The 114,849-nt window shown below is 41.4% G+C and overlaps 5 protein-coding genes across 12 annotated transcripts; 3 read left to right on the forward strand and 2 right to left on the reverse strand.

The window, feature by feature from the left end:
• Window positions 1-10,707: 10,707 nt before the first annotated feature.
• LOC110516677 (E3 ubiquitin/ISG15 ligase TRIM25-like) lies at window positions 10,708-15,339 on the reverse strand. Of its 3 annotated transcripts, none has more exons than XM_036968733.1 (3): window positions 14,687-15,338; window positions 14,157-14,252; window positions 10,708-10,767 (listed from the first exon to the last, which is right to left on the reverse strand). In XM_036968733.1, the coding sequence occupies exons 1-3, from the start codon at window positions 15,281-15,283 to the stop codon at window positions 10,753-10,755; spliced, it is 708 nt and encodes a 235-aa protein (XP_036824628.1). In that variant the 5' UTR covers window positions 15,284-15,338; the 3' UTR covers window positions 10,708-10,752. The 3 variants fall into 3 exon arrangements, with proteins under 3 accessions (XP_036824628.1, XP_036824627.1, XP_036824629.1); XM_036968732.1 differs by lacking the exon at window positions 10,708-10,767 and adding an exon at window positions 11,585-11,645 and having other exon boundaries at window positions 14,687-15,339; XM_036968734.1 differs by lacking the exon at window positions 10,708-10,767 and adding an exon at window positions 11,701-11,721.
• Window positions 15,340-25,412: 10,073 nt separating this feature from the next.
• LOC110521165 (tripartite motif-containing protein 16) lies at window positions 25,413-37,314 on the forward strand. 3 transcript variants are annotated; one of them, XM_036968729.1, is made up of 6 exons: window positions 25,414-26,054; window positions 26,488-26,583; window positions 31,621-31,854; window positions 35,015-35,174; window positions 35,309-35,359; window positions 35,591-36,206. In XM_036968729.1, exons 1-6 carry the CDS (start codon window positions 25,458-25,460, stop codon window positions 36,100-36,102), a joined length of 1,650 nt encoding a protein of 549 aa, XP_036824624.1. In that variant the 5' UTR covers window positions 25,414-25,457; the 3' UTR covers window positions 36,103-36,206. The 3 variants fall into 3 exon arrangements, with proteins under 3 accessions (XP_036824625.1, XP_036824624.1, XP_036824623.1); XM_036968728.1 differs by having other exon boundaries at window positions 25,416-26,054; window positions 35,300-35,359; window positions 35,591-37,314; XM_036968730.1 differs by lacking the exon at window positions 31,621-31,854 and having other exon boundaries at window positions 25,413-26,054; window positions 35,300-35,359.
• Window positions 37,315-54,289: 16,975 nt separating this feature from the next.
• Window positions 54,290-59,691, forward strand: LOC118945791 (E3 ubiquitin-protein ligase TRIM39-like). The gene is made up of 4 exons (XM_036968934.1): window positions 54,290-55,090; window positions 56,377-56,472; window positions 56,719-56,949; window positions 59,640-59,691. The coding sequence occupies exons 1-4, from the start codon at window positions 54,671-54,673 to the stop codon at window positions 59,682-59,684; spliced, it is 792 nt and encodes a 263-aa protein (XP_036824829.1). The 5' UTR covers window positions 54,290-54,670; the 3' UTR covers window positions 59,685-59,691.
• An 8,857-nt stretch (window positions 59,692-68,548) lies between these two features.
• On the forward strand, window positions 68,549-72,214 carry LOC110521164 (zinc-binding protein A33). 2 transcript variants are annotated; one of them, XR_005040909.1, is made up of 3 exons: window positions 68,549-68,871; window positions 69,896-70,824; window positions 70,965-72,214. XR_005040909.1 is itself a non-coding variant. In XM_021598596.2 (2 exons), the coding sequence occupies exons 1-2, from the start codon at window positions 68,730-68,732 to the stop codon at window positions 70,468-70,470; spliced, it is 717 nt and encodes a 238-aa protein (XP_021454271.1). In that variant the 5' UTR covers window positions 68,549-68,729; the 3' UTR covers window positions 70,471-72,214. The 2 variants fall into 2 exon arrangements, 1 of the variants encoding a protein (XP_021454271.1); XM_021598596.2 differs by having other exon boundaries at window positions 69,896-72,214.
• On the reverse strand, window positions 71,806-105,733 carry LOC110522692 (CD151 antigen). 3 transcript variants are annotated; one of them, XM_036968935.1, is made up of 9 exons: window positions 105,543-105,732; window positions 99,000-99,081; window positions 97,859-98,050; window positions 94,776-94,850; window positions 92,937-92,957; window positions 86,804-86,908; window positions 77,867-78,022; window positions 77,638-77,724; window positions 71,806-74,225 (listed from the first exon to the last, which is right to left on the reverse strand). In XM_036968935.1, the coding sequence occupies exons 2-9, from the start codon at window positions 99,078-99,080 to the stop codon at window positions 74,166-74,168; spliced, it is 777 nt and encodes a 258-aa protein (XP_036824830.1). In that variant the 5' UTR covers window position 99,081; window positions 105,543-105,732; the 3' UTR covers window positions 71,806-74,165. The 3 variants fall into 3 exon arrangements, with proteins under 3 accessions (XP_036824830.1, XP_036824831.1, XP_036824832.1); XM_036968936.1 differs by lacking the exon at window positions 105,543-105,732 and adding an exon at window positions 100,729-102,441; XM_036968937.1 differs by lacking the exon at window positions 92,937-92,957 and having other exon boundaries at window positions 105,543-105,733.
• Between the last annotated feature and the right edge of the window lie 9,116 nt (window positions 105,734-114,849).

The following is a 114,849-nucleotide window of genomic DNA, read 5'->3' on the forward strand; positions in this document are numbered from 1 at the left end:
AGAGGGAAGGACAGAGAGAGAGGGGCAGACAGAGAGAGAGAGAGAGGGACAGACAGAGAGAGAGAGGGACAGAAAGAGAGAGGGACGGACAGAGAGAGAGGGGCAGACAGAAAGAGAGAGGGACGGACAGAGAGAGAGAGGGACGGACAGAGAGAGAGGGACGGATAGAGAGAGAGAGGGACGGACAGAGAGAGAGAGAGGGAGAGTTCCGAAGTTCCAAATTGAGCAGCTGCTGAAAAATGAGCTCCTGTATATATTGAGATTTAAATGGTTTTTTAGAGTGAAGTACATCGAAAAAAATCAAAAGAAAACTGCAAGACTCAATAGAAGACAATACAAGCAACAAACCAAAAAGACAGGATTTTGAAAAAGTAACTATTTTTCATAAAATTATACAGTTATCTTAGCTAGCTGAATTGTTAGCTGAATTGTTTACATGTTGCTAAGCAGTTGCTAAGGACTCTCCTGGAAGAAGCTAGCTAGCTTACAAAGAATAACAAAAAAAAAATATCTAGTTAACAGAAGAAAGGAAGACAAAATAAGGACAGAAGAAAAAGGAAAAGAAAAAAGGATAACAAAGTGAAACAGTCCTCTGAAGAAACAAGAGAGCATTATACAAGAAACAGCACTTCTATTGCAACATTGTAGCCAACATCACCAGCGTTGCTATGGAAATTGTTTACCCACCAGACATCCAAACAGAGAAAGCTAAGAAAAGTTTCAAAGGTTTGTTGATGGGACAGAACCATGAATGCCTGTTTGCAGATCTTACCAGTTACAAAACAAGAGCTAATTTAATTTTTAATACCAATCGAGGGAACATATGGAAAAAGGTTATTTGCAACCATTTCCCTTTCTCAAAAAAGAGGGGCATCAGCCAAGGATGTCAGATCAGCATTTTTGAAGAAGCTGACCAGAGCAACACATATCAAACAGTAAACTTATATAATAATGGAACTGTATTGATACAAGGCAATGATTCAAGCCTCCAGGCTTTTGAGAATAGGTTTGCTACCCTAAAAGAAGACGCTGACATCATCTCAGAAAATGAGGAAAAAGTCAAGGAGGGAGATGGAGAAAAGCAGACCCCAATGGTCTCTGTGACCCAGCAGGAAGCCCTCAACGTCCCTTTACCTACCTCACCTGCAGCAGACAGAGTCAAGGACATGACAATTTCAATAAGAACACCTGCTATGCAACGTTTCCACAACACCCTCTCTCTAGTCGAAGCAGAGGTCATAGAACTCAGAGAGAAGAAGCTTCAAGAGGAGGACACTGTCCAGAAACTCAAAGAAGAGATGAAACAGTTCAGGGAGGAGAGCAGAGCATCCATAGCTAAATTAGAAAGCAGAATGGACAAGCTGAGTCAGACAAATGATGACCTCAGAGACCATCTGAGCACAACTAGAAAGGAGCTCGAACAAAAAGAGAGGTACATTGACACCCTCAACCGGCAGAGAGTCATTGTGTCCTCTGCATCTAGAAAACATGTCCACCAGCTTGGTACAACACAAGCAGAACCTGAGACCAGCATGGCCTCCACTACACAGCCGGATGACACTGCACCAGCCTACCAGTCTGCTCCAGCCCAGGTCAACCTACCAGCCTCTCAGTCTGCTCCAGCCCAGGTCAACCTACCAGCCTCCCAGTCTGCTCCAGCCCAGGTCAGAATACCAGCCTCCCAGTCTGCTCCAGCCCAGGTTAACCTACCAGCCTCCCAGTCTGCTCCAGCCCAGGTCAACCTACCAGCCTCCCAGTCCGCTCCAGCCCAGGTCAGAATACCAGCCTCCCAGTCTGCTCCAGCCCAGGTCAGAATACCAGCCTCCCAGTCTGCTCCACCCAGACAATCACCCACAACTGCAATTCTAATTGATTCAAATGGGAAGTTCTTAGTCCAGGAAAGATTATTCCCTAGACACCAGGTGTATAAGTTCTGGTGTCCTACAACTGAGAGTGCAATGCAGCTACTCAGTCAGACCAGGATTGACACCCCTGACAACATCATCATCCACACTGGCACAAACGACCTTCATGCCAAAGGTGAAAATGTATCTGGGGCAGTGAGAAGAGTGGCAGAACGGGCACAGGCTATGTTCCCAACAACCAATATAGTTGTGTCCACCCTCCTACCAAGAAAAGACTTCCCAGAAAAGTTGATCGACAAAATAAATCAACAGATCACTGTGGACTGTGCCTCACTGCTCAACGTCAGAACGGCTCACCACCCCACTCTGACATGTCAACACTTATATGATAATATACATCTTGATCAGGACAGTATCAGAACCTTTGCCAAGGACCTAAAAGATGCAACACTTGGCAGGGACCCACACACCCATCACCCCAGCAACAAAGGTCCCCCGCCCCACCTTCTGAAACAACAGTACCTCCACCATCCCGAGGAGAAAAGAGCCAGACATGGCTTATTACAGCACAGCTCTACTAGACCAGGCCCAACACAGCACAGCTCTACTAGACCAGGCCCAACACAGCACAGCTCTACTAGACCCGGCCCATCACAACACAGCTCTACTAGACCTGGCCCATCACAACAAAGCTCTACTAGACCTGGCCCATCACAACACAGCTCTACTAGACCTGGCCCATCACAACACAGCTCTACTAGACCCGGCCCATCACAACAAAGCTCTACTAGACCCGGCCCATCACAACACAGCTCTACTAGACCCGGCCCATCACAACACAGCTCTACTAGACCCGGCCCATCACAACGCAGCTCTACTAGACCCGGCCCATCACAACACAGCTCTACTAGACCTGTCCCATCACAACACAGCTCTACTAGACCCAGCCCATCACAACACAGCTCTGACCACTACTCCAGGGTCGGTCAGAACACTGCCCTTCAGGGAAGTAGACCACATGATGCAGTCCACACCATGTATCAATTAGATCGTCAGCCTACATATGCTGAGGTAACCTCTGGCAGAAGACCCCTAGAACAATCAGAGATAGGAGAGGTGCGCCAACTACTGCAACTAATATGCAGACTACTGAGCTAGACAGTCCCTTTAATTCACACACGGGCACGCACGCGCACACACACACACACACACACAAACACACAGGGTTGCAGATTGCACATAAAATAAGTACAGTGCAATCTTATTCCATTCTTATTAATTTGTTTACAAATATTCCTAAATGTATTGACACCGGTATTATAATAATTATTATATGTAATGGTGTGTGTGTGTGTGTGTGTGTGTGTGCGCGTGTGTGTGTATGTATGTATGTATGTGTGTATGTGTGTATGTGCATGTATGTGTGTATGTATATATATATATATGTATATGTGTATGTATATATACATATATGTATGTATGTGTGTGTGTGTGTGTGTGTGTGTGTGTGTGTGTGTGTGTATGTATGTATGTATGTATGTGTGTGTGTGTGTGTGTGTGTGTGTGTGTGTGTGTGTGTGTGTATGTATATATATGTATGTATGTGTATGTGTATGTATATGTATATGTGTATGTATGTATGTATGTATATGTGTATGTATATGTATGTATATATATATATATGTATATATATATATATATATATATATATATATATATAGTATTTTATTTTTTTTGTTTTTTTCGATGTACTTTACTCAAACCAGTGAATATCACTTATTATAAATGAGATCATTAACTATCAGCTCTTGGAATATCCAGGGCCTATACTCTTCACATTTTGGTTATAAAACAACAAATCCAGAATTGATTAAAAACATCAAGGGACAGGACATCATAATCCTACTGGAAACATGGTGTCGTGGAGACATAGATACTCAGTGTCCCTCAGGCTATAGAGAAAGTTTACTACCATCAATCAAACATAAAAATGTTAAACGGGGCCGAGACTCAGGTGGAATCATCATTTGGCATAAGCAGGACTTAGCACTGAATGAAATGAAAAAAGGTACCACTCACATTTGGCTAAAACTTAACAAAGGTACAATCTATTGTGACAATGATGTATACATATGTGCAGCTTATGCTCCTCCTTCAGATTCATCATATTATGATGATCAGTTTTTTGACAATCTCCAGACAGAAATCATTACATTTCAGGCGCAGGGTAAAGTGCTTCTTTGTGGAGATTTCAATGCAAGAACAGGTTCTGAGCCTGACTACACTGATGCGGGAGGTAACCACCACATATTTGGACACCCCTCCTTGTACAGTAGCCCTATTATAAATAATAGAAACAGTCCTGACCAAATACTGAACAAAAATGGAAAAGAGTTAGTACATCTCTGTCGAGCCTTAGGTCTGTACATGCTTAATGGTAGAATCAGAGGGGACTCTTTAGGTCAGTTTACTTACTGCTCAGCTCTTGGGACAAGTGTAGTCGATTATGCCATCACTGACATTGACCCCTCCTCCATTAGTGCATTCACTGTCAGACCACAGACACCATTGTCAGATCACAGTCAGATCAACGTGTTTCTGAAGAAATTAACTGGCAATATTCATTCAAAAAAACAGCCCAATAAACTTTACAACATAAACCAATCGTTCAGATGGGCTCCAAACAGTGCAGAGGCATTCATTGAAACATTGAACTCAAATGAAATGATGAACTCTATACAGTTTTTCAATAACTCACAGTACCAAAACAATAAAGATGGTGTCAATTCAGCTACCCAAAACATCAACTGCATATTCCAAAAAGCAGCATCGAAAGCAAATTTGAGAAAACCAAAGCAATGCAACATCAGAAGCAAAAATCAAAATGTTTCTGACAAATGGTTTGATAATGAATGTAAAACAATTAGAAAACACCTAAGACAAATGTCAAACAAAAAACATAAGCAGCAAAACAACCCAGAGCTACGATATGAATACTTTGAAACTCTGAAACAGTATAAACAAACACTGAAATGCAAGAAATTGAATTATACCAACAAGACACTTGATGAAATTGAAAACGCAATTGACCAAAATCAGTTCTGGGACATGTGGAACAATTTAAGCACATCAAAGCCACAAGAATTAGCCATACAAGATGTAGGAATTTGGAAAACTTACTTTGATAATCTATACAAAAACATCCCACAAAAAGACTTAAACCAGAACCAATTAGAAATTAAAGAAAAATTGAACATCCTGGAATCAGTCATTAAAAACAACCAAAATCCATTAGATTACCCAATAACCCAACAAGAACTAAATGAAAAGCTAAAATCTATTAAATCAAAAAAGGCTTGTGGTGTAGACAACATCAGAAATGAAATGCTGAAAAACAGCACACCTGAGTTGCAAAATGCTGTGCTTAAATTGTTCAACATGGTTTTAACTTCTGGCTGCTTCCCTGATGTCTGGAACCAGGGGCTCATCTCCCCTATCCACAAAAGTGGAGACAAATCAGACCCCAATAATTACAGGGGAATTTGCGTCAACAGTAACTTGGGAAAGATTTTCTGTAGCATTTTGAATTCAAGAATTCAAACCTTTCTTCAAGAAAAAAATGTAATAAGTAAATGTCAAATTGGCTTTCTCCCTAACCATCGCACTACTGACCATATATACACCTTACACACACTAATTAATAAACACGTCCACCAAAAAAAAGAGGGCAAAATCTTTGCTTGCTTTATTGACTTTAAAAAAGCATTTGATTCGATTTGGCACGAAGGGCTATTCTACAAAATTCTACAAAGTGGGCTTGGTGGTAAGGTGTATGACTTAATAAAATGTATGTACACAGAAAACAAGTGTGCAATAAAAATCAAAAACCAAAGAACAGAATTTTTTTCACAATGTCGAGGTGTGAGACAAGGCTGCAATTTGAGTCCAAATCTTTTCAACATTTATATCAATGAATTAGCAGACATGTTGGACCAATCTCCAGCCCCAGGACTCACACTATTTGACACAGAGGTGAAATACCTGCTATATGCTGATGACTTGGTACTTCTATCACCAACCAAAGAAGGTCTTCAACAAAACATTAATATTCTGGAGCAATATTGCCATAATTGGGCCCTGGCAGTAAATTTCCAAAAAACTAAAATCATGATTTTCCAAAAAAAACCCAGATGTCAGAAACACAAATGTAAATTCACCCTGAACAACACCTTAATTGAACACACAAAAAATTACACCTACCTTGGTCTGACCATATCTGCATCGGGAAACTTTAATATGGCAGTGAAGGCACTCAAAGAAAAAGCCCGCAGAGCAATGTATGCAATAAAAATGAAATTATTCAAAATCAACATCCCAATTAGAATTTGGACTAAAATATTTGACAGTGTAATCCTACCAATAGCACTTTATGGAAGTGAGGTTTGGGGGCCACTCAATAAACTGGATTTTAAAATGTGGGACAAACATCCAATTGAAGCCCTACATGCAGAATTCTGTCGGAAAATTCTACAAGTCCAGAGAAATACACCAACTAATGCATGTAGGGCAGAATTGGGCCGTTTTCCAGTAATAATGAAAATACAGAAAAGATCATTAAAATTTTGGCTACATCTAAATTCAAGTCCAAATTCGAGTCTGCAATTTAAAGCACTTCAAGCCCAAGAGCTGAGCCCAGAAACGAGCCCTCTCAGTCAGCTGGTGTTGGACCTCACCAACCAAGCTGACACCAGCACTGCTTCAAAAGAAAGAATTCCAATAAGCAAAATTATGAACCAATCAAAGGAATCATATTTACAATACTGGAAAAACGAAACAAAATCCCAAAGCCGACTAAATTGCTATCTGACCCTAAACAGAGAATATGAATTGGCTGATTATCTCTACTCTGTCAGAGATACGAAGCAGAGACAGATCCTTACCAAGTACAGGCTGAGTGACCACCGATTGGCAATAGAAACCGGCAGACATAAAAAGACATGGCTACCCAAAGAGGAGCGTGTATGTGGTCACTGCATGACAGGGGAGGTAGAGACAGAGATGCACTTTCTCCTTTACTGTGATAAATATTCCTCACAAAGAGATTCATTATTCACAGAAATGACTACATATATTCCAAATTTTTACAAATTGAACCCAGAGGAAAAACTAAGAATACTCATGGGCGAAGGAGCAATGGCTCCTCTTGCAGCCAAATATGTATTTTCCTGCCATAGCCTGAGGGACACTGAATAATAACATCTGCATAGTAAACAGTAACTTACTTATTATTACTATTATTGTTATTACTATAATTATTAATGTTTACTGTAGACTGTTACCATTTTATTGTTATTATTTTTGTATTTAATTTTGTATTATTATTTACTACCATTTTATATTATTATTTGCTATCATTTATAATTTTGTTACAATGTATATTGTATACATTGTTGCTTTGGCAATATTGACACAATGTTTTTCATGCCAATAAAGCAGCTTGAATTTGAATTTGAATTTGAATTTGAGAGAGAGGGACGGATAGAGAGAGAGAGGGGCGGACAGAGAGAGAGGGGCGGACAGAGAGAGAGGGGCGGACAGAGAGAGAGGGGCGGACAGAGAGAGACAGGGACGGATAGAGAGAGAGAGGGGCGGACAGAGAGAGAGGGGCGGACAGAGAGAGAGAGAGGGATGGATAGAGAGAGAGGGACGGACAGAGAGAGAGAGGGACGGACAGAGAGAGAGGGGGCGGACAGAGAGAGAGGGGGCGGACAGAGAGAGAGGGACGGATAGAGAGAGAGAGGGGCGGACAGAGAGAGAGAGGGACGGACAGAGAGAGAGAGGGACGGACAGAGAGAGAGAGGGACGGACAGAGAGAGAGGGGGCGGACAGAGAGAGAGGGGGCGGACAGAGAGAGAGGGACGGATAGAGAGAGAGAGGGGCGGACAGAGAGAGAGAGGGACGGACAGAGAGAGAGAGGGACGGACAGAGAGAGAGAGGGACGGACAGAGAGAGAGGGACGGATAGAGAGAGAGAGAGGGACGGACAGAGAGAGCGAGAGGGGGACGGACAGAGAGAGAGGGACGGATAGAGAGAGAGAGGGACGGACAGAGAGAGAGAGGGACGGACAGAGAGAGAGAGAGAGGGACAGACAGAGAGAGAGAGGGACGGATAGAGAGAGAGAGGGGCGGACAGAGAGAGAGGGGCGGACAGAGAGAGAGGGGCGGACAGAGAGAGACAGGGACGGATAGAGAGAGAGAGGGGCGGACAGAGAGAGAGAGGGACGGATAGAGAGAGAGAGGGACGGACAGAGAGAGAGAGGGACGGACAGAGAGAGAGAGGGACGGACAGAGAGAGAGAGGGACGGACAGAGAGAGAGAGGGACGGACAGAGAGAGAGGGACGGATAGAGAGAGGGGCGGACAGAGAGAGAGAGGGACGGGTAGAGAGAGAGAGGGACGGACAGAGAGAGAGAGGGACGGACAGAGAGAGGGACGGATAGAGAGAGAGAGGGACGGACAGAGAGAGAGAGAGGGGGACGGACAGAGAGAGAGGGACGGATAGAGAGAGAGAGGGACGGATAGAGAGAGAGAGGGACGGACAGAGAGAGAGGGACGGATAGAGAGAGACGGACAGAGAGAGAGGGACGGAGAGAGAGAGAGGGACGGACAGAGAGAGAGGGGCGGACAGAGAGAGAGAGGGGACGGACAGAGAGAGGGAGAGGGACGGACAGAGAGAGAGAGAGGGACGGACAGAGAGAGAGAGAGGGACGGACAGAGAGAGAGAGAAGGGCGGACAGAGAGATAGAGAGGGGCGGACAGAGAGAGAGAGGGGCGGACAGAGAGAGAGGGGCGGACAGAGAGAGAGGGACGGACAGAGAGAGAGAGGGAAGGACAGAGAGAGAGGGGCAGACAGAAAGAGAGAGGGACGGACAGAGAGAGAGAGAGAGGGACAGACAGAGAGAGAGAGGGACGGATAGAGAGAGAGAGGGGCGGACAGAGAGAGAGGGGCGGACAGAGAGAGAGGGGCGGACAGAGAGAGACAGGGACGGACAGAGAGAGAGAGGGGCGGACAGAGAGAGAGGGGCGGACAGAGAGAGAGAGAGGGATGGATAGAGAGAGAGGGACGGACAGAGAGAGAGAGGGACGGACAGAGAGAGAGGGGGCGGACAGAGAGAGAGGGGGCGGACAGAGAGAGAGGGACGGATAGAGAGAGAGAGGGGCGGACAGAGAGAGAGAGGGACGGACAGAGAGAGAGAGGGACGGACAGAGAGAGAGAGGGACGGACAGAGAGAGAGGGACGGATAGAGAGAGAGAGGGACGGACAGAGAGAGAGAGAGGGGGACGGACAGAGAGAGAGGGACGGATAGAGAGAGAGAGGGACGGACAGAGAGAGAGAGGGACGGACAGAGAGAGAGAGGGACGGATAGAGAGAGAGGGACGGACAGAGAGAGAGAGGGACGGACAGAGAGAGAGGGACGGATAGAGAGAGAGAGGGACGGATAGAGAGAGAGAGGGACGGACAGAGAGAGAGAGGGACGGACAGAGAGAGAGGGGCGGACAGAGAGAGAGAGGGACAGAAAGAGAGAGGGGCGGACAGAGAGAGAGAGGGACGGACAGAGAGAGGGACGGATAGATAGAGGGACGGACAGAGAGAGGGAGAGAGAGAAGGGGACGGACAGAGAGAGAGAGGGAGAGAGGGACAGAGAGAGAGGGAGGGACGGACAGAGAGAGAGAGAGGGACGGACAGAGAGAGAGAGAGCGAGAAGGGGATGGACAGAGAGAGAGAGGGAGAGAGGGACAGAGAGAGAGAGAGGGACGGACAGAGAGAGAGAGGGACGGACAGAGAGAGAGAGGGACGGACAGAGAGAGAGAGAGGGACGGACAGAGAGAGAGAGGGACGGACAGAGAGAGAGAGAGAGGGACGGACAGAGAGAGAGAGAGGGACGGACAGACAGAGAGAGAGGACAACATAATGATTGAGATGAATAGTTTCACATGAAGTTAATTTCATATCACATGTAACAAGACAGTTTAGTTACCTGGAGGAAATGGATGTGATCCTCTGTGTGTGAGAGCTGCTCCAGCTCAGTGCTTCTCTTCCTCAGTTCAGCTATCTCCTGCTTCAGTTGCTCCAGGAGTCCTTCAGCTTGACTCACTTGAGCCTTCTCTTGGGCTCTGATCAGCTCCTTCACCTCAGAGCTCCTTCTCTCAATGGAGCGGATCAGCTCAGTAAAGATCTGATCACTGTCCTCCACTGCTGACTGTGCAGAGCGCTGGAGAGAGAGAGAGAGAGACAGAGAAAGAGAGAGAGAGAGAAAGAGACAGAGAGAGAGAGAGAGAGAGAGAGAGACAGTAGGTTCAGTAGCCTCTCTGCACCTCACTGAGTCAGACCTCCGCCACCCTGCTCTCCAGGTCCACCAGGACTTGTCCTCCCTCCTGGACAGACAGGTACAGAACACCTCTTGGTCCTGCTCTACTCTCCTCCCTCCTGGACAGACAGGTACAGAACACCTCTTGGTCCTGCTCTACTCTCCTCCCTCCTGGACAGACAGGTACAGAACACCTCTTGGTCCTGCTCTACTCTCCTCCCTCCTGGACAGACAGGTACAGAACACCTCTTGGTACTGCTCTACTCTCCTCCCTCCTGGACAGACAGGTACAGAACACCTCTTGGTCCTGCTCTACTCTCCTCCCTCCTGGACAGACAGGTACAGAACACCTCTTGGTCCTGCTCTACTCTCCTCCCTCCTGGACAGACAGGTACAGAACACCTCTTGGTCCTGCTCTACTCTCCTCCCTCCTGGACAGACAGGTACAGAACACCTCTTGGTCCTGTTCTACTCTCCTCCCTCCTGGACAGACAGGTACAGAACACCTCTTGGTCCTGCTCTACTCTCCTCCCTCCTGGACAGACAGGTACAGAACACCTCTTGGTCAAATCAAATCAAATGTATTTATATAGCCCTTCGTACATCAGCTGATATCTCAAAGTGCTGTACAGAAACCCAGCCTAAAACCCCAGACAGCAAGCAATGCAGGTGTAGAAGCACGGTGGCTAGGAAAAACTCCCTAGAAAGGCCAAAACCTAGGAAGAAACCTAGAGAGGAACCAGGCTGTGGGGTGGCCAGTCCTCTTATGATATATATATATATATCATATCATCATCTTGGACCAAGAGGTTTTCTGTACCTGTCTCACTATCATGGAATATCCCTCTCTCTCCGGCCACACAGACCCCCGGGGTTAACTAGATATTATCTGTGTCATTTATAGCCTGGCACAGATAGTAAAACTACATTAAATACAACCTTAACTAGATATTATCTGTGTCATTTATAGCCTGGCACAGATAGTAAAACTACATTAAATACAATGTTAACTAGATATTATCTGTGTCATTTATAGCCTGGCACAGATAGTAAAACTACATTAAATACAACCTTAACTAGATATTATCTGTGTCATTTATAGCCTGGCACAGATAGTAAAACTACATTAAATACAACGTTAACTAGATATTATCTGTGTCATTTATAGCCTGGCACAGATAGTAAAACTACATTAAATACAACATTAACTAGATATTATCTGTGTCATTTATAGCCTGGCACAGATAGTAAAACTACTGTAGCGACCCGCACAGACAGCTGTGTGTTATGTGTTCGGCTAGTAGGTGGTTGTGTTGTACTTACCAGTTCCCAGTGTTCGCGGGGTCCGACATGCCAATCAACCTGCTATCTGCCAATCACAGGAATGCCTGGGATGTTCTGATGCCGGGCATCCTGGTGGTTGGCGGAGTGGCGTGGAGGGGGCGGGGCATTGGAAGTTAAGGTTCAGCCTTTGTTCTCTCTCTTACGTCTGGGCTTCACAAGAGAAGGTCCCGATTGGCTTGTGGGGTATCTTTCATTTATTTGGCGTGAGCTAAGGCCAAACAGTAGCCTGTGTAAAGTTGCTAATAAACCGTCAATTCGTAACTCAATCCTCTGTCTGGACAATTGTTCCTTTATGATCTAGTCAGGTCATTACACTACATTAAATACAACGTTAACTAGATATCATCGCCACATAACTTATGTCGAATTTAAAAGACACCGTTACCGTTAGTAACGTCTGTTACACTGTAACTTACAGGCAGCCTCACATAAAAACCTATTGGTTAACAAAGCTTTGATTATGACCAAAGTATATAGTAGTGAAAACTCTCTCTCTCTATTCTAACTTACCACACATTCACATCACTGCCTCGACATGAATGTGTCCTGTCAGAGCCGTTTCCTGTCCGTTAACTGTTAACAGTCTCGAGCCGCAGCTTAACCAATGAGCTACAAGGAGGACTGACAGTCACGAGCGGTGCAGCAGCCTCTGCAGCAACAGCCTCCCCCGGGTCCTAGTGCCCGCCCGGTAAGACGGTTAAGATGCGATGGAACGGTTGACGGAGAGAAAATAAATCACAGAGAAAATATATTGACTGATATATTGAATTGTTTAGGGAAGCTTTAGCTTTGGCTTTAATACATTCTGAAAATACTTGAAAACCAAAAGAGAAAAGAATAGTAGCCCTCCTCAGGAACAACAAAACCCTCACAGACCAACTTCTTCTTCTATGATCTAATGGAGGTCCTCAAACCACCTTTAAAAGTGCATGGCGCCACCTACTGTTCTGGAGTGTGTTCAATCACGGTTTACACCACTCTAAATCCTCCTACCTAACTCAGTACTTCTGAGAAAATAAAAGAGTCCTACTAACTTCTAATAGACCCTCCCCCATCCCCCAAATCCCTTCCAAACTCTCCCAACCCTGTCCAACCCCAATGACACTTCAATCTTTCCCTCTCTTCAACATCCTTATAACAATATCACAACACATACAAGTCTTGATATTACCTCAACTAACCTATGACCCCGTGCATTGACTCTGTACCGGTTCCCACCTGTATATAGTCTGATTTTAGTCTCACTATTGTTACTGCTGCTCTTTAATTACTTGTTACTTTTATTTCTTATTCTTATCCATATATATTTTTTTGTTAGTTAGGATCTCGTAAGTAAACAGCATTTCACTGTCAGGTAAAAACACCTGTTGTATTCAGCATTTCACTGTGAGGTAAAAACACCTGTTGTATTCAGCATTTCACTGTAAGGTAAAAACACCTGTTGTATTCAGCATTTCACTGTGAGGTAAAAACACCTGTTGTATTCAGCATTTCACTGTGAGGTAAAAACACCTGTTGTATTCAGCATTTCACTGTAAGGTAAAAACACCTGTTGTATTCAGTATTTCACTGTCAGGTAAAAACACCTGTTGTATTCAGTATTTCACTGTCAGGTAAAAACACCTGTTGTATTCAGCATTTCACTGTCAGGTAAAAACACCTGTTGTATTCAGTATTTCACTGTGAGGTAAAAACACCTGTTGTATTCAGTATTTCACTGCCAGGTAAAAACACCTGTTGTATTCAGCATTTCACTGTCAGGTAAAAACACCTGTTGTATTCAGTATTTCACTGTGAGGTAAAAACACCTGTTGTATTCAGTATTTCACTGTCAGGTAAAAACACCTGTTGTATTCAGCGCATGTGACTAACCCTACACTCATTAAAAACCCACTAACCCATTCCACTACTTTGACCCTATCTGCTCCATCACCATGACAACTAACCTACACTCATTAAAAACCCACTACCACATTCCACTACTTTGACCCTATCTGCTCCTGCACCATGACAACGACCTGGGAGGACGGGACACCACCACTCAACACCCCCTGGAACTCTTCTGAAGTCAAATCTCATATGACCAAATTCTTCTCTGGTTCTGAACTCTTCTCCACACCTTCTACCTCACTGAACTCTCCCTCATTCATTTCCATTTCACCTCCAGGACTCAGTCTGGGGCACGACTCACTCTGTTTGCACTTGAATTATAACATTTGAAATGTCTCTATTCTTTTGAAAATAAATGTTGTTCAATGTTTACTGTTCATTATTATTTTACTTGCTTTGGCATAGTAAAGATATGTTTCCCATGCCAATAAAGACCTTTGAATTGAATTGAGAGAGAGAGAGACAGCTCCATGTTAATGTATAGGGGACATGAGTCGTCATGGTTACTCATGGTTATGTGATGAGGCAGCCCAGTTGGTTACATGAACCAGTCTATTCTCTGAAAGGGGTCCAGACAGCCTGTTCCCAACAGTGGGGTCAATGGGATTGGATAGGGGCCCCCCTCTCTCTCTCTCTCTGACTGGAGGAGAGAAGTGAAATGGTGTGTCTCCTCTGGTCAACAATACTCACCTTGAAAGACTCCACAGCCTGTTGGAGCTCCTTCAGCTCCTTCTCTCTCTCCTGGAATCTCTGCTGGACCTTCTGCTGACTCATCCCCAGCTGCCTCTGTGGAGAATCACTCTTCAATGAGCTATCAAGCTTTATTAGTCCAGTAGATCAATAGTATAGTAATGTGACATAGGACCCATAGAGAGGAAGGTCTACAATCCTGAGGAAGTCCCTTTACAATATGATATTATGTTGCTATGTGAATCATTATAGTTTTTATGGTAGGCCTACATGTATCAAGGGGTTGAGACTGAACTTTGGACTCATAAAAGGCCATTCAGAATGATAATAGTGTTTGACTTTAGAAAAATGTGATACATTTGGAGAATCTGGGTTAACATATCTATATACTCAAGGTTTGTGTTCATATTTGTGGATCCATTTCATATTGTATATATTATAATGATCTCATATTCAAACAGATTTAGTTCCTACTGTATCTTTAATTCTTTGTTTATCAGACAGCCACCAACAAGTTGTTCTGGTCTTACCTGTTTCTCAGTCCTCTCTGCTGCAGCTGACACTGTATCATGGCCTTTATGTTCATCCATTGTACACAGATAACAGATACACTGCTGATCGGTACGACAGTAAACCTCCAGCAGTTTGTCATGATGAGAGCAGATCTTCTCCTGTAGTTGTGCCGTGGCTTTGACCAGCTTGTGCTTCTTCAAAGGAGGAAATTCATAGTGAGGTTGGAGGTGAGTCTCACAGTAAGAGGCCAGACACGCCAGACAGGACATGAGGGCTTTCTGCTTTCTGGTCCCAGTGCAGAAATCACACGCCACATCTCCAGGTCCAGCATAGCACAGAGCAGGAGGGGGAGCAGCCTGGAGTCCTGTCTTCTTCAGTTTCTCCACCAGCTCAGCCAACATGTTATTTTTCCTCAGATTAGGCCTTGGAGTGAAGGTCTCTCTGCACTGAGGACAGCTATAGACCCCTTTCAGAACATCCTGATCCCAGCAGCCCTCAATACAGCTCCTACAGTAACTGTGTCCACAGATAGTAGTGACCGGCTCCTTCAGTAGATCCAGACAGACAGAACAACAGAACTGGTCCTGGTCCAGCAGAACTCCCTGTTGAGCCATTTGGACGGTTGTTCACTCTCACAAAGACAGACGAAAGAGAGACTCAGATCAGTTTCGTTTCCTCAGAAAATAGTTTGTGAAGGGGAGGGACTTCCAGGTTCTGCCAGAGGGCTGTGGTTGGAGGGAGGGAAGGAGGGAGGGAGAGAGGGATTGGTTAGAGGGAGGGAGGGGTTAGAGGGAGGGGTTAGAGGGAGGGAGGGGTTAGGAGGAGGGAGGGAGAGAGAGAAAACTGCAGGCAAAGTTGAGAAGGCCTTAGTTTCTAGGTTAGGACCCTTAATATAGATTAAATTAAATAGAGTGGTTAGAATATATAAAGGGTAACAGTTTCTATGAAGATTCTACGAACCAGTAATAAGGCTACTGTCATGGAAAGTGGTACAGGAAATATAAAGGAAGGATTTATACATCTATGATATACTGTATGTAATGATATGTCTCTGTCTTCTAGATGGTGTTCTATACTGTATGTAATGATATGTCTTCTAGATGGTGTTCTATACTGTATGTAATGATATGTCTTCTAGATGGTGTTCTATACTGTATGTAATGATATGTCTTCTAGATGGTGTTCTATACTGTATGTAATGATATGTCTTCTAGATGGTGTTCTATACTGTATGTAATGATATGTCTTCTAGATGGTGTTCTATACTGTATGTAATGATATGTCTTCTAGATGGTGTTCTATACTGTATGTAATGATATGTCTCTGTCTTCTAGATGGTGTTCTATACTGTATGTAATGATATGTCTCTGTCTTCTAGATAGTGGTCTATACTGTATGTAATGATATGTCTTCTAGATGGTGTTCTATACTGTATGTAATGATATGTCTTCTAGATGGTGTTCTATACTGAATGTAATGATATGTCTTCTAGATGGTGTTCTATACTGTATGTAATGATATGTCTCTGTCTTCTAGATGGTGTTCTATACTGTATGTAATGATATGTCTTCTAGATGGTGTTCTATACTGTATGTAATGATATGTCTTCTAGATGGTGTTCTATACTGTATGTAATGATATGTCTTCTAGATGGTGTTCTATACTGTATGTCATGATATGTCTTCTAGATGGTGTTCTATACTGTATGTAATGATATGTCTTCTAGATGTTGTTCTATACTGTATGTAATGATATGTCTTCTAGATGGTGTTCTATACTGTATGTCATGATATGTCTTCTAGATGGTGTTCTATACTGTATGTAATGATATGTCTTCTAGATGGTGTTCTATACTGTATGTAATGATATGTCTCCTAGATGGTGTTCTATACTGTATGTAATGATATGTCTTCTAGATGGTGTTCTATACTGTATGTAATGATATGTCTCTGTCTTCTAGATGGTGTTCTATACTGTATGTAATGATATATCTCTGTCTTCTAAATGGTGTTCTATACTGTATGTAATGATATGTCTTCTAGATGGTGTTCTATACTGTATGTAATGATATGTCTTCTAGATGGTGTTCTATACTGTATGTAATGATATGTCTCCTAGATGGTGTTCTATACTGTATGTAATGATATGTCTTCTAGATGGTGTTCTATACTGTATGTAATGATATGTCTCTGTCTTCTAGATGGTGTTCTATACTGTATGTAATGATATATCTCTGTCTTCTAAATGGTGTTCTATACTGTATGTAATGATATGTCTTCTAGATGGTGTTCTATACTGTATGTAATGATATGTCTTCTAGATGGTGTTCTATACTGTATGTAATGATATGTCTTCTAGATGGTGTTCTATACTGTATGTCATGATATGTCTTCTAGATGGTGTTCTATACTGTATGTAATGATATGTCTTCTAGATGGTGTTCTATACTGTATGTAATGATATGTCTCTGTCTTCTAGATGGTGTTCTATACTGTATGTAATGATATGTCTTCTAGATGGTGTTCTATACTGTATGTCATGATATGTCTCTGTCTTCTAGATGGTGTTCTATACTGTATGTAATGATATATCTCTGTCTTCTAGATGGTGTTCTATACTGTATGTAATGATATGTCTTCTAGATGGTGTTCTATACTGTATGTAATGATATGTCTTCTAGATGGTGTTCTATACTGTATGTCATGATATATCTCTGTCTTCTAGATGGTGTTCTATACTGTATGTAATGATATGTCTCTGTCTTCTAGATGGTGTTCTATACTGTATGTAATGATATGTCTTCTAGATGGTGTTCTATACTGTATGTAATGATATGTCTTCTAGATGTTGTTCTATACTGTATGTAATGATATGTCTTCTAGATGGTGTTCTATACTGTATGTAATGATATGTCTTCTAGATGGTGTTCTATACTGTATGTAATGATATGTCTTCTAGATGGTGTTCTATACTGTATGTAATGATATGTCTTCTAGATGGTGTTCTATACTGTATGTAATGATATGTCTCTGTCTTCTAGATGGTGTTCTATACTGTATGTAATGATATGTCTTCTAGATGTTGTTCTATACTGTATGTAATGATATGTCTTCTAGATGGTGTTCTATACTGTATGTAATGATATGTCTTCTAGATGGTGTTCTATACTGTATGTAATGATATGTCTTCTAGATGGTGTTCTATACTGTATGTAATGATATGTCTTCTAGATGGTGTTCTATACTGTATGTAATGATATGTCTCTGTCTTCTAGATAGTGTTCTATACTATATGTAATGATATGTCTCTGTCTTCTAGATAGTGTTCAACCGTTCGCTGCCCGCACCCGACGCCCGACTAGCATCACCACCCTGGATGGTTCCGACCTAGAATATGTGGACATCTATAAGTGCCTAGGTGTCTGGCTAGACTGTAAACTCTCCTTCCAGACTCATATCAAACATCTCCAATCCAAAATCAAATAGCCCACCCAATTTACCTAACTCATCCCCATACTGTTTTTATTTATTTACTTTTCTGCTCTTTTGCACACCAGTATCTCTACCTGTACATGACCATCTGATCATTTATCACTCCAGTGTTAATCTGCTAAATTGTAATTATTTGCCTACCTCCTCACGGCTTTTGCACACAATGTATATAGACTCTCTTTTTTCTACTGTGTTATTGACTTGTTAATTGTTTACTCCATGTGTAACTCTGTGTTGTCTGTTCACACTGCTATGCTTTATCTTGGCCAGGTCGCAGTTGTAAATGAGAACTTGTTCTCAACTAGCCTACCTGGTTAAATAAAGGTGTTCTCAACCAGCCTACCTGGTTAAATAAAGGTGTTCTCAACTAGCCTACCTGGTTAAATAAAGGTGTTCTCAACTAGCCTCCCTGGTTAAATAAAGGTGTCACGGTGCGTGAATGAGGACCCAAAAGCGAATTAACGTAAACAGAACTTCTTTAATAACAAAACATAGGTAGGCTCAGATGGACCGGCAGATTCCGACAGGACAGGACAAGGTTGCAGCAAACATGACGATAGTCTGGTTCAGGCATGAAAAACACAAACAAGAATCCGACAAAGACAGGAACAAAAACAGAGAGAGATATAGAGGACTAATCAGAGGGAAAAAGGGAACAGGTGGGAAAAGGGGTGACGAGGTAGTTAGGAGGAGACAAGGAACAGCTGGGGGAAAGAGGGGGAGAAAAGGTAACCTAATAACGACCAGCAGAGGGAGACAGGGTGAAGGGAAAGGACAGAAACAAGACACAACATGACAATACATGACAAAAGGTGTTCTCAACTAGCCTACCTGGTTAAATAAAGGTGTTCTCAACTAGCCTACCTGGTTAAATAAAGGTGTTCTCAACTAGCCTACCTGGTTATATAAAGGTGTTCTCAACTAGCCTACCTGGTTAAATAAAGGTGTTCTCAACTAGCCTACCTGGTTAAATAAAGGTGTTCTCAACTAGCCTACCTGGTTAAATAAAGGTGTTCTCAACTAGCCTACCTGGTTAAATAAAGGTGTTCTCAACTAGCCTACCTGGTTAAATAAAGGTGTTCTCAACTAGCCTACCTGGTTAAATAAAGGTGTTCTCAACTAACCTACCTGGTTAAATAAAGGTGTTCTCAACTAGTCTACCTGGTTAAATTAAGGTGTTCTCAACTAGCCTACCTGGTTAAATAAAGGTGTTCTCAACTAGCCTACCTGGTTAAATAAAGGTGTTCTCAACTAGCCTACCTGGTTAAATAAAGGTGTTCTCAACTAGCCTACCTGGTTAAATAAAGGTGTTCTCAACTAGACTACCTGGTTAAATAAAGGTGTTCTCAACTAGCCTACCTGGTTAAATAAAGGTGTTCTAAACTAGCCTACCTGGTTAAATAAAGGTGTTCTCAACTAGCCTACCTGGTTAAATAAAGGTGTTCTCAACTAGCCTACCTGGTTAAATAAAGGTGTTCTCAACTAGCCTACCTGGTTAAATAAAGGTGTTATCAACTAGCCTACCTGGTTAAATAAAGGTGTTCTCAACTAGCCTACCTGGTTAAATAAAGGTGTTCTCAACTAGCCTACCTGGTTATATAAAGGTGTTCTCAACTAAACTACCTGGTTAAATAAAGGTGTTCTCAACTAGCCTACCTGGTTAAATAAAGGTGTTCTCAACTAGCCTACCTGGTTAAATAAAGGTGTTCTCAACTAGCCTACCTGGTTATATAAAGGTGTTCTCAACTAGCCTACCTGGTTAAATAAAGGTGTTCTCGACTGGCCTACCTGGTTAAATAAAGGTGTTCTCAACTAGCCTACCTGGTTAAATAAAGGTGTTCTCGACTAGCCTACCTGGTTAAATAAAGGTGTTCTCAACTAGCCTACCTGGTTAAATAAAGGTGTTCTCAACTAGCCTACCTGGTTAAATAAAGGTGAAATCAAACTAGAAAGACAACAACATTGAGTCTGGGACCTGTTGGATCGGAGGTTGAGGGCTAGAACCGTTCCCCCCAGAAATGTCTGGGAACTTGCACGTACAGTGCCTTGCGAAAGTATTCGGCCCCCTTGAACTTTGCGACCTTTTGCCACATTTCAGGCTTCAAACATAAAGATATAAAATTTTATTTTTTTGTGAAGAATCAACATCAAGTGGGACACAATCATGAAGTGGAACGACATTTATTGGATATTTCAAACTTTTTTAACAAATCAAAAACTGAAAAATTGGGCGTGCAAAATTATGCAGCCTGTTGTAATGAGACCGTCAGGTAGAGAAGCCCAGACACTCCTGTATCAGACCCACCAGGGCAGCCTGTTGTAATGAGACGGTCAGGTAGAGAAGCCCAGACACTCCTGTATCAGACGCACCAGGGCAGCCTGTTGTAATGAGACGGTCAGGTAGAGAAGCCCAGACACTCCTGTATCAGACCCACCAGGGCAGCCTGTTGTAATGAGACGGTCAGGTAGAGAAGCCCAGACACTCCTGTGTCAGACCCATCGTGAAGAAAGCACAACAGCACCTCTTCAACCTCAGGAGGATGATGAAATGTGGCTTGGCACATAATACCCTCTCAAACTTTTACAGATGCACCATCGAGAGCATCCTGTCGGGCTGTATCAGCGCCTAGTATGGGAACTGCACCGCCCACAACCACAAGGCTCCCCAGAGGGTGGTCAGCCCAACACATCACCGGGGGTACTCTGCCTGCCCTCCAGGACATCTACAGCACCCGGTATTACAGGCAGAACAAGAAGATCATCAAGGACCTCAGCCACCCGAGACACGGCCTGTTCACCCTGCTACCATCTAGTAGATCATCAAGGACCTCAGCCACCCGAGACACGACCTGTTTACCCTGCTACCATCTAGAAGATCATCAAGGACCTCAGCCACCCGAGCCACGGCCTGTTCACCCTGCTACCATCTAGAAGATCATCAAGGACCTCAGCCACCCGAGCCACAGCCTGTTCACCCTGCTACTTCTGGAAGATCATCAAGGACCTCAGCCACCATCAGCCACCATCCAGAAGGTACTGCGCTTCAAAGCTGGGACCGAGAGACTAAAAAACAGCTTCTATCTCAAGGCCATCATATTGTTAACTGTCACTAGATGGCTACCACCCGGTTACTCTACCCTGTTACTCTACCCTGTCCTGAACTTTAGTCACTAGACGGCTACCACCCGGTTACTCTACCCTGTCCTGAACTTTAGTCACTGTCACTAGACGGCTACCACCTGGTTACTCTACCCTGTCCTGAACTTTAGTCACTAGACGGCTACCACCCGGTTACTCTACCCTGTCCTGAACTTTAGTCACTGTCACTAGACGGCTACCACGCGGTTACTCTACCCTGTCATGAACTTTAGTCACTAGACGGCTACCACCCCGTTACTCTACCCTGTCCTGAACTTTAGTCTCTAGACGACTACCACCCGGTTACTCAACCCTGTCCTGAACTTTAGTCTCTGTCACTAGACGGCTACCACCCGGTTACTCTACCCTGTACTGAACTTTAGTCACTGTCACTAGACGGCTACCACGCGGTTACTCTACCCTGTCATGAACTTTAGTCACTAGACGGCTACCACCCGGTTACTCTACCCTGTCCTGAACTTTAGTCTCTAGACGACTACCACCCGGTTACTCAACCCTGTCCTGAACTTTAGTCTCTGTCACTAGACGGCTACCACCCGGTTACTCTACCCTGTCCTGAACTTTAGTCTCTGTCACTAGACGGCTACCACCCGGTTACTCTACCCTGTACTGAACTTTAGTCACTGTCACTAGACGGCTACCACGCGGTTACTCTACCCTGTCATGAACTTTAGTCACTAGACGGCTACCCACCGGTTACTCTACCCTGTCCTGAACTTTAGTCACTAGAAGACTACCACCCGGTTACTCTACCCTGTCCTGAACTTTAGTCACTAGACGACTACCACCCGGTTACTCTACCCTGTCCTGAACTTTAGTCTCTAGACGGCTACCACCCGGTTACTCTACCCTGCACCTTAGAGGCTGCTGCCCTGTGTTCATAGTCATGGAATCACTGGTCACTTTAATAATGTGTACTGTATTACCCACGTCATATGTATATACTGTATTCTAGTCAAGGCCTGTCCTATTTAACTACTACTGTCCACTTCATATGTATATACTGTATTCTAGTCAAGGCCTGTCCTATTTAACTACTACCTTCCACTTCCAATGTATATACTGTATTCTAGTCAAGGCCTGTCCTATTTAACTACTACTGTCCACTTCATATGTATATACTGTATTCTAGTCAAGGCCTGTCCTATATAACTACTACTGTCCACTTCATATGTATATACTGTATTCTAGTCAAGGCCTGTCCTATTTAACTACTACTGTCCACTTCATATGTATATACTGTATTCTAGTCAAGGCCTGTCCTATTTAACTACTACTGTCCACTTCATATGTATATACTGTATTCTAGTCAAGGCCTGTCCTATTTAACTACTACTGTCCACTTCATATGTATATACTGTATTCTAGTCAAGGCCTGTCCTATTTAACTACTACTGTCCACTTCATATGTATATACTGTATTCTAGTCAAATTGTCTATGCATCACATCACAGTAAACAGTATATATATCTATATCTATCAATGCTTGTCCTAATATTTTCTTTTACTTTTTAGATTTGCCCTCTGTGAGCCAGGAACACAAGCATTGTTAGATATTACTGCACTGTTGGAGCCAGGAACACAAGCATTGTTAGACATTACTGCCCTGTTGGAGCCAGAAACACAAGCATTGTTACATATTACTGCACTGTTGGAGCCAGGAACACAAGCATTGTTAGATATTACTGCCCTGTTGGAGCTAGAAACACAAGCATTGTTACATATTACTGCACTGTTGGAGCCAGGAACACAAGCATGGTTAGATATTACTGCCCTGTTGGAGCTAGAAACACAAGCATGGTTAGATATTACTGCCCTGTTGGAGCTAGAAACACAAGCATTGTTAGATATTACTGCACTGTTGGAGCCAGGAACACAAGCATTGTTAGACATTACTGCCCTGTTGGAGCCAGAAACACAAGCATTGTTACATATTACTGCACTGTTTGAGCCAGGAACACAAGCATTGTTAGATATTACTGCCCTGTTGGAGCTAGAAACACAAGCATTGTTACATATTACTGCACTGTTGGAGCCAGGAACACAAGCATGGTTAGATATTACTGCCCTGTTGGAGCTAGAAACACAAGCATTGTTAGATATTACTGCCCTGTTGGAGCTAGAAACACAAGCATTGTTAGATATTACTGCCCTGTTGGAGCTAGAAACACAAGCATTGTTAGATATTACTGCCCTGTTGGAGCTAGAAACACAAGCATTGTTAGATATTACTGCCCTGTTGGAGCTAGAAACACAAGCATTGTTAGATATTACTGCACTGTTGGAGCCAGGAACACAAGCATTGTTAGATATTACTGCCCTGTTGGAGCTAGAAACACAAGCATTGTTAGATATTACTGCCCTGTTGGAGCCAGGAACACAAGCATTGTTAGATATTACTGCACTGTTGGAGCTAGAAACACAAGCATTGTTAGATATTACTGCCCTGTTGGAGCTAGGAACACAAGCATTGTTAGATATTACTGCACTGTTGGAGCTAGAAACACAAGCATTGTTAGATATTACTGCCCTGTTGGAGCTAGAAACACAAGCATTGTTAGATATTACTTCACTGTTGGAGCCAGGAACACAAGCATTGTTAGATATTACTGCACTGTTGGAGCTAGAAACACAAGCATTGTTAGATATTACTGCACTGTTGGAGCTAGAAACACAAGCATTGTTAGATATTACTGCCCTGTTGGAGCTAGAAACACAAGCATTGTTAGATATTACTGCCCTGTTGGAGCTAGAAACACAAGCATTGTTAGATATTACTGCACTGTTGGAGCTAGAAACACAAGCATTTCACTCCACCAGCGATAACATCTGATTAATATGTGTATACGACCAAAAAATAAAATGTGATTGATTTTTGAATATTTTAGATAATTATCTGCGTTGTGTCTTGTCTAAGAACAGTCCTTATCTGTGGTACTGTATATTAACTATATACCACACCTCCTCAGTCCTTATCTGTGGTACTGTATATTAACTATATACCACACCTCCTCAGTCCTTATCTGTGGTACTGTATATTAACTATATACCACACCTCCTCAGTCCTTATCTGTGGTACTGTATATTAACTATATACCACACCTCCTCAGTCCTTATCTGTGGTACTGTATATTAACTAAATACCACACCTCCTCAGTCCTTATCTGTGGTACTGTATATTAACTATATACCACACCTCCTCAGTCCTTATCTGTGGTACTGTATATTAACTATATACCACACCTCCTCAGTCCTTATCTGTGGTACTGTATATTAACTATATACCACACCTCCTCAGTCCTTATCTGTGGTACTGTATATTAACTATATACCACACCTCCTCAGTCCTTATCTGTGGTACTGTATATTAACTATATACCACACCTCCTCAGTCCTTATCTGTGGTACTGTATATTAACTATATACCACACCTCCTCAGGCCTTATCTGTGGTACTGTATATTAACTATATACCACACCTCCTCAGTCCTTATCAGTGGTACTGTATATTAACTATATACCACACCTCCTCAGTCCTTATCTGTGGTACTGTATATTAACTATATACCACACCTCCTCAGGTCTTATCTATGGTACTGTATATTAACTATATACCACACCTCCTCAGTCCTTATCTGTGGTACTGTATATTAACTATATACCACACCTCCTCAGTCCTTATCTGTGGTACTGTATATTAACTATATACCACACTTCCTCAGTCCTTATCTGTGGTACTGTATATTAACTATATACCACACCTAATCAGGCCTTATTGATGAATTACAACACATTATTATTATAAGGCATTATAAAGGTCATTAAAATAATGATACATACGTACTTCATAGAAACTGTTACCCTTCATATATTCTAACAACTCACATTTTAAGATTCATTATGTCATTTGTTCCATGTTAAGGGCTCTAACCTTGGAACAAAACTATTTGTCTCCCTCTTGCTGTTGCATGCAGTTCCTCTCTCTCTTCCTCCATTCCTCTAACCCCTCCCTCCTTCTAACCCCACCCCTCTGGCAGAACCAGGAAGTCCCTCCCCTTCCCAGAAACTCTCTTCTGAGGAAACGAAACTGATCTGAGTCTCTGTGTCGTCTGTCTGTGTGAGAGTGAACAACCATCCAAATGGCTCAACAGGGAGTTCTGCTGGACCAGGACCAGTTCTGTTGTTCTGTCTGTCTGGATCTACTGAAGGAGCCGGTCACTATTCCCTGTGGACACAGTTACTGTAGGAGCTGTATTGAGGGCTGCTGGGATCAGGATGTTCTGAAAGGGGTCTATAGCTGTCCTCAGTGCAGACATACCTTCACTACAAGGCCTATGCTGATGAAAAATAACATGTTGGCTGAGCTGGTGGAGAAACTGAAGAAGACAGGACTCCAGGCTGCTCCCCCTCCTGCTCTGTGCTATGCTGGACCTGGAGATGTGGCGTGTGATTTCTGCACTGGGACCAGAAAGCAGAAAGCCCTCATGTCCTGTCTGGTGTGTCTGGCCTCTTACTGTGAGACTCACCTCCAACCTCACTATGAATCTCCTGCTTTGAAGAAGCACAAGCTGGTCAAGGCCACGGCACAACTACAGGAGAAGATCTGCTCTCATCATGACAAACTGCTGGAGGTTTACTGTCGTACCGATCAGCAGTGTATCTGTTATCTGTGTACAATGGATGAACATAAAGGCCATGATACAGTGTCAGCTGCAGCAGAGAGGACTGAGAAACAGGTAAGACCAGAACAACTTGTTGGTGGCTGTCTGATAAACAAAGAACTAAAGATACAGTAGGAACTAAATCTGTTTGAATATGAGATCATTATATTATATCAATATGAAATGGATCCACAAATATGAACACAAACCTTGAGTATATAGATATGTTAACCCAGATTCTCCAAATGTATCACATTTTTCTAAAGTCAAACACTATTATCATTCTGAATGGCCTTTTATGAGTCCAAAGTTCAGTCTCAACCCCTTGATACATGTAGGCCTACCATACAAACTATAATCATTCACATAGCAACATAATATCATATTGTAAAGGGACTTCCTCAGGATTGTAGACCTTCCTCTCTATGGGTCCTATGTCACATTACTATACTATTGATCTACTGGACTAATAAAGCTTGATAGCTCATTGAAGAGTGATTCTCCACAGAGGCAGCTGGGGATGAGTCAGCAGAAGGTCCAGCAGAGATTCCAGGAGAGAGAGAAGGAGCTGAAGGAGCTCCAACAGGCTGTGGAGTCTCTCAAGGTGAGTATTGTTGACCAGAGGAGACACACCATTTCACTTCTCTCCTCCAGTCAGAGAGAGAGAGAGAGAGGGGCACCTATCCAATCCCACTGACCCCACTGTTGGGACCAGGCTGTCTGGACCCCTTTCAGAGAATAGACTGGTTCATGTAACTGACTGGGCTGCCTCATCACATAACCATGAGTAACCATGACGACTCATGTCCCCTATACATTAAAATGGAACTGTCTCTCTCTCTCTCAATTCAATTCAAAGGTCTTTATTGGCATGGGAAACATATCTTTACTATGCCAAAGCAAGTGAAATAATAATGAACAGTAAACATTGAACAACATTTATTTTCAAAAGAATAGAGACATTTCAAATGTTATAATTCAAGTGCAAACAGAGTGAGTCGTGCCCCAGACTGAGTCCTGGAGGTGAAATGGAAATGAATGAGGGAGAGTTCAGTGAGGTAGAAGGTGTGGAGAAGAGTTCAGAACCAGAGAAGTATTTGGTCATATTAGATTTGACTTCAGAAGAGTTCCAGGGTGTGTTGAGTGGTGGTGTCCCGTCCTCCCAGGTCGTTGTCATGGTGCAGGAGCAGATAGGGTCAAAGTAGTGGAATGTGGTAGTGGAGGGAGGGAGGAGAGTAGAGCAGGACCAAGAGGTGTTCTGTACCTGTCTGTCCAGGAGGGAGGAGAGTAGAGCAGGACCAAGAGGTGTTCTGTACCTGTCTGTCCAGGAGGGAGGAGAGTAGAGCAGGACCAAGAGGTGTTCTGTACCTGTCTGTCCAGGAGGGAGGAGAGTAGAGCAGGACCAAGAGGTGTTCTGTACCTGTCTGTCCAGGAGGGAGGAGAGTAGAGCAGGACCAAGAGGTGTTCTGTACCTGTCTGTCCAGGAGGGAGGAGAGTAGAGCAGGACCAAGAGGTGTTCTGTACCTGTCTGTCCAGGAGGGAGGAGAGTAGAGCAGGACCAAGAGGTGTTCTGTACCTGTCTGTCCAGGAGGGAGGACAAGGCCTGGTGGACCTGACTCAATGAGGTGCAGAGAGGCTACTGAACCTACTGTCTTTCTCTCTCTCTGTCTCTCTCTCCCTCTCTCTCTCTCTCTTTCTCTCTCTCTGTCTCTCTGTCTCTCTCTCTCGCTGTCTCTGTCTCTCTCTCTCTCTCTCTGTCTCTCTCAAATTCAAATTCAAATTCAAATTCAAGCTGCTTTATTGGCATGAAAAACATTGTGTCAATATTGCCAAAGCAACAATGTATACAATATACATTGTAACAAAATTGTAAATGATAGCAAATAATAATATAAAATGGTAGTAAATAATAATACAAAAATAAATACAATAAAATGGTAACAGTCTACAGTAAACATTAATAATTATAGTAATAACAATAATAGTAATAATAAGTAAGTTACTGTTTACTATGCAGATGTTATTATTCAGTGTCCCTCAGGCTATGGCAGGAAAATACATATTTGGCTGCAAGAGGAGCCATTGCTCCTTCGCCCATGAGTATTCTTAGTTTTTCCTCTGGGTTCAATTTGTAAAAATTTGGAATATATGTAGTAATTTCTGTGAATAATGAATCTCTTTGTGAGGAATATTTATCACAGTAAAGGAGAAAGTGCATCTCTGTCTCTACCTCCCCTGTCATGCAGTGACCACATACACGCTCCTCTTTGGGTAGCCATGTCTTTTTATGTCTGCCGGTTTCTATTGCCAATCGGTGGTCACTCAGCCTGTACTTGGTAAGGATCTGTCTCTGCTTCGTATCTCTGACAGAGTAGAGATAATCAGCCAATTCATATTCTCTGTTTAGGGTCAGATAGCAATTTAGTCGGCTTTGGGATTTTGTTTCGTTTTTCCAGTATTGTAAGTATGATTCCTTTGATTGGTTCATGATTTTGTTTATTGGAATTCTTTCTTTTGAAGCAGTGCTGGTGTCAGCTTGATTGGTGAGGTCCAACACCAGCTGACTGAGAGGGCTCGTTTCTGGGCTCAGCTCTTGGGCTTGAAGTGCTTTAAATTGCAGACTCGAATTTGGACTTGAATTTAGATGTAGCCAAAATTTTAATGATCTTTTCTGTATTTTCATTATTACTGGAAAACGGCCCAATTCTGCCCTACATGCATTAGTTGGTGTATTTCTCTGGACTTGTAGAATTTTCCGACAGAATTCTGCATGTAGGGTTTCAATTGGATGTTTGTCCCACATTTTAAAATCCAGTTTATTGAGTGGCCCCCAAACCTCACTTCCATAAAGTGCTATTGGTAGGATTACACTGTCAAATATTTTAGTCCAAATTCTAATTGGGATGTTGATTTTGAATAATTTTATTTTTATTGCATACATTGCTCTGCGGGCTTTTTCTTTGAGTGCATTCACTGCCATATTAAAGTTTCCCGATGCAGATATGGTCAGACCAAGGTAGGTGTAATTTTTTGTGTGTTCAATTAAGGTGTTGTTCAGGGTGAATTTACATTTTTGTTTCTGACATCTGGGTTTTTTTTGGAAAATCATGATTTTAGTTTTTTGGAAATTTACTGCCAGGGCCCAATTATGGCAATATTGCTCCAGAATATTAATGTTTTGTTGAAGACCTTCTTTGGTTGGTGATAGAAGTACCAAGTCATCAGCATATAGCAGGTATTTCACCTCTGTGTCAAATAGTGTGAGTCCTGGGGCTGGAGATTGGTCCAACATGTCTGCTAATTCATTGATATAAATGTTGAAAAGATTTGGACTCAAATTGCAGCCTTGTCTCACACCTCGACATTGTGAAAAAAATTCTGTTCTTTGGTTTTTGATTTTTATTGCACACTTATTTTCTGTGTACATACATTTTATTAAGTCATACACCTTACCACCAAGCCCACTTTGTAGAATTTTGTAGAATAGCCCTTTGTGCCAAATCGAATCAAATGCTTTTTTAAAGTCAATAAAGCAAGCAAAGATTTTGCCCTCTTTTTTTTGGTGGACGTGTTTATTAATTAGTGTGTGTAAGGTGTATATATGGTCAGTAGTGCGATGGTTAGGGAGAAAGCCAATTTGACATTTACTTATTACATTTTTTTCTTGAAGAAAGGTTTGAATTCTTGAATTCAAAATGCTACAGAAAATCTTTCCCAAGTTACTGTTGACGCAAATTCCCCTGTAATTATTGGGGTCTGATTTGTCTCCACTTTTGTGGATAGGGGAGATGAGCCCCTGGTTCCAGACATCAGGGAAGCAGCCAGAAGTTAAAACCATGTTGAACAATTTAAGCACAGCATTTTGCAACTCAGGTGTGCTGTTTTTCAGCATTTCATTTCTGATGTTGTCTACACCACAAGCCTTTTTTGATTTAATAGATTTTAGCTTTTCATTTAGTTCTCGTTGGGTTATTGGGTAATCTAATGGATTTTGGTTGTTTTTAATGACTGATTCCAGGATGTTCAATTTTTCTTTAATTTCTAATTGGTTCTGGTTTAAGTCTTTTTGTGGGATGTTTTTGTATAGATTATCAAAGTAAGTTTTCCAAATTCCTACATCTTGTATGGCTAATTCTTGTGGCTTTGTTGTGCTTAAATTGTTCCACATGTCCCAGAACTGATTTTGGTCAATTGCGTTTTCAATTTCATCAAGTGTCTTGTTGGTATAATTCAATTTCTTGCATTTCAGTGTTTGTTTATACTGTTTCAGAGTTTCAAAGTATTCATATCGTAGCTCTGGGTTGTTTTGCTGCTTATGTTTTTTGTTTGACATTTGTCTTAGGTGTTTTCTAATTGTTTTACATTCATTATCAAACCATTTGTCAGTAACATTTTGATTTTTGCTTCTGATGTTGCATTGCTTTGGTTTTCTCAAATTTGCTTTCGATGCTGCTTTTTGGAATATGCAGTTGATGTTTTGGGTAGCTGAATTGACACCATCTTTATTGTTTTGGTACTGTGAGTTATTGAAAAACTGTATAGAGTTCATCATTTCATTTGAGTTCAATGTTTCAATGAATGCCTCTGCACTGTTTGGAGCCCATCTGAACGATTGGTTTATGTTGTAAAGTTTATTGGGCTGTTTTTTTGAATGAGTATTGCCGGTTAATTTCTTCAGAAACACGTTGATCTGACTGTGATCTGACAATGGTGTCTGTGGTCTGACAGTGAATGCACTAATGGAGGAGGGGTCAATGTCAGTGATGGCATAATCGACTACACTTGTCCCAAGAGCTGAGCAGTAAGTAAACTGACCTAAAGAGTCCCCTCTTATTCTACCATTAAGCATGTACAGGCCTAAGGCTCGACAGAGATGTACTAACTCTTTTCCATTTTTGTTCAGTATTTGGTCAGGACTGTTTCTATTATTTATAATAGGGCTACTGTACAAGGAGGGGTGTCCAAATATGTGGTGGTTACCTCCCGCATCAGTGTAGTCAGGCTCAGAACCTGTTCTTGCATTGAAATCTCCACAAAGAAGCACTTTACCCTGCGCCTGAAATGTAATGATTTCTGTCTGGAGATTGTCAAAAAACTGATCATCATAATATGATGAATCTGAAGGAGGAGCATAAGCTGCACATATGTATACATCATTGTCACAATAGATTGTACCTTTGTTAAGTTTTAGCCAAATGTGAGTGGTACCTTTTTTCATTTCATTCAGTGCTAAGTCCTGCTTATGCCAAATGATGATTCCACCTGAGTCTCGGCCCCGTTTAACATTTTTATGTTTGATTGATGGTAGTAAACTTTCTCTATAGCCTGAGGGACACTGAGTATCTATGTCTCCATCTCTCTCTGGCTCTGTCTCTCTCTCTCTCTCTGTCCCTCCCTCTCTCTCTCTCTCTCTCTCTCTCTCTCTCTCTGTCTCTGTAATGTCTCTGTCTCTGTATCTCTCTCTCCCTCTCTCTCTGTCTCTGTCTCTGTGTGTCTCTCTCTCTCTCTCTGTCTCTGTAATGTCTCTGTCTCTGTATCTGTCTCTCTCCCTCTCTGTCTCTGTCTCTGTCTCTGTCTCTCTCTGTCTCTCTCTCTCTCTCTCTCTCTCTCTCTCTCTCTGTCTCTCTCTCTCTCTCTCCAGCGCTCTGCACAGTCAGCAGTGGAGGACAGTGATCAGATCTTTACTGAGCTGATCCGCTCCATTGAGAGAAGGAGCTCTGAGGTGAAGGAGCTGATCAGAGCCCAAGAGAAGGCTCAAGTGAGTCAAGCTGAAGGACTCCTGGAGCAACTGAAGCAGGAGATAGCTGAGCTGAGGAAGAGAAGCACTGAGCTGGAGCAGCTCTCACACACAGAGGATCACATCCATTTCCTCCAGGTAACTAAACTGTCTTGTTACATGTGATATGAAATTAACTTCATGTGAAACTATTCATCTCAATCATTATGTTGTCCTGTCTGTCTCTCTGTCCCTCTCTCTCTCTCTCTCTGCCCGTCCCTCTCTCTTTCTCTGTCTGTCTCTCTCTCCCTTTCTCTGTCCGTCCCTCTCTCTCTCTCTCTGTCCGTCCCTCTCTCTCTCTGTCCGTCTCTCTCTCTCTCTGTCCGTCCCTCTCTCTCTCTGTCCGTCCCTCTCTCTCTCTGTCCGTCCCTCTCTATCTCTGTCTGTCCCTCTCTCTCTGTCTTTCCCTCTCTCTCTGTCCGTCCCTCTCTCTCTGTCCTTCCCTCTCTCTGTCCATCCCTCTCTCTCTGTCCCTCTCTCTGTCCATCCCTCTCTCGCTCTCTGTCCGTCCCTCTCTCTCTCTGACCGTCCATCTCTCTCTGTTCGTCCCTCCCTCTCTGTCTGTCCCTCCCTCTCTCTCTCTGTCCGTCCCTCTCTCTCTCTCTCTCTGTCCGTCCCTCTCTCTCTCTCTCTGTCCGTCCCTCTATCTCTCTCTGTCCGTCCCTCTCTCTCTGTCCGTCCGTCCCTCTCTCTCTCTCTCTGTCCGTCCCTCGCTCTCTGTCCGTCCCTCTCTCTCTCTGTCCATCCCTCTCTCTCTCTCTGTCCGACCGTCCCTCTCTCTCTCTGTCTCCGTTTGTCCCTCTCTCTCTGTCCGTCCCTCTCTCTTTCTCTCTGTCCGTCCGTCCCTCTCTCTCTCTCTGTCCGTCCCTCTCTATCTCTCTCTCTGTCTGTCCCTATCTCTCTCTGCCCGTCCCTCTCTCTTTCTCTGTCTGTCTCTCTCTCCCTTTCTCTGTCCGTCCCTCTCTCTCTCTCTCTGTCCGTCCCTCTCTCTCTCTGTCCGTCTCTCTCTCTCTCTGTCCGTCCCTCTCTCTCTCTGTCCGTCCCTCTCTCTCTCTGTCCGTCCCTCTCTATCTCGGTCTGTCCCTCTCTCTCTGTCTTTCCCTCTCTCTCTGTCCGTCCCTCTCTCTCTGTCCTTCCCTCTCTCTGTCCATCCCTCTCTCTCTCTCTGTCCGTCCCTCTCTCTCTCTGACCGTCCATCTCTCTCTGTCCTTCCCTCCCTCTCTGTCTGTCCCTCCCTCTCTCTCTCTGTCCGTCCCTCTCTCTCTCTCTCTCTCTCTGTCCGTCCCTCTCTCTCTCTCTCTGTCCGTCCCTCTATCTCTCTCTGTCCGTCCCTCTCTCTCTGTCCGTCCGTCCCTCTCTCTCTCTCTCTGTCCGTCCCTCGCTCTCTGTCCGTCCCTCTCTCTCTCTCTCTCTGTCCGTCCGTCCCTCTCTCTCTCTGTCCATCCCTCTCTCTCTCTCTGTCCGACCGTCCCTCTCTCTCTCTGTCTCCGTTTGTCCCTCTCTCTCTGTCCGTCCCTCTCTCTTTCTCTCTGTCCGTCCGTCCCTCTCTCTCTCTCTGTCCGTCCCTCTCTATCTCTCTCTCTGTCTGTCCATATCTCTCTCTGTCCGTCCCTCTCTCTCTCTCTGTCTGTGCCTCTCTCTCTCTCTCCCTGCCCCTCTCTCTCTCTCTCTCTCTCTCTGCCCCTCTCTCTCTCTCTCTCTCTGCCCCTCTCTCTCTCTCTCTCTCTCTGTCCGTGCCTCTCTCTCTCTCTCTGTGTCCCTCTCTCTCGCTATATCTGTCACTCCCTCCCTCTCTCTCCCTCCCTCTCTCTCCCTCTCTCCCTCAAACTCTCTCTCAGCCCCTCTCTGTGTCTCTCTCTCTGTCCAGAGTTATCAGTCTCTCTCTCTCTCCATCTCTCTCTCCAGAGTTATCAGTCCTTCTCTCTCTCCAGAGTTATCAGTCTCTCTTTCTCTCTCTCTCTCTCCAGAGTTATCAGTCTCTCTCTCTCTCCAGAGTTATCAGTCTCTCTCTCTCTCTCTCTCTCCAGAGTTATCAGTTCCTCCAGGTAACTAAACTGTCTTGTTACATGTGATATGAAATTAACTTCATTTGAAACTATTCATCTCAATCATTATTTTGTCCTGTCTGTCTCTCTGTCCCTCTCTCTCTCTCTCTCTGCCCGTCCCTCTCTCTTTCTCTGTCTGTCTCTCTCTCCCTTTCTCTGTCCGTCCCTCTCTCTCTCTCTCTGTCCGCCCCTCTCTCTCTCTGTCCGTCTCTCTCTCTCTCTGTCCGTCCCTCTCTCTCTCTCTCTGTCCGTCCCTCTCTCTCTCTCTCTGTCCGTCCCTCTATCTCTCCCTGTCCGTCCCTCTCTCTCTGTCCGTCCGTCCCTCTCTCTCTCTCTCTGTCCGTCCCTCGCTCTCTGTCCGTCCCTCTCTCTCTCTCTCTCTGTCCGTCCGTCCCTCTCTCTCTCTCTCTCTCTGTCCATCCCTCTCTCTCTCTCTGTCCGACCGTCCCTCTCTCTCTCTGTCTCCGTTTGTCCCTCTCTCTCTGTCCGTCCCTCTATCTTTCTCTCTGTCCGTCCGTCCCTCTCTCTCTCTCTGTCCGTCCCTCTCTATCTCTCTCTCTGTCTGTCCCTATCTCTCTCTGTCCGTCCCTCTCTCTCTCTCTCTGTCTGTGCCTCTCTCTCTCTCTCCCTGCCCCTCTCTCTCTCTCTCTCTCTGCCCCTCTCTCTCTCTGCCCCTCTCTCTCTCTCTCTCTGTCCGTGCCTCTCTCTCTCTCTCTCTGTGTCCCTCTCTCTCGCTATATCTGTCACTCCCTCCCTCTCTCTCCCTCCCTCTCTCTCCCTCTCTCCCTCAAACTCTCTCTCAGCCCCTCTCTGTGTCTCTCTCTCTGTCCAGAGTTATCAGTCTCTCTCTCTCTCCCTCTCTCTCTCCAGAGTTATCAGTCCTTCTCTCTCTCCAGAGTTATCAGTCTCTCTTTCTCTCTCTCTCTCTCCAGAGTTATCAGTCTCTCTCTCTCTCTCCAGAGTTATCAGTCTCTCTCTCTCTCCAGAGTTATCAGTCTCTTTCTCTCTCTCTCTCTCCAGAGTTATCAGTCTCTCTCTCTCTCTCTCTCTCTCCAGAGTTATCAGTCTCTCTCTCTCTCTCCAGAGTTATCAGTCTCTCTCTCTCTCCAGAGTTATCAGTCTCTTTCTCTCTCTCTCTCTCCAGAGTTATCAGTCTCTCTCTATCTCTCCAGAGTTATCAGTCTCTCTCTCTCTCTCTCTCTCTCTCTCTCCAGAGTTATCAGTCTCTCTCCAGTATCAGTGTATCTTCAGACTTACCCAGCATCGTTGTCCATCCTCTTCAGTACTTTGGAGATGTGAGTAAGACTGTGTCTGAACTGAGAGAGAAACTAGAAGACTTCCTTAAAGGAGAATGGACCAAGATCTCCACTACAGGTGTGTTGAAAACAATAAGAACATCAACTTTAGACCATTGAAAGTTCCCTACTAGTCATATACATGTGGAATATGGTCTGATGATAACATTCCCTCTCTCTGTCAATGTGTTTGTGTGTCTGTAGTGAATATAGTGGATGTTGTACTGCCTCCAGAGCCCAAGACCAGAGAACAGTTGTTACAATGTGAGTCTCTTTATTGTGAAGTAACTAACAGTCTCTTTTTACTGACACTCCTAACAATCCCTCTAGAAATATATAGCAATAGTAGATCTAATCAAAGACTGGGTATCTATCTGACTCCTCATATTTCTCTGATTTGATCTCTGCTGTGCTCTAATCAAAGACAGGGTAGATACAGTATCTGACTTAACTTATTGTTCTGACTCCCCTCATTGGTCTCTGCTTTTCTCCCAGATTCCTGTCAGCTCACACTGGACCCAAACACAGCAGACACACACCTCTCTCTGTCTGAAGGGAACAGAAAGGTGACCTGTACAGACCAAGTCCAACCATATCCTGACCATCCAGACAGATTCACCAACTGGTGTCAGGTTCTGTGTAGAGAGGGTCTGTCTGGACGCTGTTACTGGGAGGTGGAGAGGACTGGTGATGTTATTGTTATAGCAGTCTCATATAAAGACATCAGCAGAACAGGGACAGATAGTGGATTTGGAGACAATAACAAGTCCTGGAGTTTACAGTGCTCTAGAGGTGGTTATTGTTTCAGTCACAATAATGTTGTGACTAAAGTATCAGGCCCTCAGTCCTCCAGAGTAGGAGTGTACCTGGATCACAAGGCAGGTACTCTGTCCTTCTACAGTGTCTCTGACACAATGACCCTCCTCCACAGAGTCCAGACCACATTCACTCAGCCCCTCTATCCTGGGTTTTGGCTCAATGGTACTGCTGAGCTGGTTAAACTGTAGTAGGGTCCACATAGATACTAGTCATGCTGGTGTAGTCTATAGCCTATAGAAAATGCACCTGCACTCTGATAGTCTCAGAGGTCCGTTAAAAGCGCAGAGAGCATCATGAAGAACAAGGAACACACCAGGCAGGTCCGAGATACTGTTGTGAAGAAGTTTAAAGCCGGATTTGGATAAAAAAAAGATTTCCCAAGCTTTAAACATCCCAAGGAGCACTGTGCAAGCGATAATATTGAAATGGAAGGAGTATCAGACCACTGCAAATCTACCAAGACCTGGCCGTCCCTCTAAACTTTCAGCTCATACAAGGAGAAGACTGATCAGAGATGCAGCCAAGAGGCCCATGATCACTCTGGATGAACTGCAGAGATCTACAGCTGAGGTGGGAGACTCTGTCCATAGGACAACAATCAGTCTTATATTGCACAAATCTGGCCTTTATGGAAGAGTGGCAATAAGAAAGCCATTTCTTAAAGATATCCATAAAAAGTGTCGTTTAAAGTTTGCCACAAGCCACCTGGGAGACACACCAAACATGTGGAAGAAGGTGCTCTGGTCAGATGAAACCAAAATGGAACTTTTTGGCAACAATGCAAAACGTTATGTTTGGCGTAAAAGCAACACAGCTGAACACACCATCTCCACTGTCAAACATGGTGGTGGCAGCATCATGGTTTGGGCCTGCTTTTCTTCAGCAGGGACAGGGAAGATGGTTAAAATTGATGTGAAGATGGATGGAGCCAAATACAGGACCATTCTGGAAGAAAACCTGATGGAGTCTGCAAAAGACCTGAGACTGGGACGGAGATTTGTCTTCCAACAAGACAATGATCCAAAACTTAAAGCAAAATCTGCAATGGAATGGTTCAAAAATAAACATATCCAGGTGTTAGAATGGCCAAGTCAAAGTCCAGACCTGAATCCAATCGAGAATCTGTGGAAAGAACTGAAAACTGCTGTTCACAAATGCTCTCCATCCAACCTCACTGAGCTCGAGCTGTTTTGCAAGGAGGAATGGGAAAAAATGTCAGTCTCTCGATGTGCAAAACTGATAGAGGCATACCCCAAGCGACTTACAGCTGTAATCGCAGCAAAAGGTGGCGCTACAAAGTATTAACTTAAAAGGGGGCTGAATAATTTTGCACGCCCAATTTTTCAGTTTTTGTTTTGTTAAAAAAGTTTGAAATATCCAATAAATGTCGTTCCACTTCATGATTGTGTCCCACTTGTTGTTGATTCTTCACAAAAAAATACAGTTTTATATCTTTATGTTTGAAGCCTGAAATGTGGCAAAAGGTCGCACAGTTCAAGGGGGCCGAATACTTTCGCAAGGCACTGTAGATGTCCAGGAAACCGGCCCTAAATGTGTCATCTTTCATCCTCCCATACTGCTCAGTCCAGCAACATTAAACCTGTCCAGCAGGTGGTGCTGTTGACCAAACAATAAAACCAGCAGATATCTTGACTTGCCACTCAGTATATCAGTAATGTTCGGAATAGTACTTTAATATCATTGGAGATTGATGGTCTTTTTAATCCACTATCCAGAGTCAGGAACAGATGAAGTTGGGTCTGCTACTGTTCAGTGATTAAATATGATTTATGGTGATGGGAAATAATAAAAAACACTCAACTTCATCTAGTAATAGTTTTCCTTTGTTATTTATTCCAAGGTGTGTCTTTAACTTGTAAATGTATTGTGTGGAGGTGAGCTAGTGGTGTGGCTGATAGAATATAATGAAAAGGGAGGAGGGGAGGGGAAATGGGCAGATATATCAGACAGATGAGGGAGAGAGAGATTTTCATCCAGGAGTTAGTGTCTCTGTTCCAAATAGCTCCCTATTCCCTGCGTAGTGCACTAGGCTTCTTATAACCAGGTCTAAAGTAGTGTTCTAGATGTTGCTCCCTATTCATCTGGAGGTCCGGGAAAAAAACGTGCGTTAATAAAAATTTTAAAAAAGACCTGACTTCTGAATTGAGGTTAAAAACAGGCCGGGTGTTCGAAAGGGAGGTGACAGATTCAAACGAACACCTTGGGTTTTAACCAAAATCGATAGGAAGGAAACAGGTCTGAAATTGACCTGTGGTAAGGTGCACTTCCATAAATAAACTAGAGCTTAATAAATCCTGGTTTTGCAAGCCAGAAGGTTATTAAGGAGAGATATAGTACGCATTGGAGAATTAGGACGCTTGTTCCGTACAAATAGGATAGCCATTAATTCAAAAAACATACCTAAATAAAGGAGCCATGGGATAATGCGAATGCATATTTATTAAATATCGAGGATTAAATTACGGATTTCTTACACTGAGAAATGTACGACATTTGCGGCAGAGGGGAAGAAGTAATACAATAATGTTATCGGGTTAATTGTATCTAAGGGTAGCATGTTCATTTAAGTAAACATATACATAGACGTTGTTAAAACTTATGATTAATGATTTGAGTTAAAGGGGAATCATCATTAGGTTTAGTTTATAGTTCACTTTTGAGTTTCTGAATCGAAGAATCGAAGTAGCATAGTGAATGCTAGTTAGGAGTGTTGTGTTCTTCTGGGAAAATTGATGTTTAGGTGTCTCAATTTCCTGGGATTATAATCTTGGGGAGAATGAGGCCATCAACGACCAAATTGCAAAAGGTCTGCAAATATATACACATAAAACCATTGTTAGGACTATTTGTTTTAGTGCAAAGGTATTTTAAAGAGGCACGCTCACATATGGAACCTTATGAGTTTTTATTTTATGAGTTTTAATTATACAAGTTAATTTTTTTGATTTTATGACCTATTGATCTTATCGTGATTGTCTTTAGGGGTCTGATCAGCCTCAGGGGAGAGTCATTTGTATAATGAATATGGTCATATTGAGTTTCTAGTTTTAAGGTAAATTCATTATAATGAAGTTTTGGTTGGGGGGGGTTAGAATTATTGTTTGAACCGCAAATGAGAAAGTCGTTCAGGATTCTGTTTTACAACATTAGCTGTGAAGTTTTTGAATGGGCTATTCATGATTTGGTATTGTAACAGAGAAAACAATCATATTTATCATTGAGAATAAATAGGGGAAGATAAGATACATTGAGGTTTGGATAGGAGATAGATTAAGCCAATAGGGCAGGGAATTACATAGAAAAATAAGTTACAGTTTTTAGGGGTGATAAATTACTGTAGATAAGGTATTCCACACTTTGCAACAATTCTATGTTATTGTCAGATAGAATACTGAGGGTCCCTGAAGGAAAGGGCTTGTTAGTGTAGGAAGGATTTTGATATGGTTAGCATTTATTAGACTTTGTTTGATTATTAGAAGTTTTTTAAATAGTATTACATTTGACAGGAATATAGGACATCTATTATGATTTAGGATTATTGTAAGGATTAAGATAGATTGATTAAGGAAATGTAAGGACTTTAGAGAAAAGCCACTCATAGACATGTTTTTTCCAAAATCAATGATTTTAGATAAAGTCAAACAGTTAGAAGCTTAGTGGTATTTGAGAGATATGAGAGAAATGGGTTACGGTTTAAATTGGTAAATACATATATTTAGGAAAATATATAAGTAGCACAGATAGTTCTTAAAGTAGATAAGAACTTGACAGAGTATTGTTACAGGATTGACATGTATGGACGCCCAAGGGAGAATTGGACATGTGGAAAATTAAAAGGGGCTCCTACATGATGATGTTAGACATTAGGATAATTTACTAATCTTACCTAAGTCATTGTTTAAGAGTAGGCAAGAGTGGGCAGAGCCAGGTAACAAAGGGGGGATGGGTAAATTGTGTTCTAGAATAGGATGTGACCTATGGGATAATTAACTAATAAAAAAATTAAAATATTAGCTAATAATCAGAACAAATGAGAAACTGCTTGTTAACCAAGCCTGTATGTCCAGGATTTTATGCACTACAGGTGAACTACAGGTGAAGTCACTCAATCCAGTCCCTGAGGCTTGTTGGGGGGACCATACCAAGGACTCCTGGTGACAGCTAGCTGAAAGAGCTACCCGGATTCATATCACACGGCAGGAGGGCAAGACACACTGACACTGTCGAACAATAAACAGTGTTCGAGAGGAGAACTGGAATTAACAGAATTCTGGGGGCCATCTCTCGAATGAAAAAACCCTCCCTGTCTTTTCATCCCTGTTGTTGTTCATAGAAGTGAAGATGTGTCTGGCTCTTGCTAAGTGATGTGTTCTCGGGGACAGGGTGGGGCTTCACATGGAAGCTGTTCGTCTGAGCTGTTTTATCGTGGGTGACATATTCCTGATACAGCACGTCCTACTTGAGTATGCGGAGAGTGGTAATTTGACTCATGGGTTAGACGATGAGGATTTTGTTCCAAAATAAGCATAAGAGATCCCTAGATCTGGGTAGACAGGAAGTTAGAGTAGAGGTTGGGAAGGATCTCTCAATTGAGTTTTATGTAGACCAAAATGGAGTCTCTAACTACATGGCAGTCTAGGACTCTGAGCCATTATGGCATATATCGGTGCAGGTTCCCATATTGATCGTGGACACAGGTCATAGCTCATTTGGAGAGAGAGGGCTATATGAATCCACTCACCCAGTATGGAAGGAGGTGGAGTAGAGTGAAGGTGAGAGTTTTTGATTGTAATCAGGAGAGAGGGATGTATTGCATAAAGATACGCTTAACCCTTTAAACAGAAATGAAGGAGGATCTAGGGTTGTGGTATGATGGATATGACCAGGTCTTGGTCGACACCCTAGTACGGTTCTGGGTAGAGGAGTTTAGGCCAGTATGGTAAAGCTGTTCACGAAAGCAGGAATGCCAGATAATGACAGTTGCATTGACTTGCATGATTTATATCCAACAGGTTCCTCCCTTTACAGTAACCGGAGGAGATTATTACCGTTTGGCCCGGTACAGAACTCTTGGGAAATGATGTCAGGGCGAGGATTTACCGACAGATTGGACATGATTATGCTCCCTTGTACATTTGGGAATGCCTTTCACACTCATTCAATACCGAGACATGAAGTTTAGCCAAATGGGGAAAAAGAGCTACTCCATCCGGGTCTCTTGATGACAAAGTCTACATTGATAACATTGGGGTTCCACGGGGGTGCCAGATGAGTTCAAAGCAAGAAATCAGATCCTAGCAGGATTAGAGTTAAGCACTTCTACTCTCAATAAGAACGTGGACTGAATTAATTATATTTATTATAATCAACAGCGCTTTAACAATTATACCAGAGATGCTATTAAAGGTTTTGCAGAACAGACTGAAGCAACCAGCTGGATGGCTTGGCAGAATAGAATTGCATTAGATATGTTATTGGCTGAAAAGGGAGAAGTATGCGTGATTATCAGGACCATGTTTGTGCTTACATCCCAAGTAACACAGCTCCGGACGAATCAGTGCCGAAGCCTCAGCTGGTTTGACCACCCTGGTTCACGGTTTGGCAGAAAACTCTGGGGTGGATACTTCTCTGACTAATTGGTTTGATAGTATGTTCGGGAAAATGGAAAAAATATTATGATCACTGTATTATGGGCTGCATTCACCTGTGTGACTGTTTTAGTTTTATGGGGCTGTTGTCTAATTCCCTGTGTACGAGACCTTATTTCCAGGACTCTGGAGAAATCGATGGTGAGGTACCAGTGGATTCCAGGTTCTGACCCGTGGAGTGCTGAATGCATGTCTACAGAACAAGTGGACGAATCTGGATCCTTCATTTGCGGGGAATTTATGTTTGAGGAGACAATGTTTGATGTTTAGGGAGGCTAGGTTGTATCCTGTTTCAATATTAGACTGTTTTTTTATGAAGATTGTAACGAAAATCCTGAGAAGAAGAGTTATGATTCTGATGTAGGCCTGAGAAACAGTCATGGCGAATGCAAGTGTTGGGTTATGTTTAGGTGATGTTTTGATGACAAGAAATATCTCTAATAAAAATAGAAATAGGCTTTTTAATATTACAATATAACTACAATGTGTGATTGGATGTATAATATTTAATATTTAATCAAAGGGTGGATAAGTTAAGGGAATTTTTATCTATAATGACTAATTATGTATACATTTCAATCAGGATGTACTAATCAGAATACTATTATGTTACTGTATATGTACTAATCAGAATACTATTATGTTACTGTATATGTACTAATCAGAATACTATTATGTTACTGTATATGTACTAATCAGAATACTATTATGTTGCTGAATATGTATGAATTTTCTTTCTTGATCCCAGTACTGAATAGAATGTGTGTGAATGTGGTCAAGAGTTAGAACAATGACTGTCTGTTCCTTGGTACAAATGAATGAACGATATCTTCAGACTGGCTAGAATGCTTATCTACACGAGAAAACCTTGGCTCGTAAATTATATTAAATTGGTAGGGAGACGGATGTGGGAAGGCTTGAGATACAGCCTTTGTACTGGAACGGAGATGGCACGGGTTGGTACTGGAACTAATGACGTCATGTTCAGTTTATAACCTGGTAACCTGTATCGTGTTCAGTACTCTCGTGAATAAAGGCTGCTATTTGACTTTAAGACCGGGCTCTGTCCATTTCTATAAAATAAGGGTCTTACAAATTCTTATGTATTGACAGAGTGTTTATTTAATTTTAATTGGGTATTAGAACAGAGGAATTAAATTCCTGCAACAGTGAGTCTCTTCTTATTATTTTCATTTCACCTTTATTTAACCAGGTAAGCTAGTTGAGAACAAGTTCTCATTTGCAACTGCGACCTGGCCAAGATAAAGCGTAGCAATTCGACACATACAACACAGAGTTACACATGGAATAAACAAAACATACAGCCAATAATACAGTAGAACAATAAGTCTATATACAGTGAGTGCAAATGAGGTAAGTTAAGGAAATAAATAGGCCATGGTGGCGAAGTAATTACAATATAGCAATTAAGCACTGGAATGGTAGATCGGCAGAAGATGAATGTGCAGGTAGAGATACTGGGGTGCAAAGGAGCTAAATAAATAAATAAATACCAGTATGGGGATGAGATAGGTAGATAGATGGGCTGTTAACAGATAGACTAAGTACAGGTGCAGTGATCTGTAAAATGCTCTGACAGCTGGTGCTTAAAGCTAGTGAGGGAGAGTCTCCAGCTTCAGAGATTTTTGCAATTCATTCCAGTCATGGGCAGCAGAGAACTGGAAGGAAAGACGACCAAAGGAGGAATTGGTTTTGGGGGTGACCAGTGAGATATACCTGCTGGAGCGCGTGCTACGAGTGGGTGCTGCTATGGTGACCAGTGAGTTGCGATAAGGCGGGGCTTTACCTAGCAGAGACTTGTAGATAACCTGTAGCCAGTGGGTTTGGCGACGAGTATGAAACGAGGGCCAACCAACGAGAGCGTACAGGTCGCAATGGTGGGTAGTGTATGGGGCTTTGGTGACAAAACGGATGGCACTGTGATAGACTGCATCCAGTTTGTTGAGTAGAGTGTTGGAGGCTATTTTAAAGATGACATCACCGAAGTCGAGGATCGGTAGGATGGTCAGTTTTATGAGGGTATGTTTGGCAACAAAGGATGCTTTGTTGCGATATAGGAAGCCGAATCTAGATTTATTTTTGGATTGGAGATGCTTAATGTGAGTCTGGAAGGAGAGTTTACAGTCTAACCAGACACCCAGGTATTTGTAGTTGTCCACGTATTTTAAGTCAGAGCCGTCCAGAGTAGTGATGCTGGACGGGCGAGCAGGTGCGGGCAGCGATCGATTGAAAAGCATGCATTTAGTTTTACTTGCGTTTAAGAGCAGTTGGAGGTCACGGAAGGAGAGTTGTATGGCATTGAAGCTCGTCTGGAGGTTAGTTAACACAGTGTCCAAGGAGGGGCCAGAAGTATACAGAATGGTGTCGTCTGCATAAAGGTGTATCAGAGAATCACCAGCAGCAAGAGCAACATCATTGATGTATACAGAAAAGAGAGTCGGCCCGAGAATTGAACCCTGTGGCACACCCATAGAGACTGTCAGAGGACCAGACAACAGGCCCTCTGATTTGACACACTGAACTCTATCAGAGAAGTAGTTGGTAAACCAGGCGAGGCAATCATTTGAGAAACCAAGGCTGTTGAGTCTGCCAATAAGAATGTTGTGATTGACTGAGTCGAAAGCCTTGGCCAGGTCGATGAATACGGTAATGCACAGTAATGTCTCTTATCGATGGCGGTTATGATATCGTTTAGAACCTTGAGCGTGGTTGAGGTGAACCCATGACCAGCTCTGAAACCAGATTGCATAGCGGAGAAGGTATGGTGAGATTCGAAATGGTCAGTAATCTGTTTGTTAACTTGGCTTTCGAAGACCTTAGAAAGACAGGGTAGGATAGATATAGGTCTGTAGCAGTTTGGGTCTAGAGTGTCACCCCCTTTTAAGAGGTGGATGACCGCGGCAGCTTTCCAATCTTTGGGAATCTCAGACGATACGAAAGAGAAGTTGAACAGGCTAGTAATAGGGGTTGCAACAATTTCGGCAGATAATTTTAGAAAGAGAGGGTCCAGATTGTCTAGCCCGGCTGATTTGTAGGGGTCCAGATTTTGCAGCTCTTTCAGAACATTGGCTATCTGGATTTGGGTAAAGGAGAAATGGTGCGGGCTTTGGCGGGTTGCTGTGGAGGGTGCCGGGCAGTTGACCGGGGTAGGGTAGCCAGGTGGAAAGCATGGCCAGCCGTAGAGAAATGCTTATTGAAATTCTCAATTATAGCGGATTTATCGGTGGTGACAATGTTTCCTAGCCTCAGAACAATGGGCAGCTGGGAGGAGGTGCTCTTATTCTCCATGGACTTTACAGTCTCCCAGAACTTTTTTGAGTTAGTACTACAGGATGCAAATTTCTGTTGGAAAAAGCTTGCCTTAGCTTTTCTAACTGCCTGTGTATATTTGTTCCTAACTTCTCTGAAAAGTTGCATATCACGGGGGCTGTTCGATGCTAATGCAGAACGCCACAGGATGTTTTTGTTCTGGTTAAGGGCAGACAGGTCTGTCGTGAACCAAGGACTATATCTATTCCTAGTTCTAAATTTTTTGAGACGGGCATGCTTATTTAAGATGGCTAGGAAGGCACTTTTAAAGAATAGCCAGGCATCATCTACTGACGGGGTGAGGTCAATGTCGTTCCTGGATACCCCGGCCAGGTTGATTAGAAAGGCCTGCTCGCTGAAGTGTTTCAGGGAGCGTTTGACAGTGATGAGGGGTGGTCGTTTGGTCGCAGACCCATTACGGATGCAGGCAATGAGGCAGTGATCGCTGAGATCTTGATTGAAAACAGCAGAGGTGTATTTGGAGGGCAAATTAGTTAGGGTGACATCTATGAGGGTGCCCGTGTTTACTGATTTGGGGTTGTACCTAGGTAGGTTCATTGATCATTTGTGTGAGATTGAGGGCATCAAGCTTAGTTTGTAGGATGGCCGTGGTATTAAGCATGTTCCAGTTTAGGTCACCTAGTAGCATGAGCTCAGAAGATAGATGGGGGGCAATCAGTTCACATATAGTATCGAGGGCACAACAGGGGGCAGAGGGAGATCTATAGCAAGCGGCAACAGTGAGAGACTTGATTCTGGAAAGGTGAATTTTTAGAAGTAGAAGCTCAAATTGTTTGGGTACAGACTTAGCCTGTAGAGTTCTGTTTTACTTTCTATCTTTGCAGTAGAGTGCAACACCGCCCCCTTTGGCAGTTCTATCTTGGCGGAAAACGTTATAATTAGCAATGGAGTTTCAGGGTTTTTGGTGGTTTTCCTAAGCCAGGATCCAGACACGGCTAAAACATCTGGGTTGTTCGAGTGTGCTAAAGCAGTGAGTAAAACAAACTTGGGGAGTAGGCTTCTAATGTTAACATGCATGAAACCAAGGCTTTTACGTTTACAGAAGTCAAAAAATGAGAGCACCTGGAGGGTGGGAGTGGAGCTAGGCACTGCAGGACCTGGATTAACCTCCACATCACCAGAGGAACAGAGGAGAAGTAGGATAAGGGTACGGCTATAGACTATACGAACTGGCTGTCTAGCACGTTCAGAACAGAGGGTAAAAGGAGCAGGTTTCTGGGCACGATAGCATAGATTCAAGGCATAATGTACAGACAGGTAAGTATGGTAGGATGTGAGTACATTGGAGGTAAACCTAGGCATTGAGTAATGAAGAGAGAGATATAGTCTCTAGAGATGTTTAAACCAGGTGATGTCATCGCATATGTAGGAGGTGGAACAACATGGTTGGTTAAGGCATATTGAGCAGGGCTAGAGGCTCTACAGTGAAATAAGACAGCAATCACTAACCAGGACAGTAATGGACAAGGCATATTGATATTAGAGAGAGGCATGCGTAGCCAAGTGAACATATGTGTCCAGTGAGTGGTTGGGCTGGCTGGGGACACGGCGATTCAGACAGTTAGCAGGCTAACAGTTAGTAGCAGTTAGTATGGGCTAGCAGTTAGTAGACCAGGGCAAGCTAGCAGCTAGCAGTTAGCAGGCCTGGTTAGCAAGCAAGCAGTGGGTTAGGGTTAGGGTTAGGGTTAGGGTTAGGGCCCGGCAGTTTAGGGCCCGGCAGTTTAGCAGTTAGCAGACCGGGTTAGCAAGCAAGCAGATAGCAGGGGCTAGAAAGTTAGCCTTTGGGGGGGGCGTCGCGATGGGGGTAAGTCTGTTTTTGCCTTTTTGTGCGGTGACGTCGATAGATCAGTCGTGGAATTAGTAGGGTTCCAAGTAGCTCTTGGTAGCTAGCAGGCCGATATTGTAGCCCAGGAGTATGCTTCGGTGGTAGCACAGGAGCCCTGGCCGGGCTAGCTTCAAGCTAAATTAGTGCTTGCTCTGGGATGGAAACGCTAGCCAGGAGTAGTCATCCAGGATTGCGGTTAGCTAGTTATGAAGATCCAGATGAAAATGTTCAGTTTGCGGTAGGAATCCGGGGATAAAAATAACAGGTCCGTTATGCTCTGGTTAGAGTCACGTTGTTCGAACTGGCGAGAGCTTTTCTGAGCTGAAGGTTAGCTGATGACCGCTGGAAATGGTTTGCTGACTGATATCTGGTAGTTAGCTGGCTAGCTTCAGTTGAGGGATTCCTGATCCGAAGTAAGTATAAATACTTTAGAGAAAAAAGCAGATCCGCGCTACATTGGGTGAGGCGGGTTGCAGGAGAGTATTTAGATGATGAGGTTTAGCAAAATATTTTAAAGGATATGCGATGAAAAATATGTAAAACGTTATATACAAGGGACACGACAGGACAAGGACGTCTTGACTGCTACGCCATCTTGGGAAAAAAATGTTTTATTGGTGTCCTTTAGTAGTGGTTTCTTTGCAGCAATAGATTCATTCACATTTCACTTGATAAGAGGTGGTTTGATGGTGTCGGGTGTTCAGAGTATGTCAGGATGAACATTTTCTGATGCAACCCTTAAACATAACTCCCTGTGCGGATTGTCAACGCACATGTCGTTCGGCCTACTGCTACTAAAAATGTTTCAATCAAGATCTCAAGAGACACTAGAGCTTTAGATTGTTTTATTCTGGAATCTGTTTTGCCGTTCTCTAAAGAGTCTGATACTGGCAGTTGTGTAATGGTATGTGGTATGAGTTTAGTTCCATTCTCTTGTCCTTTACATGAAGTTACCCTAAAATGTGGTCTGGTAGAGGGTGATGTAGATGTTGGGGTTAGACCCCAGTTGCCAGTAGAGGGAGTCCACATGATTTTGGGGAATGACTTGGCAGGTAGTAAGGTGTGGGCAGATGGCAAACTAAACATCTGTAAGAAGCAACCTTCAGTGTCCCCTGCAAGGGAATCTTCAGATCAAAACTGCATGTCTCCTGAGGTCCAGTTTGTGCGGTTACCCACGTGGCCTCTCGTAAGGAGATTGCGAGTAAGCCAGAAAGTCTTGAGTTGCCAGTCAAACTCCAGACAGAACTGTTTACTAGTTCTAGAGATTAATTGATGGCTGAGCAAAAGGCCGATATTACCTTGGCTGATCTGATAAAGTTGTTCCTGATTCAGTGGTGAGGAATAGTGCTCAGTGTTATTTTCTTCTTGATGGCCTGTTGGTCGGGAAATGGGTTCCACACCATGATCAGGGTCTAGGAGAACCAGTCTTTCAAATAGTTGTACCTACTACTTTGCGAAATGAAGTGTTGCAAACTTCCCATGGTGATGTGGCAGGTCATATGGGTGTTCGTAAAACGTATGATCGCATACTTCGTTATTTTTTCTAGTCGCGTTTAAAGCGGGATGTATCTCAGTTTATTAAATCTTGTGATACGTGTCAGCGCACAAGCAAGCCAAGCCAGGTTGTAAAGCCTGCACCTTTGTATCCAATACCAGCCGTAGGGCAACCTTTTGAGCATCTTATTATCGATTGTGTTGGGCCTTTAGCAAGGTCCAAGTCAGGTCATAGCTACTTATTAACTGTTATGTGTCAAGCAACCAGATATCCGGCAGCTTTTTCCTTGCGTACAATAACTTCAATATCGGGAGTTAAAGCGTTAACTCAATTTATTTCAACATTTGGGATTCCAAAAATCATCCAGTCAGATCTAGGGTCTAACTTTACCTCCCATTTATATTATCAGGTTCTCAACCAGCTTAAAGTTAAACACAACAAGTCCACTGCATTCCATGCCCAGAACCAGGGAGCTTTGGAACGTTTTCATCAAACTTTAAAATCCTTGCTTCGTGCATACTGTACAGAACTGTCTGCAGATTGGGAGGAGGGGTTACCTTGGCTGTTACTAGCTGCTCGTGAAGTGGTGCAGGAAAGCACAGGGTTTAGTACAGAACTGTCTGCAGATTGGGAGGAGGGGTTACCTTGGCTGTTACTAGCTGCTCGTGAAGTGGTGCAGGAAAGCACAGGGTTTAGTACAGAACTGTCTGCAGATTGGGAGGAGGGGTTACCTTGGCTGTTACTAGCTGCTCGTGAAGTGGTGCAGGAAAGCACAGGGTTTAGCCCAAATGACTTAGTGTTTGGTCATAAGGTGCGTGGGCCTTTAGCGGTGTTGCAGGATGGTTGTTTGCCTGAGGAACCACCTCAGAACCTTATTGACGATATAAATAGTTTTATAAATAGTTTTATAAATGGTTTTATAAATGGTTTTAGGCTGAAGTTGTATAGGGCTGATGAACTGACGAAAGAAAAACTTAAATGTTCTCAACGGAAAATGAAATAACTCTTCTGCCTCTTGTAAGTTCACCTTTTCGGGCAAAATACTGTGGTCCTTTCAGAGGTGTTGCGTAAAGTGTCAGATTTGAACTCTCTCATTGAAACCTCTGGTCATAGGACGTCCTCTAAATGATGCCATGTGAACCTGTTAAAATGTTATCACTCCCGGGATCTAAGCAAAGTAGAAGGCACTCCAGTGGTGATGTCATCGTTGACTGCTGCTCCAGTCACTGCATCTTGTGGCTTTAATTTGGTGGAGGGGATGAGAAGAGGAGGACCTTAAGGGTTTCGGATGAGGTCTTACAGAGTCGGTCGAAAAACTCCCAGACTTTGCAAAAACTTGGGGTTTTGGTAGATCGTTTAGACTCTGATAAACATGGTGAAGTGGTAGCTCTTATTATAAACTACCCTGTTTTTGTTTTCTGACACTCCATCGCAAACCCACTTAATTGAGCATGATATAGACATCGGAGATATGAAGCCTATCAAAACAGAGATTTTATCGTGTATCTGAGGAGAAGGCGTAGGCGAAATAGCTCCATGCAGTAGGACCGATTGGAGTAATGGCTACCTCTGTATTTTACGTGAAAATCACTCTGGGAGCCATCAGGTGACCACTTGCGTAATGTAGCCGCTTACGGGTATTCTTCAACATAGATGCGTAAAACTACGTCACAATGCTGTAGACACCTTGGGGAATACGGAGAAAAAGTAATCTGGTTGATAGTCCATTCTCTGCTCAATAGGAACGCATTGTAATGCAGCGCTTTCAAAACAGCGCTTTCAAAACAGGAGGCACTTCCTGATTGGATTTTTCTCAGGTTTTCGCCTGCAGTTCTGTTATACTCACAGACAATATTTTTTACAGTTTTGGAAACTTTCTATCCTAAGCTGTCAATTATATGCATATTCTAGCATCTTGTCCTGACAAAATATCCCGTTTACTATGGGAACGTTATACTACATACAACATCTACATACTACATTTTATTTTTACCTTTATTTAACTAGGCAAGTCAGTTAAGAACAACTTCTTATTTTCAATGACGGCCTGGGTTAACTGCCTGTTCAGGGGCAGAACGACAGATTTGTACGTAGTCAGCTCGGGGATTTGAACTTGCAACCTTCCGGTTACTAGTCCAACGCTCTAACCACTAGGCTACCCTCCCGTTCCAAAATGTACATGTACTGCATACTACATCTACATACTACATCTACATACTGCATACTACATACCAAATGTACTGCATACTACATCTACATACTGCATACTACATACCACATATACTGCATACTACATCTACATACTACATCTACATACTGCATACTACATACCACATGTACTGCATGCTACATCTACATACTACATACTACATCTACATACTACATACTACATACTACATGTACTACATCTACATACTACATCTACATGCTACATCTACATACTGCAGGTACTGCATACTACATCTATATATTTCATACTACATCTACTACATACTACATACTACATCTATATACTGCATGTACTGCATACTACATCTACATATTTCATACTACATCTACTACATACTACATACTACATCTATATACTGCATGTACTGCATACTACATCTACATACTGCATGTACTGCACACTACATCTACATACTACATACTACATCTACATATACATACTACATACTACATACTACATACTACATCTACATACTGCATGTACTACATACTACATCTAGATACTACATCTACATACTGCATCTACATACTACATACTACATACTACATCTACAGACTGCATGTACTGCATACTACATACAACATACCACATCTACATACTGCATGTACTGCATACTATATACTACATCTACATACAGCATGTACTGCATTCTACATACCACGTTAACTGCATACTACATCTACATACTGCATACTACATCTACATACTGCATGTACGGCATACTACATATACATATGTCATACTACATCTACTACATACTACATCTACATACTACATCTATATACTGCATACTACATCGACATACTACATCTTCATACTACATCTACATACTACATCTACATACTACATCTATATACTGCATACTACATCTACATACTGCATCTACATACTACATACTACATCTACATACTGCATCTACATACTACATCTACATACTGCATGTACTACATACTACATCTACATACTACATCTACATCATGCATGTACTACATACTGCATCTACATACTACATCTACATACTGCATCTACATACTACATACTACATCTACATACTGCATCTACATACTACATACTACATCTACATACTGCATGTACTACATACTACATCTACATACTACATCTACATCATGCATGTACTACATACTGCATCTACATACTACATCTACATACTGCATCTACATACTACATACTACATCTACATACTACATACTGCATGTACTACATACTACATCTACATACTACATCTACATCATGCATGTACTACATACTGCATCTACATACTACATCTACATACTGCATCTACATACTACATACCGCATCTACATACTGCATGTACTGCATACTACATACTACATGTACTGCATACTACATCTACATACTACATGTACTACATACTACATGTACTGCATACTACATCTACATACTACATGTACTACATCTATATACTACATCTACATACTACATACTACATCTACATACTACATCTACATAATACATGTACTGCATACTACATCTACATACTACATGTACTACATGTACTACATACTACATCTATATACTACATACTACATATATATACTACATACTACATCTACATCTATATACTGCATGTACTGCATACTACATCTACATACTACATGTCTTGCATACTACATCTACATATTTCATACCACATCTACTACATACTGCATCCATATACTGCATGTACTACATACTACATCTACATACTGCATGTACTGCACACTACATCTACATACTACATACTACATGTACTGCATACTACATCTACATCTACATACTGCATATACTACATACTGCATGTACTACATACTACATCTACATAATACATGTACTGCATACTACATCTACATACTACATCTACATACTACATACCGCATCTACATACTGCATGTACTGCATACTACATACCACATCTGCATACTGCATGTACTGCATACTACATCTCCATACTGCATACTACATCTACATACTGCATGTACTGCATACTACATCTACATACTGCATACTACATCTACATACTGCATGTACGGCATACTACATACTACATACAACATTCCAAATCTACATACTACATCTACATACAGCATGTACTGCATACTACATACCACGTTTACTGCATACTGCATCTATATACTGCATACTACATCTACATACTACATCTACATACTACATCTATATACTGCATACTACATCTACTACATACTACATCTACATACTACATCTACATACTGCATACTACATCTACATACTGCATGTACGGCATACTACATATACATATTTCATACTACATCTACTACATACTGCATCTACATACTACATCTATATACTACATATTACATCTACATACTGCATGTACGGCATACTACATATACATATTTCATACTACATCTACTACATACTACATCTACATACTACATCTATATACTACATACTACATCTACATACTACATCTACATACTACATCTATATACTGCATACTACATCTACTACATACTACATCTACATACTGCATTTACATACTGCATCTACATCTACATACTGCATCTATATACTGCATACTACATCTACATACTGCATCTACATACTACATCTATATACTACATCTATATACTGCATCTACATACTACATCTATATACTGCATCTACATACTACATCTACATACTGCATCTACATACTACATCTACATACTGCATCTACATACTACATCTATATACTGCATACTACATCTACATACTGCATCTACATACTACATCTATATACTGCATACTACATCTACATACTACATCTATATACTGCATCTACATACTACATCTACATACTGCATCTACATCTACATACTGCATGTACGGCATACTACATATACATATTTCATACTACATCTACTACATACTACATCTACATACTACATCTATATACTACATACTACATCTACATACTACATCTACATCTATATACTACATCTATATACTGCATACTACATCTACATACTACATCTACATACTACATCTATATACTGCATACTACATCTACATACTACATCTATATACTACATACTACATCTATATACTACATACTACATCTACATACTACATCTTCATACTACATCTACATACTACATCTGTATACTACATGTACTACATACTGCATCTACATACTACATACTACATACTAAATCTACATACTGCATGTACTGCATACTACATCTATATACTGCATACTACATCTATATACTACATACTACATCTATATACTACATACTACATCTACATCTTCATACTACATCTACATACTACATCTATGTACTACATGTACTACATACTACATCTATATACTACATGTACTACATACTGCATCTACATACTACATACTACATACTAAATCTACATACTGCATGTACTGCATACTTTCTATCATCAAATAAAAACAATGTCCTCAAGATGTATTGCCCACAGTGATTTCTCTACATTATCAACTCCTTTAAGCTACAAGCTGTCTAAAACAGGTCCATCTACAGACAGGTATTCAGGAAGAACAACACAAATATGGTCATACTGTAAATGTCATGTCATGACTCACTCCAGTCCAGGCAGTGTCTGTTGCCACACCCCTTTCCACCTGACAGTAAGTTACGGTAAAAACCAATTGAATTTAGCAATGAGGAAGTGATACTTTACACGCAATAATTTTCTCTCTTTAACTAAAACAAGTCCAGCTAGTCTGTCCGCATTGACAAAGGTTTACACCACCAACACTGAGATCACAAAACAGTTTGCAGTTAGAGAGGTGAGGTTGCAGGAACAGAATCTAGAATATAATCTCTGTATTCTATGGTAGTAAGGTTGCAGGAACAGAATCTATAATATAATCTCTGTATTCTATGGTAGTAAGGTTGCAGGAACAGAATCTAGAATATAATCTCTGTATTCTATGGTAGTAAGGTTGCAGGAACAGAATCTATAATATAATCTCTGTATTCTATGGTAGTAAGGTTGCAGGAACAGAATCTAGAATATAATCTCTGTATTCTATGGTAGTAAAGTTGCAGGAACAGAATCTAGAATATAATCTCTGTATTCTATGGTAGTAAGGTTGCAGGAACAGAATCTAGAATATAATCTCTGTATTCTATGGTAGTAAGGTTGCAGGAACAGAATATAGAATCAAATGACTGCAAAACCAACAAGCCAAGCTTCACTCTCCAAGGAGGACCTGCTTTGTCCTGTGTGTTGTGAGGTATTCAGCCTTCCCGTCCTGCTGAAATGTGGCCATAACTCCTGTAAGGAGTGTTTACAGAAGCTGTGGGAATGGAAGGGAGGCAGGCAATGCCCCGTGTGTCTGACCACGTCGAGCTCAGAGAGGCCTCCTATCAACCTGGCCCTAAAGATAGCAGCCGACATGTTTACAAAGCAGAGGACGACCAGGGGAGAGGAGCGCCCAGAGGAGGAGTGGTGTCGTCTTCACAACGAGAAGCTGAAACTGTTCTGTCACAACGATGAGGAGCCCATTTGTGTCGTCTGTCAGCTTTCTAACCAACACAAAGTACATGTGTGTTGCCCTGTAGAGGAGGCTGCTCTGGAGAAAAAGGTGAGCTGGGAAGTCTGAACTATTACACAGCAATTTAGACGGGTGTGTGTGTGTGTGTGTGTGTGTGTGTGTGTGTGTGTGTGTGTGTGTGTGTGTGTCTATCAGTGGAGGCTGCTGAGGGGAGGACGGCTCATTATGTTGTCAGCAAACTTAATCATGGTGTTGTAGTCGTGCGTGGCCAAGCAATCGTGGGTGAACAGAGAGTACAAGAGGGGACTGAACACGCACCCCTGAGGCAACCCCTGTGTTGAGGATCAGCGTGGCGGATGTGTTGTTGTGTACCCTTACCTCCTGTGGACGGCCCGTCAGGAAGTCCAGGATCCAGATGCAGAGTGAGGTGTTTAGTCCCAGTGTCCTTAGCTTAGTGATGAGCTTGGACGGAACTATGGTGTTGAACGCTGAGCTGTAGTCAATGAAAAGCATTCTCACGTAGATCCTTTTGTCCAGGTGGGAAAGGGCAGTGTGGAGTGCAATAGAGATATCATCATCTGTGGATCTGTTGGTGCGGTATGTAAATTGGAGTGGGTCTAAGGGTTTCTGGGATAATGGTGTTGATGTGAGTCATGACCAGCTTTTCACAGCACTTCATGGCTACAGACGTGAGTGCTACGGGGGCGATAGTCATTTAGACAGATTACCTTGGCGTTCTTGGGACACAGGGACTATGGTGGTCTGCTTGACACATTCAGGTACTACCGATTGGGTCAGGGACAGGATGAAAATGTCAGTGAAGACACTTTCCAACTGATCAGCGCCTGCTCTGAGTACACGTCCTGGTTAATCCATCTGGTCTTGAGGCCATGTGAATGTTAACCTGTTTGAAAGTCTTAAATCAAAATCACACGGAAAGACTCAGTAGAAATCTTCATCCAAATCGATGTTAGTAAATTGCTGTTCACTCAAAAAACTGTTTTCGGTCATAAGAAATGATGCCGGAGACATTATGCACAAAAAAAGTTTGTTTGTGTTTCAAAAATAAACACAAAATAGCAGATTAGCAGAATTCACAATCTTTTGATTGTGTGTGTGTGTGTGTGTGTGTGTGTGTGTGTGTGTGTGTGTGTGTGTGTGTGTGTGTGTGTGTGTGTGTGTGTGTGTGTGTGTGTGTGTGTGTGTATGTGTGTGTGTATGTGTGTGTGTGTGTGTGTGTGTGTGTGTGTGTGTGTGTGTGTGTGTGTGTGTGTGTGTGTGTGTGTGTGTGTGTGTGTGTGTGTGTGTGTATGTGTGTGTGTGTGTTATGATCAAGAGTTTTGGATCAATGTTTTTTGTTTTTATAATTATTTCAGATAGAGGTCTCAGCCAAGCTTGATTCATTGCAGAAACACCTGAAATTACTCAACAAGACTAAAGAGGATTGGGAAGAAACCAAAAATTACTTAAAGGTAATTACTAAATGACTTGCGTTTTCAGGAAACTGAAAACTGAAGATTGATTACTTCAGTATGTGCTTCTAATTAGTTAGTGAGCTAAAAACATACACTATCGATCCATCTGATTAGTTAGTGAGCTAAATACATACACTATCGATCCATCTGATTAGTCAGTGAGCTAAATACATACACTATCGATCCATCTGATTAGTTAGTGAGCTAAATACATACACTATCGATCCATCTGATTAACTGTAGAGACAGGCGGACCAGACGGAGCGACAGATGAAGGAGGAGTTTGAGAGGTTCCACCAGTTCTTGAGGGAGGAGGAGAAGAACAGAGTGGCCAAGTTGAGGGAGGAAGAGGAGAACAAAACTCAGGTGATGTGTATGAAGTTGGAGTACATCAAGGAGAGGATCGCTGCCCTCACAGACACCATCAGCCAAGTAGAGAAGTCTATACGAGCGGATGATGTGAAGTTTTTACAGGTATCTCATCCAAAATAAATTAATAGATTAAATGATAAATTCATACAGACTGCCTGACATATGTATTCCACATTTTAAATTAAGATTAAGACAGATTTTGACCTCGTCAGCTCAGGGATTCGTTCTAACGACCTTTCAGGTTACTAGTCCGACACTCTAACCACTGCCACCTCTACAAACTAACCACTAGACTACCTGCCTCCTCTATACTCTAACCACTAGACTACCTGCCACCTCTACAAACTAACCACTAGACTACCTGCCTCCTCTACACTCTAACCACTAGGCTACCTGCCACCTCTACACTCTAACCACTAGACTACCTGCCACCTCTACACTCTAACCACTAGGCTACCTGCCACCTCTACAAACTAACCACTAGACTACCTGCCGCCTCTACACTCTAACCACTAGACTACCTGCCACCTCTACACTCTAACCACTAGGCTACCTGCCATCTCTACACTCTAACCACTAGACTACCTGCCACCTATACACTCTAACCACTAGGCTACCTGCTGCCCCTACACTCTAACCACTAGGCTACCTGCCTCCTCTACACTCTAACCACTAGGCTACCTGCCACCTCTACACTCTAACCACTAGGCTACCCTGCCGCCTCTACACTCTAACCACTAGACTACCTGCCACCTCTACACTCTAACCACTAGGCTACCTGCCACCTCTACACTCTAACCAATAGGCTACCTGCCACCTCTACACTCTAACCACTAGGCTACCTGCCACCTCTACACTCTAACCACTAGGCTACCTGCCATCTCTACACTCTAACCACTAGGCTACCTGCCACCTCTACACTCTAACCACTAGGCTACCTGCCACCTATACACTCTAACCACTAGGCTACCTGCTGCCCCTACACTCTAACCACTAGACTACCTGCCATCTCTACACTCTAACCACTAGACTACCTGCCACCTATACACTCTAACCACTAGGCTACCCTGCCACCTCTACACTCTAACCAATAGGCTACCTACCACCTCTACACTCTAACCACTAGGCTACCTGCCACCTCTACACTCTAACGACTAGGCTACCTGCCACCTCTACACTCTAACCAATAGGCTACCTGCCACCTCTACACTCTAACCACTAGGCTACCTGCCACCTCTACACTCTAACCACTAGGCTACCTGCCATCTCTACACTCTAACCACTAGACTACCTGCCACCTATACACTCTAACCACTAGGCTACCTGCTGCCCCTACACTCTAACCACTAGACTACCTGCCATCTCTACACTCTAACCACTAGGCTACCTGCTGCCCCTACACTCTAACCACTAGGCTACCTGCCTCCTCTAGACTCTAACCACTAGGCTACCTGCCACCTCTACACTCTAACCACTAGGCTACCCTGCCACCTCTACACTCTAACCACTAGACTACCTGCCACCTATACACTCTAACCACTAGGCTACCCTGCCACCTCTACACTCTAACCAATAGGCTACCTACCACCTCTACACTCTAACCACTAGGCTACCTGCCACCTCTACACTCTAACGACTAGGCTACCTGCCACCTCTACACTCTAACCACTAGGCTACCTGCCACCTCTACACTCTAACCACTAGGCTACCTGCCACCTCTACACTCTAACCACTAGACTACCTGCCACCTCTACACTCTAACCACTAGGCTACCTGCTGCCCCTACACTCTAACCACTAGGCTACCCTGCCACCTCTACACTCTAACCACTAGGTTACCCTGCCACCTCTACACTCTAACCACTAGGTTACCCTGCCACCTCTACACTCTAACCACTAGGCTACCTGCCATCTCTACACTCTAACCACTAGGCTACCTGCCACCTCTACACTCTAACCACTAGGTTACCCTGCCACCTCTACACTCTAACCACTAGGCTACCTGCCATCTCTACACTCTAACCACTAGGCTACCTGCCACCTCTACACTCTAACCACTAGGTTACCCTGCCACCTCTACACTCTAACCACTAGGCTACCTGCCACCTCTACACTCTAACCACTAGGTTACCCTGCCACCTCTACACTCTAACCACTAGGCTCTACCTGCCATCTCTACACTCTAACCACTAGGCTCTACCTGCCATCTCTACACTCTAACCACTAGGCTACCTGCCACCTCTACACTCTAACCACTAGGCTACCTGCCACCTCTACACTCTAACCACTAGGCTACCTGCCACCTCTACACTCTAACCACTAGGCTACCTGCCACCTCTACACTCTAACCACTAGGCTACCTGCCACCTCTACACTCTAACCACTAGGCTACCTGCCACCTCTACACTCTAACCAATAGGCTACCTACCACCTCTACACTCTAACCACTAGGCCACCTGCCACCTCTACACTCTAACCACTAGGCTACCTGCCACCTCTACACTCTAACCACTAGGCTACCTGCCACCTCTACACTCTAACCACTAGGCTACCCTGCCGGCCTGTAAATAAAGGTATTTATTATTAATATAAATCTATTCAATCAATATTTTTTTAGATGTAGTATTTATTGGGTCATTATGCTAGTGTATTATGTATGTTTGTAATAGTGTGTTATATGTGAAAGTGTGTTTGTATTATAAATGGTATTTTATTGTTTAAGGACTCTGAGAGAGATCCTAATAAAATCAAATCAAATCAATAACATCACATTGTTTTGCTCTACTTCTTTAGGACTACAAGAAGACAAAGAGAAGGTATGTGAAGGGCTACTACTAACTATTACTAACAACTACTACTACTACTAACTATTACTACCAACTACTACTACTACTAACTATTACGACTACCAACTACTACTACTACTAACTATTACGACTACCAACTACTACTACTACTAACTATTACGACTACCAACTACTACTACTACTAACTATTACGACTACCAACTACTACTACTACTAACTATTACGACTACCAACTACTACTACTACTAACTATTACTACCAACTACTACTACTACTAACTATTACGACTACCAACTACTACTACTACTAACTATTACGACTACCAACTACTACTACTACTAACTATTACGACTACCAACTACTACTACTACTAACTATTACTACCAACTACTACTACTACTAACTATTACGACTACCAACTACTACTACTACTAACTATTACGACTACCAACTACTACTACTACTAACTATTACGACTACCAACTACTACAATTACTAACTATTACGACTACCAACTACTACTACTACTAACTATTACGACTACCAACTACTACTACTACTAACTATTACGACTACCAACTACTACTACTACTAACTATTACGACTACCAACTACTACTACTACTAACTATTACGACTACCAACTACTACTACTACTAACTATTACGACTACCAACTACTACTACTACTAACTATTACTACCAACTACTACTACTACTAACTATTACGACTACCAACTACTACTACTACTAACTATTACGACTACCAACTACTACTACTACTAACTATTACGACTACCAACTACTACAATTACTAACTATTACGACTACCAACTACTACTACTACTAACTATTACGACTACCAACTACTACTACTACTAACTATTACGACTACCAACTACTACTACTACTAACTATTATGACTACCAACTACTACTACTACTAACTATTACGACTACCAACTACTACTACTACTAACTATTACGACTACCAACTACTACTACTACTAACTATTACGACTACCAACTACTACTACTACTAACTATTACGACTACCAACTACTACTACTACTAACTATTACGACTACCAACTACTACTACTACTAACTATTACGACTACCAACTACTACTACTACTAACTATTACTACCAACTACTACTACTACTAACTATTACGACTACCAACTACTACTACTACTAACTATTACGACTACCAACTACTACTACTACTAACTATTACGACTACCAACTACTACAATTACTAACTATTACGACTACCAACTACTACTACTACTAACTATTACGACTACCAACTACTACTACTACTAACTATTACGACTACCAACTACTACTACTACTAACTATTATGACTACCAACTACTACTACTACTAACTATTACGACTACCAACTACTACTACTACTAACTATTACGACTGCCAACTACTACTACTACTAACTATTACGACTACCAACTACTACTACTACTAACTATTACGACTACCAACTACTACTACTACTAACTATTACGACTACCAACTACTACTACTACTAACTATTACGACTACCAACTACTACTACTACTAACTATTACGACTACCAACTACTACTACTACTAACTATTACGACTACCAACTACTACTACTACTAACTATTACGACTACCAACTACTACTACTACTAACTATTACGACTACCAACTACTACTACTACTAACTATTACGACTACCAACTACTACTACTACTAACTATTACGACTACCAACTACTACTACTACTAACTATTACGACTACCAACTACTACTACTACTAACTATTACGACTACCAACTACTACTACTACTAACTATTACGACTACCAACTACTACTACTACTAACTATTACGACTACCAACTACTACTACTACTAACTATTACGACTACCAACTACTACTACTACTAACTATTACGACTACCAACTACTACTACCTATTACGACTACCAACTACTACTACTACTAACTATTACGACTACCAACTACTACAATTACTAACTATTACGACTACCAACTACTACTACTACTAACTATTACGACTACCAACTACTACTACTACTAACTATTACGACTACCAACTACTACTACTACTAACTATTACGACTACCAACTACTACTACTACTAACTATTACGACTACCAACTACTACAATTACTAACTATTACGACTACCAACTACTACTACTACTAACTATTACGACTACCAACTACTACTACTACTAACTATTACGACTACCAACTACTACTACTACTAACTCTTACGACTACCAACTACTACTACTACTAACTATTACGACTACCAACTACTACTACTACTAACTATTACGACTACCAACTACTACAATTACTAACTATTACGACTACCAACTACTACTACTACTAACTATTACGACTACCAACTACTACAATTACTAACTATTACGACTACCAACTACTACTACTACTAACTATTACGACTACCAACTACTACTACTACTAACTATTACGACTACCAACTACTACTACTACTAACTATTACGACTACCAACTACTACAATTACTAACTATTACGACTACCAACTACTACTACTACTAACTATTACGACTACCAACTACTACAATTACTAACTATTACGACTACCAACTACTACTACTACTAACTATTACGACTACCAACTACTACAATTACTACTACTGACTAACTACCAACTACTACTACTACTAACTATTACGACTACCAACTACTACAATTACTACTACTGACTAACTACCAACTACTACTACTACTAACTATTACAACTACCAACCACTACAATTACTACTACTGACTAACTACCAACTACTACTACTACTAACTACTACTACCAACTACTACTAACTAACTACCACTAACTACTACCAACAACTACTACTACTTCTAACTACTACTACTAACTACTACTGACTAACTACCACTAACTACTACCAACAACTACTACTACTAAGACAACCAACTACTACAATTAATACAACTACTACTGACTAACTACTACTACTACTACTAACTACTACCAACAACTACTACTACTACTACTAACTGCTACCAACAACTACTACTACTACTAAGACTACCCACTACTACTACTACTACTACTACTAATTACTACAACTACCAACACGTACTACTACTAACTACTACTAATACTACTACCACTACTACTACCACTACCTACTACTACTACTACCACTACTACTACTACGACTACCAACTACTACTACTACCACTACTTCTAACTACCAACAACTACTACTACTACTGACTAACTACTATTGACTAACTACTACTACTACTAACTACTACTACTACTACGACTACCAACTACTACTACTACCACTACTACTACTACTACTAACTACTACTAATACTACTACCACTACTACTACCACTACCTACTACTACTACTACCACTACTACTACTACCACTACTACTACTACCACTACTACAACTAACTACAACTAACTACTACTAATACCACTACCAACTACTACTACTGACTACTACTACTACTGCTACTACTACTACAGACAACTACTACTTCCACTACCAGCTACTACCACTACGAACTACTACTACTACTACTACTACTAAAGACTACCACTACCACTACCAACTACTACCACTACTAACTACTTCTACTAACTACTGCTACTAACAACAACTACTACTACCACTACCAACTACTACCACTACTAACTACTACTACTAACTACTGCTACTAACAACAACTACTACTACCACTACCAACTACTACCACTACTAACTACTACTACTAACTACTGCTACTAACAACAACTACTACTACCACTACCACTACTACTAACTACTAACTACTACTACTACTAACAACTACTACTACCACTACTAACTACTACTAACAATTACTACTACCACTAACTACTACATAATATCACAACCTACTATTAATACATAATGTTACTACCTACTAACTACCTAGTACTATCTACTATTACTATCTACTATTACTACCTAATATCACTACTATTACTACCTAATATTACTACCTAATATTACTACTATTACTACCTAATATTACTACCTAATATTACTACCTACTATTACTACCTAATATCACTACTATTACTACCTAATATTACTACCTAATATTACTACTATTACTACCTAATAGTACTACCTAATATTACTACCTAATGTTACTACTATTACTACCTAATATTACTACCTACTACAACTCCCTACTACTACTTCTAACTATGATTACTAATTCTACTGCTACTACTACTACCTACTATTAAAACCAACTATTACTACAACTACTACCTATTATTCCTACTTACTAGTACTACCTACTATTACGGCCTACTGTTTCTAATATTTCTACCTACTATTACTACCTACAATTACCACATTTTATTATTACCTACTGTTAATAAATACTATTACAAGTTACTATTACTATTACTGCTATTACTACTTATCATTACTAAATACTACTACTACCAACTATTACTACCTACTGTAACTACTTGTTATTAATAACACCTGCTAATTCTTCATAGTACTATTACTGCCTAATATTATTACATACTATTACTACCTAAAATTACTATTACCTACTGGTATTACTTACTATTACACGTTACTATTACTACTATTACTACTTACCATTACTATATATTACTACTACTACCTTCTACTACAACCTACAATTACTACTATTACCAATTATTATTACTACTATTACTGACTACCATTACTACTAGCGCTCATTATTACTACCGGACATTACTACCAAACATTACTACCTGATATTACAACTACTACTACTACTGCTACTACCTACAATTACGCCCTACTATTACTACTATTATTAGCTAGTATCAATACTAATACTACTGGCTGCTATTACTACTTAATGTTACTACTACTACTACTACTACTACTACTACCTATCATTACTACATTTACCACCTACTATTACTACCATTACCGCCTGCCATTAATACTAGCACCACTTATTATTACTACCTAATTATTATTACTACCTTATTACTACCTACCTTATAGTACTACTAATACTACTACCTACTATTACCACTATTATTAGCTAGTATTAATACTACTACTACTACTACCTCTACCTACTATTACTACAACCTCCTAACATTACCACAACAACCTAATATTGCTACTACTACTACCTAATATTACTACTACCTGCTATTACTACCCACTATTACTACCCAAATATTAGTAATACTCCCTACTACTACTAACTACTATTACTACTTCTACTACTACTACCCCCACCTACTATCACTACCTACTATTACCTACCATTACTACCTACTATTACCTATCATTACTACCTACTATTACCTATCATTACTACCTACTATTACCTATCATTACTACCTACTATTACCTATAATTACTACCTATTAGTACTAACGACTATTACTACCTACTACTACCACCTTTTATTATTACCTATCATTATTTACTATTACAAGACACAATTACAACTATTACTACATATTACTACTACTATTACTACCTACTACAACCACATACTACTACTACTATTACTACCTACTATAACCACATACTACTACTACTATTACTACCTACTATAACCACATACTACTACTACTATTACTACCTACTATAACCACATACTACTACTACTATTACTACCTACTATAACCACATACTACTACTACTAATACTACCTACTATAACCACATACTACTACTACTATTACTACCTACTATAACCACACACTACTACTACTATTACTACCTACTATAACCACATACTACTACTACTATTACTACCTACTATAACCACATACTACTACTACTATTACTACCTACTATAACCACATACTACTACTACTATTACTACCTACTATAACCACATACTACTACTACTATTACTACCTACTATAACCACATACTACTACTACTATTACTACCTACTATAACCACATACCACTACTACTATTACTACCTACTATAACCACATACTACTACTACTAATACTACCTACTATAACCACATACTACTACTACTAATACTACCTACTATAACCACATACTACTACTACTATTACTACCTACTATAACCACACACTACTACTACTATTACTACCTACTATAACCACATACTACTACTACTATTACTACCTACTATAACCACATACTACTACTACTATTACTACCTACTATAACCACATACTACTACTACTATTACTACCTACTATAACCACATACTACTACTACTATTACTACCTACTATAACCACATACCACTACTACTATTACTACCTACTATAACCACATACTACTACTACTAATACTACCTACAATAACCACATACTACTACTACTATTACTACCTACTATAACCACATACTACTACTACTATTGCTACCTACTATAACCACATACTACTACTACTATTACTACCTACTATAACCACATACTACTACTACTATTACTACCTACTATAACCACATACTACTACTACTATTACTACCTACTGTAACCACATACTACTACTACTATTACTACCTACTATAACCACATACTACTACTACTATTACTACCTACTATAACCACATACTACTACTACTATTACTACCTACTGTAACCACATACTACTACTACTATTACTACCTACTATAACCACATACTACTACTACTATTACTACCTACTATAACCACATACTACTACTACTATTACTACCTACTGTAACCACATACTACTACTACTATTACTACCTACTATAACCACATACTACTACTACTATTACTACCTACTATAACCACATACTACTACTACTATTACTACCTACTATAACCACATACTACTACTATTACTACCTACTATAACCACATACTACTACTACTATTACTACCTACTATAACCACATACTACTACTATTACTACCTACTATAACCGCATACTACTACTACTATTACTACCTCTATAACCACATACTACTACTACTACTACTACTACTTATTATTACGACCTACTGACTACACTCTACTAATACTACATACTGTAACCACATACTACTACTACTACTGCCTACTAATAGTACCTACTATAACCACATACTGCCTAATATTACTACCTACTACCACTACCTACTGCTACTATGACTAGACTCTACTATTGCTACCTAATATCACTACCTACTATTTCTAATTATTATTGCCACCTACTATTCCTACCTACAATTACTATATAATACTATTCCTACCTACAATTACTATATAATACTATTACTACCTACAAGTACTATATAATACTATTCCTACCTACAATCACTATATAATACTATTCCTACCTACAATTACTATATACTACTATTACTACCTACTATAACCACATACTAATACCACCTACTATTAATAACTCATGTTACTACTTTTACTAACTAATATTACTACTAATACTACATACTATTACTAACTACTATTACTACCTACTATAACCACATACTACTACTACTTATTATTACTACCTATTATAAACAAAAAATATTACTACCTCTTATTAATAACACATTTTACTACTACCACTAACTCATTTTACTACTATTACTACCTACTATTACTAACTACTAATAATAATCACAGAGAGAGAGAGAGAGAGAGAGAGAGACAGAGAGAGAGCGAGAGACAGAGAGAGAGAGAGAGAGAGAGAGAGAGAGAGAGAGAGAGAGAGACAGAGAGAGAGAGAGACAGAGAGAGAGAGAGAGAGAGAGAGAGAGAGAGAGAGAGAGAGAGAGAGAGAGAGACAGAGAGAGAGAGAGAGAGAGAGAGAGAGAGAGAGAGAGAGAGAGAGAGAGAGAGTCGAAAACAGAATGTCCGCGACAAAGTGGCGAGTCCGGTGTACAGGTATTACTACCTACTACTACTACCTCCTACTATGTAGCCTAGTGGTTAAAGCGATGGGCCAGTAACCGGAAGGTTGCTGAATCGAATCCCTGAGCAGTTAACCCACTGTTCCCCTGAGCTAGGCAGTAAACCCACTGTTCCCCTGAGCTAGGCAGTAAACCCACTGTTCTCCTGAGCAAGGCAGTTAACCCACTGTTCCCCTGAACAAGACAGTTAACCCACTGTTCCCCTGAACAAGGCAGTTAACCCACTGTTCCCCTGAACAAGGCAGTAAACCCACTGTTCCCCTGAGCAAGGCAGTTAACCCACTGTTCCCCTGAGCTAGGCAGTTAACCCACTGTTCCCCTGAACAAGGCAGTTAACCCACTGTTCCCCTGAACAAGACAGTTAACCCACTGTTCCCCTGAACAAGGCAGTTAACCCACTGTTCCCCTGAACAAGGCAGTTAACCCACTGTTACCCTGAGCAAGGCAGTTAACCCACTGTTCCCCTGAACAAGGCAGTAAACCCACTGTTCCCCTGAACAAGGCAGTTAACCCACTGTTCCCCTGAGCAAGGCAGTTAACCCACTGTTCCCCTGAGCTAGGCAGTTAACCCACTGTTCCCCTGAGCTAGGCAGTTAACCCACTGTTCCCCTGAACAAGGCAGTTAACCCACTGTTCCCCTGAACAAGACAGTTAACCCACTGTTCCCCTGAACAAAGCAGTTAACCCACTGTTCCCCTGAACAAGGCAGTTAACCCACTGTTCCCCTGAGCAAGGCAGTTAACCCACTGTTCCCCTGAACAAGGCAGTAAACCCACTGTTCCCCTGAACAAGGCAGTTAACCCACTGTTCCCCTGAGCAAGGCAGTTAACCCACTGTTCCCCTGAGCTAGGCAGTAAACCCACTGTTCCCCTGAGCAAGGCAGTTAACCCACTGTTCCCCTGAGCTAGGCAGTTAACCCACTGTTCCCCTGAACAAGGCAGTTAACCCACTGTTCCCCTGAGCAAGACAGTTAACCCACTGTTCAGTTGAATACATTTCAGTTGAATACATTTCAGTTGAACAACGGACTAGGTATCCCTTAGCTACTGTTGCTAACAGCCATTACTAAATAAAGTCAACAATTGTTTACATTCTGTTTTTTATCGAAACCGTATTGATGATAAATCCACCGTGTTTCAGGACCAAAGGTCCCCTGGGAGAGCCAGAGTGTATCAGAGGAATCCTCATAGACGCTGCCAAACATCTGCAATCACTCAAGTTTGGAATCTGGAAGAAGATGGCAGACATTGTCCAATGGGGTGAGCTACACTGGGTTTTTTCCTCACAGCTATTCGTGTAAATTCCAAAAAACATTTAGATAGTTTTGGTATCCAGAAACAGATCTCCCATGCGACAGACTACCATTTTGATGAGGTGGAGGAAATGTCATTATACATAAACAAAATGTGTGTTTGTGCAACCTGTTGATACAGAGTTCAGTGGTGCAGGCAGGCAGACAGTCAGGCAGACAGTCAGTCAGACAGTCAGTCAGAAATTCAGTCAGACAATCAGTCAGACAATCAGTCAGTCAGTCAGTCAGACATTCAGTCAGGCAGTCTGTCAGACATTCAGTCAGGCAGTCAGTTAGACATTCAAAACATGTTTTTGGATTCCCATTGTGTCTGTATATCTGTATGCTGCTCTACCAATTAACACATTCCTTCTGCTCTACCAATTAACACAGTCCTTCTGCTCTACCAATTAACACACACCGTCTGCTCTACCAAATTAACAGTCCTTCTGCTCTACCAATTATTACACACCTTCTGCTCTACCAATTAACACAGTCCTTCTGCTCTACCAAATTAACACAGTCCTTCTGCTCTACCAATTAACACATTCCTTCTGCTCTACCAATTAACACACACCTTTTGATCTACCAATTAACACATTCCTTCTGCTCCACCAATTAACACATTCCTTCTCTCTACCAATTAACACAGTCCTTCTGCTCTACCAATTAACACAGTCCTTCTGCTCTACCAATTAACACACACCTTCTGATCTACCAATTAACACAGTCCGTCTGCTCTACCAATTAACACATTCCTTCTGCTCCACCAATTAACACATTCCTTCTCTCTACCAATTAACACAGTCCTTTTGATCTACCAATTAACACAGTCCTTCTGCTCTACCAATTAACACACACCTTCTGATCTACCAATTAACACAGTCCGTCTGCTCTACCAATTAACACAGTCCTTCTGATCTACCAATTAACACAGTCCATCTGCTCTACCAATTATCATACTCTGTAGTAATAGATATTTCTCCTTCCAGTCCCCATAACCCTGGACCCCAACACAGCCCAGTCCAACCTCAGCTTCTCTAAGGAGTTCAGCATGGTGAGGTACAGCAAAAAGAGACTCCTGCCAGACAACCCCGAGCGCCTTACCAGCCGTATCTCTGTCCTGGGAGCGACAGGTTTCACCTCCGGAAGACACAGCTGGACCGTAGAGGTGGGCCAGAGCAGAGACTGGTACATCGGAGTCGCCCGAGAGTCCATCAAACGCAAGTCCACCATCTTCCTCAACCCTGCTGAGGGATTCTGGGTAATCGGGTTGTGTAACGGGGAGACGTACTGGGCCCAGACGTCCCCGCGGACGCGCCTGGACGTGAAGAGAGAGAGGAAGCCGTGGAGAATCACTATAGAGCTGGACTACGACCGAGGGAAGGTGCTGTTTCTGAACGCAGTAGATTCAACACTGATACACATGTTCAGAGAGAAGTTCACTGAGAGGATCTTTCCTTATTTTGCTCCTGGGATGTATGAGGAGGGAAACACCTCCCGTCCCCTGACCATCTGTCCCCTGACTATATCTATAGAGGTACTGGACCAGATTATACTACCATAACACCTCCCGTCCCCTTACCATCTGTCCCCTGACCATCTGTCCCCTGACCATCTGTCCCCTGACCATCTATCCCCTCACCATCTGTCCCCTGACCGTCTGTCCCCTGACCATCTGTCCCATGACCATCTCTCCCCTGACCATCTGTCCTCTCACCATCTGTCCCCTGACCAGCCATTTGTAATCACCATCACTATTCAGTACTCAAGTGTGCAAAAGATGAATAGTCAACCATATTATAATTATAGCCATTGATAAAGGTCAGAGGTCTGAAAATGTTTAGTAGCAAACCAACTAGTTGATCTTGTGTATTTGTGACCATGCGTGTTTATAATAAACTTTGTATACTTATAGAAGGTACCCTTATATGGTGTACTTATAGAAGATACCCTTATATGGTGTACTTATAAAATATACCCTTATATGGTGTACTTATAGAAGATACCCTTATATGGTGTACTCATAAAAGATACCCTTATATGGTGTACTTATAGAAGATACCCTTATATGGTGTACTTATAGAAGATACCCTTATATGGTGTACTCATAAAAGATACCCTTATATGGTGTACTTATAGAAGATACCCTTATATGGTGTACTTATAGAAGATACCCTTATATGGTGTACTTATAGAAGATACCCTTATATGGTGTACTTATAGAAGATACCCTTATATGGTGTACTTATAGAAGATACCGACGAACAGGTTGAACTAATTTAGCGGTAATCGATTTAAATAAAACTATCTATTGTATTTAAAAAGGTCAATAATCCTCTTTCTCTTTGGGTTTGGTCTTCTTCTACTTGTCCATTTCTTTGAGTTTGGAGTCCAGCTTCCTGTGTAGATGGGCCTTGTTGTTAGGATCTACAGACTTGTCCTTGTGTTCACCACCAGCATACAGAACCCCTTCTTTCCTGATCCTCATCCTGGCATTGGCCCTGGCTTGGTGTCCACACCCATGGACCTGGAGGAGATACAACACAGTTACATAGAGGAGTTACAACACAGTTACACAGTTACATAGAGGAGTTACAACACAGTTACATAGAGGAGTTACAACACAGTTACACAGTTACATGTATAGGATATTTTTTTCACAAGCAGTGTATTGAATATAGTGGGTGGAGTAAGAACTCACCAGCACTCTGTATTATACCCAGCAGAAAAGACCAATTTAAGTTTTGTAGACTCTTGAGTAATTCCAATTACACATATTTGTATTTTATTAAAAGTGTATTTCTTTACATATAGCCTAAACAACAGCGTTCAACATGCCAGTATGGGTGTAAACTTTCTAGAGAAATGTTGGTATGAATAAATCAATGTTACAAACAAAAAGTGTGTCAGATTATCCATATATTTTATTAAATGTGATTGAAATGCTGTGAAAAACAGTTGTACTGTACTAGAGTACAAAAAAAAAAAAGATATTCCCAAAGTTTAGCATGTCTTTGTAGGAGGACTCTTATTTTGAAAAAAGAATTCCGCCATGTACTGCCAGCATAATATCTTGCTGCCAGGAGAACTTAATGACCCATTATAAAAATTAAAACAGGAACTGGTTTGGAAATCCAGCCAATGATAGTACGACCTCCGTTTCATCTAGCCAATGACAGTTCAACACACGTTTTCTCTCTCTGAACGCATTTCAAAATAAAAGTAATGTGTACAGTAGCAAGTGAGGATTAAATAATGCAAATAAGATGATTTATAACAATCTGAAAATACATGCGTGTTGAATATAAGGCACAAAAGTAATGCTAAATAAACAAATGTAACAGACTCATTTAAACTTCTGCATAAACAGCTTCAATATAATCCTATTTAAGGCCTAAAACTCGCCGTTTTAGCTAAGGTCATGGGTCACATACACGAAAGTGATCACACCCCTTGACTTTTTCCATATTTTGTTGTGTTACAGACTGAAATAAAATGGATTGAATTGCAAAAAAAAAAAAAATCTCACACAATACCCCATAATGTCAAAGTGGAATTATTGTTTCCTAAATGTTTACAAATTAATAAAACATAAAAAGTTTAAATTAAGTCAAGGACTGGGGAGTGTTTCTCAGTAACACATGGAATGAAGCACAGGAAAAATCCCAGAGGAAAAGCTGGTTCAGTCTGTTTTCCACCAGACACTGGGAGATTCATTCACCTTTCAGCAGGACAATAACCTGAAACACAAGTCCAAACCTACTCCGGAGTTGCTTAACACGGAGACAGTGAATGTTCCTGAGTGGCCGAGTTACAGTTTTGACTTAAACATCTGATTGTAAATCTAAGACCTGAAAATGGTTGTCTTGCCGTGATGAACAACCAATTTGACAGGGCTTGAAGAATTTTTTTAACGAATAATGGGCAAATGATGCACAATCCAGGTGTGGAAATCTCTTAGAGACTCACCCAGAAAGACTCACAGCCGTAAGCCTTGCTAAAGTTGTTTCTACAAAGTCTTGACTCAGGGGTGTGAATACAAGTGTAAATTAGATATTTTTGTATTTCATTTTCAACACATTTTTTTTCAACATTTCCAAAAACATGTTTTCAGTTTATCATTATGTGGTATTGTGTGTAGATTGATGAGGAAAATATATTTAATCCATGTTGAATTCAGGCTGTAACACAACAAAATGTGGAATAAGTCAAGGGGTATGAATACGGTACTTTCTGAAGGCCCTGTACATGTCGAAATCCACCAGCATCTACCCAAGGCAGAATAGACCAGCATCTACCCAAGGCAGAATAGACCAGCATCTACCCAAGGCAGAATAGACCAGCATCTACCCAAGGCAGAATAGACCAGCATCTACCCAAGGCAGAATAGACCAGCATCTACCCAAGGCAGAATAGACCAGCATCTAACCAAGGCAGAATAGACCAGCATCTAACCAAGGCAGAATAGACCAGCATCTAACCAAGGCAGAATAGACCAGCATCTAACCAAGGCAGAATAGACCAGCATCTACCCAAGGCAGAATAGACCAGCATCTACCCAAGGCAGAATAGACCAGCATCTACCCAAGGCAGAATAGACCAGCATCTGCCCAAGGCAGAATAGACCAGCATCTACCCAAGGCAGAATAGACCAGCATCTAACCAAGGCAGAATAGACCAGCATCTACCCAAGGCAGAATAGACCAGCATCTAACCAAGGCAGAATAGACCAGCATCTACCCAAGGCAGAATAGACAATGGCAGGAAGAGAAAATAAAACATGGAATAGAAACTCATACAATACAGGCTTGACGCTATCCAACTCTATAACACTGCCGTCCCACAGCTCGTCTTCCTTCCTGTCTGGTTGTCTATCCCACAGCTTGTCTTACTTCCTGTCTGGCTGTCTATCCAACAGCTTGTCTTCCTTCCTGTCTGGCTGTCTGTCCCACAGCTTATTTTCCTTCCTGTCTGTCTTGCTGTCCCACAGCATGCCTGTCTGTCTGTCTGTCTGTCTGTCTGTCTGTCTGTCTGTCTGCCTCTTTGCCTGCCTGTCTGCCTGTTTCCTGCTGCCTGCCTTACCTAAACTTCAACATAGATTAAATTTGTCTTTGAAAAAAAAAAGACTTTCATTCCACATATCTACATATGTAGCGTCCGAGACAGAGAGAAAGCATATCTAAATACTGGTAAATATGTTGTTGTTGTGGTTGTGTTGTTGTTGTCTTCTTGCTGTTGTAGTTGTGCCATCAGCGATGCTCAGTATGACTCCTCCTTCAGACCTCGATACAGGCAGCAAACAAGAATCATCCCTACGAGCTGAAAGCAATAAAGAGACGATGGAAATATAATCAGTAGTTATAGTAGTACACGTAGCAAACTAAACTAAATATAGTAGTGCATAGTAGTTACATTGTAGTAAACATAGTAAACTTGTAGTAAACCAATCTAAATATAAACTCAGCAAACAGAGAAACGTCCTCTCACTGTCAACTGCAAACTTAACATGTATAAATATTTGTATGAACATAACAAGATTCAACAACTGAGACATAAACCGAACAAGTTCCACAGACATGTGACTAACAGAAATTGAATAATATGTCCCTGAACAAAGGGGGGGGGGGGGGGGGGGTCAAAATCAAAAGTAACAGTCAGTATTTGTTGTGGCCACCAGCTGCATTAAGTACTGCAGTGTATCTCCTCCTCATGGACTTCACCAGATTTGCCAGTTCTTGCTGTGAGATGTTACCCCACTACCTGCAAGTTCCCGGACAATTTCTGGGGGGAATGGCCCTAGTCCTCACTCTCCGGTCCAACAGGTCCCAGAAGTGCTCAATGGGATTGAGATCCGGGCTCTTTGCTGGCCATGGCAGAATACTGACATTCCTGTCTTGCAGGAAATCACGCACAGAACGAGCAGTATGGCTGGTGGCATTGTCATGCTGGAGGGTCATGTCAGGATGAGCCTGCAGGAAGGGTACCACATGAGGGAGGGGGATGTATTCCCTGTAACGCACAGCGTTATTGCCTGCAATGACAACAAGCTCAGTCCAATGATGCTGTGACACACCACCCCAGGACCCTCCACCTCCAAATCGATCCCGGCACAGAGTACAGGCCTCGGTGTAACGCTCATTCCTTTATAGATAAATGCAAATCCGACCATCACCCCCGGTGAGACAAAACCGCGACTCGTCAGTGAAGAGCACTTTATGCCAGTCCTGTCTGGTCCAGCGATGGTGGGTTTGTGCCCATAGCCGACGTTGTTGCCGGTGATGTCTGGTGAGTACCTGCCTTACAACAGACCTACAAGCCCTCAGTCCAGCCTTTCTCAGTCTATTGTGGATAGTCTGATTGCTGATGGAGCGATTGTGCGTTCCTGGTTTAACCCGGGCAGTTTTTGTTGCCATCCTGTACCTTTCCCGCATGTGTGATGTTGGGATGTACTGATCCTGTGCAGGTGTTGTTACATGTGGTCTGCCACTGCAAGGACGATCAGCTGTCCGTCCTGTCTCTCTGTAGCGCTGTATTAGGGATCTCACAGTTCAGACATTGTAATTTATTGCCCTGGCCACATCTGCAGTACTCATGCCTCATTGCAGCATGCCTAAGGCACGTTCACGCAGATGAGCAGGAACCCGGGGCATCTTTCTTTGTGTTTTTCAGAGTCAGTAGAAAGGCCTCTTTAGTGTCCTAAGTTTTCATAACTGTGACCGTAATTAGTGTCTTAACGACCATTCCACAGGTGCATGTCCATTAATTGTTTATGGTTCCTTGAACAAGCATGGGAAACAGTGTTTAACCCCTTTACAATGAAGATCTGTGAAGTTATTTTGATTTTTACGAATTATATTTGAAAGACAGGGTCCTGAAAAAGGGACATTTTTTTTGCTGAGTTTATTATTCACATTAATAGTACTTCACATAACCTTAGACTGTTTCTCAAAAAAACCAAGCTCACGTGTAAAACTCAGTTAAACAATGTGAATAATGTCACTAAGGTCCCCCAAGTCTACATTAACATACCTTAGGTCCACCAAGTCGACATTACATGAATAATATCACTAAGTTCCCCCAAGTCTACATTAATATCACTAAGTTCCCCCATGTCTACATTAATATCACTAAGTTCCCCCAAGTCTACATTAATATCACTAAGTTCCCCCAAGTCTACATTAATATAAATAATGTTACTAAGTTCCCCCAAGTCTACATGAATATCACTAAGTTCCCCCATGTCTACATTAATATCACTAAGTTCCCCCAAGTCTACATTAATATCACTAAGTTCCCCCATGTCTACATTAATATCACTAAGTTCCCCCAAGTCTACATGAATATCACTAAGTTCCCCCAAGTCTACCTTAATATGAATAATGTTACTAAGTTCCCCCAAGTCTACATTAATATCACTAAGTTCCCCCATGTCTACATTAATATCACTAAGTTCCCTCATGTCTACATTAATATCACTAAGTTCCCCCATGTCTACATTAATATCACTAAGTTCCCTCAAGTCTACATTAATATGAATAATGTTACTAAGTTCCCCCAAGTCTACATTATTATCACTAAGTTCCCCCGTGTCTACATTAATATGAATAATGTTACTAAGTTCCCCCATGTCTACATTAATATGAATAATGTTACTAAGTTCCCCCAAGTCTACATTAATATCACTAAGTTCCCCCAATGTCTACATTAATATCACTAAGTTCCCCCATGTCTTCATTAATATCACTAAGTTCCCCCATGTCTTCATTAATATCACTAAGTTCCCCCATGTCTACATTAACGCGTGGTAAGTTCCCCCATGTCTACATTAATATCACTAAGTTCCCCCAAGTCTACATTAATATCACTAAGTTCCCCCATGTCTACATTAATATCACTAAGTTCCCCCAATGTCTACATTAATATCACTAAGTTCCCCCATGTCTTCATTAATATCACTAAGTTCCCCCAAGTCTACATTAATATCACTAAGTTCCCCAATGTCTACATTAATATCACTAAGTTCCCCCATGTCTACATTAATATCACTAAGTTCCCCCATGTCTACATTAATATCACTAAGTTCCCCCGTGTCTACATTAATATCACTAAGTTCCCCCATGTCTACATTAATATCACTAAGTTCCCCCGTGTCTACATTAATATCACTAAGTTCCCCCATGTCTACATTAACACGTGGTAAGTTCCCCATGTCTACATTAATATCACTAAGTTCCCCCGTGTCTACATTAATATCACTAAGTTCCCCCATGTCTACATTAACGCGTGGTAAGTCCCCCCATGTCTACATTAATGCGTGGTAAGTTCCCCCATGTCTACATTAACACGTGGTAAGTTCCCCATGTCTACATTAATATCACTAAGTTCCCCCGTGTCTACATTAATATCACTAAGTTCCCCCATGTCTACATTAACGCGTGGTAAGTCCCCCCATGTCTACATTAATGCGTGGTAAGTTCCCCCATGTCTACATTAACACGTGGTAAGTTCCCCATGTCTACATTAATATCACTAAGTTCCCCCGTGTCTACATTAATATCACTAAGTTCCCCCATGTCTACATTAACGCGTGGTAAGTCCCCCCATGTCTACATTAATATCACTAAGTTCCCCCGTGTCTACATTAATATCACTAAGTTCCCCCATGTCTACATTAACACGTGGTAAGTTCCCCATGTCTACATTAACGTGTGGTAAGTTTCTAGGACTAAACCTGGAGGAAGGCGATGCCGATTGCCACTGCTCCCAGGATCTGCAGTTGGCTCAGAATGAAGGTCTCCAGCTTAGTGATGCACCCTCCCTAAAGAGAGAGAGAGAGGAGGAGGATACTCATGTCATCTTGAACAATCAGCTACTATCAGGAATTATACACATTACCTTATTGTCTATTGTTTGATATGTACTGTAGGATGTGTGTGTGTGTGTGTGTGGCCTTTACTCACCTCCACCTTGTAGATATTAGAGGGGTGGTCTCTGCGGCCACAGAGGTTACTGGGTGTCTTGCAGCAGCTGTCTGGGACCAGTCTCTCGTTGCTAGGTGTCAGGATCCACACACTGTCTGACCAGTCTGACGAGCTGTTACTACCACAACACTTAAACTGAGAGAGAGAGAGAGAGAGAGAGAGAGAGATGTTTGGAACAAAGGACTAACCACCCCAATCCACAAAACTGGATTTAATCAACATGTACTGCACTGACACAAATGACTGATGATTGGTTGAAAGAAAAATTGATAATAAGAAGATTGTGGGAGCTGTACTGTTAGATTTAAGTGTAGCCTTTGATATTATTGACCATTTACCTGTTGAAAAAAACTTAAGTGCTACGGCTTTTCAACCTCTGCCATGTCGTGGATTCAGAGCAATCGATCTAATAGAACTCAGAGAATTTTCTTTAATGGAAGCTTCTCTAATGTCAAACATGTAAAGTGTGGTGTACCGCAGGGCAGCTCTCTAGGCCCTCAACTCTTTTCTATTTTTACCAATGACCTGCCACTGGCATTAAACAAAGCATGTGTGTCCATGTATGCTGATGATTCAACCATATACACATCAGCAACCACAGTTAATGAAGTCACTGAAACCCTTAACAAAGAGTTGCAGTCTGTTTTGGAATGGGTGGTCAGTAATAACCTGGTCCTGAACATCTCTAAAACTAAGATAATTGTATTTAGTACAAATCATTCCTTAAGTGCTAGACCTCAGCTGAATCTGGTAATGAATGGTGTGGCTGTTGAACAAGTTGAGGAGACTAAATTACTTGCCGTTACCTTAGATTGTAAACTGTCATATGTCAAAATATATAGATTCAATGGTTGTAGAGATGGGGAGGCGTCTAGCCGTAATAAAGAGATGTTCTGCTTTTTTGACGCCACACTCCACAAAGCAAGTTCTAGTTTTATCTAATCTTGATTATTGTCCAGTCATGTGGTCCAGTGCTGCAAGAAAAGACCTTGTTAAGCTGCAGCTGGCCCAGAACAGAGCGGCACGTTCTTCTCTTTATTGTAATCAGAGGGCTGATATTATTAATACTATGCATGCCAGTCCCTCTTGGCTGAGAGTTGAGGAGAGACTGACTGCATCACTTCTTCTTTTTATAAGAAACATTAATGTGTTGGAAATCCCAAATTGTTGCATAGTCAACTTACACACAACTCTGACACACACACTTATCCCACCAGACATGCCACCAGGGGTCTTTTTACAGTCCCCAGGTACAGAACAAATTCAAAAAAGTGTACAGTATTATAAAGAGCCCTTATTGTGTGGAACTTCCTTCCATCTCATTTTGCTCAAATAAACAGCAAACCTGGATTGAAAAAAAAACAGATAAAGCAACACCTCACGGCACAACACCTCTCCCCTATTTGACCTAGATAGTTTGTGGGTATGTATTGATATGTAGGCTATGTGTGCCTTTTTAAAAATGTATGTAGTTCTGTCCTTGAGCTGTTCTTGTCTAATGATGTTCTGTATTATGTCATTCTGTATTATGTTTCATGTTTCATGTTTCATGTTTCATGTTTCGTGTTCTGTGTCCTGTGTTCTGTGTCCTGTGTTCTGTGTTTTGTGTTCCGTGTTCCGTGTCCTGTGTCCTGTGTTCTGTGTGGACCCCAGAAAGAGTAGCTGCTTCTTCTGCAACAGCTAATGGGGATCCTAATAAAATACCAAACATAGATACCACCGAATGGGCGAGAGCACTAGAACAGTCTGCAGCACCCGGGCTCACCGTATTAGAATCTGAAGCCAAATGTCTTCTGTTTGCTGATGATGATCTGGTGCTACTGTCACCAACCAAGGAAGGCCTACAGCAGCACCTAGATCTTCTGCACAGATTCTGTCAGACCTGGGCCCTGACAGTACATCTCAGTCCAAAAATACAAATTCAAATTCCATCTGGCCACTCTACCATAAAGGCCTGATTGGTGGAGTGCTGCAAAGATGGTTGTCCTTCTGGAAGGTTCTTCCATCTCCACAGAGGAACTCTGGAGCTCTGTCAGAGTGACCATAGGGTTTTTGGTCACCTCTCTGACCAAAGCCCTTCTCCTCGATTGCTCAGTTTTGCCGCGCAGCCAGCTCTAGGAAGAGTCTAGGTGGTCCCAAACTTCTTCCATTTAAAAATGATGGAGGCCACTGTGTTCTGGGGGACCTTCAATGCTTCAAAAAAATGTTGGTACCCTTCCCCAGATCTGTGCCTCGACACAATCCTGTCTCGGAGCTCCAAGGACAATTCCTTTGACCTCATGGCTTGGTTTTTGCTCTGACATGACCTGTCAACCGTGGGACCTTTATATAGACCGGTGTGTGCCTTTCCAAATCATGTCCAATCAATTGAATTTACCACAGGTGAACTCCAATCCAGTTGTAGAAACATCTCAATGATGATCAATTGAAACAGGATGCACCTGAGCTCAATTTTGAGTCTCATAGCAAAGGCTCTGAATACTTATGTAAATAAGGTATTTTCTTAATACATTTGTAAAAAAAAAATCTAAGAACCTGTTTTCGCCTTGTCATTATCGGATATTGTGTGTAGATTGATGAGGAAATGTTTTTATTTAATCCATTTTAGATAAGGCTGTATCTTCACAAAATGTGGAAAAGGTCAAGGGGTCTGAATAATTTCTGAATGCACGGTATATAATGTGATGTATTTAATATAATGTGATGTATATAATGTGATGTATATAATGTGATGTATATAATGTGATGTATTTAATGTGATGTATATAATGTGATGTATTTAATGTGATGTATATAATGTGATGCATTTAATATAATGTGATGTATTTAATATAATGTGATGTATTTAATATAATGTGATGTATATAATGTGATGTATATAATGTGATGTATATAATGTGATGTATATAATGTGATGTATATAATGTGATGTATATAATGTGATGCATTTAATATAATGTGATGTATATAATGTGATGCATTTAATATAATGTGATGTATATAATGTGATGTATATAATGTGATGCATTTAATATAATGTGATGTATATAATGTGATGCATTTAATATAATGTGATGTATATAATGTGATGTATATAATGTGATGTATATAATGTGATGTATATAATGTGATGTATATAATGTGATGCATATAATGTGATGTATATAATGTGATGTATTTAATGTGATGTATTTAATATAATGTGATGTATATAATGTGATGTATATAATGTGATGTATATAATGTGATGTATATAATGTGATGCATTTAATATAATGTGATGTATATAATGTGATGCATTTAATATAATGTGATGTATATAATGTGATGTATATAATGTGATGCATTTAATATAATGTGATGTATATAATGTGATGCATTTAATATAATGTGATGTATATAATGTGATGTATATAATGTGATGTATATAATGTGATGTATATAATGTGATGTATATAATGTGATGCATATAATGTGATGTATATAATGTGATGTATTTAATGTGATGTATTTAATATAATGTGATGTATATAATGTGATGTATATAATGTGATGTATATAATGTGATGTATATAATGTGATGCATTTAATATAATGTGATGTATATAATGTGATGTATATAATGTGATGCATTTAATATAATGTGATGTATTTAATGTGATGTATATAATGTGATGTATATAATGTGATGTATATAATGTGATGTATATAATGTGATGTATATAATGTGATGCATTTAATATAATGTGATGTATTTAATGTGATGTATATAATGTGATGTATATAATGTGATGTATATAATGTGATGTATATAATGTGATGTATATAATGTGATGTATATAATGTGATGTATATAATGTGATGTATTTAATATAATGTGATGTATATAATGTGATGTATATAATGTGATGTATATAATGTGATGTATATAATGTGATGTATATAATGTGATGTATATAATGTGATGTATATAATGTGATGTATATAATGTGATGTATTTAATATAATGTGATGTATATAATGTGATGTATATAATGTGATGCATTTAATATAATGTGATGTATATAATGTGATGTATATAATGTGATGTATATAATGTGATGTATATAATGTGATGTATATAATGTGATGCATTTAATATAATGTGATGTATATAATGTGATGTATATAATGTGATGTATTTAATGTGATGTATTTAATATAATGTGATGTATATAATGTGATGTATATAATGTGATGTATATAATGTGATGTATATAATGTGATGCATTTAATATAATGTGATGTATTTAATGTGATGTATATAATGTGATGTATATAATGTGATGCATTTAATATAATGTGATGTATTTAATGTGATGTATATAATGTGATGTATATAATGTGATGTATATAATGTGATGTATATAATGTGATGTATATAATGTGATGTATATAATGTGATGTATATAATGTGATGCATTTAATATAATGTGATGTATTTAATGTGATGTATATAATGTGATGCATTTAATATAATGTGATGTATATAATGTGATGTATATAATGTGATGTATATAATGTGATGTATATAATGTGATGTATATAATGTGATGTATATAATATGATGTATATAATGTGATGTATTTAATATAATGTGATGTATATAATATGATGTATATAATGTGATGTATATAATGTGATGTATTTAATGTGATGTATATAATGTGATGTATATAATGTGATGTATATAATGTGATGTATATAATGTGATGTATATAATGTGATGTATTTAATATAATGTGATGTATATAATGTGATGTATATAATGTGATGTATATAATGTGATGTATATAATGTGATGTATTTAATATAATGTGATGTATATAATGTGATGCATTTAATATAATGTGATGTATATAATGTGATGTATATAATGTGATGTATATAATGTGATGTATATAATGTGATGTATTTAATATAATGTGATGTATATAATGTGATGTATATAATGTGATGTATATAATGTGATGTATATAATGTGATGTATTTAATATAATGTGATGTATATAATGTGATGCATTTAATATAATGTGATGTATTTAATGTGATGTATATAATGTGATGTATATAATGTGATGTATATAATGTGATGTATATAATGTGATGTATATAATGTGATGTATATAATGTGATGTATATAATGTGATGCATTTAATATAATGTGATGTATTTAATGTGATGTATATAATGTGATGTATATAATGTGATGTATATAATGTGATGTATATAATGTGATGTATATAATGTGATGTATATAATGTGATGTATATAATGTGATGTATTTAATGTGATGTATATAATGTGATGTATTTAATGTGATGTATTTAATGTGATGTATATAATGTGATGTATATAATGTGATGTATATAATGTGATGTATATAATGTGATGTATATAATGTGATGTATATAATGTGATGTATATAATGTGATGTATATAATGTGATGTATTTAATATAATGTGATATATATAATGTGATGTATATAATGTGATATATATAATGTGATGTATATAATGTGATGTATATAATGTGATGTATTTAATGTGATGTATTTAATGTGATGTATATAATGTGATGTATATAATGTGATGTATATAATGTGATGTATATAATGTGATGTATATAATGTGATGTATATAATGTGATGTATTTAATATAATGTGATATATATAATGTGATGTATATAATGTGATATATATAATGTGATGTATATAATGTGATGTATTTAATGTGATGTATATAATGTGATGTATATAATGTGATGTATATAATGTGATGTATATAATGTGATGTATATAATGTGATGTATATAATGTGATGTATTTAATATAATGTGATGTATATAATGTGATATATATAATGTGATGTATATAATGTGATGTATATAATGTGATGTATATAATGTGATGTATATAATGTGATGTATATAATGTGATGTATATAATGTGATGTATTTAATATAATGTGATGTATATAATGTGATGTATATAATGTGATGTATATAATGTGATGTATATAATGTGATGTATTTAATGTGATGTATATAATGTGATGTATATAATGTGATGTATATAATGTGATGTATATAATGTGATGTATATAATGTGATGTATTTAATGTGATGTATATAATGTGATGTATATAATGTGATGTATATAATGTGATGTATATAATGTGATGTATATAATGTGATGTATATAATGTGATGTATATAATGTGATGTATATAATGTGATGTATATAATGTGATGTATATAATGTGATGTATATAATGTGATGTATATAATGTGATGTATTTAATGTGATGTATATAATGTGATGTATATAATGTGATGTATATAATGTGATGTATTTAATATAATGTGATGTATTTAATATAATGTGATGTATATAATGTGATGTATTTAATATAATGTGATGTATATAATGTGATGTATTTAATGTGATGTATATAATGTGATGTATATACTGTGATGTATATAATGTGATGTATATAATGTGATGTATATAATGTGATGTATATAATGTGATGTATATAATGTGATGTATATAATGTGATGTATATAATGTGATGTATATAATGTGATGTATATAATGTGATGTATATAATGTGATGTATATAATGTGATGTATATAATGTGATGTATATAATGTGATGTATTTAATATAATGTGATGTATTTAATATAATGTGATGTATATAATGTGATGTATATAATGTGATGTATTTAATATAATGTGATGTATATAATGTGATGTATATAATGTGATGTATTTAATGTGATGTATATAATGTGATGTATTTAATATAATGTGATCTATTTAATGTGATGTATATAATGTGATGTATTTAATGTGATGTATATAATGTGATGTATATAATGTGATGTATATAATGTGATGTATTTAATATAATGTGATGTATTTAATATAATGTGATGTATATAATGTGATGTATTTAATGTGATGTATATAATGTGATGTATATAATGTGATGTATATAATGTGATGTATTTAATATAATGTGATGTATTTAATATAATGTGATGTATATAATGTGATGTATATAATGTGATGTATTTAATATAATGTGATGTATTTAATGTGATGTATATAATGTGATGTATATAATGTGATGTATTTAATATAATGTGATGTATTTAATATAATGTGATGTATATAATGTGATGTATTTAATGTGATGTATATAATGTGATGTATTTAATGTGATGTATATAATGTGATGTATATAATGTGATGTATATAATGTGATGTATATAATTTGATGTATTTAATATAATGTGATGTGTTTAATGTGATGTATATAATGTGATGTATATAATGTGATGTATATAATGTGATGTATTTCATATAATGTGATGTATTTAATATAATGTGATGTATTTAATATAATGTGATGTATTTAATATAATGTGATGTATTTAATGTGATGTATATAATGTGATGTATTTAATGTGATGTATATAATGTGATGTATATAATGTGATGTATATAATGTGATGTATATAATGTGATGTATTTAATATAATGTGATGTGTTTAATGTGATGTATACAATGTGATGTATATAATGTGATGTATATAATGTGATGTATATAATGTGATGTATTTAATATAATGTGATGTATATAATGTGATGTATTTAATATAATGTGATGTATTTAATATAATGTGATGTATTTAATGTGATGTATTTAATATAATGTGATGTATATAATGTGATGTATTTAATATAATGTGATGTATATAATGTGATGTATTTAATATAATGTGATGTATTTAATATAATGTGATGTATTTAATGTGATGTATTTAATGTGATGTATATAATGTGATGTATATAATGTGATGTATATAATGTGATGTATATAATGTGATGTATATAATGTGATGTATATAATGTGATGTATTTAATGTGATGTATATAATGTGATGTATATAATGTGATGTATATAATGTGATGTATATAATGTGATGTATATAATGTGATATATATAATGTGATGTATATAATGTGATGTATATAATGCGATGTATATAATGTGATGTATATAATGTGATGTATATAATGTGATATATATAATGTGATGTATATAATGTGATGTATATAATGTGATGTATTTAATGTGATGTATATAATGTGATGTATTTAATGTGATGTATATAATGTGATGCATATAATGTGATGTATATAATGTGATGTATATAATGTGATGTATTTAATATAATGTGATGTATTTAATATAATGTGATGTATATAATGTGATGTATATAATGTGATGTATTTAATGTGATGTATATAATGTGATGTATTTAATGTGATGTATATAATGTGATGTATATAATGTGATGTATTTAATATAATGTGATGTATTTAATATAATGTGATGTATTTAATGTGATGTATATAATGTGATGTATATAATGTGATGTATATAATGTGATGTATATAATGTGATGTATATAATGTGATGTATATAATGTGATGTATTTAATATAATGTGATGTATATAATGTGATGTATATAATGTGATGTATATAATGTGATGTATTTAATATAATGTGATGTATATAATGTGATGTATATAATGTGATGTATATAATGTGATGTATTTAATATAATGTGATGTATTTAATATAATGTGATGTATATATTGTGATGTATATAATGTGATGTATTTAATGTGATGCGCCAGTAACCCCTGCTCCAAGAAAGGGGGAGGAGTTATCTGTCTTATTAACGTCTGATTCGTTACAATATGCACTCCAAACCAAGCAGCCTAAACCATGACCTCTATCTGAATGAAACATGGTGGTTGGAACAGCATTTACAGGAAGCTTCTGTCATTCATTTACCTCCTGCTGCAGCTTGTCCACTGCACTGGTGATGCTCTCCTCTCCAGTCTGCTGGTATTTCTGAACCATGGTCTCCTTCAGGTTGTGTTGCAGCTCCTTATCCAGCTGTGTAGAGACATACACAGGAGCCAATGACAATCTATGAAATCTACAACTTACCAACACTAAGACAGTCGTGCAACTGTAAAGGAGGATGGACAGGGTTTGACAGGGTTGGGGTCAATTAGAATCGAATTCAGTAATTAAACATATATAATTTATTTTCAATATTTCTCAATAAATATTGTCTTAGGTCTCTCTTTATGTAGTGTTGTGTTGTCTCTCTTTGTGTAGTGTTGTGTTGTCTCTCTTTATGTAGTGTTGTGTTGTCTCTCTTTATGTAGTGTTGTGGAGTCTCTCTTTATGTAGTGTTGTGTTGTCTCTCTTTATGTAGTGTTGTGTTGTCTCTCTTTATGTAGTGTTGTGTTGTCTCTCTTTGTGTAGTGTTGTGCTGTCTCTCTTTATGTAGTGTTGTGTTGTCTCTCTTTATGTAGTGTTGTGATGTCTCTCTTTATGTAGTGTTGTGTTGTCTCTCTTTATGTAGTGTTGTGGTGTCTCTCTTTATGTAGTGTTGTGGTGTCTCTCTTTATGTAGTGTTGTGGTGTCTCTCTTTATGTAGTGTTGTGTTGTCTCTCTTTATGTAGTGTTGTGATGTCTCTCTTGTCGTGATGTGTGTTTTGTCCTATATTTATATTTTATTTATTTAAAATGCTGAATCCCAGCCCCTGTCCCCTAAGGAGGCCTTTTGCATTTTGGTAGTCCGTCATTGTAAATAAGAATTTGAAGAACTGACTTGCCTAGTTAAATAAAGCTTAAATAAAACTGATAAATAAATCGAATGAAAACAATAGGTTTTTTTTATTTTAAAAGTAAAATGTTTCACATTTTAAATTCAAATCACTTCCTGAATTGAATGAATTTAACTTTTATGTCCCCTTTTTAGGTGACTTCGACTGGACCAGTTCCACCTGATATTTCTTCGACTGGACCAGTTCCAACCGATATTTCTTCGACTGGACCAGTTCCAACTGATATTTCTTTGACTGGACCAGTTCCAACCGATATTTCTATTTCTTTGACTGGACCAGTTCCAACTGATATTTCTTCGACTGGACCAGTTCCAACCGATATTTCTTCGACTGGACCAGTTCCAACTGATATTTCTTTGACTGGACCAGTTCCAACTGATATTTCTTTGACTGGACCAGTTCCAACCGATATTTCTTCGACTGGACCAGTTCCAACCGATATTTCTTCGACTGGACCAGTTCCAACCGATATTTCTTTGACTGGACCAGTTCCAACCGATATTTCTATTTCTTTGACTGGACCAGTTCCAACTGATATTTCTTCGACTGGACCAGTTCCAACCGATATTTCTTCGACTGGACCAGTTCCAACCGATATTTCTTCGACTGGACCAGTTCCAACCGATATTTCTTCGACTGGACCAGTTCCAACTGATATTTCTTTGACTGGACCAGTTCCAACCGATATTTCTTTGACTGGACCAGTTCCAACCGATATTTCTTCGACTGGACCAGTTCCAACCGATATTTCTTCGACTGGACCAGTTCCAACCGATATTTCTTCGACTGGACCAGTTCCAACTGATATTTCTTCGACTGGACCAGTTCCAACTGATATTTCTTCGACTGGACCAGTTCCAACTGATATTTCTTTGACAGGACCAGTTCCAAACGATATTTCTTTGACTGGACCAGTTCCAACCGATATTTCTATTTCTTTGACTGGACCAGTTCCAACCGATATTTCTATTTCTTTGACTGGACCAGTTCCAACTGATATTTCTTCGACTGGACCAGTTCCAACTGATATTTCTTTGACTGGACCAGTTCCAACTGATATTTCTTTGACTGGACCAGTTCCAACCGATATTTCTTCGACTGGACCAGTTCCAACCGATATTTTTTTGACTGGACCAGTTCCAACCGATATTTCTATTTCTTTGACTGGACCAGTTCCAACCGATATTCTTTGACTGGACCAGTTCCAACCGATATTTCTTTGACTGGACCAGTTCCAACCGATATTTCTTCGACTGGACCAGTTCCAACTGATATTTCTTCGACTGGACCAGTTCCACCCGATATTTCTTCGACTGGACCAGTTCCAACCGATATTTTTTCGACTGGACCAGTTCCAACCGATATTTCTTTGACTGGACCAGTTCCAACCGATATTTCTTTGACTGGACCAGTTCCAACCGATATTTCTTTGACTGGACCAGTTCCAACCGATATTTCTTTGACTGGACCAGTTCCAACCGATATTTCTTTGTACAGCGCGCTTTGTGAGTGCAACATCAATTGCTTTACACTCCCTAAAAGCACTGGTTATCCGGATTCCCCTGCGCTATTGCAAGCGCAGCTGTGAGGGTCACAGACACAGGAAATCGTACATTTGCATAGGGAGTGACACGTCACATTTTCTGGCCTATCCAGACAAAGGAATGATTTCATGTGCCTGTGAACCTGGTAGCTGCGCTTGCAATAGCGCCAGGGCCGGCTCCAGGCATAAGTGACCGTAAGCTGTCGTTAGGGACTCCGGCCACTAGGAGGCCCCAAACCAAAGTAAATATAAACATGGCATACGTCATGGCAAAATGAGTAGAATTGTTGGGAATTAGCTTTAAAAAAGCAAAGATTTATCTCCACCCCATGGCAAAATGAGTAGAATTGTTGGGAATTAGCTTTAAAAAAGCAAAGATTTATCTCCACCCCATGGCAAAATGAGTAGAATTGTTGGGAATTAGCTTTAAAAAAGCAAAGATTTACAGTGCCTTGCGAAAGTATTCGGCCCCCTTGAACTTTGCGACCTTTTGCCACATTTCAGGCTTCAAACATAAAGATATAAAATTTTATTTTTTTGTGAAGAATCAACAACAAGTGGGACACAATCATGAAGTGGAACGACATTTATTGGATATTTCAAACTTTTTTAACAAATCAAAAACTGAAAAATTGGGCGTGCAAAATTATTCAGCCCCCTTAAGTTAATACTTTGTAGCGCCACCCTTTGCTGCGATTACAGCTGTAAGTCACTTGGGGTATGTCTCTATCAGTTTTGCACATCGACAGACTGAATTTTTTTCCCATTCCTCCTTGCAAAACAGCTCGAGCTCAGTGAGGTTGGATGGAGAGCATTTGTGAACAGCAGTTTTCAGTTCTTTCAACAGATTCTCAATTGGATTCAGGTCTGGACTTTGACTTGGCCATTCTAACACCTGGATATGTTTATTTTTGAACCATTCCATTGTAGATTTTGCTTTATGTTTTGGATCATTGTCTTGTTGGAAGACAAATCTCCGTCCCAGTCTCAGGTCTTTTGCAGACTCCATCAGGTTTTCTTCTAGAATCGTCCTGTATTTGGCTCCATCCATCTTCCCATCAATTTTAACCATCTTCCCTGTCCCTGCTGAAGAAAAGCAGGCCCAAACCATGATGCTGCCACCACCATGTTTGACAGTGGGGATGGTGTGTTCAGCTGTGTTGCTTTTACGCCAAACATAACGTTTTGCATTGTTGCCAAAAAGTTCAATTTTGGTTTCATCTGACCAGAGCACCTTCTTCCACATGAAATATCCAATAAATGTCGTTCCACTTCATGATTGTGGCCCACTTGTTGTTGATTCTTCACAAAAAAATACAGTTTTATATCTTTATGTTTGAAGCCTGAAATGTGGCAAAAGGTCGCAAAGTTCAAGGGGGCCGAATACTTTCGCAAGGCACTGTATCTCCACCCCATGGCAAAATGAGTAGAATTGTTGGGAATTAGCTTTAAAAAAGCAAAGATTTATCTTCACCCCATGGCAAAATGAGTAGAATTGTTGGGAATTAGCTTTAAAAAAGCAAAGATTTATCTCCACCCCATGGCAAAATGAGTAGAATTGTTGGGAATTAGCTTTAAAAAAGCAAAGATTTATCTCCACCCCATGGCAAAATGAGTAGAATTGTTGGGAATTAGCTTTAAAAAAGCAAAGATTTATCTCCACCCCATGGCAAAATGAGTAGAATTGTTGGGAATTAGCTTTAAAAAAGCTAAGATTTATCTCCACCCCATGGCAAAATGAGTAGAATTGTTGGGAATTAGCTTTAAAAAAGCTAAGATTTATCTCCACCCCATGGCAAAATGAGTAGAATTGCATAAAAGTTGTAATAAAATTACAAAAAGTTATCTTTGCCCCAATGGCAATATTTGAAAATTTGCAGGAAATGAACTTATATACACACACATATGTGTGTCTATAAGTATATTTATTGCGGCAAGAGGGGGGCCACTAACATGTTTTGCAGTGAGGTGGGGAGCCCCCCAACAAAATCTCACTTAGGCTCTAGCCTAAAAGGCTTGAGCCGGCCCTGATCAGAGCATATGAAATGGAGAGTCTAGTGGATTCAACAATAGCAAGATCATCTCGCTATGATGTTCTCAGATGGATTCATAACTCTCAACAGGAAATATAATAAATAATTTGGTAGAATTGAAACAAGACTACTTTATCTTGGTCACAGACAGACAAAATGACTTTGAGCTTAAAGCTGTAGCGACTCACATTTGAATGGTGCCTCTGACTCACTCAGAGGACGTTTGGCATCTGTCGTCAGTTCTTTGAAAATTGTGCTAATAATGTACAGTACAATAAAATATATTTTACAGTTATAAGAAAGGATAAACTACTTACTATAAGATTTCACATTTTGATTGTTACTATATTTATAAAGCATTTAATTCATTTCAAACCCTATTGCCTTTTGTTGAATAGGAAAAATAAATGTTTTTAAAAAATTCATATATTTTCTAAATATTTGTACTAATGTACTTGAGCTTGTATCCTCAAAGATGAGTACACCTCATCAATTTATAACTATATTTTTTTTTACCAGAAAGATGAATTCCAAACCTTTCTATAACTATGCAGCATTACCAGTTATTGTGTATTCATTTGGACTATTTAGGCGGGAAATCTATATTTTTGCCTTCAGGTTCATGAATTAGAATTGACCCCAACCCTGGTATTTGAATATTATGTACAGTTCTTCAGTCCCAGTCCAAAGTTAGGACCTAGGCCACCTTCTCATTCCAGGGTTTTTCTATATTTGGACTATTTTCAACATTGTAGAATAATAGTGAAGACGTCACAACTGTGAAATAACACATGTGGAATCATGTAGTAACCAAAAAAGTGTTAAACAAAATGTATATTTTATATTTGAGATTCTTCAAAGTAGCCACCCTTTGCCTTGATGACACCTTTGCACACTCTTGGTATTCTCTCAACCAGATTCATGAGGTAGTCACCTGGAATGCATTTCAATTAACAGGTGTGCCTTCTTAAAAGTTAATTTGTGGAATTTCTTTCCTTCTTAATGGGTTCGAACCAATTAGTTGTGTTGTGACATCTTATTAAATTATGTCCATATTATGGCAAGAACATCTCAAATAAGCAAAGAGAAACGAGAGTCCATCATTACTTTAAGACATGAAGGTCCGTCAACATGGAAAATGTCAAGAACTTTGAATTTTTTTTCAGGTACAGTCGCAAAAACCATCAAGCTCAATGACCAAACTGGCTCTCATGAGGACCGCCACAGGAAAGGAAGACCCAGATTTACCTCTGCTGCAGAGGATGAGTTCATTAGAGTTACCAGCATCAGAAATTACAGCCCAAATAAATGCTTCACAGAGTTCAAGTAACAGACACATCTCAACATCAACTGTTCAGAGGAGACTGTGTGAATCAGGCCTTCATGGTCGAATTGCTGCAAAGAAACCACTACTACTAGAAACCACACCACGCTTTTTTTGGTTACTACATGATTCCATATGTGTTATTTCATAGTGTTGAAGTCTTCAATTTTATTCTACAATGTAGAAAATAGCAAAAAAGAAAGAAAGAAAAACCCTTGAATGAGGAGGTGTGTCCAAACTTTTGACTGGTACTGTATGTTTATTTTTCATACAGTAGTAAGGAGATGTGATTGGATCAGAAATAACAGTAGAAGAATATTCTGAACAGTGAGATCAGAGACACAGAGTTTGATAGAAAGGAGGAATCAAACAGGAGGATAATTACCTGCTGACAGAAAGGGAAACACTGGACGGGGAAGAAAGCCACAAGAGGAGAAAGAAAAGTAGGAATTTGAAAAAGACGGAAAACAGGGATGAATGTATGCAGAGGAGCAAACAGGAATATAAAACGATTGTGGACATGCAGGAAGATGTGTGTTATTCAGGAAGAAATAAAGGTTGAATAAATAAATAAAATATTCAGGAGATATTATTTGATTTTAATAGTTATTATAATAAAGTTTTAGGAAATACAAGAAGGTTTAATATAGTAGAAGAACGTTTTAGGTCATACCAGAATGTTTTAGGTCATACCAGAATGTTTTAGGTCATACCAGAATGTTTTAGGTCATACCAGAATGTTTTAGGTCATACCAGAACGTTTTAGGTCATACCAGAACGTTTTAGGTCATTCCAGAACGTTTTAGGTCATACCAGAACGTTTTAGGTCATACCAGAATGTTTTAGGTCATACCAGAACGTTTTAGGTCATACCAGAACGTTTTAGGTCATACCAGAACGTTTTAGGTCATACCAGAACGTTTTAGGTCATACCAGAACGTTTTAGGTCATACCAGAATGTTTTAGGTCATACCAGAACGTTTTAGGTCATACCAGAATGTTTTAGGTCATACCAGAATGTTTTAGGTCATACCAGAACGTTTTAGGTCATACCAGAATGTTTTAGGTCATACCAGAACGTTTTAGGTCATACCAGAACGTGGTTTGTGTCAGTGACTGAATTAGCTAAGAATACAGTAGGTTTACTAGTCTGATAACTAAATAATGCACAAGGATGGATGTAACTATATCCGACATGACATAACTATGACTAATCGTGCTTCAAATAGACCTTCTTGCCACAGTCATCATCTAAATATACCTATAAACGCCACTGTGCATTTCAGGAATCAACTGTAACAAGTCACAGAGTAGCCCACATGTTGAATGGGAATTCGTTTTAAATGTTACGGTATAACTGTTTCCCCGAGAACTAAACAAAACATCTAGTAGAGTCTGGTAATTCCAAGCTGCGTTCAAATACTCTGGGAAATCATTTCCAACACAGAACCTGTGCTTGATGAAAGAAAAGTCCTCCCCCGGGGTCAACCTGGCTCTCCAAGCAGGCTAAAGCAAACGCTAAAAAATATATGAAGGATTTGAAATACCATTTGAACCCAGGTCTGGTAAGAGGAGGTCAGGTGATGCCAACCAGAATTCCTGGCATGTCTGAGGAGAACACGGTATTCTAAGACCTCCTAACACTGGATATAGGCCCATCCAGCATCCCTAAATAGCACCCTATCCCCTATATAGTGCACTACTTTTTGGCCACACGCCCATAGGGCTCTGGTTAATAGTAGTGCACTACGTAAGGAATAGGGTGCCGTTTGCTAGCAGCAGCTATGTGTAACTAGTACATTTTTTGTTGTTGTTGTAATGTGTAGACCTGGGTTCAAATACTATTTGACATCTTTTGGATACTTTCAGAGTGTGCCTTAGCTTTGCCCGGAGTGCCAGGTGTCTAGGGGGACTTTTCTATCTATTCCATTAGGACAGGCAAGTTCAAATCGAGCACAGATAATGTATTTGGAATGATTGTAAATAGTATTTGAACCCAGGTCTCGTTAATATAGTATAAGACAGCGTTTCTCAAACTCGGGTCCAGCGTACCCCAACGGGTGGACAGTATTGTTTTTGGCTAGCTCTACACAGCTGATTCAAAGAATCAAGCTTGATGAAAGATCAATTGAATCAACTTTGTAGTGGTAGTGCAAAAAATATATATAATGTGCACCCCTTGGGTCCCCAGGACCAAGTTTGGGAAACGCTGGTATGTACATACCTCCTGATACTGGATATAGGCCAGGACTCCAGCTACAATCTCCAGCAGGAAGATACAGAGTAGCAGGAAGAAATACTGTGGGAGAGAGAGAGAGAGAGAGAGAGAGAGAGAACAGAGAGAGAGTGAACAGAGGGAGAGAACAGAGAGAGAGAACAGAGAGAGAGAACAGAGAGAGAGAACAGAGAGAGTGAACAGAGAGAGAGAACAGACAGAGAGAACAGAGAGAGAACAGAGAGAGAGGAGAGAGAGCGAACACAGAGAGAGAACAGAGAGAGAGAGAGTACAGAGAGAGAGTACAGAGAGAGAGAACAGAGAGAGGAGAGAGAGAGAGTACAGAGAGAGAGGAGAGAGAGAGAGAGAGAGAGTGGCAGGAAGAAATACTGTGAAGAATGGGGAGGACAAAAAGACATTCCCTCCTAATATAAAACAGACTGTAGTGAGCTGAGGTTGAAAACAACTTCATGTGCCAATATCTGTGTGTAGTAAGGTCATACAGTAAGTGAGCGTGTGCCTTTTTGTAATATTATCTCTCTATCTCTCTCCCTCCCTTAATTCTGTATTCCCGTATTCTGCCGCTGTGTACTCTCTGTTTAGGGCCAAACAGCATTCTAGTTTGCTCTGTTTTTTTGTTAATTCTTTCCAATGTGTCAAGTAATTATATTTTTGTTTCCTCATGATTTGGTCTAATTGTGTTGCTGTCTCTCTATCTCTCCGTTTTGTCTCCCCTCTCAATTTCAATTCAATAACATTTAAGGGACTTTACTGACATGGGAAACATATGTTTACATTGCAAAGCAAAGCCCTCTCTCCTCTATAGCCCCTCCTCTCCCCCTACCCCCACTTCTCCCCACCACTTCTCCCCACTCCCCACCACTTCTCCCCACTCCCCACCACTTCTCCCCACTCCCCACCACTTCTCCCCACCACTTCTCCCCACTCTCCACCACTTCTCCCCACTCCACTCCCCACCTCTTCTCCCCACTCCCCACCTCTTCTCCCCACTCCCCACCACTTCTCCCCACTCCACTCCCCACCACTTCTCCCCACTCCCCACCACTTCTCCCCACCACTTCTCCCCACCACTTCTCCCCACTCCACTCCCCACCACTTCTCCCCACTCCCCACCTCTTCTCCCCACTCCCCACCTCTTCTCCCCACTCCCCACCACTTCTCCCCACTCCCCACCACTTCTCCCCACTCCCCACCTCTTCACCCCACTCCCCACCACTTCTCCCCACTCCCCACCTCTTCACCCCACTCCCCACCACTTCTCCCCACTCCCCACCACTTCTCCCCACTCCCCACCTCTTCTCCCCACTCCCCACCTCCTCTCCCCACTCCCCACCTCTTCTCCCCCTACCCCCACTTCTCCCCACTCCCCACCTCCTCTCCCCACTCCCCACCTCCTCTCCCCACCTCTTCTCCCCACTCCCCACCTCTTCTCCCCACTCCCCACCTCTTCATTCCGCTCTCGCTCTGTCTCTCCAACCACCATACCGGTGATGCCCCTCATTCCTCTCTCGTGACTCATGCTCCGTATCTAAACTCTTAAAGATACACACACGGCATTATTCTGCGTGATATTTATGACACGTGCATTTCAGACAGTGTATTTTCGTCTGGTTCTGTTTATATCATAGAGGTAGATAGAGGAATCTAGATGCATATAAACCTGTTTCGGCAAGGACATTGCCATTGAGAGATTCCACCATTTTAAAGTAGTCAACTGGTTGGGGATTACTATGTTTTTCGGAGAAATCAGCCACTTATCAGAGCGTTGTCTTCTTTAAATTGGGTTCCCTATGGTTAGTAAATGGCTTTAAGCTATATCATCGCCAGCTAGTGGCCACAAAATGTCATTACTTGGATTAGCTAACACAAGGTGCCATTGGACCACAGGAGTGATGGTTTCTGATAATGGGCCTCTTTACGTAGATATACCATTAAAAAAATCAGCCGTTACCATAGTAATTTACAAAATTAACAATGCCTACATTGTATTTCTGATAAATTTGATGTTATTTTAAATGGACAAAAAAAAATGTGCTTTTCTTTCAAAAAACAAGGACATTTTCCAAGTGACCCCAAACTTTTGAACGGTAGTGTATATATGTGTGTGTGTGTGTGTGTGTGTGTGTGTGTGTGTGTGTGTGTGTGTGTGTGTGTGTGTGTGTGTGTGTGTGTGTGTGTGTGTGTGTGTGTGTGTGTGTGTATATATGTGTATATATGTGTGTGTGTGTGTGTGTGTGTGTGTGTGTGTGTGTGTGTGTGTGTGTGTGTGTGTGTGTATATAGTGTACATACATCCATTACCCCTTTCTTCTGCCTCTGAAAAATGCATTTTTTTTGTGTTTAATTGACAGGAGTTTATATGTGAACGGATTTTAATGTTTATATTAAATCATTTTGAAAGTAAAGGGTGTTTTTTAATGTTTATAGTAAATCATTTTGAAAGTAAAGGGTGTTTTTTAATGTTTATATTAAATCATTAATCGTAAAGGGAGTCTCCGAGGGTGTAGAAGAAGCTGTGTGAATGTCATTTCAGGTATATGTATATAAGGTATAACCAGTGTGGATGTGTACCATTACGTTTGATTGATATCGTGTGTTAGTTAGAGTGTTTCCGGTTTCGAGACACTGTGTCACAACTGCTGATTTGATATAGGGCTTTGTAAATGGATTGATTGGTTGATTGATTGGTTGATTGATTGGTTGATTGGTTGATTGATTGGTTGGTTGATTGGTTGATTGATTGGAGGATTGGTTGATTGATTGGTTGATTGGTTGATTGATTGGTTGATTGATTGGTTGATTGATTGGTTGATTGATTGGTTGGTTGATTGGTTGATTGATTGGTTGATTGATTGATTGGTTGATTGATTGATCAGAGGATTGGTTGATTGATTGGTTGATTGGTTGGTTGCATGGTTGATCGGAGGATTGGTTGATTGATTGGTTGATTGGTTGGTTGATTGATTGATTGGTTGGTTGATTGGTTGATCGGAGGATTGGTTGATTGATTGGTTGATTGATTGGTTGAATGATTGGTTGATTGATTGGTTGATTGATTGATCAGAGGATCACCACTATTAGCAGACTCCTCATCTCCTTGAGGGTGGCACAGCAGCCTACGATCCCAGTGAAGACAACGATAGCCCCGGCAGCTATGAGGATGTAGGCAGAGGCAGAGTAGAAGGTGGAGTTGAGGAGGCTGATGTAGTCACTCTTCTCTACGAGGGTCCACACCCCCACCGCCATCATCACTCCACCTGCCAGCTGAAAGAGGACACGCACACGCGCACACACACACACACACGCGCACACACACACACACACGCGCGCACGCACACGGGCACGCACACGGACACACACACACACACACACATACAGCAGGGGAATTCAAAACCACTCAATTCAATTCCCTTTCAAATCATTTCCATTAAATTAAATTATTTCAATTCAGAACACAGACAATTTTCAATAGCAGATAACTAGTAGATTCCTAGCACCAATCAAATACAGGCAGTAGGAGACTATCAGTCGCTGACAGGTTAGAGACTTAACGGTTGATATTGTTTCAGGTTCATTTAGTGTACAGACATGCAAAGGGTTAAACCTGTCTATAGAATCTACTGCTTTGTTATAACATATAGGACAAGTTAAGCAACATTTCTGCCCCCCCCAAAAAAAGATGTTGTTCTGCCAGACAGACAGGCAGACACAGACAGACAGACAGGCAGGCTGACAGACAGGCAGACAGACAGGTAGACACAGACAGACAGACAGGCAGGCTGACAGACAGGCAGACATACATAGCAGATAGACAGACAGACAGACATAGCAGATAGACAGGTCAATAGTAGACAGACAGACAGACTCACCCAGAAGCAAAGGTTAAAGGTCAATAGTAGACAGACAGGCAGACTCACCCAGAAGCAAAGGTTAAAGGTCAATAGTAGACAGACAGACAGGCAGACTCACCCAGAAGCAAAGGTTAAAGGTCAATAGTAGACAGACAGGCAGACTCACCCAGAAGCAAAGGTTAAAGGCCAATAGTAGACAGACAGGCATACTCACCCAGAAGAGAAGGTTAAAGGTCAATAGTAGACAGACAGACAGACAGACCCACCCAGAAGCAAAGGTTAAAGGTCAATAGTAGACAGACAGGCAGACTCACCCAGAAGCAAAGGTTAAAGGCCAATAGTAGACAGACAGGCATACTCACCCAGAAGAGAAGGTTAAAGGTCAATAGCAGATATTTCAGACAAATCATCCCACATGTGTTTTTCTCATCATATGTCTCCATCCTGAAAACAAGAGAACACAGACGTGTTATTTTTAAGATTGTTGGTCTAAATAGTAATATATTTATTTAATATATATATTTTCTGTAAGTTTGGTCTTTTTAGTAAATAGAATTTATAAAAGTATTAAACGCAACAATTTCAAAGATTATTCCGTAGTTTCAGTTCAGTTCATATAATGAAGTCAGTCAATTGAAATAAATTCTTTAGGCCCAAATCGATGGATTTTAAAGTGACTGGGAATACAGATATGCATCTGTTGGTCACAGATACCTTCTTTTAATGGGTCGTGGAACCAGTGAGTATCTTTGTGAACATTTGCCTCATGCAGCTTGGCACAGAGTTAATCAGGCTGTTGATTGTGGTCTGTGGAATGTTGTCCCACTCCTCTTCAACGGCTGTGCGAAGTTACTGGATATTGGTGGGAACTGGAACACGCTGTCGTACACGTCGATCCAGAGCATCCCAAACATGCTCAATGGGTGACATGTCTGGTGAGTGTGCAGGTCATGGAAGAACTGGGACATTTTCAGCTTCCAGGAATTGCGTACAGATCCTTGCTGAAACATGAGGTGATGGAGGCGGATGAGTGGCACGACAATGGGCCTCGGGATCTCTTCACGGCATCTCTGTGCATTCAAATTGCCATCAATAAAATGCAATTGTGTTCATTGTCCGTAGCTTATGCCTGCCCCATACCATTACCCAACTGCCACCATGGGGCACTCCGTTCACAACGTTGACATTGCCCACCCGACGCCATACACGTACGTGGTCTGCGGTTGTGACGCCAGTTTTGACGTACTGCCAAATTCTCAAAAACAATGTTGGAGGCGGCTTATGGTAGAGAAATTAACATTAAATTCTCTGACAACAGCTCTGATGGACATTCCTGCAGTCAGCATGCCAATTGCACTCTCCCTCAACTGGAGATATCTTTGGCATTGTGTCGTGTGACAAAAATGCTCACTTTTATTGCCATCACTCATGGGGGTGGTGGTGGAGAAGCCAGCAGAAAATACAGAGAGTAGGGGTTGGTCTAGTTACGCCAGGATTGGCTCAGTGTTCTGTCACTCATGGGGGACACTGCGTCACCGCAAAATCTACAGGGAGAGCTAGGCAGTTCAAGCCCGCTTGGGTGCTGCCATAGAGTTACATTAGAAGTGCCCATCCAAGAAGGCTCAAGGTCATTGGCCACAGATAAAATGATGTCACATCATGTTATATCTACAGGCAGCTTTGATTGGACTGATCATGTCAACATCATATTTTCAAAATCTTAGCTACCAGTCACCATGAAGCACGTCGTCAATCTACAGGCAAATACTTTTCAATCCCTGTCATATGAAGAGAGATTATAGATAAAACGTATCGGTGCTCATCGGCCATTGGACAAAAACATTACTCATTAATCCAGAGAATGACAGACTTTGATGATGAAATTTGCCCACAGGAAAGGACCGCCATGCCACCTTCCTGCTCAAGTGAGCACAGCACAAGAAGGTGAGTGCAAAAATGCTGCTGCATAAATGATGTAATATACCAGGGAGATATGTATACTGTAGCTAAGAAAGTAATACTAAGTGAATGCTGTTAGTAGCCCATGTTACTCAACCTAACAATTTGGTCCTTTCCCCCCTCATAACTTACTCTACTGTTCTGACTTGGTGGTGCACATGAAGCCTATAGCCTGGTTTAGAGAAACGTCAGGAACAACTAGATCAAGGTACTGCTGCTGACAGGAACAACTAGATCCAGGTACTGCTCTTGACAGGAACAACTAGATCCAGGTACTGACAGGAACAACTAGATCCAGGTACTGCTGCAGGTACTGATGCTGATAGGAACAACTAGATCCAGGTACTGATGCAGACAGGAACAACTAGATCCAGGTACTGACAGGAACAACTAGATCCAGGTACTGACAGGAACAACTAGATCCAGGTACTGACAGGAACAACTAGATCCAGGTACTGACAGGAACAACTAGATCCAGGTACTGACAGGAACAACTAGATCCAGGTACTGACAGGAACAACTAGATCCAGGTACTGATGCAGACAGAAACAACTAGATCCAGGTACTGATGCAGACAGGAACAACTAGATCCAGGTACTGACAGGAACAACTAGATCCAGGTACTGATGCAGACAGGAACAACTAGATCCAGGTACTGCTCTTGACAGGAACAACTAGATCCAGGTACTGCTGCTGACAGGAACAACTAGATCCAGGTACTGCTGCTGACAGGAACAACTAGATCCAGGTACTGCTGCTGACAGGAACAACTAGATCCAGGTACTGCTCTTGACAGGAACAACTAGATCCAGGTACTGACAGGAACAACTAGATCCAGGTACTGCTGCAGGTACTGATGCTGATAGGAACAACTAGATCCAGGTACTGATGCAGACAGGAACAACTAGATCCAGGTACTGACAGGAACAACTAGATCCAGGTACTGACAGGAACAACTAGATCCAGGTACTGACAGGAACAACTAGATCCAGGTACTGACAGGAACAACTAGATCCAGGTACTGACAGGAACAACTAGATCCAGGTACTGACAGGAACAACTAGATCCAGGTACTGACAGGAACAACTAGATCCAGGTACTGATGCAGACAGAAACAACTAGATCCAGGTACTGATGCAGACAGGAACAACTAGATCCAGGTACTGACAGGAACAACTAGATCCAGGTACTGATGCAGACAGGAACAACTAGATCCAGGTACTGCTCTTGACAGGAACAACTAGATCCAGGTACTGCTGCTGACAGGAACAACTAGATCCAGGTACTGCTGCTGACAGGAACAACTAGATCCAGGTACTGCTGCTGACAGGAACAACTAGATCCAGGTACTGCTCTTGACAGGAACAACTAGATCCAGGTACTGACAGGAACAACTAGATCCAGGTACTGCTGCAGGTACTGATGCTGATAGGAACAACTAGATCCAGGTACTGATGCAGACAGGAACAACTAGATCCAGGTACTGACAGGAACAACTAGATCCAGGTACTGACAGGAACAACTAGATCCAGGTACTGACAGGAACAACTAGATCCAGGTACTGACAGGAACAACTAGATCCAGGTACTGATGCAGACAGGAACAACTAGATCCAGGTACTGATGCAGACAGAAACAACTAGATCCAGGTACTGATGCAGACAGGAACAACTAGATCCAGGTACTGACAGGAACAACTAGATCCAGGTACTGATGCAGACAGGAACAACTAGATCCAGGTACTGATGCAGACAGGAACAAATAGATCCAGGTACTGCTGCTGACAGGAACAACTAGATCCAGGTACTGATGCAGACAGGAACAACTAGATCCAGGTACTGCTGCAGACAGGAACAACTAGATCCAGGTACTGACAGGAACAACTAGATCCAGGTACTGACAGGAACAACTAGATCCAGGTACTGATGAAGACAGGAACAACTAGATCCAGGTACTGATGAAGACAGGAACAACTAGATCCAGGTACTGATGCAGACAGGAACAACTAGATCCAGGTACTGATGCAGACAGGAACAACTAGATCCAGGTACTGACAGGAACAACTAGATCCAGGTACTGATGAAGACAGGAACAACTAGATCCAGGTACTGATGAAGACAGGAACAACTAGATCCAGGTACTGATGCAGACAGGAACAACTAGATCCAGGTACTGATGCAGACAGGAACAACTAGATCCAGGTACTGACAGGAACAACTAGATCCAGGTACTGACAGGAACAACTAGATCCAGGTACTGATGCAGACAGGAACAACTAGATCCAGGTACTGCTGCTGACAGGAACAACTAGATCCAGGTATTGCTGCTGACAGGAACAACTAGATCCAGGTACTGATGCAGACAGGAACAACTAGATCCAGGTACTGACAGGAACAACTAGATCCAGGTACTGCTGCAGACAGGAACAACTAGATCCAGGTACAGACAGGAACAACTAGTATCCAAAAAACAAACGTACAAACTACACACAAGAAAATACAGCCGACTGATCTGTCTTGAACTAGTTGTGAGGTTTTCTACGCTTGTTTGTTATTCCGGCTCTTGAGCCTTCTTAGGCAATGGTTCACTATGTCAGATAGGTTGTGTCAGCTTAGACTTAGCAATATCGGGGCATTGAGACATCACGTAGCATCAACGAGTCGTCAGTCGATGTGTCTGTTCAAATGATCAAAATAACGTAGTCTTAATGTCAGAGGAGACGGGACACAAAAACAAAAATCCAACACGACACGTACCGACCTATCATCTTCTCAACGCGGTCTGCAGTTTAACTGAAACTGTAAACGTCAGTCGAAACAATATCCCGTCACACTTCACTAAGTCATATCATGTAACTGTAAACCACCCTCCTGTCACGGGAAAACGTCCCGTGCCTCTTTGTCATCTCTCTATGAGTAGAAGCAGAAACACTGTTTGATCTCTGAACTGTACATACTGTACTATACTGTGTCTGAACTGTACCTACTGTACTATACTGTATCTGAACTGTACATACTGTACTATACTGTATCTGAACTGTACTATACTGTATCTGAACTGTACTGTACTATACTGTATCTGAACTGTACTGTACTGTATCTGAACTGTACTATACTGTATCTGAACTGTACATACTGTACTATACTGTATCTGAACTGTACATACTGTACTATACTGTATCTGAACTGTACAAACTGCACTATACTGTATCTGAACTGTACATACTGTACTATACTGTATCTGAACTGTACTATACTGTATCTGAACTGTACATACTGTACATACTGTACTATTCTGTATCTGAACTGTACATACTGTACTATACTGTATCTGAACTGTACTATACTGTATCTGAACTGTACTATACTGTATCTGAACTGTACTATACTGTATCTGAACTGTACTATACTGTATCTGAACTATACTGTATCTGAACTGTGCATACTGTACTATACTGTATCTGAACTGTACAAACTGTACTATACTGTATCTGAACTGTATCTGAACTGTACTATACTGTATCTGAACTGTATCTGAACTGTTCTATACTGTATCTGAACTGTATCTGAACTGTACTATACTGTATCTGAACTGTACATACTGTACTATACTGTATCTGAACTGTACATACTGTACTATACTGTATCTGAACTGTACATACTGTACTATACTGTATCTGAACTGTACTATACTGTATCTGAACTGTACTATACTGTATCTGAACTGTACATACTGTACTATAGTGTATCTGAACTGTACATACTGTACTATACTGTATCTGAACTGTACTATACTGTATCTGAACTGTACTATACTGTATCTGAACTGTACTATACTGTATCTGAACTGTACATACTGTACTATACTGTATCTGAACTGTACTATACTGTATCTGAACTGTACTATACTGTACTATACTGTATCTGAACTGTACTATACTGTATCTGAACTGTACATACTGTACTATACTGTATCTGAACTGTACTATACTGTATCTGAACTGTACTATACTGTATCTGAACTGTATCTGAACTGTACTATACTGTATCTGAACTGTACTGTACTATACTGTACTATACTGTATCTGAACTGTACTATACTGTATCTGAACTGTACTATACTGTATCTGAACTGTACATACTGTACTACACTGTATCTTAACTGTACTGTACTATACTGTATCTGAACTGTACATATAGATATTTGGTTAGATAGTTATGTTGATACTGTAAATGTGTATATCCTCTGTATATTTGTCCACTGTTCATTCTCCTACAGCTCTATGTTCATTCTCCTACAACTCTATGTTGATTCTCCTACAACTCTATGTTCATTCTCCTACAACTCTATGTTCATTCTCCTACAACACTATGTTCATTCTCCTACAACTCTATGTTCATTCTCCTACAACTCTATGTTCATTCTCCTACAACTCTATGTTCATTCTCCTACAACTCTATGTTCATTCTCCTACAACTCTATGTTCATTCTCCTACAACTCTATGTTCATTCTCCTACAACTCTATGTTCATTCTCCTACAACTCTATGTTCATTCTCCTACAACTCTATGTTCATTCTCCTACAACTCTATGTTAATTCTCCTACAACTCTATGTTCATTCTCCTACAACTCTATGTTAATTCTCCTACAACTCTATGTTCATTCTCCTACAACTCTATGTTCATTCTCCTACAACTCTATGTTCATTCTCCTACAACTCTATGTTAATTCTCCTACAACTCTATGTTAATTCTCCTACAACTCTATTTTCATTCTCCCACAGCACTATGTTCATTTGATCTATTTTGTATATAATTTATGTAAACTGTGTGTAAATTCCTGTCTGTCTCTAAATGCCTGTCTATCTCTAGCAGCAACACACCACGTCACATTCTGACTATGTCCGTGTCCTTGGTGGTTCGGAAGTAAAAAGTGAAGACTCCTACCTGAACTCAAACTGCGAATCCTCCTCACCCCTCCGGAGGTAAACAGTCTTACCAGAGACTGTGAAATGTTCCGCTCTCTACTCCACTGTCACGGCGGTGGTACTGTAACGTCTGTCTGTCTGCCTGCTCTCCGTGAAGGTTATGAGCAACAGGCTGAGCTCGCAACTGACACTCTGATATAAGCTCCTGCTCTGCCATGCCTTTAACCTGCCGTGCCCCTTTTAGCAGAGAGGTAAGACAAGGAGAAAGCAGAGAGGTAAGACAAGGAGACAGCAGATAGGTAAGACAAGGAGACAGCAGAGAGGTAAGACAAGGAGACAGCAGAGAGGTAAGACAAGGAGACAGCAGAGAGGTAAGACAAGCCGACGGCAGAGAGGTAAGACAAGGAGACAGAAGAGAGGTAAGACAAGGAGACAGCAGAGAGGTAAGACAAGGCGACAGCAGAGAGGTAAGACAAGGAGACAGAAGAGAGGTAAGACAAGGAGACAGCAGAGAGTTAAGCCAAGGCGACAGCAGAGAGGTAAGACAAGCCGACGGCAGAGAGGTAAGACAATGTTGACAGTAGAGAGGTAAGACAAGGAGTCGGCAGAGAGGTAAGACAAGGAGAGAGCAGAGAGGTAAGACAAGGAGACGGCAGAGAGGTAAGACAAGGTTGACAGTAGAGAGGTAAGTTACCACCACCAGACTGTTACCACCACCAGACTGTTACCACCACCAGACAGTTACCACCTGACAGTTACCACCAGTAGACTGTTACCACCAGTAGACTGTTACCACCAGTAGACTGTTACCACCAGTAGACTGTTACCACCAGTAGACTGTTACCACCAGTAGACCGTTACCACCACCAGACTGTTACCACCAGACTGTTACCACCACCAGACTGTTACCACCACCAGACTGTTGCCACCAGACTGTTAACACCAGTAGACTGTTACCACCACCAGACTGTTACCACCAGACTGTTACCACCACCAGACTGTTACCACCACCAGACTGTTACCACCAGTAGACTGTTACCACCACCAGACTGTTACCACCAGACTGTTACCACCACCAGACTGTTACCACCACCAGACTGTTACCACCACCAGACTGTTACCACCAGTAGACTGTTACCACCACCAGACTGTTACCACCACCAGACTGTTACCACCAGACTGTTACCACCACCAGACTGTTACCACCACCAGACTGTTACCACCAGTAGACTGTTACCACCACCAGACTGTTAACACCAGACTGTTACCACCACCAGACTGTTACCACCACCAGACTGTTACCACCAGACTGTTAACACCAGTAGACTGTTACCACCACCAGACTGTTACCACCACCAGACTGTTACCACCAGACTGTTACCACCACCAGACTGTTACCACCACCAGACTGTTACCACCACCAGACTGTTACCACCACCAGACTGTTACCACCAGACTGTTACCACCAGACTGTTACCACCAGTAGACCGTTACCACCAGTAGACCGTTACAACCAGTAGACCGTTACCACCACCAGACTGTTACCACCAGACTGTTACCACCCGACTGTTACCACCAGACTGTTACCACCACACTGTTACCATCACCAAACTGTTACCACCACCAGACTGTTACCACCACCAGACTGTTACCACCACCAGACTGTTACCACCACCAGACTGTTACCACCACCAGACTGTTACCACCACCAGACTGTTACCACCACCAGACTGTTACCACCACCAGACTGTTACCACCACCAGGCTGTTACCACCAGACTGTTACCACCACCAGACTGTTACCACCAACCAGACTGTTACCACCACCAGACTGTTACCACCAGACTGTTACCACTAGACAGTTACCACCACCAGACTGTTACCACCACCAGACTGTTACCACCACCAGACTGTTACCACCACCAGACTGTTACCACCAGACTGTTAACACCAGTAGACTGTTACCACCACCAGACTGTTACCACCACCAGACTGTTACCACCAGACTGTTACCACCACCAGACAGTTACCACCACCAGACTGTTACCACCACCAGACTGTTACCACCAGACAGTTACCACCAGACTGTTACCACCACCAGACTGTTACCACCAGACAGTTACCACCAGACTGTTACCACCACCAGACTGTTACCACCAGAATGTTACCACCACCAGACTGTTACCACCACCAGGCTGTTACCACCACCAGACAGTTACCACCACCAGACTGTTACCACCAGACTGTTACCACCAGACTGTTACCACCAGACTGTTACCACCACCAGACTGTTACCACCACCAGACTGTTACCACCAGACTGTTACCACCAGACTGTTACCACCACCAGACTGTTACCACCACCAGACTGTTACCACCAGACAGTTACCACCAGACAGTTACCGCCAGACAGTTACCACCACCAGACAGTTACCACCATCAGACTGTTACCACCACCAGACAGTTACCACCACCAGACAGTTACCACCACCAGATAGTTACCACCAGACAGTTACCACCAGTAGACTGTTACCACCAGTAGACTGTTACAACCAGTAGACCGTTACCACCACCAGACTGTTACCACCAGACTGTTACCACCAGACAGTTACCACCAGACTGTTACCACCACCAGACTGTTACCACCAGACTGTTACCACCAGACAGTTACCACCACCAGACTGTTACCACCACCAGACTGTTACCACCAGTATACTGTTACCACCACCAGACTGTTACCACCACCAGGCTGTTACCACCAGACTGTTACCACCACCAGACTGTTACCACCACCAGACTGTTACCACCACCAGGCTGTTACCACCAGACTGTTACCACCACCAGACTGTTACCACCACCAGACAGTTACCACCACCAGACAGTTACCACCACCAGAAAGTTACCACCAGACAGTTACCACCAGACTGTTACCACCACCAGACTGTTACCACCAGAATGTTACCACCACCAGACTGTTACCACCAGAATGTTACCACCAGACTGTTACCACCACCAGACTGTTACCACCACCAGGCTGTTACCACCACCAGACAGTTACCACCACCAGACAGTTACCACCACCAGACAGTTACCACCACCAGACTGTTACCACCACCAGACTGTTACCACCAGACTGTTACCACCACCAGACTGTTACCACCAGACTGTTACCACCACCAGACTGTTACCAACACCAGACTGTTACCACCAGACAGTTACCACCAGACAGTTACCACCAGACAGTTACCACCACCAGACAGTTACCACCATCAGACTGTTACCACCACCAGACAGTTACCACCACCAGACAGTTACCACCACCAGACAGTTACCACCACCAGACAGTTACCACCACCAGATAGTTACCACCAGACAGTTACCACCAGTAGACTGTTACCACCAGTAGACTGTTACAACCAGTAGACCGTTACCACCACCAGACTGTTACCACCAGACTGTTACCACCCGTCTGTTACCACCAGACTGTTACCACCAGACTTTTACCACCACCAGACTGTTACCACCACCAGACTGTTACCACCAGACTGTTACCACCACCAGACTGTTACCACCACCAGACTGTTACCACAAGACTGTTACCACCAGACTGTTACCACCAGACTGTTACCACCACCAGACTGTTACCACCACCAGACTGTTGCCACCAGACTTTTAACACCAGTAGACTGTTACCACCACCAGACTGTTACCACCAGACTGTTACCACCACCAGACTGTTACCACCACCAGATTGTTACCACCAGTAGACTGTCACCACCACCAGACTGTTACCACCAGACTGTTACCACCACCAGACTGTTACCACCACCAGACTGTTACCACCACCAGACTGTTACCACCACCAGACTGTTACCATCACCAAACTGTTACCACCACCAGACTGTTACCACCACCAGACTGTTACCACCAGACTGTTACCACCACCAGACTGTTACCACCAGTAGACTGTTACCACCACCAGACTGTTACCACCACCAGACTATTACCACCACCAGACTGTTACCACCACCAGACTGTTACCAACAGACTTTTACCACCACCAGACTGTTACCACCACCAGACTGTTACCACCACCAGACTGTTACCACCACCAGACTGTTACCACCAGACTGTTACCACCACCAGACTGGTACCACCACCAGACTGTTACCACCACCAGACTGTTACCACCACCAGACTGTTACCACTAGATTGTTACCACCAGACTGTTACCACCACACTGTTACCACCACCAGACTGTTACCACCACCAGACTGTTACCACCAGACTGTTACCACCAGACAGTTACCACCACCAGTCTGTTACCACCACCAGACTGTTACCACCACCAGACTGTTACCACCAGACAGTTACCACCAGACAGTTACCACCAGTAGACTGTTACCATCAGTAGACTGTTACAACCAGTAGACCGATACCACCACCAGACTGTTAACACCAGACTGTTACCACCACCAGACTGTTACCACCACCAGACTGTTACCACCAGACTGTTACCACCACCAGACTGTTACCACCAGACTGTTACCACCACCAGACTGTTACCACCACCAGACTGTTACCACCAGTAGACTGTTACCACCACCAGACTGTTACCACCAGACTGTTACCACCAGACTGTTACCACCAGTAGACTGTTACCACCAGTAGACCGTTACAACCAGTAGACCGTTACCACCACCAGACTGTTACCACCAGACTGTTACCACCCGACTGTTACCACCAGACTGTTACCACCACACTGTTACCATCACCAAACTGTTACCACCACCAGACTGTTACCACCACCAGACTGTTACCACCACCAGACTGTTACCACCACCAGACAGTTACCACCACCAGACTGTTACCACCACCAGACTGTTACCACCAGACTGTTACCACCACCAGACTGGTACCACCACCAGACTGTTACCACCACCAGACTGTTATCACCACCAGACTGTTACCACCACCAGACTGTTACCACTAGATTGTTACCACCAGACTGTTACCACCACACTGTTACCACCACCAGACTGTTACCACCACCAGACTCTTACCACCAGACTGTTACCACCAGACAGTTACCACCACCAGTCTGTTACCACCACCAGACTGTTACCACCACCAGACTGTTACCACCAGACAGTTACCACCAGACAGTTACCACCAGTAGACTGTTACCACCAGTAGTCTGTTACAACCAGTAGACCGATACCACCACCAGACTGTTAACACCAGACTGTTACCACCACCAGACTGTTACCACCACCAGACTGTTACCACCAGACTGTTACCACCACCAGACTGTTACCACCAGACTTTTACCACCACCAGACTGTTACCACCAGTAGACTGTTACCACCACCAGACTGTTACCACCAGACTGTTACCACCAGACTGTTACCACCAGTAGACTGTTACCACCAGTAGACCGTTACCACCAGTAGACCGTTACCACCACCAGACTGTTACCACCAGACTGTTACCACCCGACTGTTACCACCACACTGTTACCACCACCAGACTGTTACCACCACCAGACTGTTACCACCACCTTACCACCACCAGACTGTTACCACAACCAGACTGTTACCACCACCAGACTGTTACCACCACCAGACTGTTACCACCACCAGACAGTTACCACCACCAGACTGTTACCACCACCAGACTGTTACCACCACCAGGCTGTTACCACCAGACTGTTACCACCACCAGACTGTTACCACCAACCAGACTGTTACCACCAACCAGACTGTTACCACCACCAGACTGTTACCACCAGACTGTTACCACTAGACAGTTACCACCACCAGACTGTTACCACCACCAGACTGTTACCACCAGACTGTTACCACCACCAGACTGTTACCACCACCCGACTTCTACCACCACCAGACTGTTACCACCACCAGGCTGTTACCACCACCAGACAGTTACCACCACCAGACAGTTACCACCACCAGACAGTTACCACCACCAGACAGTTACCACCAGACAGTTACCACCACCAGACTGTTACCACCAGACTGTTACCACCACCAGACTGTTACCACCAGACTGTTACCACCACCAGACTGTTACCACCAGACTGTTACCACCACCAGACTGTTACCACCAGACTGTTACCACCAGACTGTTACCACCAGACAGTTACCACCACCAGACAGTTACCACCACCAGACAGTTACCACCACCAGACTGTTACCACCAACAGACTGTTACCACCACCAGACAGTTACCACCACCAGACTGTTACCACCACCAGACTGTTACCACCACCAGACAGTTACCACCAGACAGTTACCACCAGTAGACTGTTACCACCAGTAGACTGTTACCACCACCAGACTGTTACCACCAGACTGTTACCACCCGACTGTTACCACCAGACAGTTACCACCAGACAGTTACCGCCAGACAGTTACCACCACCAGACAGTTACCACCATCAGACTGTTACCACCACCAGACAGTTACCACCACCAGACAGTTACCACCACCAGATAGTTACCACCAGACAGTTACCACCAGTAGACTGTTACCACCAGTAGACTGTTACAACCAGTAGACCGTTACCACCACCAGACTGTTACCACCAGACTGTTACCACCAGACAGTTACCACCAGACTGTTACCACCACCAGACTGTTACCACCAGACTGTTACCACCAGACAGTTACCACCACCAGACTGTTACCACCACCAGACTGTTACCACCAGTATACTGTTACCACCACCAGACTGTTACCACCACCAGGCTGTTACCACCAGACTGTTACCACCACCAGACTGTTACCACCACCAGACTGTTACCACCACCAGGCTGTTACCACCAGACTGTTACCACCACCAGACTGTTACCACCACCAGACAGTTACCACCACCAGACAGTTACCACCACCAGAAAGTTACCACCAGACAGTTACCACCAGACTGTTACCACCACCAGACTGTTACCACCAGAATGTTACCACCACCAGACTGTTACCACCAGAATGTTACCACCAGACTGTTACCACCACCAGACTGTTACCACCACCAGGCTGTTACCACCACCAGACAGTTACCACCACCAGACAGTTACCACCACCAGACAGTTACCACCACCAGACTGTTACCACCACCAGACTGTTACCACCAGACTGTTACCACCACCAGACTGTTACCACCAGACTGTTACCACCACCAGACTGTTACCAACACCAGACTGTTACCACCAGACAGTTACCACCAGACAGTTACCACCAGACAGTTACCACCACCAGACAGTTACCACCATCAGACTGTTACCACCACCAGACAGTTACCACCACCAGACAGTTACCACCACCAGACAGTTACCACCACCAGACAGTTACCACCACCAGATAGTTACCACCAGACAGTTACCACCAGTAGACTGTTACCACCAGTAGACTGTTACAACCAGTAGACCGTTACCACCACCAGACTGTTACCACCAGACTGTTACCACCCGTCTGTTACCACCAGACTGTTACCACCAGACTTTTACCACCACCAGACTGTTACCACCACCAGACTGTTACCACCAGACTGTTACCACCACCAGACTGTTACCACCACCAGACTGTTACCACAAGACTGTTACCACCAGACTGTTACCACCAGACTGTTACCACCACCAGACTGTTACCACCACCAGACTGTTGCCACCAGACTTTTAACACCAGTAGACTGTTACCACCACCAGACTGTTACCACCAGACTGTTACCACCACCAGACTGTTACCACCACCAGATTGTTACCACCAGTAGACTGTTACCACCACCAGACTGTTACCACCAGACTGTTACCACCACCAGACTGTTACCACCACCAGACTGTTACCACCACCAGACTGTTACCACCACCAGACTGTTACCATCACCAAACTGTTACCACCACCAGACTGTTACCACCACCAGACTGTTACCACCAGACTGTTACCACCACCAGACTGTTACCACCAGTAGACTGTTACCACCACCAGACTGTTACCACCACCAGACTATTACCACCACCAGACTGTTACCACCACCAGACTGTTACCAACAGACTTTTACCACCACCAGACTGTTACCACCACCAGACTGTTACCACCACCAGACTGTTACCACCACCAGACTGTTACCACCAGACTGTTACCACCACCAGACTGGTACCACCACCAGACTGTTACCACCACCAGACTGTTACCACCACCAGACTGTTACCACTAGATTGTTACCACCAGACTGTTACCACCACACTGTTACCACCACCAGACTGTTACCACCACCAGACTGTTACCACCAGACTGTTACCACCAGACAGTTACCACCACCAGTCTGTTACCACCACCAGACTGTTACCACCACCAGACTGTTACCACCAGACAGTTACCACCAGACAGTTACCACCAGTAGACTGTTACCATCAGTAGACTGTTACAACCAGTAGACCGATACCACCACCAGACTGTTAACACCAGACTGTTACCACCACCAGACTGTTACCACCACCAGACTGTTACCACCAGACTGTTACCACCACCAGACTGTTACCACCAGACTGTTACCACCACCAGACTGTTACCACCACCAGACTGTTACCACCAGTAGACTGTTACCACCACCAGACTGTTACCACCAGACTGTTACCACCAGACTGTTACCACCAGTAGACTGTTACCACCAGTAGACCGTTACAACCAGTAGACCGTTACCACCACCAGACTGTTACCACCAGACTGTTACCACCCGACTGTTACCACCAGACTGTTACCACCACACTGTTACCATCACCAAACTGTTACCACCACCAGACTGTTACCACCACCAGACTGTTACCACCACCAGACTGTTACCACCACCAGACAGTTACCACCACCAGACTGTTACCACCACCAGACTGTTACCACCAGACTGTTACCACCACCAGACTGGTACCACCACCAGACTGTTACCACCACCAGACTGTTATCACCACCAGACTGTTACCACCACCAGACTGTTACCACTAGATTGTTACCACCAGACTGTTACCACCACACTGTTACCACCACCAGACTGTTACCACCACCAGACTCTTACCACCAGACTGTTACCACCAGACAGTTACCACCACCAGTCTGTTACCACCACCAGACTGTTACCACCACCAGACTGTTACCACCAGACAGTTACCACCAGACAGTTACCACCAGTAGACTGTTACCACCAGTAGTCTGTTACAACCAGTAGACCGATACCACCACCAGACTGTTAACACCAGACTGTTACCACCACCAGACTGTTACCACCACCAGACTGTTACCACCAGACTGTTACCACCACCAGAC

This window comes from Oncorhynchus mykiss, chromosome 30 (genome assembly GCF_013265735.2).
Source record: "Oncorhynchus mykiss isolate Arlee chromosome 30, USDA_OmykA_1.1, whole genome shotgun sequence".
NCBI lineage: Eukaryota > Metazoa > Chordata > Actinopteri > Salmoniformes > Salmonidae > Oncorhynchus > Oncorhynchus mykiss.

Bases quoted from the DNA above. Each gene is read 5' to 3' on its own strand.
- LOC118945791 (XM_036968934.1), top strand. From the start codon at position 54,671: ATGACTGCAAAACCAACAAGCCAAGCTTCACTCTCCAAGGAGGACCTG. The intron at 55,091-56,376 runs GTGAGCTGGGAA...TAATTATTTCAG, and splicing joins AGGCTGCTCTGGAGAAAAAG to ATAGAGGTCTCAGCCAAGCT. The intron at 56,950-59,639 runs GTATCTCATCCA...CTACTTCTTTAG, and splicing joins ATGATGTGAAGTTTTTACAG to GACTACAAGAAGACAAAGAG.
- LOC110521164 (XM_021598596.2), top strand. From the start codon at position 68,730: ATGATAAATCCACCGTGTTTCAGGACCAAAGGTCCCCTGGGAGAGCCA. The intron at 68,872-69,895 runs GTGAGCTACACT...TTCTCCTTCCAG, and splicing joins GGCAGACATTGTCCAATGGG to TCCCCATAACCCTGGACCCC.
- LOC110522692 (XM_036968935.1), bottom strand. From the start codon at position 99,080: ATGGAGACATATGATGAGAAAAACACATGTGGGATGATTTGTCTGAAA. The intron at 92,958-94,775 runs GTATGTACATAC...TTCCCCGTCCAG, and splicing joins CCTATATCCAGTATCAGGAG to TGTTTCCCTTTCTGTCAGCA. The intron at 86,909-92,936 runs GTAATTATCCTC...GTCTCTACACAG, and splicing joins GTTTCCCTTTCTGTCAGCAG to CTGGATAAGGAGCTGCAACA.
- LOC110521165 (XM_036968728.1), top strand. From the start codon at position 25,458: ATGGCTCAACAGGGAGTTCTGCTGGACCAGGACCAGTTCTGTTGTTCT. The intron at 26,055-26,487 runs GTAAGACCAGAA...GATTCTCCACAG, and splicing joins CAGAGAGGACTGAGAAACAG to AGGCAGCTGGGGATGAGTCA. The intron at 35,360-35,590 runs GTGAGTCTCTTT...CTTTTCTCCCAG, and splicing joins CAGAGAACAGTTGTTACAAT to ATTCCTGTCAGCTCACACTG.
- LOC110516677 (XM_036968732.1), bottom strand. From the start codon at position 15,283: ATGGCTCAACAGGGAGTTCTGCTGGACCAGGACCAGTTCTGTTGTTCT. The intron at 14,253-14,686 runs GTAAGACCAGAA...GATTCTCCACAG, and splicing joins CAGAGAGGACTGAGAAACAG to AGGCAGCTGGGGATGAGTCA. The intron at 11,646-14,156 runs GTGAGTATTGTT...GCCAACCACCAG, and splicing joins AGGCTGTGGAGTCTTTCAAG to GATGCCCGGCATCAGAACAT.